The sequence below is a fragment of the Lepidochelys kempii genome, chromosome 18 (genome assembly GCF_965140265.1).
Source record: "Lepidochelys kempii isolate rLepKem1 chromosome 18, rLepKem1.hap2, whole genome shotgun sequence".
Lineage (NCBI taxonomy): Eukaryota > Metazoa > Chordata > Testudines > Cheloniidae > Lepidochelys > Lepidochelys kempii.
The window spans coordinates 5,643,792-5,786,532 of NC_133273.1; the positions used below are offsets into that span (position 1 = coordinate 5,643,792).

General features: G+C 52.0%; 1 protein-coding gene across 2 annotated transcripts; it reads left to right on the top strand.

Annotated features, from left to right (window-relative positions):
- The first annotated feature begins 14,126 nt into the window (after positions 1 to 14,126).
- On the top strand, positions 14,127 to 115,129 carry EPHA8 (EPH receptor A8). 2 transcript variants are annotated; one of them, XM_073316605.1, is made up of 16 exons: positions 14,127 to 14,183; positions 34,342 to 35,005; positions 68,073 to 68,228; positions 73,120 to 73,455; positions 77,662 to 77,786; positions 77,973 to 78,135; positions 79,592 to 79,688; positions 88,114 to 88,181; positions 88,492 to 88,617; positions 89,651 to 89,836; positions 91,537 to 91,598; positions 92,295 to 92,504; positions 103,257 to 103,406; positions 104,496 to 104,686; positions 105,828 to 105,983; positions 112,546 to 115,129. In XM_073316605.1, the coding sequence occupies exons 1-16, from the start codon at positions 14,139 to 14,141 to the stop codon at positions 112,658 to 112,660; spliced, it is 2,850 nt and encodes a 949-aa protein (XP_073172706.1). In that variant the 5' UTR covers positions 14,127 to 14,138; the 3' UTR covers positions 112,661 to 115,129. The 2 variants fall into 2 exon arrangements, with proteins under 2 accessions (XP_073172706.1, XP_073172707.1); XM_073316606.1 differs by having other exon boundaries at positions 79,595 to 79,688.
- The last annotated feature ends 27,612 nt before the right edge of the window (positions 115,130 to 142,741 follow it).

Here is a 142,741-nt window from a genome sequence, read left to right on the forward strand (position 1 = left end):
CTTTCAACTACCTGAGAGGTGGTTCCAGAGAGGATGGTTCTAGACTATTCTCAGTGGTGGAAGAGGACAGGACAAGGAGTAATGTCTCAAGTTGCAGTGGGGGAGGTTTAGGTTGGATATTAGGAAAAACTTTTTCACTCGGAGGGTGGTGAAACACTGGAATGCGTTACCTAGGGAGGTGGTAGAATCTCCTTCCTTAGAAGTTTTTAAGATCAGGCTTGACAAAGCCCTGGCTGGGATGATTTAATTGGGGATTGGTCCTGCTTTGAGCAGGGGGTTGGACTGGATGACTTCCTGAGGTCCCTTCCAACCCTGATATTCTATGATTCTATGAGGCCGTGACTCTGATGCTTGCTTTCTGCTTTGGTTTATTCATGGTGCTGTGCTGGATCCAGTAGTGGGGAGAACCCAGAGTGTGGGGGAGTTGAGAGCCCTGCTTGGCGAGGGTGCCCGGAGAGGGGAGCTCAGTTTCACCACTCTGCTGTTTGAGTGGGTTAGTAACTGAGAGGCAGAGAACAGACATGTCGGGAAAACACAGCAAAGAGTTTAATTATCAATGCAAAAGGTATTCCAGGGACAGAGCCTGGCTGGGAATCTTGGGAGGCCTTTGAAGTTCTAATGGCGAAGAACTGAAGCCCAAGGGGACAGGGCTGCTCCCACTGACCCTTCCTCTCCATGTGTGTGCTACTGAGATGACTGCCTGGGAGGGAGAGGATCTAATCAGTGGGCCGAGGACTGCAGCAGGTTAACAGTTAGTGAGGGATCTTGGAGCTCCTCTTGCTCCCCTGCTGCTTTCGGATATGCCTAGAAACATTCTGGATGAAAGGGACCCCTTATGAAGCATCTGGCACGGCCATCTGCACTGGGGCAGGGCTGATTGCTCTGTCTCTGTACCGTCGCTGCTAGCTGTGGGTCTAGTCCAGCTCACCTGCAGTGGGGCAGGCCTTGTCCTATGTTCTTTTCCCCACTGCGAACCCAGGAGCAAGGCTTGGTGGGAGGTATTTTCTGCGCTTCTTGTGATCTTTAATTCTTGCCTTTCATTAACATCAGTTGCTGTTGTGTGGCTAAGTCACCCCTCGCCACGGTGAGAAACTTCCCTTAACTGGACTGTTCAGTCTTCTGTGTTTCAATTAATCCTGACACGTTACCCATAGGCAGCATGTCTAGTGGTTAAAGCAAAGAAATCCAAGTCAAGAGAGCTGGCCTCTGTCCCTATCGAAGCCAATGTCTCACTGTGTCACTTTGGGTAAGACTTGCAGCACCTTCTGCCTCAGTTTCCCATCTGTAAAGTAGGGAGAAGGCTGTTTACTCACTCTTACGAGCCACAGATTAAGTGCAAAATCTAATCACTATTATAATGACAAGTAAAACCAGTCAGATTTCTGCTGACTGGGCCAATAGCATCATATCCTGTCGCATGTCTAAGGGATTGTGAGCCTCGTTCTTATGCCATAAAACAGGATATCTGCTTTCATACATGAGCACATAGTCTGGAGACTGCATCCTTAGGGCTAGATGGGAACTACACATGTGTCCAATAGCTGTTTATTTTACAATAATGGAAATGCTCATTACCTCTCCCCCTGCACACGGGGACCTGGGTAAGCAGCTCCGGGTGGGACCGAGATTGGACAGAATGTAGCTGATTCGTTTCCTGCCACTCACCAAGGCACAGTGCCGCGGGAGGACTGCGCTGCAGGAGCCATGCAGCACAAGCAGCGGCTGCCAGGCATACACGGTGTCCCGGCGTCCCTGGGCGATGCTCTGGAACTGCTCCCTACGAAGCCTGGCAGGACTCTGGGGAAGTCTCCTCTCTGGGAGCCTGTCTGCAGGGCAAGAAACTCACACAGCTCCCACTTTCCTGGGTCTGACCTCGGAGCATTCAGCATCCTCTGCCCCTCCGTGCGCTTCCCCCAGCAAGTCCGCCCAGGCAGGGTCCTGGGGAAGCCAGAGGATCCTGCCCCCCAACTCCACAGTCAGACGTGACTCTCAGCCAGCCAGTAAAACAGAGGTTTATTAGACGACAGGAACACGGTCTAACACAGAGCTTGTCGGTGCAGAGAACTGGACTCCTCAGCCGGCTCCATTTTGGGGGGAAGTGAGCCAGACAACCACCTCTGCACTTCACTCCATGTCCCCAGTCAGCCCCAACTGACTCACTCTCCCCGTCCTCCTCCTCTGGACTTTGTCCCTTTCCCAGGCCAGGAGGTCACCTGATTCCTTTGTTCTCCAACCCTTTAGTTTTCACCTTGCAGATGGGAAGGACCCAGGCCATCAGTTGCCAGGAGACAGAGTGTCAGCCATTTATGTACACTGGCCCTTTGCTCTGCAACAATTACACCTCCTTATCCCACCACCTAGAGACTGAAGAAATGCATAGGGGAAACTGAGGCACCCCTACAGTATTCAGAGGAAACATTAAGAACAGTCCCACTTCGTCACATCTCTCCCCCTTCCAGACCGAACTGAGCAAGGTCACTTTAGCTGGCGACCTGGGGAAGTTCGAACCCACCAATGGGTTCCCATGGATGCCCCATCATCTCTCCCATTCCTTGGTGGGAGTTACACCAGGCCCTTCCTATTTTACGCCCTCCCTTAGGTCGGGTGTGCTCGATGGCACTCGCAGGCCGCATTTGGGAAAGTTTATGCAGCCCGTGCCCTTTTTCCACCCCAAAATCCCTGGGGTTCAAACTGAGATCAGGTCTTCTCCCAGCGCTCCAGTCTGGAGGACTGTGATTCGGGCTCTCTTGGTTAAGAGCCCCCGTCTTGACTTTGGCCACCCTCTGGCCATGTGTCTCTGTCACCCGCCGCTCGGCATCAGCCCCTTTCATTGGATGCAGCCATATCCAGGCAGAGGGGTCAGTATACGCTGCAAAGCACCGCCCCAATAGATACGGCTGCAGCTCTTTAAGGGCCTGCCCCATGGCCAGACGTTTCTTCTTTATGGCCACGTAATTCTTTTCCTGGGGCAGCAGCTTTTTGCTTGGGCACCCAATGGGGTGTCTCCCCCACTTCGCATCGACCTGCATTAGCACCGTGCCCAGCCCTGTGTCTGTGGCATCGGTGAACACTGTAAAGGGCTTGGCACTGTTCGGGTTTACCAGATTTACCAGGCCCTGGGTTAGAGCCTCCTTCAGTGCACAGAGAGCCCTCTGGCGCTGCTCGGTCCAGACCACCTTGTCTGACTTCTCCTTTGTACATAGCTCAGTGATGGGAGTAGCTAGGGAGCTAAAGTGGGATACAAACCCCCAGTAGTACCCCGCCATCCTGATAAAGGCCTGGACCTTTTCTCGGTCTGGAGAATGGGCCAATCTCTGATCCTCTCCACCAGCCCCTTGGACTGAGAGTGATATGCAGATGTCCAAGGCCAGACCACACAATTCTCCCACAAGCCCTGGAGCAGGGCTGACATGACATTGGACCCCTGTTCTGTAAGGATCTCGCTGGGAACCCCCTCTCTGCTGAAGATGGTCAGCAGCATGTCTGCCTCAGCAGAGGGCAGATGCCCCACCCCTGGGTAGCGGTTGGCAAAATCCAACACCACCAGGATGCATTTCTTCCCCAACCAGATCGCTTTGCTGAGGTGCCCCACTATGTCCAGAGCCCCTTCCCTGCCATAGGATCACTTCCCAGCAGCGCCTCTGGACCAGGCAAACCTGGTTAGCAGCCATCCTGCCCTGCCTGTGGGCCCCACCCCCTCAGCTGGGGTCTTATCTGCCCCCTTGCTCAGCGCTGTCCTGGCTGTCCCAGTGGGGGCAGGTAGCGAGCTCTCTGCTCTCTTTACCGCATCAGAGCCAGTGTGAGCCCCCTCTCCAGTGTGCAGGGGGGCAGGGAAAATCTCTTTGTCCCACCCAGCCCCAGGGGTCTGGTTACAGGTTGGCAGGTATCCTAAGCCTAGCAGCTCCTCCCTCCTGCCAGCCAGGTCATCTGCATTTTCACTGACCATTTCCCTCTCCGCCAATTGGTTCCCTGGATTCAAATTCAAACCCTTGGCCATTACAGGAGCAGGGCCTGGATCCGGTCCCAAAGAGACACAGTCACCCCCCAACAGGGTCTCACAGCTGATATCCTGGAGAACCTCAACAACTAGCCAGCCCGACCCCTCCTGGTTCTGCACAGGGATCTGGGCCATCGGCAGGGTGAGGGGCTTCATCCCTAGGACCCTCACCCAGGGCTCACAGCCCCTCAGCATCTGAGGCTGCACCACCCAGGGCCTGACAACAGTTCTCTCTGTTCCAGGGTCTTGCCACCCCAGGAATGTTTCCCCATTGACCGCCACCTTCCGCTCCCACTGAGGGTCCGATGGGCCTGAATCCAGGAGACTCCACACAGACATATAGGTTGGGGTCAGGAGTGGGAGCCTGTCTACCACACCGCCCATCTGGCTGATGGTGTCCATGGTCTTGGGACCCAACAAGGGAGCTAGACACCAGAGCTTTTCTGCAGAGTCCCCCTGGTTCAAATCACCAGCCTGCTCAAAGGCAGTGTGGTGGGCATCCACATCCCCCCCCCCTTAACCAGGGGCAGCAATTTAGTGTCAAGGTTCCCTGCGGAACTGACATCCCGGGGTTGATCCCCACTCACCCCTGGGAGGTCCCCTATGCCTTTCCGCTCCACCATAGAATCATAGAATATCAGGGTTGGAAGGGACCTCAGAAGGTCATCTAGTCCAACCCCCTGCTCAAAGCAGGACCAATCCCCAAATAATCATCCCAGCCAGGGCTTTGTCAAGCCTGATCTTAAAAACTTCTAAGGAAGGAGATTCCACCACCTCCCTGGGTAACACATTCCAGTGTTTCACCACCCTCCTAGTGAAAAAGTTTTTCCTAATATCCAACCTAAACCTCCCCCACTGCAACTTATGACCATTACTCCTTGTTCTGTCATCTGCTATCACTGAGAACAATCTATATCCATCCTCTTGGGAAGGATAGCTCAGTGGTTTGAGCATTGGCCTGCTAAACCCAGGGTTGTGAGTTCAATCCTTGAGGGGGCCATTTAGGGATCTGGGGCAAAAATTGGGGATTGGTCCCGCTTTGAGCAGGGACTTGGACTAGATGACTTCCTGAGGTCCCTTCCAATCCTGATATTCTATTCTATGATTCTTTGGAACTCCCTTTCAGATAGTTGAAAGCAGCTATCAAATCCCCCCTCATTCTTCTGTTCCGCAGACTAAACAATCCCAGTTCCTTCAGCGTCTCCTCATAAGTCATGTGTTCCAGTCCCCTAATAATTTTTGTTGCCCTCCGCTGGACTTTCTCCAATTTATCCACATCCTTCTTGTAGTGTGGGGCCCAAAACTGGACACAGTTTTGTGTCCAGTGTCATCTGCAAACTTGCTGAGGGTGCAATCCACACCATCCTCCAGATCATTTATGAAGATATTGAACAAAACCGGCGCGAGGACCGACCCTTGGGGCACTCCACTTGATACCGGCTGCCAACTAGACATGGAGCCATTGATCACAACCCGTTGAACCCGACAATCTAGCCAACTTTCTATCCACCATATAGTCCATTCATCCAGCCCATACTTCTTTAACTTGCTGGCAAGAATACTGTGGGAGACCGTGTCAAAAGCTTTGCTAAAGTCAAGGAACAACACGTCCACCGCTTTCCCCTCATCCACAGAGCCAGTTATCTCATCATAGAAGGCGATTAGATTAGTCAGGCATGACTTGCCCTTGTTCAGTCCATGCTGACTGTTCCTGATCACTTTCCTCTCCTCTAAGTGCTTCAGAATTGATTTCTTGAGGACCTGCTCCATGATTTTCACCAGGTCATGCTGCTGCTGCTTTTCCTGCAGCTCTTTCTCAGGCTCTCGCTGGCTCTCTCAGTCCTCTTGCTCTCTTGGACTCAGCTCCAATCCCATCCGTCTCTGATCCCCCGATGGGGAACCCGATCATGAAGACCCCCATCTGGTCAGGGACAGGAGTGTTGGGGATGCCTGGCTACTGCTCCAGCTGCTCCCAGATCCTCCCCGATCTGGGTCAGGAATCTGCTCCTTAGAGCGGTCATCATCCTCCAGCTGCACGATTAACTGTGCTTTGGAGAACTTTCCAATGCGCAACGCTCTCTTTTTGTACAGGGTTACAATGACCTTCTTAAGGAGATGGTGAGAGGCCATCACTCCACTGTTCCCAAGTTGTTGTGGACTCACAGGCCTGTGTGCTCTCAGCTCCCCACGGTTTCCAGGGAGAACCCTAGTATACCAGCCCCTCTTGAGGTCACCACCTCTTTGCCAGGGTCAAGCTGCAGACTCCTCCACCCCGGGACCGCTCGCTGCAATCCCCAGGGGGACGCTGTTACTGCAAAAGTCCTTCTCGCTGTTCACACACTCCCAGGGTTTAACCGGCCCCTGAGATCGTCCCTCTCTGAGCCTTCATCATGCCTGGTCCTCGTTATCCCCCCTTCGTTTTACTGCTCCCCAGTCACTTACTGCAGGAAACGCCATCCACGAGGTGCAGTACATCCCACCTCTGCCACCAGTTGTCACGGAGACTGTGGGCGATGCTCTGGAACTGCTCCCTACGAAGCCAGGCAGGACTCTGGTGAAGTCTCCTCTCTGGGAGCAGACTGTCGGCAGGGCAAGAAGCTCACACGGCTTCCACCTTCCTGGGTCTGACCTCGGAGCATTCAGCATCCTCTGCCCCTCTGTGTGCTTCCCAACCAGAGGGTCCTGCCCCCCAACTTCGCAGTCAGATGTGACTCTCAGCCAGGTTTATTAGATGACAGGAACATGGTCTAAAACAGAGCTTGTAGGTACAGAAAACAGGACCCGTCAGCCGGGTCCATTTTGAGGGGCAGTGAGCTAGACAACCACGTCTGCACTTCACTCCATGTCCCCAGTCAGCCCCAACTGACTCACTCTCCCCGTCCTCCTCCTCTGGACTTTGTCCCTTTCCCAGGCCAGGAGGTCACCTGATTCCTTTGTTCTCCAACATCTTTAGCTCTCACCTTGCAGGGGGGAAGGACCCAGGCCATCAGTTGCCAGGAGACAGAGTGTCGGCCATTTATGTACACTGGCCCTTTGCTCTGCAACAATTACACCTCCTTATCCCACCACCTAGAGACTTAATAAATGCCTAGGGGAAACTGAGGCACCCCCACAGTATTCAGAGGAAACCTTAAGAACAATCCCACTTCGTCACACATGGAACCTTAATCCTGGATCATAGCAGGCTTCCAAAGCCTTCCCGGTCGCTCACAGTGAGATCGGAGGCCGTGTCTTTGCTTGCCTAGGGCACTGTTTTCCCGTGGAGGGTCCCAGCAGGGCCTATGCTAGCAGCGACCTCCCTGCTGCCTGGCTGGCGAGTAAGGCGTCCTGTGTGTCGCCAAGGGCGCAGGTCGCCTGCTGCAGCATTCCGAGCAGGAAATCTTCCAGATCCAGCCCCTTGCTGGGTGAATTACCCAGGGCAAATAGGCAGAAAATCTTCCAATTAACAATAACAAATAACAATGGACGTGAGATCTCGGAGGTAATTACTGTGTGCCGAGGGCAAGGCAGCTCTTTGGCAGTCTGTGCAGCGCCTGCCAGGCGCACAGGGCCTCGTCCTGCTGCTGAGCCAATGAAACCCTGAAAATTCTTTCCAATTGTTCTGCTAACATTAATAAATGGCTCCAGAGCCCCTAATCTGCTCTGTCAGGAGCGTGATGCCTGGGCCCTTCGCAGTCAGCTTGCTTCCCCGCTACCTGCCTCCGCCACCCGTTCCCTGAGTTGTAATAGTAAGTGAAAGTGGCACTGTTCCTCTGGCTGCATGGAGCCCGCCCTTGCTAGAGGAGAATGCCCTGCCTGCTGGAGTCTCCTTCCTGGCCTTGAGGGAGCCCAGCGGAGGCGGGTTCAGCAGTGGTGTTTATTGTTTGTATTCCGGTTCCTAGAGTCCCCTGCCAGGTCTGGTCTCCACACCACTTTTGTACCAATGGAATTATTTCACTTAGGGCTGTGATTTTTCTACTGACATAGTGAAATGGGTGCAACCCCCAGTGCGGACATAGTTATATCAGTGCAAAAGAGCCTGATCCTGGGATTGCCTCAGAGGAGGTGGGAGCCAATAGCCAATCAGCAGAGAGGAGAGAAGGATCAGGGTGCACGCTTGGCAGCTGTCTGATGACATCGTCAGTGGCCAAAGGTCCCTGTTTCTGTGCCTGCAGGTGCTGGCTGATATTTTGAGCTGCCTCTGCTAAGCCATGCAGTTGGGGTGGCCACACTGGAGCACACACTCTCTGGCCAGTGTGCCTTGGGGCCGTGCCGACTGGGTTGCCACCTTTCTAATCACTGGCAGCCTGACCCCTGAGGTCCTGCCCCACCTCTTCCCTGAGGCCCGGCCCCTGCCTCACCTATTCCCTTCAGGCCATGCCCCCTTCTCCGCCTCTTCCCCCAAGGCCCTGCCCCTGTCGCTTGTGCCTCTCTCCCCTCCCCCTCTCCTTGGCTTGCTGGATTGTCTCCACCTCCCTCCCCTGACAGCTGGGCTCCCTCTGCTCTGGGAACCACTGCAGCCTGACAAGGAGCCAGCCTGCAGGTCGAAGGTGGCCCTGGCTGAGCAGGGGCTGGCGTGGGTTAATGACCTGGAGCCTCCCCCTGCCCCATGGTGACCAGACTGTTAGTGTCCAGTCAGTGCATCTGACTGGACACTGCCAGGTCCCCTTTTCAACTGGACTTTCCAATAAAAACCCAGGCACCTGGCATCCCTAACTGGCACCCAGACATAGAAGCCAAAAACCAGACTGTCCGGGTAAAACCTGAATGCGTGGCAGCCCTGCCCAGAGTCCGGGTACCATCTCGCTGAGCAGGGCTGTAGACACCCCATCCGAGAGGGAGTCAGTGTCTGGCCTTTCTGAGCACCTTTCGCCTGCCTGCCACATCGCCAGAGCAAGCTCGAGCCAGCAGCGTTTCACCCACATGCTCACGGCATGTGAGCAGGGCGTGTGGGTGCCATGCCAGCTGTGTCTGCTACCAAAGGGCTGTCAAGCTGGTGGTGGGTGGTGCTTTGCGGGGGTCTGAGGCCCGGTGCTGGCAAAGTGCAGGGAGTGTTACAGGCCATGGCAGGGGTGGTTCCATGCCAGAGGGTTAAGAGATTGTGAAAGCCAAAGATCAAGCAGTAGCGAAGCAGGGAAAGGCTGGAGAGAGCGGGTGGGAGGATCGATTGCTGGTCGATAGAAGCAATGGAAGGTCAGTTTGTCCTGCTCCTGATACAAGGCTGAGCCTGCCGAGAGACTCCGGAAATCCGCAATCTCCTGTTTGCCTTACAAGCTTTATTGATTGAAGCGTCCAGGGAAACATACCAGGTGCAGAGCGTTTCTGGGGCAGGCGTGCACTTCCCGTAGGCTAATTCCAAGCAGTAGCTGAGCTGCTGGGCACATCTGTATGGGGCTAATGGGAGCCAGGTGTATCAGATTGCAGCCCGTAGGCAATCTCCCCCCTCTCTGCTTTTATTCCATGCTGGCTTCCTCTCCTTCTCCCAGAAGACATTGAACTGGCTTAAATAGAAAACTCTTGAGAGTGTGTAAAGACATCCTCGTCCCTCCCCTGGCCTAAGCAGCTTTCCTCTCCCTGGATTGATTTGTCTGGGCCTCCTCCTTAAGCTGGGCTCCCAGTGGTAGGAGGGCATTAGAAGGGGTGACTTTGATGGCACCCCTCTTGCAGCCTCTCCCCTGCAGTCTGTTCTTGAGAACTCCAGTCTCTCGTGTGGTGTTAGCAGAGTTGTGAAGGGGGGTAGCTGCTTCTGGCTGGGAAGTGGGGCAGCGTTTGGTCTGCAGACTTCAAAGCCAGATCACACCATGCATGAAGTGAGTTGAAAGGGCTCAGCTGAGCCTCCAGAAGACAATGAGAAACTGCCAGCCCAGCGAGGTGAGTGCTGCACTGGGCTGGGGAAGACTCAGGAGAATGTCTCAAGTCCTTCCCGTCTTCTCCTTGCCCCTCCTGCTCTCTGTCCTCTCCCATCTCCCATTTCCTCAGGAGGGGCTGATACATGGGAGTGCCCCCTGTGCTGGACGGTGCATGGATCCTTGTTGCAGAGGACCCTGATCTGCAGCAGTTTGTAGAGCCTGGCTGAGCACACAGCCCCCTGTTAGCAGAACATCACCAGAGCTAGAGCTGTGTCCCTTCCCAGCCCAGCAAGGGACCTGCACTAGGAACTCTCAGTGACCCCAGGTGAGAAGGGCCCCTGCAAATCGGCCTGTTACCCTTAGTCAGCTCCTCACTGTCGGTGAGCTGAGTAACAGCCATGGACATCAGTGCCCCAAAGGGTGAGACCCTCTGCAGGGTTTAATCGGGTGCAAGGTGCTGCCCTGTGCGGGGATGGGTGAGGGTCAGGGCAGAGCAAACAGGAATCAGACCCATGCACCCACTCTCCCCCACACTCACAGCTCCCCTAAAGATCTGTCATGCTGGCTTCACCTCTGGTTTGCTCTGCAGTCACCGTTCACCTCTCCCAGCTCTGCACTGTCCCTTCCCGCAGGAGGTAAGTGGGAAGAGACGCTGGGAGAAGGGTCGGGGGTAGCTCAGTGGTTTGAGCATTGGCCTGCTAAACCTAGGATTGTGAGTTCAATCCTTGAGGGGGCCATTTAGGGATTGGGGGCAAAAATTGAGGATTGGTCCTGCTTTGAGCAGGGGGTTGGACAAGATGATCTCCTGAGGTCCCTTCCAACCCTGATATTCTATGATGGCATTTGTCCCCTCTGCCTACATCTCACCGCTTGATACCTGCTTGCTTTGCCCTGATGATGATGCAGGCCCCAGCCCACTCAGCCACAGACTCTGAGAGCAGAACGAGCACCCTGCTAATTGTCCAGCTCTTGTCACCCTTGCGGCCACAGTAGCTGAGGGCTCCTGCCTGTCAGGTCTGGACAGGGGCTTGCGGCATCTGTCATTAGTATCGGAGGAGCTAGTCAAGACATCTACAGTTGTAATCCAGCTAGCTGTAAATGTTCACCTCTAGAACAAAGACTGCAGGATGGGAGGCTGTCTCCTGGGAAGCAGGGACTCTGAAAAAGATTTGTGGGAGGGGGTGCATACTGAGCTGAACACACTCTCCCAGTGCGACCCTGTGACCAAAAGGGCTAATGTGATTATGGGATGCAAGAACAGGGGACTCTCGAGTAGGAGCACAGAGGTCATTTTATATCTGTGTTTGGCATTGGTGTGACTGCTGCTGGAATCCTGTGTCCAGTTCTGGTGCTCATAATTCAAGGAGGATGTTGCTATATTAGAGATGGTTCAGCCAAGAGCCACAAGAATGATTAAAGGATTAGAAAACCTGCCTTAGAGTGATAGACTCAAGGAGCTCCATCTATGTAGCTTAACCAAGAGAAGGTTAAGGGGTGACTTGATCACAGAGTGTAAGTGCCCACATGGGGAATAAATGTTTAATAATGGGCTCTTCGATCTAGCAGAGGAAGGTCTAACACGATCCAATGGCTGGAAGTTGGAGCTGGAAAATTGAGGTTGGAAACGAGACATACATTTTTGACAGTGAGGGTAAATAACCATTGGAACAATTTACCAAGGGCTGTGGAGGATTCTCCATCATTGACTGTTTTTAAATGAAGATTGGATATTGTTCTAAAAGATCTGCTCTAGGAATTATTCTGGGGAAGTTTTCTGGTCTGGGGGATATGGGAGGTCAGACTAGGTGATCACAGTGGTCTCTTCTGGCCTTGGAATCCATGGAGCTCTGAGCGTAGGTGGATATGGGAGCACACAGTACTCCTGAGGGCATTCTGTGCCAAAAAATAAAAGTTCTGTGCACAATATTTTAAAATTCTGCAAATTGTATTTGTCAAATAAATGTGGAGGCTCCAGCGTAGCACTGAGGAACACAGGCCACTGGTTGCACAGAGGTGGAAGATCACTATGCAGCCCACCCCGGGACACAGACTCAGCAGTGAGGCTGCACCCAACCCTGACACAGCACAAGGACCGGGCCTGTCCCAGAAAAACATGAGGGCCCTTCCCTTCTGTGCCAGGTGCACCAGGCGTGGGCAGGCAGGCTCAGCCCAGCAGGATGCAAGTGTGGAGAGGCTTAGTGTGGGGGGATCCAGGTGTGGGTTGAGAGGGTTCTGTGTGGGGCAATCTGGTTGCGGGTGGCTCAGTGGGGGATCTGTGTGTGTGGGGGGGTGGATCTGGATGCACAGGGGCTTGTTGGGGAGTTCTGGGTGCAACGGTAAAGGGACTCTGCAGGGGGGTCCGGGTGAAGGTGGTTGGGGCTCAGCATGGGGGAGTCTGGGTGTGGAGGGGATAGAGTTTGGCGTGGGCTCTGGGTGTGGGGGACTCAGTGGGGTGGGGAATCAGGTGCAACTGGTTGGGGCTCGGTGGGGTGCAGGGGCAGTGGGGCTCATCGGGGGAGTTCCGAGTGTGGGGGTGAGGCTTGACAGGAGGGTCTGGGTATGAGGGGGTCTGGAAGCGTGGGGGTTGGGTGGATGGGGGAACAGCTCCCTGTAGAGGGATCCCTCCTCCTGCAGCTGAGGAGTGTTGGGCGCAGGAAGCGGCGGGAGGGGGTTTGAAGAGCTTCCTGCAGCTGCGGGAGAAATCTGGGGGTAAGTCTGACCCAGCCCCAGATGCTGTGTAGGGGAAGAGGACGTCCTGTCCTCCCCAGCCCAGCTGAGCTAGTAGCTGAGCCTGGTGCAGGGTAGGAGCCACCAGCCAGGCTTTCCTCAGTTCCACCCCCTGCCTCACAGTGATTTACCTCTCTGCCGGCTGCCCTGGGTACCTGAAACCTACTGCTGGGGAGGGCCGCATGACTGCTCTTGTGGCTTCCCTTTGCTTCCCTGTCAGAAGGTCAGTTTTCTGCAGGGAAACAAAGACATCTGTGGGGGACATAAATTCTGCACATGCACAGTGGTGCAGAATTCCCGAGGAGTAACACAGCCTCATGGTCCTGCACTTAGGACGGAAGAATCCCATGCACAGCTACAGACTAGGGACCGAATAGCTAGGCAGCAGTTCTGCGGAAAAGGACCTAGGGGTGACAGTGGACGAGAAGCTGGATATGAGTCAGCAGTGTGCCCTTGTTGCCAAGAAGGCCAATGGCATTTTGGGCTGTATAAGTAGGGGCATTGCCAGCAGATCGAGGGACGTGATCGTTCCCCTTTATTCGACATTGGTGAGGCCTCATCTGGAGTACTGTGTCTAGTTTTGGGCCCCACACTACAAGAAGGATGTGGAAAAATTGGAAAGCATCCAGCGGAGGGCAACAAAAATGATTAGGGGTCTGGAACACATGACTTCTGAGGAGAGGCTGAGGGAACTGGGATTGTTTAGTCTGCGGAAGAGAAGAATGAGGGGGGATTTGATAGCTGCTTTCAACTACCTGAAAGGGGGTTCCAAAGAGGATGGATCTAGACTATTCTCAGTGGTAGAAGAGGACAGAACAAGAAGCAATGGTCTCAAGTTGCAGTGGGGCAGGTCTAGGTTGGATATTAGGAAAAACTATTTCACTAGGAGAGTGGTGAAGCACTGGAATGCGTTACCTAGGGAGATGGTGGAATCTCCTTCCTTTGAGATTTTTAAGGTCAGGCTTGACAAAGCCCTGGCTGGGATGATTTAGTCGGGGATCGGTCCTGCTTTGAGCAGGGGGTTGGACTAGATGACCTCCTGAGGTCCCTTTCAACCCTGATATTCTATGATTCTATGGCCTCATGGTGTAGGTGGGTGTGCTGTGGGGTGGGAGCACAGAGCATCACGGTGTAGGTGGGTGTGCTGCGGGGTGGGAGCACAGAGCCTCACGGTGTAGCTTGGGTTGTGCTGTGGGGTGGGAGCACAGAGCCTCACGGTGTAGGTGGGTGTGCTGCAGGGTGGGAGCACAGAGCCTCACGGTGTAGCTTGGGTTGTGCTGTGGGGTGGGAGCACAGAGCCTCACGGTGTAGGTGGGTGTGCTGCAGGGTGGGAGCACAGAGCCTCACGGTGTAGCTTGGGTTGTGCTGTGGGGTGGGAGCACAGAGCCTCACGGTGTAGGTGGGTGTGCTGCAGGGTGGGAGCACAGAGCCTCACGGTGTAGCTTGGGTTGTGCTGTGGGGTGGGAGCACAGAGCCTCACGGTGTAGGTTGGGCTGTGCTGCTTTTCAGGGTGTTTGTGAAAGGTGAGCAGTTTTCTAATGCATTTTTTCCTCCCGTGTTTTCCAGTGAACTTGTTGGACACAGCAATGATCCCCGGAGACTGGGGCTGGCTGACCTACCCATCGCACGGGGTGAGTATGAGGCTATGAGCACACTGACGAAATGGGGTCTTTGGGAGCCGGTAGGGCATGTTGCCTGTGGCCCTTCTGGGCAGCTTTGGTGTAAATGGAAATGAGACAGCAATGCCTTCTCCCTGTTGAACATACAAGCCTCTTCAGCCTGCAGCTGAGCCTAGCAGAGTTTGCCAGAAGGGTCTGTAGCGCAGTCCTGTTGCCCTCGGACGTCTCCTCGGCACGGGTGGGTGTTCCGTGGTGAGGTGTTCTCAGGCCCCACGCGGCTGTACTGGGGTGAGCATGCTCAGGAGCTGGCGTCTCCTTTGGTTGTTGTCTAGCACAACCCAGGAGGTTGGAGCTACACGGCAGTTTCTTATCAGCCTCAAGATTACAATTTGCACTAATAGAGCAACAGGGATATTTGTGTGGCAGGAAACTGGTATTGCTAAAAGACAACTCTGTAAGACCGCACTGCTGGTGACACACCTTGACGGGCCATGAAAGGGCTGTAACCACGATCCCCCGATTTCTACCCCCAGCTGGGAACAGCACAAGCTGTCGCCATCACGCGTACCCACAAGCAAGCCATGCAGACACACCTACATTCAAACACAGCAACTGTGCTCCAAACATGTGCATACCTCCCCTCCCCCCTCATGTGGGGGGACACACACACACACACACAGGTCCCCATGTTCGACTTCCCCCACCCAAGGACAGCACCCCTGACAACACACGTTTATAGTGGACCCAACCTGGGAGCGAAATACCAACCAACACCAATTTGTTTGCCCAGTTACCGTTTGCAGCCTTCTCAGCTGTGATTTGCAGCCCATCTGCTCCTCTCCCGGATGCCTGTGTCACCGAGTGCCCCACTGCCTGTTGGCATTATGTTGGGCACTGCAAGAGGCCAGTGTCAAAGCCAGAGTCACAAGCTGGAAATGGGACTTGGAGAGGGCCAGGTTCTCATGAGGGTTTAGCCGTAGCCCTGTGGTTTCATTGTCTCCATTGGGCACATTGAGCCTCCCTCACACTGAATAGCACCTTCCTGGGCCAGACACGGACTCAGGTGCACTTCAGGATGAGACGGGATCAGCATCTGGCTACACATGTGCACATCTGTGAGTCAGGGAGGGGCAGTTATGTAATGCCGCCAGCCGTTTCCCACTAATCAGCGGCTGTTGGCTGTGGTGGTGTTGGTGCTTGCTCTGAGACTTGTGCTCATCCAATCAGGGAACAAAAACAGTCCCACTCGTTACGTGACCAATCAGAACGAAGCAACACAGCTTCTAGCAGAACTGAAATGTGCCGGAGTGGCCTTCTCAGAAGTGTTGCGTTTTTATGGTCCCCTCTTTTTCCTCTCTTCTCTAAACTACGTGGCCCTAATCTCTTCAATTCCTTCTCATAGAGGAATCATTCCAAGGCTCCAATCATTTTCTCTGATCTGTTGCTGGAGTCTTTCTCTCTCTGCTCTATCTGTTTGAGAAGGAGTGATCCGAACTGTGAATTCTTAATAATAACGATGAGGAGATTTTATGTAGAATATTATCAAATATGTAATTACATCAAATCCTTGGCTCAGCTCTGACTTTAATTTTAGAAACTGCAATGATGAGTACCCTGCAAACAGAATATATTGTAGATGGTTAGACCTTTTCCAGCCACGCTGCCTTACTGCACACAAGCGTCAGACCTCACAATATGGTCTCCAATGCTTTGTCCAACCTAGGTTTAAATACTCAGGCAACGAGGCTTTTGCCACATCCTTCAGGAAACAATTCCACATGTTCATACAGGACAACCCTGCTTCAGTGCTGCTTCTGACATTCAGAGTCAATTTTCCTTTGTTCACTTTCATTCCGTTCCCCTTTGTAACATCCTTTGTAACACAATTCCTTCCCCTCCTAGGTAGTCACACCCTTCAAACACTCAAGGACTGTTGTCACATCTCGCCCTGTGGCTGTTCCTTTGCCAAGCTCTACCTGTCACATTCAACTCTTTCAATCCCTCCCACCAGCTCTCTAGTGAATCCTTTTGGTTAATCTTCCGGGGCTAGACCCCAGCAGGTGTAAATCAGCGTATCTGCATTGACTGCAGTGGATCGTTGCCCATTTACTCTAGCTTAGGATCTGCCCTGATGTGTAGTTTTGCATCCTAAGTTAATTTTCTTATTCTCCTGGGTCCCTCTGTTGCCTGAGACACAGCTGAGCACATCCTCTGCCTTTGCGTTCACTCGTCTCTTGGCTCCTGCTTCCTCTCCCACTGTGCTGACTGCTCATTCAGCATCTCCGCATTCTTCTTTCTGCTCCTGTGCCATTTGTCTTTAGTTCCCTCCTCTTCTTGCCTCTTTGGGTGACCTCTGCCACTTCCATAGCTAGAGCCACCACCTCCATGCTGATAACATCCAAACCTCTCTGTCCAGCCTCCACCCTCTCTTGCAGCCGGTGGTGGCTTCTCTCAGGTGTCCTGCCACCAACTCACACTCACTCTCTCCAGGATGAACTTCTTTAACTGACAACTCCGCTAGCCTTCCTGTCTCCCAGGCCTGTGACTGTGGTGTCCTTGACTCAGCTTTCTCCTCTTTCCCATGTGGTCACCACCAGGCTAGAGTCAGTCTATCAAAACTGTTTCACTTTGTATAAATAATTAAATATTGAGCAGGACAGAGGCAGCCCAGTGGGCAGAGCATTGACCTGCAATGTGGGAGATTCCAGGTCAAGTCTCTATGTCAAATGAGGCAGAGCTGGGCCTGAAGGTGAGTCTCTTAACACCCTGGTGAGTGCCAGGCTAGGCTTTTCAAAACCAGGAGGTTTCTGCGAAACATTTTGGTTTAGACAGAACGGCGTTATTCAATAGAAAAAAGGTTAGTTGAAAAACTTTCGATCAGCTCCACCTTTACGCTGTCTGGGTTTCAGCGATGGTGGCTTCCTAGCATGCCAGCTCCCCAGCTCCTGGCCTCCTAAACTAGGATAGGCAGAAGGTCCCTAAAAGTGTGTGTGTGGAGGAGGGCAATGGCACCCCAACTGTGCCCTGGTCCCTGCACCACCTGTTCTCCCTGAACCCCCACCCTTGTACCTCCCATTCCCCCGAGGCCCCGCCCCCATGCTGCCCATTCCCCCAAGATCCCGCCCTCACTCGGCCCCTTCTCCCCAAGTCCCCTGCTTCCTTCACAAGTGGGAGGGCCCTGGCCCCCTAGCTCCCTCTGTTCCTGCGCCCCGTCCTAAACCCATTTGTTGCTTTGGATAAACAGTTTCATTTCCTGTGTTTCCTGGAAAAAGGCTAATGTAGTGCCAATCTTTAAAAAAGGGAAGAAGGAGGATCCTGGGAACTACAGGCCAGTCAGCCTCACCTCAGTCCCTGGAAAAATCATGGAGCAGGTCCTCAAAGAATCAATCCTGAAGCACTTGCATGAGAGGAAAGTGATCAGGAACAGCCAGCATGGATTCACCAAGGGAAGGTCATGCCTGACTAATCTAATTGCCTTTTATGATGAGATTACTGGTTCTGTGGATGAAGGGAAAGCAGTGGATGTATTGTTTCTTGACTTTAGCAAAGCTTTTGACACAGTCTCCCACAGTATTCTTGTCAGCAAGTTAAGGAAGTATGGGCTGGATGAATGCACTACAAGGTGGGTAGAAAGCTGGCTAGATTGTCGGGCTCAACGGGTAGTGATCAATGGCTCCATATCTAGTTGGCAGCCGGTATCAAGTGGAGTACCCCAAGGGTCGGTGCTGGGGCCGGTTTTGTTCAATATCTTCCTAAATGATCTGGAGGATGGTGTGGATTGCACTCTCAGCAAATTTGCGGATGATACTAAACTGGGAGGAGTGGTAGATACGCTGGAGGGGAGGGATAGGATACAGAAAGACCTAGACAAATTGGAGGATTGGGCCAAAAGAAATCTGATGAGGTTCAATAAGGATAAGTGCAGGGTCCTGCACTTCGGACGGAAGAACCCAATGCACAGCTACAGACTAGGGAACGAATGGCTAGGCAGCAGTTCTGCGGAAAAGGACCTAGGGGTGACAATGGACGAGAAGCTGGATATGAGTCAGCAGTGTGCCCTTGTTGCCAAGACGGCCAATGGCATTTTGGGATGTATAAGTAGGGGCATAGCGAGCAGATCAAGGGACGTGATCGTTCCCCTCTATTCGACATTGGGGAGGCCTCATCTGGAGTACTGTGTCCAGTTTTGGGCCCCACACTTCAAGAAGGATGTGGATAAATTGGAGAGAGTCCAGCGAAGGGCAACAAAAATGATTAGGGGACTGGAACACATGAGTTATGAGGAGAGGCTGAGGGAGCTGGGATTGTTTAGCCTGCAGAAGAGAAGAATGAGGGGGGATTTGATAGCTGCTTTCAACTACCTGAAAGGGGTTCCAAAGAGGATGGCTCTAGACTGTTCTCAATGGTAGCAGATGACAGAACGAGGAGTAATGGTCTCAAGTTGCAGTGGGGAAGGTTTAGATTGGATATTAGGAAAAACTTTTTCACTAAGAGGGTGGTGAAACACTGGAATGCGTTACCTAGGGAGGTGGTAGAATCTCCTTCCTTAGAGGTTTTTAAGGTCAGGCTTGACAAAGCCCTGGCTGGGATGATTTAACTGGGAATTGGTCCTGCTTTGAGCAGGGGTTTGGACTAGATGACCTTCTGGGGTCCCTTCCAACTCTGATATTCTATGATTCTATCATTCTGTGTTCCATATTTGCCACTTAAAATAGCCTTTGAAGATGTGCCCTCGTGACGATTTCTCCATTGACTGGAGAGCATCTCATTACCCTCTGTCCAACAGCCTGTGCTTTGAATCCAGGTCTGTCCTGGCTGGCGAGGGCCAGCAGGGGGTGCTGTGTCTGATGCTGATGGGAATTGTCAACACCTGTCCATTGGGAGGGCAGCTGCTGTGTCCAGAGAATGTCACTCGCTGCACTGATGATCTGGCTAGCTACTTCCCTGTCTGCCGTCTCGCATTGTTGGTTCGGAGTCTACGAAGGTTGTGGCTCCAACAATTTTCAGACCAACTTGATGCCTCTGGCAGCCTTGAGTCCTGGCGGTGTGGTTTCAGGACTGGGTCCCGCACTGCTGGCCTTGGCAGACCTCCTGGCGATGAGTTAAGATTGTGTGCCCATGCCGGTATTGCTACCCTGGGAGTGGCCAAAGCAGCACAATATCACCGGGCGGCACGGGGCAGGGCTCCTGCTCCCTGAGGGTGTTCTCATGTGGAGCTCCACGGCATGCCCCCTCCCCTTCCTTCTCAGTGTATAGGGGGCCGCTGGAAGGGCTTGCAATGCGATATGCCTGCAGGCTGCTGGTGGCACCCAGCTCTCCATTACTGCCTCCCCAAGCCCAGCTAGGACTCCTAAGACCTGGCCCAGGGGCGGATGAGACTGGCACACGGGTGAGAGCTGGTTGGCTGAGCTCAGTCTAGGTAAGATAGCGGCTCGTGGTTGGGGAGCAAGCAGAAGATAGCTGAGGGTTATGCTGTCCCACGTGCTGAGGATGCATCTGCCATGAGTTCCCAGGCTGGGGGGCAGTTGGGGCGCTAGCTGCTGTGAAGCACTACCATGCAGAAGCGCTATCTGGGTGGCTTTCTACCATTCATTCGGGGCTCAGCAGTTGTGACCATTTCTTTCAGATACAGCCCTTACTGCATCGTCCACGCTTTTGCCACCACTCGCTTAGACGCTACACGGGACTCTGCAGGGGGCTGCACTCCAAGGGTCTGTCTCCACAGCCGCTGGGAGGGTGACATGCATCCTCTAGCTGTGCTCTGGCTGCACCTGAAAATAGCAGTGGGACTGCAAGGGCACGGGCAGCTCAGGCTAGCCACCTAAGAAACATACCCAGGAGTCAGGTGGGATTGTACTAAGGCGGCTAGCCTGAGCCACCCATGTCACCATGGCCCCACTGCTATCTTTAGGGGCTAGCTCCAGCAGAGCTAGCAGATATTCAACTCCCTGCGCTGGGAATTACACCTCCCAGCAGCTGTGTAGACGGACCCCGTGACACCTGGAGACAGGAGCTGGTGCGGAATGCTGCAGCTTCTCCCTGGAGCAGTGTGTCTCAGAGGGAGCCCGTGCCACGGTCCCAGCTCCAACATCCACGTGGTGCCAGGGTCGTGGGGTAGAATTTAAGGCATTGTTTTTTCCCTGTGGAGCCCCCAGTGGTTTGGGACCTGCCTGCCTGAGAGATGCTTGTCTCCTTGTGCCATCCTGCCCCCACTGAAATTAGTGTGGATGTCTGAGTCACCCCCTCCCCCTGCTGCATAACAGAGAGGCAGGACAGTCTCTGTCAAGGCCCCAGACCTTAGAATGTAACCCGCTCTTCCCCCCGCTGGCATCTGCTGCCCATCAGGGCCTGTTCTCAGACCCGCTACTGACCCAAGCTGTGGGAGGGAGGGGCTGCGGGGGTAGCTGTTGGCCTGGGGAAGGGGCATATTGTCACACTGGGATTTTACTGAGCCTGGTTGTTTTTGGCAAAGGCATCTTGAGCTCAGGCTCCTCTCTGAAAAGCTACCTAACTAAATAAAGCTCTTGCTCTCCCCCCTAGGGCTGGCTGTCCGTGGTCCTGGCCTGAATGACCAGGCTTCAGGGTGTTAATTGCCTTGGCTGGAGGGTCACCCTGAAGGCATCTCAGCCTGCGTGGAAGATGCAGGGCTCCTCTAATGCTGAGCCTTCATTCCCAGCGTTAATTCTGTCCCATGTGAAATATGGCTCACGGCCAGATTAATCTGTCACAGACGCCTCCTGTCGAGGGATGGAATTTCTCACTCTAGCTTCCTCCATCAAGAGACAGGCCATCTCATCCTTCACCCCCCGAGCCATGCCCCCCAGCACGCTCATTGCCTCCCTTTCCTCCCAGCAGGGCCGTGCTCTAAGCCCGCTGCCAGGTTCAGACCCCAGGCGCACACCAAGCACTGGTGGGTTTCCCTCGGCACGGGCACACGGTGGGCTGCCAATGTGCTCTGTGTGCACTACAAGAGCACAGAGCACCAGCCCCTAAAGGGGCGCCATCTGCCGGGGGCTCAGGGGAAGGATAACACCAAATTAGCGTCATCTATCAGGTTCTGCCTAATTACAAGGCGGGAGCTGCATGGAATGCCCCAGGGGACCTTTGCAGCCTGGTACCAATGGTATTCGCTTGGTGGAGAACATGGCAATCCTGTTCAACTGCTAATGTTAGCAGAGTTGGCATGAGGGCCCCACAGAGCGGGCTGCTGGAGCCCCTGCTCCTCCACTCGGAGGCCTCTAGGAATGTCACAGCAAAGCTCCGCTTTCGCTTAAGAGCAACAGGAGCCTTCGAGGCTTCTAGCCCCGCTGTTCGTCCATGCAGTCCGCTTCCTGCCTCCCCAGATTCCCCCAGCTGAGACCCCTACTTCCCTGGGCCCCTCTTCACACCCCTCCAGGATGCCTGCCCTGCTGCATCTCTCACGGTTCTCCTGTCCTCCACGTCCTGGCTTAGCCCAGCAGACTGGCTCGGAAAGGCAGCTTAGACTGGTCCGTGTTTATATGCATTGCGCTTTACCCAGTTTGAAACAGCTTGTTACTTTTGATGCTCACCCTGACTCTCCCCAAAACACTGGCTGGTTTCTCAGCAAGAGGAAACAAAACACACCTAGACCTTCTGGGCCCAGCCAGGTTGAAACTCTGATGGCTCTGGAAAGGCAATTTTTAAAACACCATCGCTTCAAAGCACTGCCCAGGGATGAGCTGCAGCATGCCGAATTTCAGGAGGATCATTGCCTTCTGAGGGAGTCAGGGGGCTGTGAAAACTGGGCTTTGTTTTTCTTTACTGTTCAATGTGGTCTTGGTGTCATGGCAGCCTTGGCTTCCTCCATCATGTCTCTCTGCAAACAGTGCCTGCCCCTAGGCTGGGATGGGCCGGCAAGCGCCGGTGGGGATGGTATGTGTTCTCATGTGGACTGTTGTCTGTTAGGAGCGGGACCAAGAGGCTAACAACCATATTTCCAAGAGGCCCCTAGCAGGCTGTAGCTGCAGATGGTGATAACTTTCAGTCATCATTGCCCTAGATTGGATTTGGACTGGCAGCCTCAAAAGGGACCTCCTCCCTCACTTTCAGCTGCAGCTGGTGGGAGGCGCTGGTGAGTTGCTCTGTCTGAGCCTCACAGACAGAGGAGCCAGGGCCGGAAGCACAAACGCAGCCGCCTGAGTGCGCTCGGGCTGGGCGCCCTTTGACCCCAGGGAAGGGCAGGCAGCGGGAGGTGTTGGGGTCTGGTTTGACATTTCCTCTCTCTGGGTGATTAACGGGTGCGTAATTGGCTGTAATAGCCACACTGACTGTCACCCTCCATCTCGGTGACACATGCAGGGGGAGGAAGGGTTAGTGGGGGCCGCCCTGTTCCTGCAGGCTTCCACTCCTCTCAATTAAAACTTCAAAGCGCTCCCAAGAGGTTCACGGCCAACTCCCTCCCTGGAACCGTTCCCTTCACACTGACAATTAAACTCTTCTCAGTGCCGTCAAACAACCTCACTTCCTGCTTCTCGCCCTGCCCTTTGCCAGTCCCTGCCACAAAGTGCCCCAGTACCCCCCTCCCCTGTGCCCGCATAGCACATGACCCATCAGCCCCTCTGCAAATTGCATTTCTACTGACTAATTAAAATGCTGATGAGATGAGTCAACATATTATTAATTATTGTATCATCTCCTTTGATTTACAAAGTCAAACAGGAAATGATTTTGTTCAGATACCGAGTATCTAAAGAGGCTGAATGATTCTTGCAATGCTAATTACGAAGGGAACGCCTGGATGGCACAACCCCCCCTCCCCTCTCCTCGCCCCCACTCCCCATGATATCCCCTGCACCTCCACCAGGACCTCTGGCAGCTGGCGCTGCAGCCTCCTCCCTCCTGCTCTGCTCAATCCCAGAGGACAGAAAGGACCAGGCTACTTGTATGGATGGGACAATGCAAAGAAGAAGATGTCATGCCAGAGGGGTGTGACTATGCTAATAGCTGTGTTAAATCCCTAAACATGCCCAGTGGGATCTAGATACTTCCAGAAGCCTTAGCCAGGCCTCCAGCCAGACTGAAAAACTGCCCTTTCACTAGTGAACAAAGGGCCACCCTCTCTCTCACGGCCTGTGTGGCCAGTGCTGGTTCTCATGTAACTCACAGTCTGTGGTCGATGTGGGACTCTTTTTGCCAAGGCAGTCAAATCACTTACCCTGCCTGACCCCACCCCCTCTCACCTGGATGCACACACACGTGGACACACGGCGGGACAGTCTCACCACACACAAACACGGACACATTTGCCTTTGTCAAGGCTCATGGCTCTGAGAGGAGCTGGCCGCCTGCCTCCTGTCAGTCCGGGGAGGAGAACTGAGGGGCAGCTTTCTCTAGTGGTGAGAGCAGGGAAGCGGGATAGACCCCCAGCTTTACCATTCACCTTACCAGGTGGCCTTGGGCAAGATGCTTAACTTCCTCATGCCTCATTTCTCCCTCTGCACAATGGGGCTAATAATACAGACCTCCCCCACAGGGGGCAGTTTGTGAGGGTTAGTCACTCAGTGATTGACAAGTGATTTTATAAGTGTTGTGAGATCCTGGATATAAGTATCCTGGTTATTGTCATCTGCTTGTTAACGAGGATCCTGGCAACTGCTCTGTGAACACGGACTCCATTGGAGATCTGGCAGTAGAGCCTGGTTTGTAATCTCTCCGTCTGTCTGTCTGGGTAACGGTCAGTTGCCTGCAGTGTGTTGCTCAGAAGAAATTGCTGCTTGTTTTCCAGACTGATTTCCTGCTATGTGGCAGGTGCCTCTCTCTCTGTCACTCTCGGTTTAACTGTGCAGCTGCTTTTGGGTGCCCTGAACGCAGGCCAGGAACAAAAACCCCCCAAACCAGCTTGTTATCGCTCTGGAATAATCCAAAAAGTATCAGTGGAATTGCACCAAATTTGCTTAAACAACCAGCTGAGATGCACGCCACAGGAGAAGCTGCCTGTCGTGCTTGTGTGTTACCGATGAAAGTTTCCTGCTGGTGAAGCACCAGCGGGGTGGCCAGGGGCTGATCTCCTGCATCAACGGAGCAGTCACAGCACAGACAGGAGGAGCGTCTGGCTCATTGCCCCACTTAAGGTCTCTCCCACTTCTGGCAGGGAAGGTCTTGGCCTCTCTCCCGAGCCTGCTGCCAGGAAAGCCATTGGGACCTGAACCCTCCCACCGGACAGCCAGTCAATGATAACAGCTCTTGGGTCGGAGTGAGTCAGGCCGGCTCTTTTTCTACAAGGCATTTGTACCATCACACTAGAGGCGAGGGGCTTCCTACCCCATGGCCAACCCCTCAGCCATCCTGGGTGCTATCAGCTGGGAGAGTTCACTGCTCTGGAAGGCCTGGGCTAAGAACGGAGATGCTTTGCTGCTTACAACAGCCTTTGAATGCAGGCACTCCCATCTGCATTGTTTGTAACTGCCTAGCACAGAACGTGGGGGTGGAGCCCTCACCTCCAGAGAGGACCCCTGAGCCATGGGTCTGCAGGTGCAGCAGAGTATCAGGCAACAGTGGTCAGGAATATGCTGCAGGAATATCTAGGCTTTTACAGCTGCCCGGGACCCCCTTGGCCTGCCATGAGATTTCCGGGGGTTTCTCTGGAAGGTCTGGGCTCTGCCTGCATGAATATTGGCACTGAAAGCAGAGTACAGAACATGCCACAGTGCAGCTAATATTCATTTAAAAATGGGTATGTCAGGAGGAGCGGAGCCTTTGAAAATAAAGATTTTAAACAAGATAAAAGCACTTACAGCTAATTCCCTGGATGCTGGTAACTACCAGCAGTTAACGGCCTGAGGTAAAGCTCAGGGTAGTTAACTGCCTAACAAATCCCTTGTTAGCCATCAGAGTGACTGATTTTATGGGGATTGTCACTATTAAAAACCACATTTAATGCTTTATTGCTACAATAATGTGGGTTATTTTCCCTCTTCCACTTGACTGTGCTGCTGGCTCCTGGGAAGGACTCGCAGCTCAGTGCCCATCAGGGAAGAGCTCAGGACATTTCTGGGGGCAGTGGCAGCTCTACCATGCTGGCAGGACCAGCAGTGAGGGCTCCGTGGCTGTCCCCCGTAGGCATGATCTCAGGACTGGGTAGGCTGAGGCTCTTTCATGGAGCCCTCTGGCTTGGCACAGCCAGAGGGTGGGAGCCATTTGGGGGATTGTCATGGAAAACAGCAAGGCTGAGGCTCTTTCATGGAGCCAGGCTTTTCTCCTTATGTGTTCGTTCCCTTCAACTTCCCCTTTTCCTCCTCGTCCCCCTCCGTTGCACCATGCAGGCCCTGGGGAGATTTTGGAGACCTTGCTCAGCCGCAGAGCTATCTGCTGTTTGCATCTTTTCCCTTTTATAATCTGGTATTTCTTTTTTTATAACTTATGTTGACTTTAATTTAAACTATTAAACGAGCCCCTGAATGCTGATGGAATTGCACTCCCTCCCCCCGCCGCGCACTCACCGCGCTAATTATGATGTCCTCATTTTCGTCTCTCTGGGGGATCTTATCACAGTGACGGGGGACGAGCTGAGCTTCGTTTAATAAAAGCCACTTCAAACCAGCAGCCAGGAGCAGGCCGAAGTGAGCGCGGCTGGAGAGGCCAGGTGCACGCACAGCGCCCTCGTTATTGAACTGATCCTTATCCCCTCCTCCTCAGCCCCTCACTCAAAGTCAGCTCTGCCAGGCAGAGACGCCTCTCCCGGGAAGGGCAACTAGCCTTGGGGTCCTGTAATTACTGTAAAAGAGAGAAACCCTTAAAGTCACAGAGTTGCCTAATGCCTGTCCCTGGGTGCTGAATCTCTCCACGCACACACAGGATGGGATCTTGACCCACGCTGGTGGCCCAGGAGCACAGGGACCTAGTGACACTCCCGAGTTGATGCGGGATCACTCTAGGCCCTCTTCAGGCAGGACACACTCTGGGTTAATAAAAAGACCTAGCTTTGATATAGTTCTTTTAATCAGTGGCACCAGCTTCCCATCAGTAGAAGTTACCAGGCGATCAGACACTCTTGGTAGCCTTTGCTAGAGCGAGCTATCAGGGATGGGAAAGACCTCTCCAGATCATTCCTTCCAACCAGAGGGAATATTCCCAAGGAATCCCAAGTGATGGGACATCCACCACTCCCCACGGGGGTCTGGTCTGCGGCCCAACAGACCCTCTGGCAGAGAGACAGTACCTCCCCTGTTGTTACTGTGAATTATTTGTGTTACTGTAGCACCCAGGAGCCCTAGTCATGGCCCAGCCATCATAGTATATGAAAACAGGAGACAAAGACGGCCCCTGCCCCGAGGAATGAGCCCCTTGGGGTTTCCTGAGTTGGTGTTTCCAGATGCTGAGCCTTCGCCCTTCGCTGTGCCGATCGTGCCCAGCACCTGCAGAGGTGCTGCAGAAAGCTGTTCCCTCCCGCTGCGTCACTCGTAGTTCAGGCTCTGGCTGTCTTGCCCATCAGAAGTAGAGGGAGCAACTGACCCGCCCAGCGTCATACTTGCCCGCAGCAAGGTAAAAGAAAGTGTTCAGTGGTGCCCATTGGGCCTGCTTATGTCTGCCCCCATCCCTAACAGCTTGGCATGATGGAGGATGGGACCTGGGAGCCACACCCTGGGCCCGGCATGTTTATACGGCGCAGCGGATAATGGTGACGACTGGCTGATCTCTAGCAGCTTGCATCAGAGGAGCTCAGAGTGCTTGGGAAACCCTGAAGGAGCTACACCGCCGCCCTCTCCGCGAGGCTGGGAGGGGTTCTATAGAGGGGAAAACCAAGGCATAGGCACCGACTCTGTGGGTACTCCGGGGGAAAAAGTGGTGGGTGCTCAGCACCCACTGGCAGCTCCCCAATCAGCCCCATTCCTTTCCCAGAGCCTCCCACCCACTGATGGGTCCCACCGATCAGTGCCTCCTCCTCCCTCCCCATGTTCCGCGGCGTGCAGGAGGCTCTGGGCGGGAGGGGGGAAGAGTGAGGAGGAGGCATGCTCGAGGGAAGGGGTAGAACAGAGCGGAAAGAGACGGGGTGGGGTGAGGGTGAGAAGAGGCAGGGTGCGGACTTCGGGGAAGGGGGTGGGAGGGCGGGGCCTGGAGCAGAGCCAGCAGCTGAGCACGCCCCGGCACATTGGGAAGTCAGCACCTGTGCACCAAGAGCACCCAGGGAGGCTGTGGCAGCCTTGCCAGGCCAGGGGAGGAGAACAGGATGGCAGCTGGTCGCAGGGAGCAGGGCTGAGCACGGCACGCTCTGCGCTAGAATGGCAGCAGGGGAGTAGTCGCTCAGTCTTCTGCCCAGGAGCTGGGATCGGGGCAGGAGGAAGCCTTAGCCCACGAGCTGGAATCTTCCTACACTAAGAGATGCTGAAGCAGAGGGTGGCCATCCTGACTTGCTTTCCGTTGAAGTTTTCCTTGCTCCGTGTCTCTCCCTGCGTCCCTGGTTTCAGACCCTGGAGTGGAGGCCAGGATGACTGGACCCCTGCCCACCACCCCTCCTGGCGAATCCCCCCAGGGGCTCAGGGCCTTGCTAGAGCTGCAGTGTGATCCCAGTGACCCTGGCCCTGAAGGGCTAGTCCAGAGAGGATGGGTCTGCGCTGCCTGTGGCAGGCAGGACTCGACTCCCTCATTCTGTTATTTCCCAGACCCAGTGTAAGTCAGTGTCAGTGTCTCAGCGCTGTTATCGGGTGCTGGTTCCCCGTGTGTGCCGCCTGCAACCAGGCCTGTGGTCGTTCCATGGCTCCACCATTAGGCTGGAGAAGTCTTTGCTAGAGAAGCCCCGTGCAGTCTGTGCTCGGAGGCGGAGCAGTGAGTGGCACGCTGAGTCAGGCATGTTGGTTGCCGCCCCAGAGGCAAGCGATGCACATTAGCGGAGCCCTGAGAAAGGAAACCTGTTTACATCACAGAGAGGAGGCTGGGGCAGCCCAGAGTCGCTGCTTTCACTTCAGTTCTAAGGTAGGTCAGACTCAAAGACCTGCCCAGCCTCCCTGCCTGCTGCTCCCCGCAAACGTCCCAGGCCCCGACCCACCTCCGCTTTCCAATAGCAGCCTGAGTGTCAAGGGTGAGAGCTCTTCTCAGGAGCCGTCAGATGCCTGCAAAGGGAGGAGAGAGCGAGGCGTGGGGAAGGCCAGACTGGGAAGGTCATGGGCCTGCTGGCTGGCAAGCACCACACCATGCTGAGTGCCAGCCTGCAGTGCAGAGAATGAGCCACGTAGCTCTGAAAGCCAAGCCATGGTGCCAAGGGCAGAGGCCGCACAGGAGAGGCCCTGTGGAGGTGGAGTAAGGTCTGACCCCACTGACATGGTCTTATTAGGGGGCCAGGGGCAAAGAGCAAGCAAAGAACACCTGAAAAGTAGGAAGGTCCCCTGCAGGTTTGACCTTGGGTTGAGGCCAGCCAGGGAACAGGCTGGGCTAACAGTATCACCCCCAGCCACCTGCGTAGTGACCACCCACCTGAGCATGCCCGAGAGGTGCTCAGGAGTAATGTAGAGAGGCCTTGCCATCAGGCATGGGCAGGTGTGGCTTGGGTGTGGCACAAGCAGGATGAATGTGTGTGACCCAGGAACCTCTTAGTGCCAACCAACAAGGGGCATGGAGGGGGTGCAGGGGGGTAACAGGGATCTTCTGGGCCTGGTATATGCAATCCAAGAAGTGTCATGGGAGGTGTCAACTGAAAGCCAGTGTCATACTGGTCATCAAAATCATGGTGAGACGCATGTATGGATGTTATAAGTAGGGATGTACATAGGTTGTATGTTATGTTCTTATGGTCTGTGCGTAGGGACAGGTCACCAGGTTTGTTATCAGACAAGAAGTGTTTCCCTAGCTGGCTGTTTACATGTTAATTAAGTATTGCACAGGTCACAGTCGGCTCCACTCACCAGTCTGAATGAAATGCTAACAAAGGGTTGTGAAAACTTCAAAGAGAAAAGTACCAGGGAAGCAAGCAGTGGTGGGGGGACACTACCCTATCTGGAGGGGCACAGCAAAGGTTTTGTCAAGTATATTTAGGGAACAAAGAAGACACCCCAGCATCCTTCACTGGGTAAGTAAATGGACAGTGAGTTTGCTTCATGAAAAAAGGATCTCAGCCAGGCTTGGGTGAAAACACTGGGGAGAACTTTGGATGAGATAAGTGTCTGAGACGTTAGCCTGTGAGTTAAGTGTAGTTTCTAGGAAGCGTGTTGTGATTTTGTTTTATGTGTAGCCATTTGTTCCTAATATTTTTACTCACTATCACGTCACTCTCTGTTCTTTGATAATACCCGGATCCATGTTTTCACTATAAATATATCTCAGTGCTGTGTGCTCCGCAGAAGCTGTGTTCTAGGGTAGGACTCGTTAGGGGCAGTGTATTGCTCCTTTGGGAACCGCGGGACTGGTGATTCTGTGAGGGTTCAGTGGATAAGTGGCTGGACTCTGGCTTGTCACATTCCCCAGAGAGCCCTGTTCTTTGCTTGCCCTGAGCCCCAGCTCCCAGTGACACCTCGCAGCGGAGAGCTCACGCGGTGTCTGGTGAGCACTGGGGGCAGGGAGCGATCCTGGGGCTGCACCTCATGGCACTGACAGTGGGGTGGGCAGGCGCCTTTTCCAGCTCACAGTTGCAATTAATGTCTCAATGGGCTCAGCAGGGAAAAGACAGAAAACAGACATTGGTGTCGTTTGTGCCCAATGAATTGTGACAATGGCTTTAGCGTCCTCCCCCGCACATTTCCCTGCGTGCTGGAGAACGGCTTTCCACTCACTCCAGAGAGGGGAGTGCCCTGTTGTGCTGTAGTGGGATGTGCCACTCCCTCCAGCGCTGTGTTGTGTTGTGTTGTGCTATAGCGTGGTACATGTCCTGGCTCCTGTCCCCTCAGCTCCCCCCGGGCCCACTGGGTTTGCTGACTCTTTTTATTGCTTTGGTAGGACAGGGCCCTGGACAGGGCCGGCAGATTTGGGGCGAACAGAGGCTGGAAACGTTCACTTACCAACCTGAGCTCAGCCCTTTCTCACCCCAGAGAGAGAACCCCGTGTTGTTACTTCACAAATGCGTTTCTGTTTGTGTGAATACTAACAGTCTGGTCTGATGCAGTGACATGACCCCTCACTCTTCCCCAGTGTATCGGGAAGGGGCCTGCCTAGGTGGGGGTTGGTGGGGTGTTTTCCACGTGATCATGATGGATGTGGAGAAGTTCAACTGGCCAATCTGGAGCATTGGCTTGGGAGCTATTGCATCAGTGAATGAGGCCATCAAAGTCCTGGACCAGGATGATGGCAGAGGGGCTGTAATCATGGGCTGGGTTTGCCGCTTTGTCTTTGTGAGCCATTGGTCAATGGGAAGTGGATGTGGTGCCTGGGGCAAAAGGCCAGAGAGAAGGTTGGGTTCCGTTTTTCTTTGAGGAGTTCTAGACTCCTGCTAGTTCTAGTTATAACCTGCTGAGGCCTTGTCTTCACTGCAGAGTTAACTTAAGTGTCGGCCCTGTCTTGTCTCCCATCCACACACAAACCTTTTCCTTGAGTGTGTTGCACTTTTGAGGCTATGTCTACAGTGTGCTGCAGTGTGGCCCACGGGGGGGGGGTGAACTGCTGCGTGCACCAGAGTGTTGCACTTGAACTGTCCTGTGTGGATGCTGCTGGCACAACCTAACAGGTACCTAGTTCACCTTCGCGAACAGGACTGTGTTAACGTGAGCTAGGTGCCTTTTAGTTCGTGTGGCAGTGTCCACATGGGGCAGCTAGATTGCAACACTTTGGTGCGCTCTGCAATTCCCGTGGCCTGCACTGTGGTGCAGGGTAGACAAGCCTGACCTCGAGTTGGCTGCCCTGGCTGGGGGCGCAGGCTAATGCTCATCGGCTGCTGACCCAATCGCTCTGTGCAGTTCCAGTGTTACTTCGCAGTGTGTCCACTCTCACTGGAGCTGGACGAACTCGAGGGGGGGTTAACCTGAACGCAGATAACTCAAGTAAACCCTGCAGTGAAGACAAAGCAGGAATGCTCAGCTGCCAGAGGCTTGTTTGTTAAGTTTCACTCCACGTCCCCAAATGTGCTGAAGATGGAATCCCTACAATTCAGGGTAGCCAGAGGCAGGGGCTATGAACTCTGCAGGAGTCCTGCGCCCACTGGGTACGTCAACTGCACTTTAGGCTGATTGTAGCACAGGTAGGCATACCAAAGCTCGCTTTAATCTAGCCTGGGTAACAATAGCAGTGAAGGTGCACTGGCCTGGACTCTGCGCAGGCTAGCAAGCTGATGAGCTTGTACGGGGGCAGCTAGCCTGCACCTCTTCACTGCTACTGTTATCTGGGCTAGATAGATGAAAGCTAGCAGGATATGGTTCCCTGTTTTACAATCACCCCATAAACTTCTGGGTAGACTTACCCATTCTCTCTGGTGCTGCACAGTTGCTGGGGTCGGAAAGCGGTCCTACCGAGCTGACACATGGCCTTTCTGAATGCCATCCTGGGCATATTTCTAACATGCGCATCACGTTGTGTCTGTGGGGTGGATGCACGAGACGCCTCAATGCAGCTGTATGATTTTGGAGGTGATTTTTGTAGTAAGCAGAAGTTCATTTTTCCAGAGCGAGTGACTAACTTTTCAATTATGCATCAGCATATTTCAATATCCCCTTTGAACTCATTTTCCTTGAGGCCTAATGACTGCAACACACGGGAAGTTCCTCTCTTTTCCAGGCAAATCTGAGCTCTAGGACAGCAATAGAAAGTTAGGAGACTTTTCCAGAAGTGAGTGCATTTTGGAAGTTGCAGGTGCATTTTGGAAGTTGGAGGTTCAACCCTCCTTAAACCTTGTGAGATGCAAAGAAGTTCTCCTCTTGCAGGAGACTAGAGATGCAAAATTTCTGCCAGAAAGGAGGTTTGTTTTTGCTGGAGGTAGAGGCAGTAGGAAGCGTGAACTGTCCCAATGTCATTCCATCCCTACTAACCATGTGCTCACATGATGTGGTGCAGAAGGAGCCAACAGGCCTGAGGTCAGCAGGGCTAGACAGGATAATATGGGGTTTGGCAAAGCAGAGTTGAGAGTTCTCAGCTCTAAATGGCTTCGCACTTCCAGGGACCAGCATGTCCTGCACCTTAGAAAAGCAGGGCCCATGCGGCTGCTTACAGCATCTGGGGGTGACAGGGACAGGGCCATTTTGATGGGCTTGGTGTCTGGGTTAAAGAGCTTGAGCTGAAGTGGGTTTGTGGCAGAGGCCTTGGGGGCAGGGGGCGGCACACATGGATTCAGGGGTCAGATTCTGAAACACAAGTGACATTTCTAAGGGCTTGGTTCAGATCTGAAAGATCTTTGCTAGTGAAACGTGCTTGCACCCTGTGTCATATTGCCCTCTAGCGGCTCCTCCACATACAGGGTAACAGCCTACTGCTACTTCTACTCTAGTACTCCTTTGACTTTAGTGGTCGAGGTCTCTGCTATGGATCTGAAGGTCCTGAGTTCAAACACCACTGCTGAAACACGGGGCAGGGGAGTGTTGTCCTGGCAATAAGTATTATAGTGTCCGTGGCGCTCGGGCAGATCTGCCAGGAGCCCCAGTGTCCTGACAGAGTCCGGGCCTTCCGTAGCAGGCAAGGCATCAGCAAGGGCCATGGCTGAGCCAGGGGCCTGCCCCCAGTGTCACTCTGCATGTCACTCTCTGGCGGTTCATGCGAAGGGCAAGTACAGCGTCCGGGGGCGGGGGCAGTATCATTCCAAAGCTCCAGCCCACTCCCAGCAGGGTCTGAGCCCTTACCACATTCAAACGAGTCTCTGCTCCAGAGGTCCTGGCTCCCTCCTGCCCTCCCTCCCTTCCCCACTCAGACACACAGGATCCCTGCCTTTGGGAGATTGGGCCCTTCAGCCCATTGGCTGGGCCCCACTGCTGCATCCTGTGGGGCTTCCACTTGGGTGGCACCGTGGCGTGCGCTGGGATGTCCCTGGGCTGGGGAGAGGGACTAGGGCTCAGGACCAGAGAAAGTAGAAGAATGGGGCTAGTCTTGGTGGAAGGAGAGAGAGGGAGGAGGACAAGAGTGGGAGGTGGCAAGGCAGGAGACCAGGTAAGTTTGGAGGAGCCCCAGACCAGAGCCCCATTTTCAGCATGACAGTCACTCACCGGGCTGTGTTCAGAGCAGTGCTGATGGCTGAGTCTGGGGGGATCACTGGTCAGGGCAGCCACCCAAGGAGCAGTGTGCAAGGAAGATACGGGAGAGCCCCAAGGCACCTCTCCGGTCAGCCTCTCTCATTGCAGTCGCAGTGTTTGCGAGTTAGATGCCAGCAGGACATCTTGTGCTGCCCCTCAGTCTAGGGCCTCTACTAGGCACAGCAAACAAGTCGCAGAGAGGGAGGCTTGAGCAGGAATTATTACTACAGATTTTCTGGAGCCCAAACCTTTGTTTTATGCCAGGACCTGGCCCCTTCTGGTTGCTCTGGCTGATTTCTGGAACCCCCTCCAAAAAAAAAGCAACCTGCAATGTGCTCCTTTAGTTAAGGAGGAGAAAAAGCAAGGTAGGAGATTGGTCAGAGGCCCCATGTGCCAGCTCTCGGTGCCAGGGGCAGGAAGGAAGCTGGAACGGGTCTGTTGGCAGGGGGAGGAGCTTGGCTAATTGATGCAAGAGTGCATTTTCCAGTCCCGACATCACAGAACTCTGCAGGAAAGGTAGCTTGTGTGCTTTTCATTTTTTGCTCTTTGTTGTTTGTCATTCAACAGTCACCTCTTTAAAATGTTTGTCATCCAGTCAGGGAGCAGAAGCTGGGACCCAAGGGACCAATCACACACCATTAATAACCGTGTCCAGCTGCAGTGGACAGTTTGTGAGCTTCCCAGAACCTGAGATCTGCTCCCAGGAACTCTGGTGAATCCTCACGAACAGGGAACACACCCATGGAAATCAGGGTGGGTTTGCCAACAATTTGAAAACAGCAAAAGGGCTCAAGGAAAGGGGGATTTGTCAGAAGCACCCAAGGGATTTAGGAGCACAAATACCAGCGGCTTTAAATAGGGCTTGTGCACCTAAATCCCATAGACCCGCAAAGTGTTCCCCTAAATTCATAATCAGCTTTATTCATAAAAGATCATTCATTCAGCTGCAGTTACAACCGTTCTGTTGTGGGGAGATGAAGGGCATGTTCACACTCACCCTTCTCCCCCCGTCCGAGGGCTTGTATCAGTGAATGGCTGATGTGCGTGTTCATACTAACCTCTCCCCCTCTGTCCCACAGTGGGATTCTATCAATGAAATGGATGAATTTTTCACCCCTATCCACACCTACCAAGTCTGTAATGTCATGACCCCAAACCAGAACAACTGGCTGCGCAGCAATTGGGTCCAACGGGACGGTGCCCGTCGGGTTTATGCTGAGATCAAGTTCACTCTGCGGGACTGTAACAGTATGCCTGGGGTGCTGGGCACCTGCAAGGAGACATTCAATCTCTACTACCTGGAGTCGGACCGGGACCTGGGCACCAGCACCCGGGAGAGCCAGTTTGTGAAGATTGATACCATAGCAGCCGACGAGAGCTTCACCAGCGTAGACCTGGGGGTCAGGCGGCTCAAGCTCAACACCGAGGTGAGGGGCGTGGGACCCCTGAGCAAGCGGGGCTTTTACCTGGCTTTCCAGGACATAGGGGCCTGCATTGCCATCGTCTCTGTCCGGGTATACTACAAGAAGTGCCCCGCGATGGTCAGGAACCTGGCGTCCTTCTCCGAGGTGGTTACCGGGGCGGACTCCTCCTCCTTGGTGGAGGTGCGGGGCGAATGTGTGAGGCACTCTGAGGAGAGAGACACCCCCAAAATGTACTGCAGTGCTGAGGGGGAATGGCTGGTGCCCATTGGGAAATGTGTGTGCAGCGCTGGCTACCAAGAGCAGAGAGATTTCTGTGTGGGTAAGTCTCTCTTTACCTCTTAAAGGGGAGGGCTGGGGGCAAAGATACCAACATGTCAAAATGAGCCGTAGAATATAGGGTTTGCACAATGAACTCTCACAGCAGAAATGGTCCCGTGAACATTCTTATAAATTCCAGTGGGTAAGGGGGGGGATTTTATTTATTTTATTTGATCTTTTATTCACAAGTAGACATTCCCCTGCATCAGGGTGACCAGATAGCAAATGTGAAAAATCGGGACAGGGGTGGGGGGTAATAGGTGCCTATAAAACTGGGACATCTGGTCACCCTACCTTGCTGCATTTGCAATCCAGACATTGCAGCACTGTGCTAGGGCACAGGAACCTGACAGTGACATTGGCTGGAAACTGACAAAACAGACGTGAAACGTCCTGGTCTGTTTTCCTTTCCGAGCTGAGGGAAACACTGAAAGCGAATCGGCCGTGTGAACGGCTGAGCGTGTGAGCGGGTCAGGAAGCCAGGTGGGTTATCCCCATCAGTGTTATTGGTGACACAGGCAAGGAAACCTGCTTTGTAGAAAGCTACAACTTTACGCTGGGAATGTCCCTCCAGCAGCTGAGAGCTGCTCCGTGCACTGGCTGTTAGCAGCTCATGGCCAGAGAGAAGAGCCCTCCCTCCTGCATACCTAAGCGCTGCCTCTCTCACTTCTCTTTGGCAGGGAGTTGACAGCAAAGCGAACAAAAGAGAGACACTAAGATGTATAAAACAAGGTTATCGCCTTAATCCCATCATCAACCAGAGCTACCCCTGCAGCCTCCAGGGGTGTAGAGGAGACTTCCCCAAGAGCCCCCCCGCCCCAGGAAGGGGTTCATGCTGCCAACTGTATAAACTGTGATAAGGAGTCTGGTGAGCAGGCAATAGCCCTGTAGCAGGCTGCGCAACTGGCAAGGGGCTGCGTGTGTACAGAATTCCATGCACTGGGCTCCCTGGGAGACCCCTCTGTGCAGGTTTGTTTGCTTTTGGTTTTTCATGCGAGGTTTTTAGAGGAGCAGAGCTTCGACTCTGCAAACAGGGTGTAACCCTTCTGCCCGTCAGAGTTGGCAGCTACAAGGGCCGGGTTCAATATCTAGGGGATCCACTCCAATAACACAATGCAAACCGGCTTGAGCCCCCACCCAGTGACCTGGGACAAATACATACCACCCTTGCTGGGCGCCTCCAAGAGGCAATACTTCCCCTCTTGCAAGCACATAGTCTGAGTGTAGCAAAAAGCCTTTTAATAACAGAGAGAAACAATGTGGCATTATGTTGGGGAAACACCACCAACAGGATTCATAACACAACCCATGAGCAAAAAAAACCCACCCCAAGCAAATTGGGGCATGCCCTTTCCCTTTGGTTCTTGAGTCCAGCAACCCCAAATCACCCAAAGTCCCAAAAGTCCAATGACCCAAAAGTCTCTGTCCCTGGTCAGGGCAGCCCCAGAGTCCGAAAGTTTATCTGCAGAGCTTTACCTCCCAACCTGGGTGGAGATGGGGGCGGAGGTAAGGGGCACTTTACATGATCTGAAGCTGACCGCCCCACAGCTCCATAGGGCTCCGCTCCGCTCTGCCAGCTGCCCCACGAACTGCTTCACTCAGCTCCGCGGCCCACAAGCAGCTCCCGCCATCCTATGAACTGCTCCACCAGCCTGTCCACAAGGCACTCCAGCCATCCCGCAAACTGCTCCACAATATATCTTCAGGCTCCCCCACTACTTAACACAACGCTCAGTGATTTCAGCTCTTAGCCCTGGTCTACACTAGGACTTTAGGTCGAATTTAGCAGCGTTAAATCGATGTAAACCTGCACCCGTCCACACGATGAAGCCCTTTATTTCGACTTAAAGGGCTCTTAAAATCGATTTCCTTACTCCACCCCTGACAAGTGGATTAGCGCTTAAATTGGCCCTGCCGGGTCGAATTTGGGGTACTGTGGACACAATTTGACGGTATTGGCCTCCGGGAGCTATCCCGGAGTGCTCCATTGTGACCGCTCTGGACAGCACTCTCAACTCAGATGCACTGGCCAGGTAGACAGGAAAAGAACCGCAAACTTTTGAATCTCATTTCCTGTTTGGCCAGCGTGGCAAGCTGCAGGTGACCAAGCAGAGCTCATCAGCAGAGGTGACCATGATGGAGTCCCAGAATCGCAAAAGAGCTCCAGCATGGACCGAACGGGAGGTACGGGATCTTATCGCTGTATGGGGAGAGGAATCCGTGCTATCAGAACTCCGTTCCAGTTTTCGAAATGCCAAAACCTTTGTCAAAATCTCCCAGGGCATGAAGGACAGAGGCCATAACAGGGACCCGAAGCAGTGCTGCATGAAACTTAAGGAGCTGAGGCAAGCCTACCAGAAAACCAGAGAGGCGAACGGCCGCTCCAGGTCAGAGGCCCAAACATGCCGCTTCTATGATGAGCTGCATGCCATTTTAGGGGGTTCAGCCACCACTACGCCAGCCGTGTTCTTCGACTCCTTCAATGGAGATGGAGGCAACACGGAAGCAGGTTTTGGGGACGAAGAAGATGATGAGGAGGTTGTAGATAGCTCACAGCAAGCAAGCGGAGAAACCGGTTTTCCCGACAGCCAGGAACTGTTTCTCGCCCTGGACCTGGAGCCAGTACGCCCTGAACCCACCCAAGGCTGCTTCCTGGACCCGGCAGGCAGAGAAGGGACCTCCGGTGAGTGTACCTTTTAAAATACTATACATGGTTTAAAAGCAAGCATGTGAAAGGATTACTTTGCCCTGGCATTCGCGGCTCTCCTGGATGTACTCCCAAGCCTTTGCAAAAGGTTTCTGGGGAGGGCAGCCTTATTGCGTCCTTCATGGTAGGACACTTTACCACTCCAGGCCAGTAACACGTACTCGGGAATCATTGTACAACAAAGCATTGCAGTGTAAGTTTGCTGGCGTTCAAACAACATCCATTCTTTATCTCTCTGTGTTATCCTCAGGAGAGTGAGATATAATTCATGGTCACCTGGTTGAAATAGAGTGCTTTTCTTCAGGGGACACTCAGAGGAGCCCGTTCCTGCTGGGCTGTTTGCCTGTAGCTAAACAGAAATGTTCCCTGCTGTTAGCCACAGGGAGGGGGGAAGGTTGAGGGGGTAGCCACACGGTGGGGGGAGGCAAAATGCGACCTTGTAACGAAAGCACATGTGCTATGTATGTAATGTTAGCAGCAAGGTTTACCCTGAAAGAGTGTAGCCACTGTTTTATAAAATGTGTCTTTTTAAATACCGCTGTCCCTTTTCTTTTCTCCACCAGCTGCATGTGTTTCAATGATCACAGGATCTTCTCCTTCCCAGAGGCTAGTGAAGATTAGAAAGAAAAAAAAAACGCACTCGAGATGAAATGTTCTCCGAGCTCATGCTGTCCTCCCAAACGGACAGAGCACAGACGAATGCGTGGAGGCAAATAATGTCAGACTGCAGGAAAGCACAAAATGACCGGGAGGAGAGGTGGCGGGCTGAAGAGAGTAAGTGGTGGGCTGAAGACAGGGCTGAAGCTGAAATGTGGCGGCAACGTGATGAGAGGAGGCAGAATTCAATGCTGAGGCTGCTGGAGGACCAAACCAGTATGCTCCAGTGTATGGTTGAGCTGCAGCAAAGGCAACTGGAGCACAGACTGCCACTACAGCCCCTGTGTAACCAACCGCCCTCCTCCCCAAGTTCCATAGCCTCCACACCCAGACGCCCAAGAACGCGGTGGGGGGCCACCGGCCAACCAGCCACTCCACCACAGAGGATTGCCCAAAAAAAGAAGGCTGGCATTCAATAAATTTTAAAGTTGTAAACTTTTAAAGTGCTGTGTGGCATTTTCCTTCCCTCCTCCACCACCCCTCCTGGGCTACCTTGGTAGTCATCCCCCTATTTGTGTGATGAATGAATAAAGAATGCATGAATGTGAAGCAACAATGACTTTATTGCCTCTGCAAGCGGTGATCGAAGGGAGGAGGGGAGGGTGGTTAGCTTACAGGGAAGTCGAGTGAACCAAGGGGCGGGGGGTTTCATCAAGGAGAAACAAACAGAACTTTCACACCGTAGCCTGGCCAGTCATGAAACTGGTTTTCAAAGCTTCTCTGATGCGTACCGCGCCCTCCTGTGCTCTTCTAACCGCCCTGGTGTCTGGCTGCGTGTAACCAGCAGCCAGGCGATTTGCCTCAACCTCCCACCCCGCCATAAACGTCTCCCTCTTACTCTCACAGATATTGTGGAGCACACAGCAAGCAGTAATAACAGTGGGAATATTGGTTTCGCTGAGGTCTAAGCGAGTCAGTAAACTGCGCCAGCGCACCTTTAAACGTCCAAATGCACATTCTACCACCATTCTGCACTTGCTCAGCCTGTAGTTGAACAGCTCCTGACTACTGTCCAGGCTGCCTGTGTACGGCTTCATGAGCCACGGGATTAAGGGGTAGGCTGGGTCCCCAAGGATACATATAGGCATTTCAACATCCCCAACAGTTATTTTCTGGTCTGGGAATAAAGTCCCTTCCTGCAGCTTTTGAAACAGACCAGAGTTCCTGAAGATGCGAGCGTCATGTACCTTTCCCGGCCATCCCACGTTGATGTTCGTGAAACGTCCCTTGTGATCCACCAGAGCTTGCAGCACTATCGAAAAGTACCCCTTGCGGTTTATTTACTCGGCGGCTTGGTGCTCCGGTGCCAAGATAGGGATATGGGTTCCGTCTATGGCCCCACCACAGTTAGGGAATCCCATTGCAGCAAAACCATCCACTATGACCTGCACATTTTCCAGGGTTACTACCCTTGATATTAGCAGATCTTTGATTGCGTGGGCTACTTGCATCACAGCAGCCCCCACAGTAGATTTGCCCACTCCAAATTGATTCCCAACTGACCAGTAGCTGTCTGGTGTTGCAAGCTTCCACAGGGCTATCGCCACTCGCTTCTCAACTGTGAGGGCTGCTCTCATCTTGGTATTCATGCGCTTCAGGGCAGGGGAAAGCAAGTCACAAAGTTCCATGAAAGTGCCCTTACACATGCGAAAGTTTCGCAGCCACTGGGAATCGTCCCAGACCTGCAACACTATGCGGTCCCACCAGTCTGTGCTTGTTTCCCGAGCCCAGAATCGGCGTTCCACAGCATGAACCTGCCCCGTTAGCACCATGATGCATGCATTGGCAGGGCCCATGCTTTCAGAGAAATCTGTGTCCATGTCCTGATCACTCACGTGACCGCGCTGACGTTGCCTCCTCGCCCGGTATTGCTTTGCCCGGTTCTTGTGCTGCATATACTGCTGGATAATGCGTGTGGTGTTTAATGTGCTCCTAATTGCCAAAGTGAGCTGAGCGGCCTCCATGCTTGCCTTGGTATGGCGTCTGCACAGAAAAAAGGCATGGAACGATTGTCTGCCGTTGCTCTGACAGAAGGAGGGGCGACTGACAACATGGCTTACAGGGTTGGCTTCAGGGAATTAATATCAACAAACGGGGTGGCTTTACATCAAGGAGTATTTCAGGCAGAACTTCACAGAGGGTTCTAATAAGAAATGGTGCACCTAAGTTATTGTTCTTATTGGAACAAGGAGGTTAGTCTGGCCTCTGATTGATACATGGCTAGATTTACCTTGCTGCACCTTCTCTGTGAGTGACTGCAGTGTGACCTAGAGGAATGAGTCCCCTAGATGGGGGAGGAGGCAAATGAGTACAAAACAAATCTGGTCTATTTCTTATTTTGATCCACTCCATCTATCTTTTACATCTTTGGCTAGCAGCAGACGGTGCAGAAGGACTGCATGCCATCCACATCTCATGGCTGCTCAGCAGAAGATGATGCAGTAGGACTGCTAGCAATCCATATCATCTGCCTGCTCACCACAAGACGGTTCAATAGGACTGACTGCAGGACTAAAGAGAATGACCTGGTCAAGTCACTCCAAATTTAGTCCCTGCACCCATGTCTGCCCAGGTGCTCGTGGCCAGGAGCACCTCAGACATGATGATGATGATGATGATGGCTACTAGTCATACTGTACCATCTGCTGCCACAAGGCAATGGGTTGCTGCTACTGTGTAGCAATGCCGTACCACGTCTGCCAGCACCCAGGAGACATACAGTGACGGTTACCTGAGCAGGCTCCATGCTTGCCATAGTATGGCGTCTGCACAGGTAACTCAGGAAAAAAGGTGCGAAACGATTGTCTGCCCTTGCTTTCACGGAGGGAGGGAGGGAACGGGGGCCTGACGATATGTACCCAGAACCACCCGCGACAATGTTTTAGCCCCATCAGGCATTGGGATCTCAACCCAGAATTCCAATGGGCAGCGGAGACTGCAGGAACTGTGGGATAGCTACCCACAGTGCAATGCTCCAGAAGTCAGCTCTAGCCTCAGTACTGTGGAAGCACTCTGCCGAGTTAATGCACTTAGAGCGTTTTCTGTGGGGGGACACACACTCAAATATATAAAACCAATTTCTATAAATTCAACCTTATTCTGTAGTGTAGACATATCCTTAGTCAGTTCAGCTCTTTGATGAATTCAGCTTGTAGTAGCAGGGGAGCCTCAGTGCTGGTGCACCATTAGCCCAAAGTGAGCTCAGCAGCCTGTAACTAGACTCCTAATGAAATCAAAATTAGCTCTGATAGTCCACAGTGCATAGAGGAGTAAATACAATTAGCATGTAAGACCCTCACCAAGGGGCCCATACCACCAAGTGTTAATACTTGCCCCTAGCCTCTCTCCCTTCACAGAGTTTTAAAACCCATGACCCTTGCCTAGCGAGTGCTACTTAGTTGATGGTGAGTCCCTCCAGCATAACAAAAGGCCAAGTACAGTTCCAAGCACCGTTCCCATAATCAGCGTAATAACAATTTATTCTTCCTGCCCCAATAACAGAGACACTGGGGATCCCACAGCAGCCAAAGTGACCATTTGGGCAGCTATGGCCTCATTCTAGACGGGGTGGGTGTGCCTAAGCAAATGAGATCGGCCCCTGAAGTTCTTTTCCACAACTTGCCACACCTCACCACCAGATGTCAGGGCGGAGCTCATCCTGACACTGCTTATAAGGGACACTGGGCTTTGTTTGAATTTAGGGGCCAGGCAAGCGTTGTTGTTCATCTTACAAGACTTGACGCAGGGTTAGAACCTTCAAAGTCACATTGGAAAAGACCCAGGCTCTGTTGAGACCGTTTTCTGCCCTGGGGAGTCTAGAGTTCTGTGGAGTTGGGAGAATAGCCAGAATAAGAGCTCATTTCTTAAATTCCACCTCTCCTGGTGTCTTTGATTTTAGTGTTATCCTGGGATACCTAGGATCGTTGGCTTAACTCTTCCTCGGGTGTCTTGGGGGAGTTATTGCTGCTAGCAAAGGGTTTCTGGTGCCATGGTGTGTGTAAAGGGGGGGGGGGGTAGGGCAGGTTAGGCAGAAAGTCACTTTTGTATCTAACCCTGCTGTTCTTATCGGAAGTCCATTGTGCAGATCCAGTGTCAGATCCTCCACCCCAGGTGCCCGGGCCCTGAGACAGACCTCTGCCAGGCAATAGCAGTAACAAATCTTTATCTTGGCAGAGCAAAGAGATTAGAGTCATTAGAGTCTCCCCCTCCCCCTAAATCTGTGGTGCTGTGGGCCGCTCTTCTACTGCAGCTGCCTTGTGGCTCTCCATGACTAGACACATGGCGTGACGGGGTAGCCCCGGGGTTCCACAGCTGCACCCACGTAGTGGCTGGCCCATGCTTCCTGTAGCAAGTCTAGAGGAAGGCTGTGATTGTGTCTGCAAAGTTCCTTGCCTCCTCTGCCCCTCTGGCCCCTTGTCTGCCTTGTACCCTGCAGTGCTGTGTGGTACACTGCCACACGTGTGTGATGTGTGTGAGTAGATACAGCTGTGATGGGATCCCCAGAGTACAGCCTGGAACTGGGGTACAGCTGTGCCCCCTTAACTCTCCAGCCTGGGCTGTCTCTCCCAGTGCTTTGCTAGTGACAAGCAACAAACCCCTCCAGGCGCTGTGATCACTCAGCACAACAGCACGTGGAGCCCCACACCCAGCTACCCTGAGCCACACACAAATCACACAGGGAAACGCACCAGCCAGTTTCCCCCAGCTCCCCAGACTTACACCCCAGAGCTGTACCGTCTTGCCCTGGTCAGAAGCCTGACCAGTGTACGTTTATTACCCAGTCCGCCCCTCCCTCAATGTGGAGAGGACCTGCACCAGCCTTTGTAAACCGAGCTGAGATTTCCCAGGCACTTCAACCAAAACACACTGTGTTAGGCCAAATATAAAACAGATTTATTAACTACAGACAGATCGATTTGAGTGATTATAAGTGGGAGGCATAAAAGGTCAGAGCTAGTTACCAAAGAAAATGAAAGGTAAGTGCACGGTCTAAATCTTAAACCTTATTAGAGTAGGCAGTATTTGGACCAGGCAGTTTGCTCACCCCACTGGATGTTACAGATCTTAATACACAGGCTTGTCCCTTAAGCCTGGACCAGTCTCCTCAGTTAAAGTCTTTATCTTTCCAGTGTTCTTGTTGCTTCCAGCATAGATGGGGGAGAAGATAGGCAAAGGAATGATGCCACTGTCCTTTATTTTATACCCTCAGACCATGTGCCTGGAAAATACGAGCACAGACATGTCCTGGTGGGCTCTGCTGAGTCACAGCGTTGAGCAATCCCCCCGGTAGTCTTGTGCAGCTGAGTCATTGAGCTGAGCAGTCACCACTGTGGGGTGCTTGCACCACTGTCATTGAATTGTAAACCCCTTGATTCCACCTCCCCTGCTGATTAATGGTCGGTTGACACCCTCCTGGGAGTGGTTCACCGAGCAGTAGAGACTCTCAAATTTACAGCATATTTCAGTAATAACCGTACAGAAAAATCTCATAACGGCATACACACCGATGCTATACATAATTGGACAGAACAGTGGGTTTCAGCAGATCATGACCTTTCATATGATATCTTACCTGGCCTGTTCTGTATGAAATATGTCATAATTATATGACGGGGGTTAATATGGCAGCTCCGGGATGCTGCTTGGTGGTACAGAATGCGACAACACCGTATACAGGGGTCAGCATTGGTGTCTGCACTAGCTAACAGCAATTCACTCTGCAGCTGGATGTAACTCTTGGTGCCAGCCTCAGCAAGACTCACTCTCCTTTGGCTGATTCCTGGGAATAAGTCCCTTAGAAGAACAGATGGCCGCCTGGACACTCCGTCCCCCCCCAACTCTGCCCCCCCCAACTCTGTCAAAGTAGTGGCAGTGTACACTTGCTGCGGGCTTTCTGGGGTGGTGGGAATCCATCCCCACAAGAGGCAGTAGTTGGGCTGATGGCAGAATTCTTCCATTGACCGAGGAGCGTCCACATTAGGGCTTAGGTCTGCTGTACTACATCTCTAAGGGGTGTGAATGCTTCACACCCTCTCGGTTGACCTACGTGTTAGCTGTAGACCAGGCCTCTGAATGCTGTTAATTAGAGCTGACGTGGTTTCTAGCTTCATGTGCCAAGGTTATAAGCATGTCACATCTATAGATGTCAGAGCCTGGTATTAGTTCTTCACTGCCTTTATGACTCCCTTTGTACCCCCTGGAGAGCTCAAAGGGAAAGGGAATCTTTCTTGCAAGCCGCTCTCATGACTAGGAATTGACAGCACTCTCCACTTCTCCTACCCCGGGCTGTCTCTGCCTCTCTACAGGTGCATAGCTAGATGAGCTGCTCTGTAGGAAAAGCATCCCCCTTTTTCAGTTAGCAAATCGGTCAAGAGCCCATTAAGTTCTTCCAAGCAGGGAGTGTGTCTGTGTTTGGTCTGTGCAGCAGAGTTATATACAAAACAAGAATGACCCCGATGTCGTTTTATTTCACTAAACATTGCAGATGGATTCTGTGCAGCCTGTGGGCTGTTTGCTCTGATAAGTCGCTCTTGGCTGCGTGGAGCAGGTATTGGTCCTCACCCGGGCTGACACGCTTTAACCAGGGCAATACTGAATCATGAATAATATGTTGCAGAATGAATCATTTTTTGCTGAAATGCATTACACGTTGAGGATTCAAAAAACCCTGGGCCAGGCTCTCTGCTGGGCCAACTCTGTTGAAGCCCACAGAGCCTGAACTCAGTGGCTCGACACCAGGGGAGAACCTGGCCCATTTCCACAGCTTGCTGGCAGCTCTGTTCACACATATCAAAGGAACAGAATTCAGTGCTTCTGTGCACAGCTCAGTTGTGCTCTTCTACTACCACCGTCCAGGGCCCAAATTCCATCCCGACCCTGCTAGCCAGGGAGGAAGTTCTGCTGTTGGATGTTTATCCCTTAGGCGCTGACCCATCATCGTCATGAATGTTAATTAGCATTAGCAGCAGCGCCCATTGCATGCTGGGCACTTTCCAAACACCAACGTCCGATGCTCAGAGAAACCCAGGATCTAACGACAGACATTTGAAGAAAGGGAATGGGAGTAAGAATAGGCCAATTGGATGCACAGCTGTATTCACAGCTGTCTGGATTCTCTGGCAGCAGCACACAGCAGAGCTGTGGGGCTGGAACTGGGGCAAAAGGGGTCCTGCTGCACACCCTGGTTTAAAGTGGTTTCCATCATATGCAGGGTTTACAGTTTCATTCAATGACTCTCAGCCCCACACTGTACAAATGCCCCTGCTGCAGAGGGATCACGAGGAAGGGCTGGCGGACCACCCAGAGTGGGGCCAGAGAGGGAGCCAGGCTGGAGCACTGGCAGAGTGGAAGGGACAGGGCGCGAACAAAGACAAGGGAGGATTGGGGCGAGGGGCAGAGCGGTGCTCAGCCTCCAAGTGGCAGGTGGGGAGCCATGGAGGGTAGTGATCAGGTCACATCACCCTGCTCGAGGAACCCACTCCGCAAGACACTGGCAGGGTTGGTGCCCCTCTGCCGCAGGAACTGGGGCTGGAGGCTGCAGGCCTCACCTCAGGCTCTTGCAGAATGCCCTGCTGGTGTCAGACAAGGCTCTGACTCTGAATTACTTTCAACTCAAAGGAGAAGTGGGGTGGGAGAGTTGCTCTAAAAACTGGCTCCCTCCCCAGGGACAAAAGCAGAGAGAGTGGGAGCTGCAGCCTCCAGGCCTGCCGGAGGGAAGAACATAGCACCCTGCTGGCGTGGGAAACGGCACCAGACCGTGGCAGGGGTGCGCACCTGAGGCTGGATCAGGCCCCCGCTGCCGGCCGTGATAAAGCTCCCACTGACCTCAGTGGGGCAGGGCAGGAATGCAGCAGCAAGAGGCATTTGGTGATTCCCTCCAATGAGAGGGCAGATGTGGATCTTGGCGGCTGGCAGCTGTGGTATGGAGGTGCCCGCAGCAAACAGGCCAGATTAACGTTAATGACTTGAGTGACAGGAGGCTAAATCTGGGCTGAGGCCCAGGCTAAAGGGACCCCAAAAGGTGACTACAGAAGGTAGGAGGGATGGTGCGTAGGAAGTAGCAAGCTGGGTGCCCATCTGCCTCATCCCACACCTGGGCTTGAGGTTCATCGGCCCCCAGCTCTGCTGATCTAGCCTCCCATCCCCGAGTACTGACCGGCTCCGTTTTCCTGACCTGTCTTCCATCACTCTGGTAGGTACTTAGAAAAATGGGTTGAGTGGAAAGCCCTCCACTCTTCAAACATCTTTAGCTTTGACAGATAAGGCATCCGCCTGTGAAAGGCAAAAGGAAATTAATTCAGAATCACATTTTAAACACTGCTGTAAAGGCAAAGGATCTCGTCTTTCATTTCTTCTCCAAGCCAAAACGGAATTTCCCTGATATTTATAGAAAGATGATTAGGCCTCCACAGAGTGATTTATATCCTCTCGGCCCAATAGCAGAAAATGAAAAATCGCTGGGGCGCCAGGCGCTGGAATCTTGCTCTTGTCTGCTTGACAATTAAAATGGCTAATTTCCAATTTTGACAGATCCACTCAGGTTATAAATCTTTCCGGAAAGGCCCTTTTCACTATGAAAAATGAACTCTGCACCTATCCAGCACGCGAACCTTAGATCCAAAGATCTGTATCCGTTTGCTTGAGTGTGTAAATATATTCCCTGAATACACCCTTCCCCAGGCTGACACTGGTAATGGGGTGATTGACGGGTTGAGTCACTTATTGCCCGTGTTCTTGTTGCAAAATAATATTGGGATTTGCTACAGGTTCGTTACAGTGCTTCCTTATCAGAGTGGCCCCTTGTGGCACCGTGTGGTGCAGCAGCCCCTCAATCCTGGTTTCCCAGCTGATCTTCCACTGTTCTGCCCACCCACCCTCACCTGCTAGGTTGCAGAGACTCAGCCCTCAGGTGAGGTCACTGACAGGTCTGCCCTCCCGGTGCATTCAAAGTGCACAAGTCTGAAGCATCATAAACAAATTCTTCCCTTACCCACAGGGAATCTACTAGGCTCCTACTTTCCTTGCCCCCAGCCTTCTCTCCCACAGTCAGAGCCCCACAGTTGCTCTGTGCCTGCTCTCCTCCAGCTGAGCAGGGATCTTCTTTTTAAGCCCCTCCCTGGAAGACTTTTCCTATTCCAGGTATCTTAATTTGGGCTAATTGGGCCTTCAGTAGTCCATTAACCTCTTCCTGGCTTGCACAGCGGCTTGTGGGCCCCATGATGCGTTCCTCCACTGTGAGCTGCTGAAGAGTGGTAGGAAGTAACATTGAACTTGGACCTTTCGATCAGATGTCACCCAAAGGTCATTAGTGTGTCTTGCAGATTTCAGCTAGCCAAGTAGCCTTGACAGCTGCACTCCTGAAGTCTGGTTCTCACGCTCATTGTAAGCTGCCAGCATCTCCCTGGTTAGAACCGTGCCAGTGCTAAACCAGATGGGGAGAGGGAACAAGACAGTTTCTACTTGTAGTGTAGACACAGCTGTGATGGGTTCCTCCCGGGGTGCCAACTGGAACTGGGGTACCACTGAGCCCCCCTGACCCACCAGCCTCCCTATTACACTGTACTGCTGTGATAAGCTGCAAAGCCCTCTCCAACCTGCAGTTTCACCAGCATACAGGTAGGGACACACCCAGCTGCAGTTACATGCAGGCTCTCTGACCAGCCCCTGCATGGGAAAGCTACAGCTAGGGCAATTACCTGCTGCTCAGGCACAGACCCTCTCTGGAGTATAAACCCAAAATTATACCGTTTTGCGCTGCACAGGGAACAGTACAGCGTAAGCTCATAAAATTTGCCCCCTTCCTCAATGTGGAGAGGAATATATAGTGTCTTTTTGCCCCTGCTTTATGATTCCCACACACTGGTTTAGATAAAGAAAAAATAAGTTTATTAACTATAAAAGATAGAGTTTAAGTGTTTATAAGTGATAGCAAACAGATCCAAGCAGATTATCTAGCAAATACAAAACAAACTAAACTTAATATACTACATAGATCAGGTATGAATAGCAGATTCTCACCCTAAGAGATGATACAAGCATACTGCAGATTCTTAAGGGGCAAGCTGCACTTGCTTATAGCTTGGAATCCCCAGGTGTTCCATTCACAGGCTAAAAATCCCTTTAGCTTGGGACCAGCACTTCCCCCAGTTTAGTCTTTGTTCCTCAGCTGTTTCCAGGTGTGTTGTTGTAGGGAGAGTGAGGTACCATCATGATGTCATTTCTCCCTTTTATATCTTCTTCCCATTTGTTGGAAAGCTCCTTTGCCATGACCTGGGTCAAACAGTCCCCATTGTGCAGTGCTGTCTCTGAGAGGTTTCTGTTGTCCACAGTTCCTGGAGTAGTCCTGGTGCTTGTGTGCATTTTCTGAATAAGCCATTCACACTGTTTGGCCTTTTTACTGTTGTACCCGAAAGGCAGCTTGTGGGTGTATTCAACTTCACCACGTGTTTCAGTAACACACACAGAGCCAAACTTCATAACTTCACACACGACGATGATAGCGCATACAATCCAATGGGATATTAATGTCTAGCAGATCAAGACTTTTAGAATGATACCTCACAAGACATATTTTGTACAAAACATATCCTAATTATATGACAGTGGTGAATAGGGGGGTACCAGGGTGTCACAATAGCCTTAAAAATATGACATAGTTTACAAAATATAATGATCCAAAGCGAACCCGAACTCTGGGGTAATTGCTTTATACTAGAAAGCAATTTCCTAGCACTTGCTGATTTCTACTTCTATGTCGGTGCCTGGGAAGGCATGGGGGGCAGTGTGGGATTGTGGGAGAAGCATGTTAACTGGATCTTTCTACTCTAATAAGAACATAAGAACATACTAGTTCTTGAGAAGGACACAGAGTGGCAGGGGGAACAGGGAGTCCTCTCTAGATTGGGGGCATCCTCACACAGAGAGGTGCTACTTTGTATCTCTGCCAGAATCTGGCCGGAAGTTACTGGCTTCAATATCGTATTGCTGGAACTGATTTTGCTTTCATACATTCTCATTGTGCTGCTTTTTAGTGTCACTGATTCCCCATGTCATCTGTCTAAGGGATGGGGCAGACAGGAGACCATTTATCATTGCATGTACCTCGCCGCTATTGCCTTTTACTATTGCCTTTTCCTGTTCCCAAACTCACTGGTTATGTTCTGTTTCATTTACCTTGTATTTAAGTCCACCTCCACTGTGTGCCAATCATTTCTGTTGCCTTTCTCTTGACCGCTCCATTTTCTGGTCTGATGTTTCTCAAGATGAGGAATCCGAAGCTGATCACGATGTTCAAGGTAACATCGAACCATCCATGTCTAAAATTACCATTACAATGTACCCTCCACTATTCTCTACCTCCTTCCCAATGCTCACATTTGATGGTCAATTTTTAGCAGCCATTGTGCATGGAAGAGTCCTCCACTGAACTGGCCATGTTGACATTTGCACCAGAACTGTTTCAGGAGGGGTTACAATTAATTCATGCCATGTTACTATGACCTTGTGGTTTGAAAAGCATTCACTGCACTTCTCTGCATTGCAACCCACCTGCTGACATGTTGCTGAGGTTTCTGGTTTCATTCAGTCTCTCCGCTCTTGCTCCCTTTTGACAAACGTACATATTTTATAGCAACCTATATAAAACCCTCCTGATTTTCACGAATCAAACATGAGCAAAGGATGGAAGCTGGAGGCATGAAGGTAGGACCTCCCGTATAGTGGACCTCCCGTGTAGATTGGTCCAGGCTGAGGTTGATGGTGGGGAGGAAGCTGTTGAAATCATGGTGGAATTCTTCCAGGGTTTCCTTCCCATGGAAAGGGAAGGAAAAAATCAACATACCCTTAGAGCCCCAACTGGGCTATTCTATCTACTACCCCACTATCAACCTCAGCCTGGACCAATCTACATGGAAGCTCCACTTCCTAGACACTACAGTGCAAATAAGTAATGGTCACGTTAACACCACCCTATACCGAAAACCCACCAACCGCTATGCCTACCTTCATGCCTCCAGCTTCCACCCTGGACACACCACACAATCCATTGTCTACAGCCAAGCGCTGAGGTACAACTGCATTTGCTCCAACCCCTCAGACAGAGACCAACACCTACAGGATCTTCACCAAGCATTCTCAAAACTATGATACCCACACAAGGAAATAAGGAAACAGATCAACAGAGCCAGAAGCCTCCTGCTGTGAGACAAGCCCAAGAAAGAAACCAACAGAACTCCACTGGCCATCACATACAGTCCTCAGCTAAAACCTCTCCGACGCATCATCAGTGATCTACAACCCATCCTGGACAACGATCCCTCAGGTTTCAGAGTAACAGCCGTGTTAATCTGTATTTGCAAAAAGAAAAGGAGTACTTGTGGCATCTTAGAGACTAACCAATTTATTTGAGCATGAGCTTTCATGAGCTACAGCTCACTTCATCGGATGCATACTGTGGAAACTGCAGAAGACATCACGATCCCTCACTTTCACATGCCTTGGGAGGCAGGCCAGTCCTCGGCCATAGACAACCTGCCAACCTGAAGCATATTCTCACCAGCAACAACACACCGCACCATAGTAACTCATAGTAACTCAGGAACCAATCCATGCAACAAACCTCGATGCCAACTCTGCCCACATATCTACACCAGCGACACCATCACAGGACCTAACCAGATCAGCCACACCATCACCAGTTCATTCACCTGCACGTCCACCAATGTAATATACACCATCATGTGCCAGCAATGCCCCTCTGCCATGCACATCAGCCAAACTGGACAGTCCCTATGTAAACTGCATTGTGCCTCTGTTCCAGCCATTGTGTGGGACCTGGACCAACGGATGCAGCCGCCAGGTGGGAGTAGGAGACACGTCATTCTCCGGAGAAATAAAATGGAGACTCCAGCCATTTGCAGTCATCAAAGGGCCTCCGGCACACTGTGTCAGAGCTGGGCTGCTCTATTGGGAACACCAGCCAGTCGTGCCGGAGCCATTACGTCCTGCTGCCTGCACTTGCACTTTCCGCTGGAGTCAGGGTGCGTTTTTACTCACCCACCGCTCCCAGGTCCCACCGTGCTGGTGCCTGGGAACATTCGTTCCAGTTTGTGGTGTGGAGGGGTCCTTTGGGGGCGAGGACTGTGCACATCCAGGTCATGGTCACTCACTCCCTTGGAGACACGCCGAGTTGCTGGGAATTTGGGGTGAAATGGCCAGTCCTTTCAAATTCCTCTTCCCCGTGGCTTGTACCGCTCTCAAAAATTGACTCCAGGGCCTGTTTTTTCCTGGTCACAAGGTATAAATGAGCTATTCCGGAAAGTTGGGTTAAAGTCTGTTTAGCAGATGGTGAGTTATGTGTATGTAGCTAATCTGTTATGCCTATTAGGAATATAGTCATGTGACTACAAATCTCTGCTCTCTGGAAACTGACCTACATCCATTCACTCAGGCAGCGTGGTGATATCTGGCTCTGCAGTGTCTTCGGGGAAGTGTTGATGCAAACAAACAAATAGAAATGTGTAAAACACGAGCAAGAGGCATATGGAACTTGCTGACTTTAGGACCAGAGCTGGTCACTGTTCAATAGGAATAATGCTCATGGAGAAATTAGGGCCTTGTTTTTGGCCTGGCCCCAATTTCTCTGGTTAGTTTTGGTCTTCGTGCCTGTTTGCTGGAGAGTTTGGATGTATCATTCTAGCCCACAGAGTATCCGTGAGCTGGGCAGTCTGACTGCGGGACGGGTCACCTAAGAGATGCGGGATTGCCTTTGCTTCAGACTGCAGAACAGTAAGCCAAGGATAGCAAGAGCGAATACTCCTGCTACAGGATTACCTGCAGCCCAGGTGCAAGGCAGTGTAAACCTAACCCTCACTGAGCTCACGTTGGGCATGGGCACAGTCCCAGCACACAAGGAAGATTACCCGTCTGGCTCCAGAGTGGAGAACGCTCACCTCGAGGATCCGTCTTCTAACCAGCTCGTTTGAGGAGGGCGCTCTCACAGCTCTCTTGCCGGACTGAGACCCGGAGTCTACCCAGGCCTCTGCCATGGACTTGTGTGATCTTGGGCAAGTCCCATGGTGCCGTGTTTGCCCCTGTGTCAATGGGGATGATGAGAACACTGCCCTAGGCACCTTCCTGGGGGCATGACGAGGCGAGTCTCATGGATATTTGTAATGCCCTGGGAGGTGGAAGGAGCTAGAGCAGGGGTGGTGTGTGTGTGTGTAACCCCTTTTCCCTCACACCCACATAGCCACAACCTGGTACAAGTCACACCATCCTACGTTTGCACACAGCAGATTGCAGCCTGATGAGGATCTGGTGCAGCACTGTGCATTTGGCCATGCCCCCCTCCTGTCCCCAGCCTCACACCACCCAAGGAGTACCATGGCTGGGCAGATCCTGGGCTGCCCCTTCAGGACAGCATGCCAGCTGCAGGAGGGCCCGGGGTGGGCTGGGGGTAACCCCTGCTGTTTGTGCCTCTCTTCTTCACTCATTTGCATTATTCACAAGCCAGGATCTTTGTCTCCTGAGGCCCTTGGCTGCCCTTACTCTGAGGCCAAACTCCCAGTGCTGCCCAGAGGGGAGCTGTGTGCCAAGCTCCAAGGCACCAGTGCTGGGAGAAGTCAGCAGCTGTCACAGCTTGGTGGCCTTGCTCAGTCACAGCTATGTATTCATGCCTTTCCTTCTATGCCAGTGGTTCTCAAATGTTTGTACTGGTGACCCCTTTCACATAGCAAGCCTGAGTGCGACCCCCCCTATAAAATAAAAACACTTTATATATTTAAAACCATTATAAATGCTGGAAGCAAAGCGTGATTTGGATTGGAGGCTGACAGCTCATGACCTCCCATGTAAGAACCTCATGACCCCCTGAGGAGTCCCGACCCCCAATTTGAGAACCCCTGTTCTACGCTGACCTTTCTGGTAATGGTCAAGTGGCAAATGCCACAATATTGCTCTGGGAACAGGAGTCAGCCATGTCCGAGCACTCCAGTCATGGGAACCAGCCCCGTCCAAGCACCCCGGGCGTGGGGACCAGCAATGTCCGAGCACCCCGGGGCATGGGGATTGGCCACATCCAAGCGCCCCGGGCACAGAGATTACTGAGGCACTTTTAGTTCAAAATGCCTTTTACTCTAGACAGAGGAAAGCAAGGAGAAAGATCCAGGTCTCCAGAAGAGAGCACAGTGTGTGCCTTCTCTGGAACAGGCTGCACCACTGCTGAGAGGGGGCATAGGGAAGTCCCAGCTCACTGGAAACTCGACATTTCTCAGTTTGATTGTGCCCTTCTCGTCCAAATGCTGGGGAATGTGATCGGCCCCCAATGAATGTTGACGCATTGGTGTTTTCACCAGCCTTAGCTGAAAGCGAGGCTTGTGGTTTGCAACACTGAGGAAAGGGCCTTGGAAGAGGCACTACACCCTGGGCTTGCCGGGACAGGCACAGGGCGTTTGTTGCTCAGTACAGATGGGTGGCTGCAGATTCCTGGGCTCATGGGCGGTGGGTAGAAGAGGTTGTGCCTCCCCAAACAGCCAGGCATGGCCCCGCCCACACTCTGCCCCCAGGCCCCCACTTTGGCTGTGCCACTGGGCTCCAGGGGCTGGGACCACACCGCTTGCCTTCCTGGGGCTAGAGGGCTGCAGCGGCGCCCCACAATCTCCCTCTCAGCATTCCGGGGCTGGGGTCCCCTCTCCTGCCCCCCCATCCAGTAACCCTGGGAATGAACAGCTGGGCTCAGGCCCCAGGGATCTGCTCAGAAACGGAGCTGTGGCTTCCCCAGTAATGTGGATCAGAGGCAGAGCGAGAATTGGCCATCTCAGCAGATGGGCTTGGCACGGAAGCTTCTTGCACTTGTTGGCGAAGTGGCACTGGCTCTTGCTAGGCCGGCTGCTGCTTGCCGTCTCTCCAGAGAGTTTCCTGTTTCACAGACAATAAGCTGGTTATTGTTCCCTTAACTGCATGGGAAATGCAGCTCACTCCTCGCTCTCCTCTGGCTGGGAGCCCTTCAAAGGCTGTCTGATCCCTCTGCAACCGTGCCTCTGCCCAGCACCGTAACCGGGCCGTGACCCCGCTCCTGGTCTGAAGTGGCTGGCAGGCGAGGCTGGTGAGCCTACCCTCTCGCTCCCCCCTGCAAAACCCTCTGAGCCTGGAATCCGTCAGACAGACAGCCTTATGCACAGCAGCCCCTGCCTGAGCAGCTTCGCCACTGGCCTTCCTCGGGTCCCCTGAGACAGGGCCTGTCACGCAGACACAGCACAGGCTTTATGTCTGGGCTGTCGCCCGCTCTGAAGGATCCCAGTCCTCTGTCGATTTGCTGTCCCTGCACTGAATGGCAAGTGCACAGGGCAGCAGTCATAAGAATGAACCAGAGGCCACTGTGGCGTTCTGGCCACCTACGCTCTTCCCCGTAGGTGTGGGGCATCCTGGAGCAGCAAAAAGGCTGAGGCCGGCCCAGCATGGGCTCCACCACCCCGAGGGGGCTCAGCCTTCTCCGTGGTCGGGGCTGGGGCATGCTGAGACGACTGTGGTGCAGCCGGCCCTTGAATGAGAGGGAAGAATTGGCACAGGCAGCCCCTGAGTTAGAAGAGGGGTCATGGGTGCCGCCAGCCCCTGAGTAAGGGAGAGGGTACAAATGTTCCCTGGAGAGGGGGCAGGCACCCAGCAGCCATGGGGAAGGGGAGAGAATGCTGGACGATGCTAAAGGCCTTTACTGATACGGTTTAAAGGGAGGTTCCCGTTGGTCACCAGGGAACATCACCCTGTGGTAGCAGGGCTTCCTTCAAGACAGCAGAGCCCAGCCCCTGTTCCCTGTCGCCAAGCCAGGGGTGGGTTGGAGAGGCAGCTGGACAGCTGGCCTGGGAATACTTGGGGCGCACAATGCCCTGTCCTGGTACTTCCCAAGGTAGCTTAGCTCTGGAACTTTGGCCAAGAGTCTTCCAACTTGGGCCAGGGTTGGAAGATCCTGCCAGGATGCGCCTGGTAATTCATTTCACATGCAGGAAGATATTTTTATTTTTCAGAGGGAAGAAAAGCGCCCCCGCCCCATGTGGCTTCATGGTAAGAACCCCGCTAGGCCAGGGCCGAGATAGCCAGCTTTCCCCTGCCCTACCCAGGCCAGAGCACTGCTGACCTTTCTCTTCAATTCTTACCAATATTTATTTGCATTGCCTTGGAGCCCCGTGGTGCCAGGCCCTGTACCAACATGTAGGAACAAACAAGTAGGCTTTGCCCCAGAGAGCGGAGAATCAGAGTCTAACACAAGAGAGAAAGCAGTAGTGGGCTCAGGTAGACGTGGGGGAACACAGTGAGGTGTTTGGGCCATTGTAGGGAGCTGTGGTCACGGCTCACTGGTTGCCCAGCTTTGTTGAGTTTTTCGTAGGCTGGGCGGCAAAAGGGGTTTGAAGGTGGCAGTTGCTGGCTTTGTGGATGTTAACCGAACTCTTCCCACAGGAGAGGGGAAGTGCGATGAAGCTGGGTGGAAAATGTTTAACAAATGATCGCTGAAAGCTGGCAATGGGGCCGATAGCATCTGAGAGACGACAGGGAGAGGCCCAGACTGGCCTGGAGAGTGAAGAAAAGTCATTCGGGGTTTCTGGTTTCAAATCTTTGGGGGCCTCTTTGACCATTGGACTAAATAGCCTGGCCATGTGGCTCCTGGGAAAGGGCCTTCTCCTAGAAGAAGTCCCTTCACCTAGACTCCTACCAGGTAATTCACGGGTCCCGCTCATCTCCTGCACACTGTGTCATGTGCAGTTAGCACATGGGATTCTGTTCTGAGCCCACCAAGTCTTTGCACTTGCCTCAGGTTTCCAGTAAATTAGGGGACTTCAGCACTCTAGAAATTCCCTTCTGCAGTCGCAGAGCGCAGTATTACTCAGCTGGGAAATCCTTCACACACAAAAAGTCATTGTGAGGAATAATTATTTCCCACCATAATTACATTTTGACTACAAAATTCCACCTGCTCTGCTATGTGCTGTGATCCCTCTTGCACTGATGGGCCACTGTCCTGCCTCTCATGTTGTCAGTTGCAGCCAGGCAAAGTGAGTACGCCATCAGTGCAGACTGGGAGCAGCAGTGCGAGGGCCCAGAGGGTTGTGGTTTGGGAGTGTTATACCCCACTTTGTAGCAGAGGTAGAACTAACAACACGAGGGAAAAGCAGAGGAGAATCAGGCCAATGGAATCTTTCCTGTCTCTGGGAAGCCGCCCATTCAGATCAGCCCTTAGTACTGACTGACAGGCGTTATTTGATGAACACTCAGGGACTCACATAGGAAATGCTTTTAGTTCCCACTGGGCAGGGAAGTGACACTGTGGGAAGCTGCATGAATGCTGTTTGTGCTGCCCCCTTGTGTGGCTGACCAGAGGCCTCTCAATCCTGCCACTTCAATTCACAACAGAAACACAAAAACACGCACACTTTGCATCTCCCCCTTTCCTGTTGGAACACTGCCCGCAACTACAGTTCAGTCTGGGACACTGCCAGCCTGGACTGCCGTGGCCCCAATTTGCACAACAAAGAACTTCTCCGTTCTTGGCTGCTAGCACATGGCCCTGTGGGACTCAACCTTTTCCATTGGTTGGCCGCAAAATCTGTAAACTTGCCATGCAGCTGAATTTGATGCCCTTTGCTTGCACATATGCCACTGGCTGGTAATCCCACACTCAGGGTTTCTTTAGCCTGGCCAAGCTCATATTGGAAAGACTTCTCCATTGTCTTTCTTACTGACACCAACTCCTCTCCTATTGGGTTGAATTCTGCTCCGCTGTAAATAATGTATGTGAGACAGGGTGGGGGAGGTGTTATATTTTATTGGACTAACTTCTGTTGGTGAGAGAGACAAGCTTGCGAGCTACACAGAGCTCTTCTTCAGGCCTGGAAAGGTACTCCCAGTGTCACAGCTAAATACAAGAGCAAACAGATAGTTTAGCATAAATAGTAAACTGGTATTCTAAGGGACTATTCAAGGTGAAGTGGCTCATACTTATGCTGAACTATCTGTATTTGCTCAGTACCTTTCCCAGACCTGAAGAAGAGCTCTGTGTAGTGTCGTCATATGTTAGCTGTGGGCATGTGTTCTCTCTGCGTGCTGCACTGGCTCTGGCCAGATAGCCCATTCAGCAGGCTCCGATCAAACTGCCCAGAGAGACCACGACACTTGGTTTAGTAGCGAAGGCACTTGGTCAGGTTTACTGTGGACGAAGCATGGCCCTAGCTCCCCGGATCAATGTCTACAGTTACATGTATGCCAGTGACAATGGACCTGCTCAGTCAGTGGTGGGACTTTCCACTGCCGCCTACGCCGGACACTGACACCCCCTCCCCGCCCCCCGAGAGACCTCTTTATACACCAATACAAACAAGTTACGTATTGTCCCTCTGCAGGGCCAGCCCTAGCAATTCTGGGGCCCTACGCAGCCCCCCCTGCCCCCATGGGCGGGGGCAGGCCTCTGCTGCAGGGTAGCGGGTGGGCCGGCCGCAGGCCTCCATGGGGGAAAAGCAGGGGGGCTGGCCCCAGGCCTCTGTGGGGGAGGGGGCGGGCCCCAGGCCTCCAAGGGGCGGGGAGCAGGGGGGGCTGGCCCCAGGCCTCCGTGCGGGGAAAGCGGGATGGCTGGCCCCAGGCCTCCATGGGGGGTTAGCGGGGAGACTGGCCCCAGGCCTCTGTGGGGGAGGGGGCGGGCCCCAGGCCTCCAAGGGGGGGAGCAGGGGGGCTGGCCCCAGGCCTCTGTGGGGGGGGTGGGGCTGCCTTGGGGGGCAGGGGGGAACCCCCCCCAGCACTCAGCTGTCGCAGAGTGCAGGCCCGGCCCTGCTGCAGAGCTCAGGGGGGTGCGGGCGGGGCTGGGGCTGCACTCGCCGGCAGCAGGAGTGCTGCAACCCAGCCTCAGCCGCACCGCCGATGAGTGCTGGGGGGACGGGGGGCTGGGGCGGAGCAGGGGCGGGGGCCTGGGGAAGAGCCAGATCAGGGGCTGGAGCAGCACGCAGCTGTGCAGGGCACCAGGAAATGCAGTGTCCCAAATTTCCTGGTGCCCTGCACAGCTGCATGCTTTGCATATGGGTAAGGACGGCCCTACCCCTCTGATGCGGTTAGTTACCACCCATTACTATGTACACGTTGGTTCGATCAAAACATTTCTATCAGTCACACTCTCATCCTGACCTTATGTTTAGGAGGGGTCAGTTGTGTTCTCATTATCTTTGGAGGGGGGCTTGTACCATACTTGATATCGGGGTGTTCTGGTACTGCCCTTCTGGAATGTGCTTGTGTGAGTGTCCTGTACCTAGCACTTCTCAGGAACGTGTGTGTTTTTGCAATACCAGCCCTGTTCTTGCCAGGTTCTGTGAGCCTGCTCACAGCTTATCTCTTGCTAACTTTGCTTTATATTAGCAAGGCTTTACCACTACTTTAGTTCAGGCCTCAGGCCTCACACCGGGCCTCTGATACAAGGCCTTGTCTCAGGCTCCCTTTCTACTACATGTGACTCGAAAGCTTGTCTCTTTCACCAACAGAAGCGATCACCTCACCCACCTTGTCTCACTAATATCCTGGGACTGACATGGCTACAACACCGCATACACTAATGTATGTGAGCATATGCAATGTTCTCTCCAGTTTGTCAAAGGCCTGCGGCATATCCAGCTCAGTCCATCCCACCTCAGTCTATGACAAGTTGCCCCCTTTATGGTGCCACCGGATGTACTGGGATACCACTGAGCCCGCCTGTTCTGCCAGCCTCGGTCCCCTTTTACCCTATCTTGCTGAGCTAGGCTCTTAAGCCTCCTCTAGGACACACACAGAGAGGGCCACACCCAGGTGCAGAAAGACAGACACAGACACTGAGATCAGCTCTGGGAAGACTCAGCTTAAGGGACTTGCCTCAGCACTCAGGTGTCCACCTCCCTTGAAGTGCAGACCCAAAGGTATGTTATGAAATCTGCCTCCTCCCTCAATGTGGAGGAGTGTATGCACAGCCTCTTACACCCCCACCCCCCCCGTCCCATTATGAATTGGACAAACTGGGTTTCAGAATAAACAAAAACAAGTTTATTAACTAGAAAGAATAGATTTTAAGTGATTATAAGATAGCAAACAGAACAAAGCAGATTACTGAGCAAATAAAACAAAACATGCAAACTAAGTTTGATTCACTAAAGAAACAGGTGACAAATGCATCTGATGAAGTGAGCTGTAGCTCACGAAAGCTTATGCTCAAATAAATTTGTTAGTCTCTAAGGTGCCACAAGTCCTCCTTTTCTTTTTTTAGGTGACAAAATGTAATTTCTCACTCCAAAAGTTGAATTAAGCAGGGTGCAGATTTTCTGTAGCTCAGAGTTCCAGTTATTTCTTCTTACAGACTGGACCTTCTGGCCTTTCCCTTCAGGTTAGTTCCTTTGTCCCTTCAGGTTCTTTCAGCAGTCCTTCTTCTTGGGTAGGCAATTGAGGAGAGTCATATTTGCCTTCCTCCCCACCCCTAAATAAGATTTACATAAGATCGGAAACTTTTGTTTCCCAAACTTGACACACACACCCTCTCCTTTTAGTGGAAAGTTACAAGAAGTCCAAGATAATGGTGACAAGACCACCTGACCTAGTACTGTCACAGTTATGGCCCAGGATGCTTCCCAGGAAGGAGAGAGATTAGTATCTCCACAGTCTTGTTTTTTTTTTCTAATGGCCCATCAAATCTGATGGCCTGTTGTCTGGTGGGTGTTTTTCAAATACACACCCAGTTGTAATTGTTACATAGTCCATATTCCTATCTTTAGACACAGAAATGATACATGCATACAAACTGGATAATCACATTCAGTAAATCATAACCTTTTCAATGACATGACCCATCTTGCATAAAACGTATCTTAGTTATGTCATATCCATATCATAAGCATATTTCCATAAAGAATATGGAATGTAACATCACACAATCCACTTCTCGCAGCAAGATAATTATCATAGCCTCTCAGCCCAGGCTGCATTGGTTTCTATTACAGCAGGCCTGATCCCAATCCAAGCTTTTCATTGGCTTATGTTGTCTCTTGCTCGTATGGGTGCTGGTGCCTAGCAAAATGCTTCTTCCATTCAGTCCCAACCTCCACTGTGCATGAGGTCCCACTGCCACACAAGGGGTCAGACCCAAAGGTGAGCTGATCAGTATGCATGGACGTGGGCTCACTCCACCATTCATGTGATTCCTTCTGTGTGGCTACACCATGGTGAATTTGGCCCAGAGAGTGGGTGGAAGGAGATGGGGCCAGTGACGGGGCCCATGGGGAGTATGGGGATGGAAGGTTATTCAAGTTGTTGGATAGACTGAAGCTTGGAAAGGGGGGTGTGAGGGACAGTGGAAAGGTTGAAGCTACAAGAGGCAGCCGTGGCATGACCCCGGGAGTTGGCAGGAGGGCTGGAGAGAGGATAGGTGGGATTTAAGAGTAACAAGAAGGGGTTCTTCAGGTATGTTGGCAACAAGAAGAAAGCCAAGGAAAGTATGGGCCCCTTACTGAATGAGGGAGGCAACCTAGTGACAGAGGATGTGGAAAAAGCTAATGTACTCAATGCTTTTTTTGCCTCTGTCTTCACTAACAAGGTCAGCTCCCAGACTGCTGCGTTGGGCCTCACAACATGGGGAGTAGATGGCCAGCCCTCTATGGAGAAAGAGGTGGTTCGGGACTATTTAGAAAAGCTGGACATGCACAAGTCCATGGGGCCGGACGAGTTGCATCCGAGAGTGCTAAAGGAATTGGCGGCTGTGATTGCAGAGCCATTGGCCATTATCTTTGAAAACTCGTGGCAAACGGGGGAAGTCCCAGATGACTGGGAAAAGGCTAACGTAGTGCCAATCTTTAAAAAAGGGAAGAAGGAGGATCCTGGGAACTACAGACCAGTCAGCCTCACCTCAGTCCCCGGAAAAATCATGGAGCAGGTCCTCAAAGAATCAATCCTGAAGCACTTACATGAGAGGAAAGTGATCAGGAACAGTCAGCATGGATTCACCAAGGGAAGGTCATGCCTGACTAAACTAATCGCCTTGTATGATGAGATTACTGGTTCTGTGGATGAAGGGAAAGCAGTGGATGTATTGTTTCTTGACTTTAGCAAAGCTTTTGACACGGTCTCCCACAGTATTCTTGTCAGCAAGTTAAAGAAGTATGGGCTGGATGAATGCACTATAAGGTGGGTAGAAAGTTGGCTAGATTGTCGGGCTCAACGGGTAGTGATCAACGGCTCCATGTCTAGTTGGCAGCCGGCGTCAAGTGGAGAGCCCCAGGGGTCGGTCCTGGGGCCGGTTTTGTTCAATATCTTCCTAAATGATCTGGAGGATGGTGTGGATTGCACTCTCAGCAAATTTGCGGATGACACTAAGCTAGGAGGAGTGGTAGATATGCTGGACGGCAGGGATAGGATACAGAGGGACCTAGACAAATTGGAGGATTGGGCCAAAAGAAATCTGATGAGGTTCAATAAGGATAAGTGCAGGGTCCTGCACTTAGGACGGAAGAACCCAATTCACCGCTACAGACTAGGGACCGAATGGCTAGGCAGCAGTTCTGCGGAAAAGGACCTAGGGGTGACAGTGGACGAGAAGCTGGATATGAGTCAGCAGTGTGCCCTAGTTGCCAAGAAGGCCAATGGCATTTTGGGATGTATAAGTAGGGGCATAGCGAGCAGATCGAGGGACGTGATCGTTCCCCTCTATTCGACATTGGTAAGGCCTCATCTGGAGTACTGTGTCCAGTTTTGGGCCCCACACTACAAGAAGGATGTGGATAAATTGGAGAGAGTCCAGCGAAGGGCAACAAAAATGATTAGGGGTCTGGAACACATGACTTCTGAGGAGACGCTGAGGGAACTGGGATTGTTTAGTCTGCAGAAGAGAAGAATGAGGGGGGATTTGACAGCTGCTTTCAACTACCTGAGAGGTGGTTCCAGAGAGGATGGGTCTAAACTATTCTCAGTGGTAGAAGATGACAGGACAAGGAGTAATGGTCTCAAGTTGCAGTGGGGGAGGTTTAGGTTGGATATTAGGAAAAACTTTTTCACTAGGAGGGTGGTGAAACACTGGAATGCGTTACCTAGGGAGGCGGTAGAATCTCCTTCCCTAGAAGTTTTTAAGGTCAGGCTTGACAAAGCCCTGGCTGGGATGATTTAATTGGGGATTGGTCCTGCTTTGAGCAGGGGGTTGGACTAGATGACCTCCTGAGGTCCCTTCCAACCCTGATATTATATGATTCTATGATTCTATGATTTAGGAATGTTACAGAGGGGGAAGCAACAGGATTTGCTGCAAGGCTGGATGGGGAGAGAGAAGAAACGGGAAGGGTCCCAGACATTTTAATTAATGCCTTGGATAACAGAGAGGACAATATGTTTATAAAACTTGGAGATGACACCAAGCTTGGCATGGTTACAGAAACTCTGGAGGACAGGATTAGAATTCAAAACAGCCTTGATAAATTGGAGAATTGGTCTGAATTCAACAAGATGAAATTCAGTAAAGACAAGTGCACTGTACTTCACCTGGGAAGGAAAAATCAAATGCACAGCTACAAAAATGGGGAATAACTGGCAAGGCAGACTGCTGCAGAAAAGGATAGAGGGGTTATAGTGGATCATAAATGGAATGTGAATGAACAAGGTGATGCAGGTGTGAAAAAGGTGAAGCTCATGTTGGGGGTGTATTAACAAGAGTGTCCTACATAAGACCTACAGGAGGTCACTGTCCTGCTCTACTCGACTCTTCTATGTGTCTGACAATGGAGGATAGGCTCCCTCCATTGACATGGCCTTCCAGCCACTGGCTGGGCATGCTGAAAACTTCCTACAAGCGGACACAGCCAGTGTGTCCAGGACAGGGCCCATCTGGGACACCTAGTGAGCCTCTTCCTTTCCAGGGGTGTTTGTCTCTGTACAGGGAGCGCTAAGGTGTGGAGTTTTGAGGCTGTTTAGAAGAGAACTTGGAGGGAGTGATTGATGATAATGAATTCATTTCCATGTCAGCCTGTCACGTACACACATACCAAGGGGCATTTCTCATGACTATTGGGTTTCTGCATGACCAACGAATGGAACAATCCTGAGTCCCAGCTCCCGGTGCTGAGCGCAAGAGGGCTACCCAGCATCACTGCTACTCCTGGATGTACCCCCCACTCCTGCCTTCCTGCTCCTGAGGAGAACAGACAAGAGAAGGACCCCAGCCAGGAACTCCAAGCAGGCTGCACTTCCATCTCCCGCCACTCCCAAAGCTGCCTTTCCTTCTCCAAATCGCTTCCCTAGGCAGAGTACTAGGCCCCGTCAACACCAACTTGGACATACAGGGTGGCTGATCCTTGGCTATCATTTCCTTGACAGGTTCATCTATCATTTCTGCTACCCTGCCAACTTATTAGCAGATGTTATTCTGTTCCCAGAGGATAAGTGGGAGGTAAACAAATGGCCCAAGCTACAGATGGCTTGGCAGAGCCTGCCCCACACTCTCTCTTATTGATACAAGACTGCCAGCTCCCGAGACCTCCCAGTACAGGCAGCAGCTGCCAGGAGGCGTCAGGAGCTGGGATGTGGAGAGGGGGAGCTGCAGCACCAGGCTGAGATGTGTGGATGGTCTGTGCCGGAAGCAGAGCCACTGATTCCAATCACTGTGGTGGGAGGCACGGAGCAGAAATCATGTGATGTTGGCATCATTATGCCCAAGTGGCATTAAAATGGCAGGTTATGGGTTTAGAAGCAAGTGTATATTTCATGCAAGTGTATGTGCTTTGAGAGCCTGAGGCAGAAGTGCTTTGGGTTAGAGATTTCCTACTCACACCCTGATGGTTGTCATGCATATGTGCTCCATGCGTGTGTATGCGTGTGTGTAGAGGAGGAAGTGGACCCACATAACCATTCCTTACTATAGTCCCCAGTGCTCTAATTAACCCTGATCCCCGTGATCCTCCCAGGTCCTGCACTGACTTTGTGGCACTGCCTCTTAGCTAGAGCTGGGCTTGTAATTCACAACGCCTTTTTGGATGAATATTTCTGCTTTAGGAGCGGACTGTGATTTTCCCAGAGTTGGGCTACACAATCATCTCACTGGAGGTCCATCTGTGGGGAGGGATGGGTACATTGGGATGGAACAGCATCTCCTTTGCAATCCCGTTCTGTGAGTGGCAGAAAGCTAGAATTCAAGCTCTTTTGACCAGATTGGACGGATAGGTCACATGATGTCCCCACTCCCCATTCGGATGAACAAACGTCTCAGCATGAGGGTGCCCAACAGAACTTGACATTGGCTTGCCATGAATATTCAGTAAGTTACTGGAGACCTGCCATTTCTCACCCTAGGAAGGGAGCAGAATGTGATCGTTTAAGGATTCTAATGACTATCCACTGAAAATATTTGGCAGTGTACCCCGAGCTCTGCTCATGGTAGCCCCAGGTCATCGGACTCCATGGATATATGGAAACTCAGGGAATTCAACCCAAGTCCCCATACCAAGGACCTAAGGAACTCACTTTCTCCTCCTGTGGCAGTTCAGATCAGTGGAACCAGCTAGGCTGCCAAGCCCCAGTTTAGACCCAAGCTTGCTGGTCTCCAGACTAGGATACACTGCCAGGCCTGCCTGTGAGCCCAGGAAGGGGTGAGCTGACATGGTTTATGTGGGAGGAGATATTCTGGGAGGGGTGACGGAGCAGACAGGAGTGTTTTGTGACTGCTGATCCATGCTGCCATGTGCATGTTCTTTGCGTACAGCTATCTGTCAGCACACCTTGTGCAGCATTGTTGTACATCAAAATAAATCCCCATGGCATCCTGGATACTCCCCAGACGGCTCTCCCGAGATGGAAATGTCCAGGAGCACTGTATAGAGCTGGATAATTTTGCTATAGGTTGTTCTGGACCATTCTATGGAATTCTACTCCTGCTACAGGGTGGGTTAAATAACCTAGAGACCATCTCATTCTTTATTTCATTCTGTAGGTGTTAGAGTAATGTCTGTGGGGCTTGTTAAATTATTTTACCCAATGGCAGTTCCCTGCTGGTTTGTTCTTCTCACCACTAATCATTGAGTGTCTGTTCTCCCACACGCTATTGGCCTGCGTTTCCTAGCAGGACCAGAGCTGTGGGAGTGGGACATCCCAATAGGTATGGTAACATGCTTTTGATCGAATAGGTGCCAACTCCAGGACACAGTCATTATCTACCCGGTCTCCCAAAATGCAGATATGGGAGGACTATGTAGCCCACAGAACAATCCATATGTTCTAGTACATGGACTCCTGCTCTAGCATAGCCTGTTTCAGACACTGTCTCACATGCCTGCCACAGAAGCCATCTTGCATGTGGACACACACACACACACACACACACACACACACACACACACCCCATGGCCCTGGAACAGGAACTGTCCAGTACACATGTCCTGTCTCCATCAGAGACTTGACCAAGATCCCCTGGTCTGCTCCGCGGACTTTATGCATCCTAGTGATGACAAATCCGCATGGATCTGGCTGAATGTCTGACCTGTGTCATAGCCAAGACACCATTGCACATTCACACCAGCTCTGGCCCATTGCTGTGTTTCATGTGGAGCATGTATAAACAGTGGTAATTTAGCATAATTTTCTCCTTGACTACATCTAAAATAAATGTGAATCATTGCCACAGGTAATTAACATTTCTTTACAACATTAAATTCTAAACGATTACAACTCCTGCTCAATGAAAATTTGTCATGCTTTGTGTTCCCATTTTTCCTGGCCAACTGTCTCTCCAGAGCTGATAAATGGGAGCAGCATGCAGTGACAAATTGGCTCTGACTTCACCACCCCTAATTTGGGGGATCAGCTCCAGCTCCTTGGTCAGAAAGCACAAATCCAGAGGACGAGCAACCTCACAAACACTGCATACACGAGCCCTGCCAGCTCGGGGCATAAGTGAGTGCATCTCCCACAGCTGGGGAGTGGAGCTGGAAGGAAGGTGCATACTGGCCTCTGCATTGTGCAAACAGGCACAGAGAGGTGATGGCCAAAGGCCAGACATAGGTGCCTGGAGCAACATGGCCAGGCTCTGATGTTAAGAAATCATGAGTCAAAATCCACAGGACTGGCTCAAGAATCACTAGATTTATGAAGAGAAGAAGTGTTAGTTCTTTGCCTTCTGGGGAGTGTGCGCAGGTCACGCTTTCCATCTTCTCCCTACCACCAGGAGGGCTGGAAACGTTCTTTTGTGAAATAAAAACTCAGATTCTCATGCACCGCCATGTTTCAAGGAAAACGACAGATGTCACCAGACTCACAATGAGATTGCCAGAGTTGGCAATGTTGCCCAAGCCAAGCCCTATGGGCACGTAACTGATGTACCTCAAGCTGGGCACCCAAAAATGAAGGCATCCAAATTAGGGTCTGAGTAACTTGCTTCGGGTCACACAGGGTATCTGGCGGAGCTGGGATAAGACCCTAATTCTCCTGGCCAGAGCTCTCATTGTGCTACCTGGCAGGCTTCCTAGCACACTGAAGCCCAGTCAGGCTTGCTGTCCCATACTCGTCAGGGCAGGAAGCAGCAGCTGAGGCAGGGCGGGGAGTGGTGGAGGAGGAGGGAGAAGACCCTTCTCTGGCAGATTCGGGCCCTTGCTGCCCTCTCCATGTCTCTGAGGAGTTGCTCAGGAGAAGCTGACTGTAGCTTTGCGAAGAGGGAGAGCTGCTGGGAGGACACGCATCACAGCAGGAGAGAAGGGACTAGAAGTGGCCCTGAGCTACTGTGCTCTTCCGCTCCCTCCTTCCCTCTCCCTGCCTCACCTGTTACTCCAAAACTACTGTCAGCTTCTCCTGGGCAATTCTGCTCCTTCCCACACAGGCCTATCTGCCCTTGGTGAGAAGGAGAAGGGAATTAGGCATCAGGAGCCAAAGCTCTCAGCTATCCCTCCACCTTGCCTTGCAGGGCTGACACAGCCCGGGGTATACAACTCAGCTGCACCCCACTGAAAACACTGTCCTGCAATTAATCGACAAGGAAAATCTCCATGTGCCAGGTGTAGCAGCCTGCCTGGAACTTGGAGGGAGGAGCCCAGCTTGCAGAAGGGCAGAGTTTGGAGGAGGCCCCAGGAAGTCACTCTGTGTGCACATGGCTGGAATGTCAGCTGCACTGGTTGCACTTCTGGAAATGGTTCTCTTAATAGTTTAATTTTGTTTTACAAGCATGGAGGCCTCTCATATTATTACCCAGCACTGGTACATGAACCATATGGGGAGGCCTGAAGGGGATGCTATGGCAGGGAATAGCAGAGTCCTGGACAGGCCATGCCTCCTCCTCTAGCAGGGAATTAATTATCCCCCCTCACCTTGCCTGGGTGTCTCGCCTACTTTGTGCTGCTGCTCGGCCCACTCCCCTGCCTTGTGCTGGGAAGCACCAACTGGTGGGTGGTGCTAGGAGGCCACTGTAGGCAGCAGCAGGGCAGAACCAGTCTGGAGCCTGGGTCAGTTTCATGCAGAGGTATATGGGGACCCTAAAGCCCCCTGCCACTGGTCTCTCCGGGGCTTCTAGAAAGGACAGGGAAGAGCTAGCGAGCTGGGAGGTCCCTTTGGAGGGGCAGGAGCGAAGCTCTCTCACGGAGCAAGTATCTCCTTTAGGGACATTGAGCTCAGTGTGTAGATATGGGATTTACCAAGCCAGTGGATGAGTCTGTGCTGGGTGCTGCCTTCTGACTGCATCCTTCCCCCTCTCCTCTAGCCTGCGAGCTGGGATTTTACAAGTCAGCCCCTGGTGACCAACTGTGTGCAAAGTGCCCCCTGCACAGCTACTCAGAGAGCCGGGCTGCACAGGTGTGCCGCTGTGACAGCAGCTACTACCGGGCAGCACAAGATCCCCCATCTGCAGCCTGCACGCGTAAGTACCTGCCCATCTGCCTAAGACTGCCCACCCCAGCCTGCCCACCCACTTTCCACAGCACACAGGGAACAGAACCCGAATCAGCCTGACTACAGCAGCAGAGGGAGATTCCCATGCAAGTGGGAAGGGCCAGAAGGTCGGTGAGGGAGTATCTGTCTGTGGGACGAGAGGGAACCCTGACACTACACGGGTGAATGTGTTAGAAACATCAGGCTGGAGACCTGGCCCCAATGGAGTCAATGGGAGATTTGCCATGCTCTGTGTGTGTTTGTATGCGTGTCTGGGGCGCTCGCTGTGAGTGTACCTCGGGGTGTTTGTGTTGTCCTGGAGGCATGACTGCATTAGGATAAAGGTGTGTGTTTCAATCAGGATAGCTCACATGCCAAAGCTACAATGTGCCTTAACTCCACAAAGATTTTAAAGCATGTAACTGTCGTGTTTTAAACCCGTCTTTTTCTTAGTGTAGATGGGACCTGTCTCTCTGCATGTGAATGCCATGGATTCATAGCTACATAGATTCCCAGGCCAGAAAGGACTATTGTGATCATCTAGTCTGATCTCTTGTATAACACAAACCAGAGAATTTCCCCAAGGTAATTCCTAGAGCAGATCTTTTTAAAAAACAAAACCCAATCTTGGTTTAAAAGTTATCAGGAATGGAGAATACACTGAGACTTTTGGTAAGCTGTTCCAATGCTTAATTACTCTCACCTTTTTTCCATTCTGATTTTGCCTAGAGTTAACTTCCAGCCATTGGATCATGTTAGAACTTTCTCTGCTAGACTGAAGAGCCTGTTATTAAATATTTATTCCCAGTGTAATTACTTGTAGACCGTTATCAAGTCACCCCTTAATGTTCTCTTTGTTAAGCTAAATAGACGGAGCTCTTTGAGTCTATCACTATAAGACAGGTTTTCTAATCCTCCAATCATTCTCATGGCTCTTGGAATCTTCTCCAATTTATCAACATCCTCCGTGAATTGTGGGCATCAGAACTGGACACAGGATTCCTGCAGCGGTCATGCCAATGCCAAACCAAGGGTAAAATCACCTCTCTGCTCCTACTCGAGATTCCCCCGTTTATGCATCCCAGGATAGCATGAGCCTTTTTGGCCACAGAGTCACACTGGGAGCTTGTGTTCAGCTGATTATCCATGCTGACCCTCAAATATTTTTCAGAGTCCCCCATTCTGCCAGTATGGCCTGCATTCTTTGTTCATAGATCTCTACGTTCACATTTCGTCATGTTAAAATGCATGTTGTTTGCTTGCATCCAGCTTACCAAGGGTTCTAGATTGCTCGATATTGGTGACCTGTCTTCATAATTATTTACCACTCTCTGGTTTTTTGTGTCATCTGCAAACTTTATCAGTGATGATTCTGTTTTGTTCCAGGTCACTGATAAAAATGTTTAAATAGCATAGAACCAAAAACAGATCATTGAGGGATTCCACTAGAAAAACTCCCACTCAGGGCTTGTCTACATTACCCGCTGGGTCAACGGGGTTGATTTATCGCGTCTAGTCTAGATGCGATAAATCGACCGCCGAGCAGTCTCCTGTAGACTCCGATACTCCACCAGGGCGAGAGGTGCAGGCAGAGTTGACGGGAAAGCGTCAGCTGTCGACCTACCGCAGTGAAGACACCACGGTAAGTAGATCTAAGTACGTCGACTTCAGCTACGTTATTCACGTAGCTGAATTTACGTAACTTAGATCGATCCCCCCAGTGTAGACCAGGCCTTAGTGATGAGTCCCCATTTACAATTACATTTTGAGAACTATCAGTTAGCCAGCTTTTAATCCATTTAATGTGTGCCATGTTAGTTTTTTAATCGAAGTATTAGCCAGGATGGGTAAGGAATGGTGTCGCTAGCCTCTGTTTGTCAGAGAGTGGAGATGGATGGCAGGGGAGAGATCACTAGATCATTACCTGTTAGGTTCACTCCCTCTGGGGCACCTGGCATTGGCCACTGTCAGTAGACAGGATACTGGGCTGGATGGACCTTTGGTCTGACCCAGTATGACCATTCTTATGTTCTTATACTTGTGCTAAAGCACTGAGAAAATTAGAACAAAAGCAGAGCTTGTGTTATAAATGATTTGGCCCTAGTACACTGTAAATAAGATAAGTTCACCTGTATATAAATTAGGGTTTCTAAAAACAAGAGAAATATAACTACAAACAAAAAATTAATCATATTAACCAAATTAAGTGATTTAAGGGTGAATCCCATAGATCGGAGACACCAGGAAATATCAGTGCACAGTGAAGAAACCCCCGCGCATCAGAAGAAGAAGGTAAAGTGCAGTATAAATAATAGACTGGTCAACTACACCTCAACCTACTGTATATGAACAATGAGTATGCAATCGACTAGAGAGACAATATAAAGATGGATCACTAGTCAGGCCAGGTCTAACTGTTATTTAAATTGTGTATTATTAAGCAAAGTGAGTTCATGCATGTACCTATAGTTTTAATCCTTTCTCAGTGAAATATGGTTAAATTTGGTTATTGTGTAAAAGCAAATATATCACTTTTGTATACTACTTTGTTAATTAATATAATAGTACCTTATCAGGAATGCACAAAACTCGAGGCCTGGGCAAAAGACTATTCCATAGTCCGGTAACTTTCAAAACAGTAGACTCCAAAATCTAGATGGAATTATTGGTTACATTTCAAGATTATCTGAATCTGGATATCTATTTGATTTGCAATGTGCATACATTGCTAAACTGTTTAATCAGACACAAAGAAAGTTAACAAACTAATTGCAGCAAGTGATATAAAGGCAAGGAAAAACCAGACTGGTAAAGAAACCATAACCGACTCATTAGGAAACGTTGAGGAAGGAAAATTGCCTGACCTCATCAGTGATGAACACCTACCTAGTATTGCCCTCAGTGTTTAACAAAAACTATGGCTAACCGGCAGCGTCATGTAGACAAATTCCCTTTAAGTACCAGTCGTAATTCAGGTTGAGTGACACAGTATCTTAATGGAGATATGTGTTGTTAAAACAACCTTGCTCAGTGCCTGGTTCCAGGTACATTTCTTTTTAGCTTCACTAACAATATTGGAGCCTGACACAGCAATATTTAATAAATTGGTTACTGGTCATTCAGTCGGTTATCTGGAAGACAGCATCTTCAAGAAACAATTGGCTCTCCGTCAACTAGCAGCGTATCATGCAGCCATGCAAACCTGAAAAGCACCTCACACAGCTTATTATGCCAGGGATGCTTTTGACATTTCAGCTCATGTGTGTGGTCACAATGGTTCAGCCTAGTATGAGACAGAGAAGCTAGCTGTGCCTGTCTCCGGCCCAGTAAAGCTTTCCAGCAGGTGCTAACCAGCAGGAAGGGTAACCTATAACATGGATGGACAGTACTGTGTAGTAACTAATTACAAGAAGTTTATACATGGAGGCCTCACTTATAAAGTCACTACTCCACATTTCTGTTTTACCCCTCATGTACATAGCGCTGTGGAACACACTATAATAATTCCTATCCCAGTTTTCAAAATGAATCCGAAGTGAGCCCAAATACTGGAATGAAGTTAAAATTTACCTACCAGTTTTAATGTGCTTATTAATCACTTTAAATTTAAAAACATTACTAGACGAAACCACACACATTCAGATTAACAGTGACATGCACAAGGCAGAACAAGCCTTGAATAACTTTTTATTCATGATGGGGATCTTAAAATACTGTTTTCCCACAGCTGGATAGAGGTTGCATTTAAGACTTTGCTTGTGTTACAAGGTGTATTAGTTTTAGCTGTGATAATTATCTATTGCCACTTATGGAGTTTGTTAAAACACTTTAAATCACATATAAAGGCCCTCACCACTAATTCATACATCCATTTGGCAAAGATGTGGCCTTGACTATAACAATTATCAAGGCAATAAGTGGGGGGCCTGTTAAGTAATATATGCTGGCTAGCGTATAAATATATATCATAGTAATAAAATGTATTATCTGCACCATACATATATGTATATTAGTGTGCACAGAGCAATAACATAAAGCACAAATATTGTAACAGTGATAAAGCCCAAACCAGCCTATACAGTAATCCTGTTCACTTATGCTAAGTATCCCATAACTCCTTGCATTTGCTGAAGTAAGCATTTGGCAAAAGCAGACAGGAAACTTGTCAAAATCCAGAAACGTCAATTCGTTCTATGTCTTAGTCCCAGCTAGGGAAGTACCTTCACGGACCAGTACCTGGAAAGCTAGTATACAAAACAAAGCTAAGGAAGGAACAGAACAGCAAGTTAGGGAAGTGGGACAAACTGCTGGCTTAGGCTGTAGTGGCATGTAACTTGTAACATCATCATATAAATAATACCAGCTAGGATGTGTGACTTGGGGAGTGCACCTTCTGCGTGAGGTGAATGTAACATCGCTGCATAGGGCTGCTCTTTGGAGACAGGTATTTTATAGAGCCCTTTCCTGTACCAGATTAATAAACCTGACACACTGGTCATTTAGTCTCTTGAGTATGTTTCGTAATAAACCAACGTATTGTCAAGCAATTGACTGTGCAATTTATCAACAATCCTATTCTCGTCAGGTTCTCACACTGCATGTCACCTTCAGATCAGCCTGTACCTAGGATCTGTTATTTCCTTCACCCCACACACACACCCAGGGCATGGCACCCTCAGGTCAGCCTGTATCTAAGCTGTGTTATTTCCTCCCCCCCAAACATACACCCAGAGCATGTCAGTCATCCTCTAGTCAGCCAGTATCACTCTGTTCTCTCCCATGGATCACATCACCTTCCATGAGCTTTTCTCTCGGCCTGCCCCCCCCAACTCCGAGCACAACACCCCACCAATCTTGATGAATCTCTGCTTCCTTTCCAGGGCCCCCCTCTGCTCCTGTGAACCTGGTCTCCAGTGTGAATGGCACCTTGGTGACACTGGAGTGGGCTCCGCCCCTGGACAAGGGGGGGCGCACTGATATCACCTATAACGTGGTCTGCAGACGCTGCACATGGGACCTGGGCCAGTGCGAGGCGTGCGGCAGCGGGATCCGCTTTGTTCCCCAGCAGATGAGCCTGGCACAGGCTGCCCTCACCGTGGCCAACCTTATGGCCCACATGAACTACTCCTTCTCGGTGGAGGCTGTCAATGGCGTGTCCAACCTCAGCCTGGAGCCCAAGAGATTTGCCGTTGTCAACATCACCACGAACCAGGCAGGTAGGAGGAGCAGATACCCCCAGGAGGCTTGGCCCATGGCAACTGATGTGAACAGCTCCCCACTGGGTCCAGCTGGACCTTCTTCCAAGGGGGGTCAGCGTTTACCTAAAGGCCCCCCGAGGGATCTGAGTCAGCCCTGCTTTTCCTGCGCTCAGAAGGGGAATAAGCCACAGTCACTGTGTGTGGGGCCTGTGACAAATGCTGGCTTGTCATGGTAGCTCCTACTCAGGCATCTGTGAGAAATGGCCCTTGTGGCCTCAGCCGGTGTGGTACCGGCACTGGGGAGACGGAGCTGTCTGGGGCTCACCGCTGAACCACCATCCGCAGACACATGCTTTGAGCGAGCGGGGAATTAATCTTCTTCAGTTCGCTTTCAGCCCCTCACATTCTGCTTCATTGCCACGGCCTCAACACCCTGGCCGTTCAGCTGTGGCCTCACGCTGGGCTGCGCCGTTTCCACAGGAGGCCGGGGGCACACCGGACATTTGTTTATTGACAAGGAACACTAAGTGGAGCATGAACCCCCCGGCCTGCTCCTCACCTCCCTTCCCAAAGGACCATGAAAAAGTTCATGCTCCATCTAGTGCTCCTTTCCCATCTCACACAAGGGCCAGCAGCTAGCAGGTGCCTGTGTTGTTTGCTGGGGAAAGTCTCTCTCATGCATATCTTGTCTTTTCCAATCTCTTGCTGAGAAACAGCCTCTTTCCGCAGGAAGCCGTTCCCCACTTTGGCTCAGAGCAGGACCTTGGGGCCCATCTCCAGTGCAGGGACTGGCTCTTCCAGCTGTGCTCCCCAGTTGGAAACAAGCACAGGGAGCATTACATGATGAGGAGCCTCAGGGCTTGCCTACACTGACAGCACTGCTGTAGTGCTTGGTGGAGATGCTACCTACGCCGACAGAGAGTTCCCATCGGCACAAGTACAGCACCTCCCTGAGGGAAGCCCTCCCATCTACATAGCCCCAGGGTTAGATCGGTACAACTACCTCGTTCAGAGATCCACACCTCCGAACGACATTGTTATACTGATGTACATGGGTAGTGTAAACCAGGGCTCATTCTGCTCTCCTGTACAAGTGTCAATTGGGAATAACTCCAGAGAAGTCAAAGGAGTTGCCTGGGTCAGCTCACAATAAGTGAGGGGAACAAGGCCTTTTATTGCAAACTGTCTCCTGCAGCTGCCCAGGCTCCCAACTGACCCCACCCCCGCCCCCCGGAGGACATCCGCCCTTCCCCTGCCCCTCCTGCCGGCCCTGCCCCAGTGGTATCACACCCATGCTAAGGGGACAGGCACTAAATGCCTGCAATGGCTGGCTGCATAGACAGATATTGAATGCTCCCTAGTTAGCTTGTCTCGTAGAATGTGACATGCTGAACAGGTGCAGCTGGGAGCAGCAGAAACAGGCAGGCTGGAAAGAACAGAAGTTTAGCCGTGTGGCTGGAGGTGTTTAAAGGGACACTCAATGTAAAAGAGGCACCAACCTGCAAAGCGGAGAGCCGTGCTCAGTGCGATAGTCAATAGTCGTTCTCAGTCATCCCGACAGCTCCACCACTCAGAGCAGGAGGGCGGAGTCGGCTCCCATTTGAATGTGCAGAAATCAGAATCTCAGTGCTGTTTTTTAGGTCAGTTCATGTGAGCTGGGAGTGGATTCTCTCTCCTGCTCTGCACCCTGCGCTTTGACCTGCTGTTGGGAAGTGCAGTGTGTGTTGTTGCAGAGATTTCTCCTCCGGAGAGGGGCCAGCTGGGGACTGTGTCGGATAGACCATACTCCCTGGACTGGCTAGGCCCATTCAATCAATCTTTACTGAGCTCTTCGGGGAATCTCACCAATCCCTGGAGTTCAGGAGTGCCAGGGATTGCTGTGGAGTGCGGAGCCTCAGTGCTCTCTCTGCCCATAGGGATTGCTTTAACTTGTATTCCCTTCTGTTGCGCCCAGCAGGGCTTTCTGGGCCTGGGTCACCTTCCCACTGGCCTCTGTCTTTGCTAGGGATTCTGACCTTGCATCGCTTCCAGTTAGTTCATATGGTCACATGGGCCAGTCTGGATGCTCCCTGAATGTTTGTTCCGGGTCAGTGTTCCCCGAGGCCTGTCTACACATAGTTTCTGTGCTGTTTTAACTATACTTTGTTCTAACCCAATCCAGTGGTGGCGGCACAAAAGCTGGGAGTTGGGCAGCTCATAGGCTGATCCCTAGCGTCACCCTTGTGGCCAGGAAGAAACATGTGGGGAGTGTCCCCAGGAGCTTTGACAAAGGCATTATCTGCACAGATGCGATCTTTGTGTGTGCATTAGAGCAAGAGGCACCAAGCAGCCCTGTCGAAACATGCGAAATGTACTGCAGCCCAGCAGACTGTGGCTAGTTGAGGCCCTGTACACACCACCTGGGCTTGACCTCCCTTAGCTGCAGTGCGGTAAAAACAACAGCACCTTGTCTGCACAGGAACGGGGCAGCCAGTGCTACCTGGAGTTACCATTTCCATGCCCAAACCCCACAGGCCCCATCTTCTCCTGTATTCTGCCTCCAGCAGGGGCTGCAAGTTGAGGCTTTAGAAAATAGCAAGACCCTTTCCTTGTAATAAACCAGCCAGTCGTGCAATGCTATAGGTGGGTGAACTATCCCTTCCTGGCCCCCACTCGGAGCCTGCACAGTTACAGTGTTAATGCTGATCATCATGCAGTTCTCTGGCCCTTTTATCTGTCTGCTGAAAGCCTGAGGCAGGGAATCCCACAGGCAGGTCCAGGGAGACAAGAAAGTTTCCCTTTGTTTGATCTCAGTCCGCCAGCCTTTGTAGTGATGCCATGGGACAGTGCTTGCTGGGGGCACAGGCCATAAGGCGGCCAGACCTCTTGGGTAGCCAGTGTTATGATGCATCCTGGTCCATAGCTAAAACACGAATGCAGCTCCCCTGCAGCTGCACACCACAGCACTGAGGGGGTGTATGTGTAATGTTACTGCTCACCCCCCCCCACCAGAAAACTGGAATATTCCATTATGATTACCGATCCTCCCACCTGGCACACCAATAGGGCATTCCATTATTGCTGCCCCCAAAAATGGCATATTCTATTGCTACCCACCCATCCACCCAACAAAACAATGGGGTATTCCATTATTGTTGCCCCCCACCAACTGAAAAAATGGAATATTCCATTATCGCTCTTCTAATAACCCAGCATAACCAGGGGTAGTGCGTTATCATTGTTCCCAGGCACCCACTGTAACACATTGTCTCTTGATCCTTGTGCAAGCCTCTCCTCCGGGAGAAGATTCCTGTGAGGGGGGGGCCCCGTAATCTAGCCGGCCAAGGCACAGCAAGGTCCGGCATCTGGAAGGTGAAGCGAGATACATTAAAGTGGAAATGGGTTAATTAACCACAGGAACAGCTTGCCTAGGGATGTGGTGGATTCTCTGTCATTTGGGGTCTTTAGATCGAGAGTGGGCATCTCTTATCTCAGTGCTCTGGGCTGGATGGGGTCTCTGGCCTGGGCTATCGAGGTCAGACAGGATGATCAGAACGGTCCATCCACCCACAATGACACTGGAGTCTTTCATTGGTACCCTCTCTCCTTGTGACAGTGGCATGTTCCATTGTGCCTCCCTACATCCATCCACAATGATGGAGTGAAAAGATAGGCAGCAGCAAGGAGTGTGCCTGGGGCCCGAGGATGCCAGCTGTGCAGGTGGGGGGCTCTTCCTGCCCCTGGCACATAGCCTGGCCTGGCTGATGATTAGCTAGACAGACTCTTCTGCACTCTGGTGCCGTGGGCTGGCAAGGGTGTAACTGAGGCCCCATTGACAAGAAAGGTTTGTGAATCTGCTCTACCTTTGTGAACCCAAAACAGAGAGAGCAGCACCCATGGCCTGGGACAGCAGGAGGTTGCTGCCCCTCCTTGCTAGGAAACAGAATGAAGTTCTGGGACAGATTGTGCTTTAGTGTGGGGCAGTCAGACGGGTCAGTGCTGTGCCGGGGCCCTGGGCAACTGGACAGCGAGGTCCTGCTCTCGGGGAAGGTGCTAGACAGCTGGGCTGCCCTCTGAGCGTGTGCCTAGAGACCCCAAGATTGGGGCAATGGCTGGACTCCGAACAGGCTCTGGAAGTTCCAGAGATCCAGGGATCCAGATCCTTGGATTCCCAGGCTGCAGCATGGCTCGATCTGTCACTGGAGACAAGTCCACTTTCTGATGTTCTGTCGTCTTCATTCTCAGCCCCGTCCCAGGTGGTGGTGCTTCGCCAGGAGAGCACGGGTCAGAACAGCGTTACGCTGCTGTGGCATGAGCCAGACCAACCCAACGGCATCATCCTGGAGTACGAGGTCAAGTACTACGAGAAGGTAACAGCAATTTGCTGGCCCAGCCCCGCAGCCTGGCCATGGTGCATTAAGCCAGGGTTATAGTTTAGGCTACTGTTTGCATGGTGTAATTACTGTTAACAGCCAGACACATAGAGAGAGTGACTTCCAGGCTCCTCCCCAGGCCCTGCACTCTCTCAGTGAGATCTTTGCCTTGCTCTCCAACAGGACAAGGAAATGCAGAGTTACTCCACTCTAAAATCCAAAGGCACAAGTGCGACTGTCTCTGGGCTCAAGCCTGCAACGCGCTACATCTTCCAGGTTCGGGCGCGGACCTCTGCCGGCTGTGGGAGGTTCAGCCAGATGGTGGAGGTGGAGACCGGGAAAGCAAGTGAGTGCACGAGAGGATGAGGTCGGGGAGAGAGCGGAAGTGCGTGCCTGGGCACGAGGGTTAAAGTGCACACCCAGACGCACAGCACTTGGTCAGGGGGCTGTTTGCTTTTGACTTCGGCCGGAGTGGGATCCGCTGCACAGTCAGTCGGTGGCTGAAGGGAGAGGAGTAAGGGAACGGGGAGGTGAGGGCTGAGTCAGAAGGGAGTGGTGGTTCTGCTGACCTGGAAGCCAGGCTGGGAGTGCCAGGCACTGATGTTGGTGCAGCAGCTGGCATCTGGGTGGAGGGGTTTGCTTGGGGGATTATGAGCAGCTGGAAATGGATAGTGGCACATGATAGTGTAAGCAGGTGTGAGATGGGGAGGGAAAGCTCGGGGGGCAAGGGCCTGGGACACTACACTGTAGACTAGGAGAAAGGCAGAAGAGACCTCATTGGGTCTGCCTTCCCTGCAGAGCTAGCCCAGCTCTTAGCTGGGCGTTGCTTCGAACCCTGCCCACCATCCGCACACAAACCCCTCTGACCTTCGGGTGGCCACTGACACATCCCAAGAATACAGGACTTCCCCCCTCCCCTGCCTGCATCCACCTGCCCATCTGTGTGGGCCCTGGCTGAGTCACTCTGCACGGAGATGCTGCCCCCACCCCTGTTCCCACCAGTGTCCTCCTGTATCCACAGTTTCTTCCTCTCTCCTCTCATTTTCCCTGGACAAAGTCATGTGTGGTGCTGCGTCTCTCCCGGACAGGGCCAGTGCTCCACAAAACCAGGACTATCTGGCTTCAAATCGGACGAGTGGCCTCCCGAAGTGTGATTGCTCTTTGCAGTGAGGATGCAGGTGAAATCACTGCGGTGTGACATCCTCCAGGGCTTTCCCACAATCCTGCCGTGTGCCCAGAAGGATAGACAAGTACTCCCACAATGCACTGGGAAAGACTCACAGAGCGTCCCAATTTACTGCAGCACAAAGAACCACGGGACGTGCCCCCAGAAATCCTAGCGACCTGGTGAGAGCATGGGAACCCGGGCAGGGCTTTGCAATGCTTGCTGCTCCCTGCAGGAATTGCCGAGTCGCTCTGTGGGGAGGAGCGACACTGCAACTGTCAGACAGAGGGAACAATTCTCCCAGGGCTCCTCACGCCCTGAGAAATGCCATTGCAATGATTAGCGCAAGGAAGTGGCAGCCAGCACTGCCGGGTTCTGCACTCACCTTTGCCACACGTTTGCTGTGCCACACTGCCCAGTCTAGGTCCATGCCTCAGTTTCCCCATCTGCAAAGAGGTCCCTACATAGGGGGTCAGGAAGATTAATTCCTTTCCCATCAAGATCCTCAGTGGAAGGTCTGGCAATGGGGCAGAGTGTTATATATTATGGAATGTAGGTTTACAGAGGCTGGGTTAGTGGGTGCCTCACACCAAGCACATGCCCCTTGAGTTCCCCTTCTGTGATGTTTCTCTTCCAGTAGCTCTCAGATATGACACCATGACAATCATCTGGATCTGCCTGACCCTGATAACTGGCCTTGTAATCCTGCTGGTGGTTCTGATCTGCAAGAAGAGGTAGGAGACCCGCAGAGGTTACTGCATGCTGAACTCAAAGACACTTCATGTTGGCTCCCCCTAGAGCTAGGGCAAGAGGCTGCCTTAGCGCCACACCTGGGGATTCTGTTCGGTCTGCCTGACAGGGAGTGGAGCATCGTTGAGAGCAGCGGTGGTGGAGACAGAATGGCAGGGAGCAGGAAGCAAACCAAGGAAATGATCTAAGAGACCAGAGTGGTCCTGGGGAGAGTTAGATCAGATAGACAAGAACAGGGCTCCTGGTCACCTCAGGAGTGTGACACAGGAGAAGGGGGACCTGGAGCTGATCTGAAATAGGCCTGTTGGGAAAGCAATAGTCTGGTAGCACCTTGCTAGGACCGGGTTTTAGTGTCAGTATAAAGCAGGGATAGTCAGTCAACAGGCAGACCACGGGCCAAATCCGGACCACTAAGCCAAATCTGGACCGCCAGGCACTTTTGAACATCCCCTGAAATCTTTTCATTTATTTATTATCATTATTGGCTTGTTTATTACTTTCTCTAGAATCTGGACTGTGACTATACCTTGGCCAAGACATTTGGACCTTGACAAAAAATAATTGACTACGCCTGGTGTAAGGTTTTTTTTGTGGATTCTGAATCTCAAGACCCTAAGTTCAAAGAAACTGCCTGATGATACCTTGTCACTATTGAGCATTTTGAAATATGAGCCAGGTGGCAGTGAAAGCATTTTCATTGAAGTTCAAATATTTTTAATGAAAACTGCACACTAATGTTTGGTGATGGAGCTAGGAGGTACATATGTGATGTCTGTATTAGAGTTTGTACTAGCTGTGTACCTTTCTAGCAAACGCCCTCCTCCCCCAAACTGAGACTCAAGGTATTTTCTTCCTGTACTCTCTGAGCATGCTCACAACAAATTCTTACATCTTCACTCATGCGAATTAATTTTCAAATACTGGACAATTATAGACATTAATCAATTATAAACCAAACACTCACCACACACCAAACACAATACAGGAGATCCACACAGGCAAAATGAAGTCGAGGATTGCTGCAGATGTAATATACAGAGAAGCCATAAGTAAGAAGCTAGACCTGTGCATTGATCCCTTAAACGCCACTAGGCTCTCAGAGGCATTAGTAAATATTGACAGTGGTAGAGTAGCACAACCATCAATGTAGACAACTCACTTACAGCTGGAATTTTCCAAATGCGTGAATTTGAACATTGCTGGCCCTCCCTCAGGTTCTGTGACACAATACCAAGGAGAGCAGAGACACTGGCAGTGCGAAAAGCATGCACAGGTTGGGCCAACAAAGATATTTGACACTGAGCTTATCTATGGAAGAGTGATAGGCCTACAAGCAAGTTCATGAGAGGTTGACATCAAGAATATTTTGACAGGTGATTGGTTCCTGTACCGACATCAGCGTTCGCTGCCTCTGGTGACAGGATTGCCGAGGCTAAATCTAAGCTAAAGAAGCAGCTGCAGACAGAGGTGTCAGCTAGACATCCTTCCTAAGAAGTCCTCTGCACAGTCACTGACAGTTCTGCCATACACTTGCCAGCACGTGGTATCATCAAGGGCTTTGTGACAAATTTCAGAATCTATACTGAACACGAGCTAGCAGCAGGTGATGTATACTTTGTCTCGGACACGTGCAAATCCTTCAGCACAGTGAGAGTCACAAAATCGAGCACAGCTACAGAAGCATCATTTAAGGACAAATGCATAGGTACCTCCGCAGAAAGTTGTCTTGACAGTTAATGAAAATAAAGAGTTTGTTTGACATCATTTGAGCAGAATTATTAAAGGCAGAGAAAACACCTGAGCTGAAATAAACCAGGGGGGTGCGGAGGTCAACAGAGGAGATATGGTCACCTCGCATGAGGAAGCAAAGAACATCCTCAGACATCAAACAGTGATGGTTGCAAAAGAGAAAGTGGTGGAAAAGTCGGTATTATCAGATGACATTGATGTATTTCTCTTACTCTTGCATCATTACCTTGAACAGAGCCTAACATATTTAGTGATTATGGAACCCAGAGTCCAAGAGAGAGTTGTAATAGACATCCATGCTACAGCAGAGCAGCACCGGAACATTGCACCAGGCCTGTGCGCTGTCCGTGTGCTCAGGCTGTGATACAGTAGCTTCCTATTTTGGCCTCATCAGAATGACTCTGTTGAAAATTCTGCAAGCTGGGTCCTCCCTCTCTCTGCTGGGTGACACCAGTGCCTGCTGACGCTGGATAGGCACCCAATTCCTGGCTGGATGCTACAGACAATCAAACTGGGCCCCATGTTAGAAGCATGGCAGAAATCATGGGCAGCGAAAATTGGCAAAGGTACCATATCAAAACCAAAGCTCGGCTCCTTACCACCACCAAGCGAAGCACTTATAGGAAATGTCAAATGAGGACATATTCAGGTGCTTTGGATCTAGCTGCCCCACCGCTGGATCCACTGCAGTATGGATGGATGGATACGCGATGATAGTTCCAAGTCTCCATTTTCAAAAACTGTACCAGACAATGGCGCACAGATATTTTGAAGTTAATCGAGGGTAATGGACCTTGTAATCTATGAGCCAGATTGCCAGGAACCATATTCTGAACATGCTCTGGAGGTGTGGAGTGAGTAGTGACCTGACAAAATCAGCATTTGCAGATGAAAACAGGGATGACAAGTAGTGACCTGTATTACTCATGTTGGGACACTCCGCTGTTGTTGGAATGAGACAGAACACCAGTAATCATTTATAATGTCTCCATAATGAAGTATTTGGTTACAATTATTATTATATTTACCATTTTGCTGAATAGACACGTTTATGGTGTCTATAGTCCAGCCCTCTGTGGAGAAAGAAGTGGTTCGGGACTATTTAGAAAAGCTGGACGAGCACAAGTCCATGGGGCCGGATGCGCTGCATCCAAGAGTGCTAAAGGAGTTGGCGGATGTGATTGCAGAGCCATTGGCCATTATCTTTGAAAACTCATGGCGATCGGGGAAAGTCCCGGACGACTGGAAAAAGGCTAATGTAGTGCCCATTTTTTAAAAAAGGGAAGGAGGAGGATCCTGGGAACTACAGGCTAGTCAGCCTCACCTCAGTCCCTGGAAAAATCATGGAGCAGGTCCTCAAGGAATCAATTTTGAAGCACTTAGAGGAGAGGAAAGTGATCAGGAACAGTCAGCATAGATTCACCAAGGGCAAGTCATGTTTCACTAATCTAATTGCTGTCTATGACGAGATAACTGGCTCTGTGGATGAAGGGAAAGCAGTGGACGTGTTGTTCCTTGACTTTAGCAAAGTTTTTACACGGTCTCGCACAGTATTCTTGCCAGCAAGTTAAAGAAGTATGGGCTGGATGAATGGACTATAAGGTGGATAGAAAGCTGGCTAGATTGTCAGGCTCAACGGGTAGTAATCAATGGCTCCACGTCTAGTTGGCAGCTGGTATCAAGTGGAGTGCCCCAAGGGTCGGTCCTCAGGCGGGTTCTGCTCAGTATCTTCATAAATGATCTGGAGGATGGTGTGGATTACACCCTCAGCAAGTTTGCAGATGACACTAAACTGGGAGGAGAGGTAGATACGCTGGAGGGTAGGGATAGGATACAGAGGGACCTAGACAAATTCGATGACAGAACAAGGAGTAATGGTTTCAAGTTGCAGTGGGGGAGGTTTAGGTTGGATATTAGGAAAAACTTTTTCACTAGGAGGGTGGTGAAACACTGGAATGCATTACCTAGGGAGGTGGTGGAATCTCCTTCCTTAGATATTTTTAAGGTCAGGCTTGGCAAAGCCCTGGCTGGGATGATTTAGTTGGGGATTGAGCAGGTTGCACAGCAGAGCCAAGAGGCCAGTGAAGAAGCTTGGCAACATGTGACCTCCAGAAGAAGAAGGGGGAATGTCCGGGTTCCAGCAACGTGGACACAGGTAACTAACCGCTTTCATGTTCTCTCCACAGGTACCATTGCGGAGAGTGGACCAGATGATACGTCTGGGGGGAGAAAGCAGAAGGAGACTCCGCTGGTTGGAAGGCATGAGATGCACTGTCCTGAGATGGGGGGTTCCACGACCACCACTCCCAAGAGAAGGAGGCGGGTGGTGGTGGTCGGGGACTCTCTCCTCCGGGGGACTGAGTCATCTATCTGCCTCCCTGACCGGGAAAACCTAGAAGTCTGCTGCTTGCTGGGGGCTAAGATTCGCGATGTGACGGAGAGACTGCCGAGACTCATCAAGCCCTCGGATCGCTACCCCTTCCTGCTTCTCCACATGGGCACCAATGATAGTGCCAAGAATGACCTTGAGCGGATCACTGCGGACTACATGGCTCTGGGAAGAACGATAAAGGAGTTTCAGGCGCAAGTGGTGTTCTTGTCCATTCTCCCCGTGGAAGGAAAAAGCCTGGGTAGGGACCGTCGAATCGTGGAAGTCAACAAATGGCTACGCAGGTGGTGTCGGAGAGAAGGCTTTGGATTCTTTGACCATGGGATGGTCTTCCATGAAGAAGGAGTGCTGGGCAGAGACGGGCTCCACCTTACGAAGAGAGGGAAGAGCATCTTTGCGAGCAGGCTGGCTAACCTAGTGAGGAGGGCTTTAAACTAGGTTCACCGGGGGAAGGAGACCAAAGCCCTGAGGTAAGTGGGAAAGCGGGATACCAGGAGGAAGCACAGGCAGGAATGTCTGTGAGGGGAGGGCTCCTGCCTCATACTGAGAATGAGGGGCGATCAGCAGGTTATCTCAAGTGCTTATATACGAATGCACAAAGCCTTGGAAACAAGCAGGGAGAACTAGAGGTCCTGGTGATGTCAAGGAATTATGACATGACTGGAATAACAGACTTGGTGGGATAACTCACATGACTGGAGTACTGTCATGGATGGTTATAAACTGTTCAGGAAGGACAGGAAGGGCAGAAAAGGTGGGGGAGTAGCACTGTATGTAAGGGAGCAGTATGACTGCTCAGAGTTCTGGTATGAAACTGCAGAAAAACCTGAATGTCTCTGGATTAAGTTTAGAAGTGTGAGCAACAAGAGTGATGTAGTGGTGGGAGTCTGCTATAGACCACCGGACCAGGGGGATGAGGTGGATGAGGCTTTCTTCCGGCTGCTCGCAGAAGCTACTAGATCGCACGCCCTGGTTCTCATGGGGGACTTTAATTTTCCTGACGTCTGCTGGGAGAGCACTACAGCGGTGCATAGACAATCCAGGAAGTTTTTGGAAAGCATAGGGGACAATTTCCTGGTGCAAGTGCTAGAGGAGCCAACTAGGGGGGGAGCTTTTCTTGACCTGCTGCTCACAAACCGGGAAGAATTAGTAGGGGAAGCAAAAGTGGATGGGAATCTGGGAGGTAGTGACCATGAGTTGGTTGAGTTCAGGATCCTGACACAGGGAAGAAAGGTAAGCAGCAGGATACGGACCCTGGACTTCAGGAAAGTAGACTTTGACTCCCTCAGGGAACGGATGGGTAGGATCCCCTGGGGGACTAACATGAAGGGGAAAGGAGTCCAGGAGAGCTGGCTGTATTTCAAGGAATCCCTGTTGAGGTTACAGGGACAAACCATCCCAATGTGTCGAAAGAATAGTAAATATGGCAGGCGACCAGCTTGGCTCAATGGTGAAATCCTAGCGGATCTTAAACATAAAAAAGAAGCTTACAAGAAGTGGAAGATTGGACATATGACCAGGGAAGAGTATAAAAATATTGCTCGGGCATGTAGGAATGAAATCAGGAGGGCCAAATCGCACCTGGAGCAGCAGCTAGTGAGAGATGTCAGGAGTAACAAGAAGGGTTTCTTCAGGTATGTTGGCAACAAGAAGAAAGCCAAGGAAAGTGTGGGCCCCTTAATGAATGAGGGAGGCAACCTAGTGACAGAGGATGTGGAAAAAGCTAATGTACTCAATGCTTTTTTTGCCTCTGTCTTCACTAACAAGGTCAGCTCCCAGACTGCTGCGCTGGGCATCACAGCATGGGGAGTAGGTGGCCAGCCCTCTGTGGAGAAAGAAGTGGTTAGGGAATATTTAGAAAAGCTGGACATGCACAAGTCCATGGGGCCGGACGCGTTGCATCCAAGAGTGCTAAAGGAATTGGCGGCTGTGATTGCAGAGCCATTGGCCATTATCTTTGAAAACTCATGGCGAACGGGGGAAGTCCCGGATGACTGGAAAAAGACTAATGTAGTGCCAATCTTTAAAAAAGGGAAGAAGGAGGATCCTGGGAACTACAGGCCAGTCAGCCTCACCTCAGTCCCCGGAAAAATCATGGAGCAGGTCCTCAAAGAATCAATCCTGAAGCACTTAGAGGAGAGGAAAGTGATCAGGAACAGTCAGCATGAATTCACCAAGGGAAGGTCATGCCTGACTAATCTAATCGCCTTCTATGATGAGATTACTGGTTCTGTGGATGAAGGGAAAGCAGTGGATGTATTGTTTCTTGACTTTAGCAAAGCTTTTGACATGGTCTCCAACAGTATTCTTGTCAGCAAGTTAAAGAAGTATGGGCTGGATGAATGCACTATAAGGTGGGTAGAAAGTCGGCTAGATTGTCAGGCTCAACGGGTAATGATCAATGGCTCCATGTCTAGTTGGCAGCCGGCGTCAAGCGGAGTGCCCCAGGGGTCGGTCCTGGGGCCGGTTTTGTTCAATATCTTCATAAATGATCTGGAGGATGGTGTGGATTGCACCCTCAGCAAATTTGTGGATGATACTAAACTGGGAGGAGTGGTAGATACGCTAGAGGGCAGGGATAGGATACAGAGGACCCTAGACAAATTGGAGGATTGGGCCAAAAGAAATCTGATGAGGTTCAATAAGGATAAGTGCAGGTTCCTGCACTTAGGACGGAAGAACCCAATGCACAGCTACAGACTAGGGACCGAATGGCTAGGCAGCAGTTCTGCGGAAAAGGACCTAGGGGTGACAGTGGACGAGAAGCTGGATATGAGTCAGCAGTGTGCCCTTGTTGCCAAGAAGGCCAATGGCATTTTGGGATGTATAAGTAGGGGCATAGCGAGCAGATCGAGGGACGTGATCGTCCCCCTCTATTCGACATTGGTGAGGCCTCATCTGGAGTACTGTGTCCAGTTTTGGGCCCCACACTACAAGAAGGATGTGGATAAATTGGAGAGAGTCCAGCGAAGGGCAACAAAAATGATTAGGGGTCTGGAACACATGACTTATGAGGAGAGGCTGAGGGAACTGGGATTGTTTAGTCTATGGAAGAGAAGAATGAGGGGGGATTTGATAGCTGCTTTCAACTATCTGAGAGGTGGTTCCAGAGAGGATGGTTCTAGACTATTCTCAGTGGTAGAAGAGGACAGGACAAGGAGTAATGGTCTCAAGTTGCAGTGGGGGAGGTTTAGGTTGGATATTAGGAAAAACTTTTTCACTCGGAGGGTGGTGAAACACTGGAATGCGTTACCTAGGGAGGTGGTAGAATCTCCTTCCTTAGAAGTTTTTAAGGTCAGGCTTGACAAAGCCCTGGCTGGGATGATTTAATTGGGGATTGATCCTGCTTTGAGCAGGGGGTTGGACTAGATGACCTCCTGAGGTCCCTTCCAAACCTGATTTTCTATGATTCTATGATTGGTCCTGCTTTGAGCAGGGGATTGGACTAGATGACCTCCTGAGGTCCCTTCCAACCCTGATATTCTATGATTCTATGATTTGTTGAATATTTTTCACATAATAAAAAGTGGTCACTGTCTCAAATGACAATTAAGATCCATGCTATACCCTCAGCCCTCCACCTCATGTGCCCTATTATTCAAATATGTGTTGTTATTGACTGATATTGCAAATGTTAAATACATGGATTTCATATATTAGGACTCTGCTGCTTTGATTTTGTCTGCTCCAATTCATGTGAAATACTGCTGATTATGGGAGGGCTGGCAAGGGTGGGATGAAATGCTGATGTTTCAAAATGCTCAACAGTGACAGTGCCATTAGGCAGTTTTGTGTAACTTGTGGTCTAGAGATACAGAAGCCACAAAAACACCTTTTCTGGACCCTAAATCGAGGTTGACCAGAGGGGCTGCCAGACTGCGATGGGGCTACAGGTCACGTGCAGCGGACAAACTCAGAGCAGGGAAGAGCAGATTATCATTGTGAGATGGGGGGATGGATGGACTGGTGTTCTCTGAGCTGGTTGCTGTTGAACTGTGGACGTGGTACACAGGATATCCTGGTCTGGGCAAACTGAAAGCTGGAGGCGGGGGGTGAACATCAGCAGTGCAGCTGTTGTGTGCCCTGCTGTCAGTGGGGGACGGGGTGCAGCAGTCGCAGTCAGCTCCAGCTCAGCTTCTGGGTGAATCTCTGGTACTGCGCCTTGCTCACTTGCAGCCCTTCCCAGGAACCCGCGCCTGAGTGTATGTGAGATGGGAGGCAAAACTGATGGATCAGGAGTCTTCCCTCTGCCTCTTCTGTCTCCATGGCAGGCACTGTGGTTACAGCAAGGCTTTCCAGGATTCAGATGAGGAGAAGATGCACTATCAGAATGGCCAGGGTAGGTAGATGGAGATGTGTCTGGGGTCAGCTGTTCTCTGCCTCTCAGCAGGGGCTGAGTTTTGGGCCAGCTACTTTCTTTGTCCCTCTGGGTATCTGCACCCTTGGGCAGGTCTCGAGAGGTCTGTGTTCTGAAGGGGGAATTTGGCTTTCCCTGGAGTTGGGTGCCAGAGAGCAGGTCCTCACTGACTGGGGCATCTCTCCTCTGTATGTGGCCCTAAGGATTCCTGCCGCCTCTCTGGCTCCCAGGCGGCATTGCTGTTTGCTGTTGGAATGACCTCGCTTTTTATTTCCCCACTGAACTCTAACAGTGAAGTTCCCTGAGTCAAAGTTCTACGTGGACCCACACACGTACGAGGACCCCTGCCAAGCTGTGCACGAGTTCACACGAGAGATCGAGGCCTCAAGGATTAAAATTGAGAAAGTCATTGGGTCCGGTGAGTACCCTGGCTCTGTGCGTTTCACACCCTTAGAACTTCCTTCAGAAACCCATTTCTTCCCGTGGGCTATGGTGCTAATGTTTGTGCAGTACTCTGGAGACTCAAGGGACTAAATAAATACAGCTCGTGCTGAGTGTTATGATGATCCTCAGTGAGGGTTTAAGCCATTCCATAGCTTTCTGAGCACAAAAAGCATGTGCAGAATTTTTTAATGTATGAAATGAACCATCCCGAGCCAGATGCTCAGCTGGTGTTAATCGGTGTAGCTCAGCTGCAGCCAATGGAAGGACACCGACTTGCGCCAGCTGAAGTTCTGGCTGTCCATGCACGGGTGTCTCCTATGCTGCTACCTTGAATTCCACCCCCAAAGTACATGTCCGGGCTGAGAAGATGCTGGAGCCATTTCAGCAAAAATGTTGATTTTTTTCTGAAAAGTGATATCTGCTGAGAATAGGGGGTTGGAAGGCAAGCGCACAAGAGAGAGGGTGAGCGAGCCAGCTGTCAGCTGCTGGTGACACCCATGGTATCCAATGGCTGCACAGAGTCTGAGTACCTTGGCAATTGCACAGAACCAGCCAGGATACGAGAGCTCAGAGCTTCCAGGGACCCCAGGCTGGGAGGTGTCAGGAATTCTCACTAAACCAGCCCTCCTCTTGCTTTTCACCTGGCTTTGTACCCACATTGTTTTGAGGGAAGTTGGAAATCCCATAATAGGACGTGCTTAGCACACCTCATCATTGCTATGCAAGCACAAAGGTGGGTAAGAGTCTTTATGCCTCTGAGGCACAGAGCCAGGCAATAATTCCTTATGGTGAGTGTGTGGTAGGAAGTAGAACCCAGGAGTCCTGACTCCCTAAGCACTGGACCATGCTGCATCTTTTTATCAGCTCTAGAAAACAGGCCCCTATCTGTTGGCTCTGGACATCCATTTAGCCTTAGTGGCTGAAGGAGTGCTGATTTGGTGAGCTGCCCGGGAGCTGCAGTGAATTGAAAAGCTGAGCCCTTTCCCTTGTCTTTTCTTGCTTTGCAGGAGAATCTGGGGAAGTGTGTTATGGCCACCTGAATGTGCCAGGGAAGAGGGAGCTTCCCGTGGCCATCAAGGCTTTGAAAGCAGGTTACACGGAGAAGCAGAGACGAGACTTCCTGAGCGAGGCCAGCATCATGGCGCAGTTCGACCACCCCAATGTTATCCACCTGGAGGGTGTGGTCACCAGGAGTACGTGGCTGGGTGCAACAGATTAGAGAGGGCAGTCACATAGTCAGTGCAGGACCACGGGGACAAAGGGGAATCTGATCTCACAGCCAGAGCCCTCAGGAAGTGCTTTCCTCTCCCAAGCCTGGCAGAGACCCCCGTACAATCAGGTCCCCAGGGGCTGGCCAGCTGTTGCACAATGTATATCTCACTAATGGGGCCTTGCACTTTGCTAGCCCCTTTCATCCCCAGGGATCCCCAATAAAACAAACCAAAATGCAAACTCTTCTGTGCCGAGATCCCTCTGTTCACCATCGAAATGCAGCCACCCGTGGGGTGAAATGCGGCAGCTGCGTGACTGACTATTGCAATGCTACCGGAGAGTGTTGGACAGGAATGGAGGCTCCAGTATCCAGTGGGAACTACAGAGGGAATTAGGAAGGTGGGGCACAGAGGGCCAATATGAAATGTGTCCCGAACATGGGGGTAAACATGTCATGGGTGGGAGCTCCCACCAGTTCCCAACAGGCAGGTGCTACATTAGAGACAACTGGTAGGCTTGGCACCCGTTGGCAGGCCTACCAAAGAGACATGTTCCTAGAGGGCCCCTGCTGAAGGGCTGGGTGGGCACTGGCAGGTGGCAATGTGAGGGCGAAGCTTGTCCTGACACTGCCCTCACTATACCTGCTCTGAGGGCTTCATTGTCTGGGGCTGCACATACAGCACCGAATTCTTGGGAGCTGATAATAAAGTGCCTTTGGATTGCCACTCGCCAGGAGGCTCAGAATGAAGTCCTACCATGAGCCGGGGTCTCTGCTGCTAGATTCAGGCTCTGGAGTCTAGGAGCCGGCTCCTCAGCCCAGCAGCGTTCTCTCCTTTTGACATTCCCGATTAGCATCTTGAGAGGGAGACAGCTTGTCACTCGCAGGACTGGTGCTCTTCCCCTTTCCCTTCTAATGTCATTAGCGAAATGAAGTGTTTATTCCTGGCTGCAGCTCAAACCACTGGTGGGAGAATGCTGTTAGTTGGGGCTTTTCCAACCATTCATTTGAGGGAGGTGAAATGGGATGCCTGACAGGGTCCTTTGTAACATCACATGTGGTGGCTCCCCTCACTCCACTCCGCTCTGCACCCCAATGCCAGAGATCGGGGTTATTGGATTAGGAGAAGCACTACCCATTAGCCTTCATTTTAAAGGCCGTATCTTATTGAATTGTAATGTAATGTGAAGTCTTAGTTTTAAAAGGCACATTGAAATGCAAAGCATTATGGTAATGGGATGCAAATTTCATTTAGACAATGAAACTGACTTAACAACAACAATGGCACCTGTAGAGAGACTGCGAGGTGGATGCGTGAATGCGAGTAGGATGCGTTCGTGCGAGTAGGATGCATAAGTGTGAGTAGGATGTGTGTGTGCGAGTAGGATGTGTGAGTGTGAGTTGGATGCATTCATGCGAGTAGGATGCTTTCGTGCGAGTAGGATGTGTGAGTGCGAGTTGGATGTGTGAATCCGAGTAGGATGTGTTAGTGCTATATTCACACACTGGTGTGGTTCACATGCGTCATCAGAATGGGACCTCACCACCTCTTTGCAGGGCTGTGGGAACAGCTTGGTTGTCCCTGTGACCCTGGATTTGCTTCCCTCCCTGCACTGGGCAGGCACCAGGGCTCCCAGAGGAAGGTGACTTTTCTATTAACTTGACCTCTCTTGTCTCCTGCAGGCAAATTAGTAATGATTGTAACCGAATACATGGAGAATGGCTCACTAGATTCCTTTCTCCAGGTAATCAGCTCCTCTGTATTTTTATTCATTGCACATTCCTCAGGGCTGAGTGGCTGATGAGGGAGAAGAACAGGCTGATCCACACACTGCAGTCTCATGACCACGGTGACCGCTGAGTAAAAGCTGCAGGCACTGAGGGAACACTAGCTCCAAGGCATCTGCACTGGCTCTCACAAGGAGCATCCGAGTGCAAGAGGCAGGACATCCTAGTGCACAGGATCATCTGCCAGAGCTGTGTAGTGGGAAGAGTGGAGGGTTGAAGGTTGGAGGTGACTGGAGTAAAACCTGTCCTTCATTTCCGCTGACCTGGCTAGGTTTGCACTGGGAGGTGTCTGGGTTTGGAGCCCAAGTGTGGGGGCATTACAGATTGCAACAGATGAGCTGAATGAGTGTAGCTTAACGAGGACAGGGTTCTGGTTCTACAATCATAGAATCTCAGGGTTGGAAGGGACCTCAGGAGGTCATCTAGTCCAACCCTCTGCTCAAAGCAGGACCAATCCCCAATTTTTGCCCCAGATCCCTAAATGGCCCCCTCAAGGATTGAACTCACAACCCTGGGTTTAGCAGGCCAATGCTCAAACCACTGAGCTATCCCTCCCTTCAAGGTCAGCGAGGTCCAAGTCACCATGCAGAATCAGTGTTTGTCAGGTGCCCGGCGAGAGGTCAGGAATAATATCAGGGATGTTTTCTCTCCAGAAACATGACGGGCAGTTCACCCTCATCCAGCTGGTGGGCATGCTGAGGGGCATTGGCGCCGGCATGAGATACCTCTCCGATTTGGGCTACGTGCACCGGGACCTGGCCGCCCGTAACGTTCTTGTTAACAGCAACTTGGTCTGCAAGGTGTCCGACTTCGGCCTGTCGAGAATCCTCGAGGATGACCCGGACGCTGCGTACACCACCACGGTACATTCTGCGCTTTCCTTGCCTTTTTCTCTGGGCTGATTCATAAAGAGCAGCAGGCATTCCATGCACTCTTCAGGGAGAGAAATCAGACAGTCTGAAGCAAGGAATGAAGGCTGGGAAGCTCAGCCTGATCTCCACCCTCTTGTGCTGGTGCCATGAAATATGGACCCCTTTAGACCATTATAAATTATCTGACAATTCATCACATAATACAAACTCGTTTCTTATGCAGCCGTTCATGGAGGGAGTTGCAGCACAGTGGGAGCTGGCACCTTCCCCAGCCTCCTCTCAAAGACAGTCCACACACTGTGCAGAGTCCCAAATCACCCTCTTCTGGGGCGTGGGAGGGGCCAGATTAATCCTCCTCCCACCTGGTCCCACCCTCAGTTCAGACCCTAGCTCCTCTCTCCTTCCATCTCCCATGTAACTGGGTGAGGTAACAACTCCTCTGTCTCGGAGTTTCACACAAATGCCACCACACTATTCCATGCATACAGTCTCAGGCTTGGCCTCATGTTTTAATCTCAGTGAGATCAACAGAACAAGCTGAGTTTGAAGTAGATTGGTTCAGTAGTTTAAAAATGGTTTAAAGTTATTGAGTCCCACTGCTGGCTGGAGCAAAGGATTTCTTATTTTAGGAAGAGCTAACCCCTAGATTTAGGTAAACTAATGTTTTGGTTATAGAAGATTCTTGTGACCTTTTTTTGAGGTGCTCTCACCCCTCCATTATATGCTGCAGGCCTTTGACATTCCGCCGGGGCAAAGCACCGGGGCTAGAGACGTGCCTTTTGCTTGTCCCATAAAATTCTGTTGCGGTTTGGCTGAGACAGAAACATAAAAATCATCATTTCCGTTCTCTGGCCTGCATGGCTTCGTGAAATGTTGGCAGCTTGCCAGAATAAACAGTCTAAGGACAAGCCCCAGCCTGAGGAGCTGCCAGAGCAGCAGGAGTGCTGGGAATGAGGCCGAGAGCTGGACAAGGCTCCCACCCAGACCACATTCCTTCCCAGACCTGGCACATAGGGTAGGAGCCCATCCCCCACTCTAGGGGCACCACATGGGGCAGGAGCCTATTGCTTCTTGGCATGGGAGGGGGGAGAGAGCCCACCCCATTCCCCTCTGAGCTAGCACCCTTCTCCTCATATAGCAGGTACAGCAGGTAATGTGGTCTAAGTATGTGTTACAATCATGGAAGTTCAGGGTTCAAATCCTCCTGGTGATGCCTGATGGGATGGCTGGGTGACACAATTATACATCACAGAATTTGGTTTTTCTTTTAAAGAAAATCTTGAAATTACAAACAAAAACTGTGTTAAACAAACATACATTAGACTAGAGAGACAAGGTGGATGAGGTAACATCTTGTATTGGACCAGCACAAGTCAGTCACTTTGTGTCTCTAATATCCTGGGGCCAACACAGCTACAACAACACTGCACACATAATTTAGATCAGGGGTGCTCAACCAGGAGCACATCTACCCTTGGGGGTTTGCAGAGATCTTCCAGGGGGTACATTGGGGGGAGGGATAGCTCAGTGATTTGAGCTTTGGCCTGCTAAACCCAGGGTTGTGAGTTCAGCCCTTGAAGGGGCCATTTAGGGATCTGGGGCAAAAATTGGGGATTGGTCCTGCTTTGAGCAGGGAGTGGGACTAGATGACCTCCTGAGGTCCCTTCCAATCCTGATATTCTATGATCAGCTCATCTAGATATTTGCCTAGTTTTACAACAGGCTTCATAAAAAGCACTAGCAAAGTCAGTACAAACTAAACGTTCATACGGCTCTGTATGCTATACCCTGACGTGTACGTACAATATTTATACTCCAATTGATTTATTTTATAATTATATGGTAAAAATGAGAAAGTAGCAATTTATCAGTACTAGCGTGGCTGTGCTACCTTGGTATTTTTATGTCTGATTTTGTAAGCAAGTTGTTTTTAAACGAGGCGAAACTTGGGGGTAGGCAAGACAAATCAGACTCCTGAAAGGGGTAAAGTAGTCTGGAAAGGTTAAGAGCCACTGATTTAGATTACAAAGTCAAGCACGCAAGAATTAGGAAATGTCAAATTTACAGTTGTCTACACAACATCAATTTGACCCCCATTTCCATACGTAATCCACTGGTCAGTGCCAGTCTGTGTCATGTGTCCCCTCTGAGCCCACTCCCCATGGGGCATAGGTCTGGTACAGCTCTCCATTACAAACCCTAGCTATTTAGCTCATGTTTTCAGCTCTGGAGGGTTTCCTGCTCCAGTCCCTGAAGTGTTGGCCAAAGCGATGATTTGTATTCTGATACAGTCTGTAGGAACATGGTCACATACTATATTTTCCATGGGACCCTGCCTCATTCAGTGCACAGAAGGGACACACAAAGATGTAGAATTAAGGCCACATGTGTAACTGTAATGCTGACATTTCTCAACCTTTGAGTGCTCAACTTTGCAATCTAAACAGCGTTCTATTAACATAGATTGCATGTGTGTGTGTCTGGTCTTTCACGTCTTACCTAAATCCACCCAACGGGGAAGTAAGAGGGAGAGTGAGAAGCCATGGATCTCTGTGGTTGGCTGCTCATTCCCCTGGGGTAAACATGCTGTTAAGAAAGTTAAACAGTCCTATAACCAAGTGGCAGTGTTTGGCCAGCTTGTTGGGGAGAAGACCCAATCCCAGTTTGACCCCCTGGAGTTTTGGGGTGGCCAAAGGGCACGGACCGCATAAACCTTCCCACATGTGGCCTGCGAGTGCTATCGATCACCCCCGACCTAAGGGAGGGTGTGAAACTGGAAGGGCCTGGTGTAACTCCAACCAAGGAATGGGAGAGATGCAGTGGCATCCATGGGAATGTTGGTGGCTTTGAACTTCCCCAGGTCACCGGCTAAAGTGACCCCGCTCAGTTCGATCTCGAAGTGGGGAGAGATGTGACGAAGTGGGACTGTTCTTAATGTTTCCTCTGAATGGTGTGGGGGTGCCTCAGTTTCCCCTAGGCAGTTTTTAAGTACCTAGGTGGTGGGGTAAGGGTGTATGATCATTGCAGAGCCCTAGAGGGCAGGTGTGTGCAGGAGTCTGGACACAGAGAATGGCCAACACCCTGTTTCCTGGCAACTGATGGTCTGGGCCCTTCCTCCCTGCGAGGTGAGAGCTAAAGGGTTGGAGAACAAAGGAATCCGGTGACCTCCTGGCCCAGGACAGGGACAAAGCCCAGGGGAGGAGGGGCTGGAGGGAGTTTCAGTTTGGGGCTGGCTGGAGACATGGAGTGAAGGGCAGACCTGGTTGTCTGGCTCACTGCCCCCCAAAATGGACCCAGTTGAGGGGTCCAGTTCTCTGTACCTACAAGCTCTGTTTTAGACCATGTTCCTGTTGTCTAATAAACCTCTGTTTTACTGGCTGGCTAAGAGTCATGTCTGACTGCGAAGTTGGGGGGCAGGACCCCCTGGCTTCCCCAGAAGCCCCGCCTGAGCGGACGCACTGTGGGAAGCACACGGAGGGGCAGAGAATACTGAATGCTCCGAGGTCAGACCCAGGAAGATGGAAGCTGTGTGAGCTTTTTGCCTTGAAGACAGTCTGCTCACAAAGAGGAGACTTCCCCAGAGTCCTGACTGGCTTCATGGGGAGCAGTTCCAGAGCATCACCCAGGGACTCCGTGACAACTGGTGGCAGAGGTGGGATGTACTGCACCCCACGGATGGCGCTTCCTGCAGTAAGTGACTGGGGAGCAGTAAAACGAAGGGGGATTGACGAGGACCAGGTGTGCTGAAGGCTCAGAGAGGAGCGGTTTCGGGGGGCGGTTAACCCCTGGGAGTGTGTGACCAGCGAGAAGGACTGTGCAGTAATGGGGTCCCCCTGGGGACTGCAATGAGCAGTCTCAGGGGCGGAGGAGCCTGCGGCTTGGCCCTGGGAGAGAGAAGGACTTTTGCAGTAACAGGGTTCCCCTGGGGATTGCAGCGAGCAGTCCAAGGGTCGGAGGAGTCTGCCGCTCAACCCTGGCAAAGAGGTGGTGACCTCGAGAAGGGCTGGCACACTAGGTGTTCACCCTGGAAACCATGGGAAGCTGAGAGCACGCAGGCCTGTGAGTTCACAACAACTCGGGAAGAGCAGAGTGATGGCCTGTCACCATCTCCTTAAGAAGGACATTGTAACCCTGTGCAGAAAGGAAGCGTTGAGCATTGGAAAGTTCACCAAAGCCCAGTTAATCGTGCAGCTGGAGGAGGATGACGGCTCTAAGGAACAGATTCCTCACCCCAAATGGGGCTATAGCAGGATCTGTGAGCAGCTGGAGTGGGAGCCAGGCATCTCCAAGACTCCTGTCCCCGACCAGACGGGGGTCTTCACGATCGGGTTCCCCATCCGGGGATCGGAGACAGACGGGATTGGAGCTGAGTCTGAGAGAGCAAGAGGACGGTGAGAGACAGCAAGAGTCCAAGAAAGAGCTGCAGAAGCAGCAGCAGCATGAACTGGCGGTGGGGGAGTGGAGAGGCCTAGGGGACCTCCCCGGGGTGAGTGGGGATAGACCCCAGGGGGCCAGTTCCACAGGGAACCTCGAGACTAAATTGCTGCCCCTGGTTAAGGAGCAGGGGGATGTGGATGCCCACCACACTGCCTTTGAGCAGGCTGGAGATTTGAACCAGGGGGACCCTGTGGAAAAGCCACGGTGTCTAGCTCCCTTGCTGGGTCCCAAGGCCATAGACTCCGTCAGCCAGATGGGTGGGGAGGTGGACAGGCTCCCACTCCTGACCCCAACCTATATGTCTGTGTGGAGTCTCCTGGGGTTGGGCCCCTCGGACCTCCAGTGGAAGCGGAAGGTGATGGTCAATGGGGAGACATTCCTGGGGTGGCGAGACCCTGGGACAGAGAAAACTGTTGTCAGCCCCTGGGTGGTGCAGCCTCAGATGCTGAGGGGCTGTGTGAGCTGGGTGAGGGTCCCAGGGATGAAGCCCCTCGCCCTGCCTATGGCCCAGATCCCTGTGCAGACCCAGGAGGAGTGGGGCTGGCTGGCCGTTGGGGTTCTCCAGGATATCAGCTGTGAGACCCTGTTGTGGGGTGACTGTGTCTCTTTGGGACAGGATCCAGGCCCTGCTCCTGTAACGGTCAAGGGTTTGAATTTGAATCCAGGGAACAAATTGGTGGAGAGGGAAATGGCCAGTGAAAATGCAGATGACCTGGCTGGCAGCAGGGAGGAGCTGCTAGACTCAGGCTACCTGCCTGCCTGTAACCAGACCCCTGGGGCTCTCCGCCCCCCTTGCACACCGAAGAGGGGGCTCACGCTGGCTCTGATGCCGTGAGGAAAGCAGCGAGCTCGCTGCCTACCCCTACTGGGACAGCAACGGCAGCGCTGAGCACAGTGGGAGCTGAGACCACAGCTGAGTGGGGGGAGACACAGGCAGGGCAGGGGATCTGTTGGGAGTGGCAAGGTGCTTGGTAAGGAAAGTTTGGATGAGCCTAGGCAGCCTTGTGAGCTGATGGCTGTGTCTAGTCAGCAGGGTGGGAAGGCGAGGAGAGTGGAAGATGAGTGTCCCTGGACCTTACCTATTACCTGGGTGGAGAATTGTGACAGTGAAGGAAATGTGCCTGTGTCTGTCAGGGGTACTGACTTGCCTATGGAGGGAGCTACCCTAATCTCCAAGCAGTTGTCTGTGACCAAGGGGAATGAGATCCCAAGCTGTGTGTCTGGTAAAGGAGAAAGTGTGTCCAGCTCTTCTTTGTCTGTGGAGTAGACAGAAGGGGCCTTTCAGCCTGTGACGGCTGAGGGTAGTGCAGTTGTCTCAGAGCTGGTTCTGGATTCAGCTAAAGCCCAGGAAGGGAAGGGTCCTAAGTTTGTATCTGCTTGGGAGAATGGCCCTGTAACTAGGTCGCATCCAATTAGTGTCTATGTAAAATCCCAGAGACCAGACAATTCTGGTGCTTGTATTTTGCCTGTTGCTAGTGTGTTGTTGGGAAAGGGTGTAGCAACTCTGTCTAAATCAGGGTGAGATCATAGCCGGGGCACAAGGAGAGCATGAAGGTGATTTGATTGTGTTACCTGCTGAGGGTGTTGAAACCTGTAGCAAGAAGGAAAAGATTCCTGAACTTGTGTGTGGCAAAGGGAAGGAGAAGGCTTCTGACCTTTTATCTAGGAAGTCTGCAAGTTTGCCTGAAAGGGGATTGTGTAGGAATCCGCCGGATGGGCCAGAGGTAATTTTGGATGTAAGGGAGACCCAGAAAGAGTCTGTTGTTGCTCAGCAAAGTGTTCCTCTAGAGCAAGCCCTAGGTAAAGAGGGTAAGAGCAGAATTTCTGTGAGGGGTGAATTGTTGCATAGGAAAGCCCAAAGGAAAGGAAACCTCATGGAGTCTTTGCAAGCAGCTTACTGCAACTGAAGGGTGTGAAAGTGATTTAATCAAGTTTCAGAGTAACAGCCGTGTTAGTCTGTATTCGCAAAAAGAAAAGGAGTACTTGTGGCACCTTACAGACTAACCAATTTATTTGAGCATGAGCTTTTGTGAGCTGAGCTGTAGCTCACGAAAGCTCATGCTCAAATAAATTGGTTAGTCTCTAAGGTGCCACAAGTACTCCTTTTCTTTTTGATTTAATCAAGAAAGTTTCAGTTTCTAACAGCCAGAAATTTTCTGTTGTGAATGAAGCCACTGACTTTCCTGTTGAAAGATCCAGTGTGGATAGCTTTGAGAAGGTCTCAGATGGAGTGAAAGCTGTTAAGAAAGTTAAACAGTCCTATAACCAAGTGGCAGTGTTTGGCCAGCTTGTTGTTCAATCCCAGTTTGACCCCCTGGGGTTTTGGGGTGGCCAAAGGGCAGGCCGCATAAACCTTCCCACATGTGGCCTGCGAGTGCTATCGATCACCCCCTGAAACTGGAAGGGCCTGGTGTAACTCCAACCAAGGAATGGGAGAGATGCTGGGGCATCCATGGGAACTTTGGTGGCTTTGAACTTCCCCAGGTCACCGGCTAAAGTGACCCCGCTCAGTTCGATCTCGAAGGGGGGAGAGATGTGACGAAGTGGGACTGTTCTTAATGTTTCCTCTGAATAGTGTGGGGGTGCCTCAGTTTCCCCTAGGCAGTTCTTAAGTATCTAGGTGGTGGGATAAGGGTGTATGATCATTGCAGAGTCCTAGAGGGCAGGTGTGTGCAGGAGTCTGGACACAGAGAATGGCCAACACCCTGTTTCCTGGCAACTGATGGCCTGGGCCCTTCCCCCTTGCGAGGTGAGAGCTAAAGGGTTGGAGAACAAAGGAATCCGGTGACCTCCTGGCGCAGGACAGGGACAAAGCCCAGGGGAGGAGGGGATGGAAGGAGTTTCAGTTTGGGGCTGGCTGGAGTCATGGAGTGAAGGGCAGACCTGGTTGTCTGGCTCACTGCCCCCCAAAATGGACCCAGTTGAGGGGTCCGGTTCTCTGTACCTACAAGCTCTGTTTTAGACCATGTTCCTGTCGTCTAATAAACCGCTGTTTTACTGGCTTGCTGAGAGTCACGTCTGACTGCGAAGTTGGGGTGCAGGACCCTCTGCCTTCCCCAGGAGCCCCGCCTGAGTGGACTCGCTGTGGGAAGCGCATAGAGGGGCAGAGGATGCTGAATGCTCCGAGGTCAGACCCAGGAAGGTGGAAGCTGTGAGAGCTTTGTGTCCTGAAGACAGGCTGCTCACAGAAAGGAGACTGCCCCAGAGTCCTGACTGGCTTCATGGGGAGCAGTTCCAGAGCATCGCACAGGGACTCCGTGACACATGCATCTTCCAATGACTAATAATTTCTGGGCTTGTTCTCCCTGCCGGGCTTGCATGCGGGACACCCTGCAGCACCGCACCAGACACCTTCAGGGCAGAGGCTGCGTTCCTCAGTGAGGTGTAGGGAGAAGGGGCCCAGATTCTAGGCTTTGGGGAGTCTAAACATTAGACTGCTCTCTGCCTGATTGTCTTCCTTATATCCAGCTCTGTGGGACACCTGCTGGTGGAAGCCTTCCAGCAGCCAGGCTAAATTCTTGGTGCTTTCAGGTTCAGTCCTGCGTGCAAGCAAAACTCTCGGTACTCGGCCTTGGTGACACCATGAGATTATCCTGGTAGGGCTGGGATGTGTCACATGACACAAGCCCTGAGCTGGTCATTGGCCCTTGTCAATCCTGCTCCAGTTTCCAGATCTACCACCTGTCCCATGCCCTTGCTTTGAATATATTTGGGGCACTCTAGGGTAGACTAGGGCAAGCTTTACCCAACGTGGGCATTTGCCACTGAGAGAGTCACTAGATGAGGGTTTCCAGATGTTCTGGGCAGACAACTTCATTCAGCTTTGCTTCAGTGGGTGCTAGCGATGGGTGTACATCCGGTCTCGAGCCTGATGCAGGGGCAAGAAATGGTATTTAAAATTCAGCCTCTTTACCAAGGTTTGGGTCAGGTCATATTTGAAATGAACGCATTTGCTCAGCATCAGCGCCTGCCCAGAGTCTGGCGTTAGAAGCCAATCCTGTGTTCTCATGCTGCCATTACTAACTGTTCCAGAGTTACCCCTGTGACAGGATGGCAGGGCTGCATCTGCACTGGCAAAGCCAGGACTCCTCACTCACCCTGGGAATGCGCCCACGTAGCCAGGCTAGGGCTCAGCGTGTCTTCTGGCTAACCCTGTTCTGAGCTGGGGTAGCTGACACAGTGATGGAAGTGCCTGACCCCTGCCTACACTATTGCTACCAGTAGTGAATTACGGGTCCCACTTTGCCAGTGTAGACAAGGCCCAGGAGAGAACGGAGCTGCTAACAATTCATGGGAGGGAGGAGGAACCGTATGACCTTCCCAGTTAGATGAGCTCTCTGACCCAGTGAAAGGAAGGGAGATTTACATTCAGGCCCTGCAGTGTTGCTGATGCTGGTCACCGAACCAGAAAGCCATGTCATGTTCTGAGGGGGTGAGTGGGGAGCTGCCTGTTCTAAGCTCAGTCTCTATAGCCCCACCAGCAACGTTACACTGGGAAAGGCCCTGCCCGGGGTCCACTGGTTCTTAGGGCTGCTATAAGTCTAGCTAATTGTAAGCGGGGGAACTGTCCCGCTATTGTGGGGAACTTTCCTGGCTTCTGCACGACCCCGGTGAAGTGGGCTAGCAAAAGGATCTGACTCCTCGCTCCCACTTCCTTTGCCCAGAGGCCTCCCTGCCCTTGAGGACTACCCTTCCCCTCTCCTGTCTGGCAGAGTCCTCGTAACCCCAACAAGGCTGGGCCCAGGATTCCTGGGGGCCTTGATCCCCAACCCTGCTGTGGTCACCTAGGACAGGGGCTAGGGTGTCCCCACTCCGGGGTACTCTCTCTGCACTGGGCACTTCTCTGACCCACTGACCATTGCATACAAGTTAAAGCAAATGCAAGTTATTTAATCAACAATTAATTTTTAAAAGAATAAGGAAAAATGGGAAAGGTTAAAGGAAACACATCACTCCGCTCTGTGACAGGGAACATCACAAACAGTGTCCCTGGAACGTCAGGGCAGTTCACAGTCTGTTCCTTGTAAGTCCCAGGCCTCCTTCTCCGGCCCTGGCTGTGCTGTAGGGATGCTGTGGGTTGGACACTTGCTCTGGTGGTGGCTACACGCTCTCAGGCTCTAGGTGGTAGGACCCTTCTTCCCAGTGTCACCTCCGCCCTGTCGGGGTTACGATCCAAGCCTGGCCTGCAGAGCCTCTTGGCTGAGGTGTCTCCCTGTGCTGGGCCCGCTCCCCAGGGTCCCCCTCACTCTCCCCAGCTGCTCACCGCACCCGGCTCCGGACTGCTCCAGCCCCAGCTCCACCACTTTGTCTCAGCACTGCTGCCGCTCTGCCTCCAGCTCCCTGGGCTGCTTCTTTGGCCCCTCTGGCTCTGGTTGCTGCAGCTCTGCTCCCAGGACAGGTCTGCTCTGCAGGCTGCTTCTGTGACTCTGCTCCCAGCCCTGACTTGCTTTGTGGGCTGCTTTTCTGGCCCCTCTGGCTCTGGTTGCTGCAGCTGTGCTCCCAGGGCAAGTCTGCTCTCCCTGGGCTGTGCCTCTGGCTTTGGGACTGCAGCTCTGCTCCCAGGACAGGGTCTGCTCTCTCTGGATCTGGCACAACTCTGCTCCCCAGTTTAGCTTGGGCCCTGCTTTCTCCTTAGCTCGGCCCCCCTCTGTCTGACCCAGGCAATTCTAGCTCACACGGAGGAGGGGACCTCCCTGGCCTCCTGACTCCCTGATTAGCCTGCCCGCCCTGTCATTCAGGCTGACCTGGAGCATTGGCCTCTCCCCATTGTTCCTGGGGACTGTCAGTCTCAGGGTTCTGATTCCCCATCGACCCTTCCCCTTTGAGTACTGGGAGCTAGCAACTAAAACACCCCCACTGAATGTTAGTAAGGGGGCAACAGTCCCCTTACATAATGCTGTGTGTACCTAGTGGCTGCGGGTTGGACCCTCAGCACTGACAGGGCTTGGGGCCTGTTTGTTTGGTCTCAAAGAATGGAGGGAACTAGGCTAAGCAAGACCAGGCCTGGGAGCTTTTTGCTGGGAGACCCGGGAGACTCCATGGTGTTTGAAAGCACAAAAGGTTCAGAGTCGGTGGGTCTCTGTAACCGACTGGGCGTGCTGGCGGTCCCGGAGATGCCAATGGCAGGTTCCAGGCTGATGCAAGTGGACACTCCCAATGCATGCCTGACCCCAGCTCCTGCTCGGGGCAGTGAGGCCCAGCTCCAGCTCTCCGCAATAACTGCGGAATGGCCTTGCTGCCCAGGTGCCAGCTCTTTGCCCTGGGTGGAGCCTGTCATGGACGGTTACCCTGTGTTCTGTGTTTCAGGGGGGGAAGATCCCCATCCGCTGGACGGCCCCCGAGGCCATCGCGTACCGCACGTTCTCCTCAGCCAGCGACGTGTGGAGCTACGGCGTCGTCATGTGGGAGGTGTTGGCCTATGGGGAGCGGCCCTACTGGAACATGACCAACCGTGATGTAAGGGAGCGTCATCCTGCCTCCGGCTGGGCTGGTATCAGGCCGGTTCCCTCCCTCCCTCTGCTAGGGGCGGCACCTCATGTTAATGGAGAGGTCATGAGGGCTCACGGCGGCAAGTTACTGGGTGTCCCCGCCCCGCCGCGTGTGACTCGGTGTCCCTGCCCCGCCGTGTGTGACTGGGTGTCCCCGCCCCGCCGCATGTGACTAGGTGTCTCTGCCCTGCTGCTTGTGACTGGGTGTCCCTTCCCCGCCGCGTGTGACTGGGTGTCCCCGCCGCGTGTGACTGGGGGTCCCCACCGCGTGTGACTGGGGGTCCCCGCCCCGCCGCATGTGACTAGGTGTCTCTGCCCTGCTGCTTGTGACTGGGTGTCCCCTCCCCGCTGCGTGTGACTGGGTGTCCCCTCCCCGCTGCGTGTGACTGGGTGCCCCCGCTGCGTGTGACTGGGGGTTCCCACCCCGCTGCGTCTGACTGGGTGTCCCCTCCCCGCTGCGTGTGACTGGGTGTCCCTGCCCCGCCGCGTGTGACTGGGTGCCCCCGCCCCGCCGCATGTGACTGGGTGTCCCCGCCCCGCCGTGTGTGACAGGGTGTCCCCGCCCCGCTGCATGTGACTGGGTGTCTCTGCCCTGCTGTGTGTGACTGGGTGTCCCTGCCCCGCTGTGTGTGACTGGGTGTCCCCGCCCCGCTGTGTGTGACTGGGTGTCCCTGCCCCGCTGCGTGTGACAGGGTGTCCCCGCCCCACTGCTTGTTACGGGGTGTCACCACTGCATGTTATATATGTGCTTTAGGTGAGGTTGTGTTAGGGGGTTGCCGAGATGGAAAAGACAAAGGAAGGGAGGGGTTGGAGAGTGGGAGGGGGTTGGCGCAAAAAGCCAGTCAGCCCAAGGGATGGTGTGTTCAGCGTGAGACCTCCAGAGAACAGGGGCCTGCTACCACCGGTAGCCATTGGTTGCTGCTTGAGCTGCTGCTGCAGCTGCTCTGCGAGTTCAGTCTGTGGCTGGCTACGCAGAGCTTTGGAGCAAAGAGCCAGGCCCTCACAGAGTGCGCTCTGGGAGGGCTTTGTGCTCACCCCGAGCAAACCTATCTTTCAGGTCATTAATTCAGTGGAGGAGGGCTACCGCCTGCCTGCTCCCATGGGCTGCCCTACAGCCCTGCACCAGCTCATGCTGGACTGCTGGCAGAAGGATCGCAGTGAGCGGCCACGCTTCTCCCAGATCGTCAGCATCCTGGACAAGCTCATCCGCAACCCTGAGCATCTCAAGTGCACAGCCACAGTGAACCGGTAAGGCCTGCCACAGCCATGGTGAACCGGCAGGGCCTGCCACAGCCATGGTGAACCGGCAGGGCCAGCCACAGCCCGGCTAACTGATAAGACCGGCCAAAGCCATGGTGAACCGGTAAGGCCACCCACAGCCATGGTGAACCAGTAGGGCCAGCAACGGCCACGGCAAACTGGTGGTGAACCATTAAGGACAGCCACAGCCATGGTGAACCAGTAGGGCCAGCCAAGGCAAACTGGTAAGACCAGCCAGAGCCATGGTGAACCAGTGGGGCCAGACACAGCCACAGTAACCTGGTAGGGCCAGCCACAGCACCAGCCAGTGCATCATAGCCACAGTGAATTGGAGAGAGACTCTTGCCCGATATGGCAACAATGGCTTCTCATTGACTAACATTGGCCACTTTATGCCTGTTTGCTGGCTACAGCCTCACACCAAGCCAGAGCGGACAGTGAGCTAGTTCACTGCCACAGTGAGACAGTCAGAGACCGAGCCAAGCCCAGGCTCTGAGCTGGCACCGGCCACATCAGGCACTCACATACCACAGTGATGGGCAACACAATGGATGGATCAGAGCCACAGAGACCTACTTAAAGCCTCCATCCAAGCTAAAGCTTATGGCTAACACAGTCCAGGCCATAACTATAATGAGCCACACTAGCCTCCTAGCCTGGTGCTTATGGCTTCAGCACGGTCCTGGCCGCAGGCCTGGCTAACACCAGCCTGGAAAAGATGTCTCTTGAAAATAGGCTCAGCCGTGAGTGGAGCAGCTGCATTTCACACACTTGGATTCACATGCCCAGCCCATCTCCACACAAAGCTCAGTTGTACACACAAAATACACACGGGCACCGAAGTGCATACACAATACTAGGCCCTGGCAATGTGGATAACCCTCCAGTAACCCTCTCTTTGGCTCTGCCTGACCAGAGAGGGCCCCAGCCCTCTTACCCCTGACCTTCACTTCTTGTGGAAACACAAGCCGTGGGGAGCGGTAATTGTGCAATGATAGAATAATGGTGGGGTGTCAGACTGCCATCCCCAGCTGCACAGCCTGGGCTATGGCTGCTTTCTTGGTACCTTGACTCCACTCGCTGATCCGCCCCTTAGCGCTAAGTTTATGCCTTTTCTCTTGTCTTCTAGGTTCACCCAAACTCCCTTTGACAGAGGTTTCTTTGATTTCACGAGCCGTTTCACCGTGGAGGACTGGCTGGATTCCATCAAACTGGGGCGCTATCGGGAGAACTTCGCGGTGGCGGGGTATTCCTCGTTGGGGATGGTGATGCGGATGAACATCGAGTGAGTATGAAGGGGGAGAAGTGACTGATGTAGGGGATGGCACCACTGGTCACCCCATCACCTTCTGCTGCCCTCCTACCTTGGGCTCTGTAGATCTTACAAGCTAAGCAGTGTTAGGCCTACTTAGCACCTGGAGGGGAGAAAATCCAGATACTGAAGGAAGTGGAGTTGGTGCGTCTCTCCTTGGTGCTCTTCTTTATGAGTCAGTCCTGAGCCAATGCCCCCAGGTGATGCTGAGCTCTGTGTGTGTGTGTGTGTGTGCACATGCATAGGGCTGTGTGTGTTTGTGCATGCGTGTGCATACGGCTCTGTGTGGTGTGACGCAGCAGGGAGGGGGGAGTTTTGACCTGGGAATGTGGCAGGGGAGTCTCCCTGGGGATGGGACACCTGAGGGCCTGTAACCTGAGCCAGGAGGGGGAGTTAACACCTCTGCCTGGGAATGTAGACAGAGGCTGCAAGAGAGAGCCTGCTAGGGGGGTTTAGTTTTCAGTTTGGGGCTGGGTGGTGGAACGCAGGGAACCCCAGGGCTGGGGTCTAAGGTCCCTGCTCCCCCAGAAGGACTTGACTGAGGGGTCCTGGTGGTACCCACAAGCTCTGTTTTAGACTGTGTTCCTATTGTCCAATAAACCTTCCGTTTTACTGGCTGGCTGAGAGTCACAGTGAATCCCAGGAACAGGGGTGCAGGCCTCGGACTCCCCCACACTCTGTGACAACTTCTCTCCCCCTTTTGAGACTGATCTGAGCGGGGTCACTCTGACCAGTGACCTGGGAAAGTTCAGGGCCCCCTCTCCGGGACAGCGCATCCGCTATCATGTTGGCACTTCCCTTCACATGGACCACGTCCATGTCATAATCCTGCAGGAGCAGGCTCCACCTCAGGAGTTTGGCATTGGCTCCTTTCATCTGGTGCAGCCAGGTCAGGGGAGAGTGGTTGGTGTACACGGTGAAGTGTCGCCTGAAGAGATATGGCTCTAGTTTCTTGAGGGCCCACACCATGGCCATGCACTCCTTCTCGATGGCCGCGTAGTGTTGCTCCCGGGATAGCAACTTCTTGCTCAGGTACATGATGGGGTGTCTCTCCCCCTTTTCATCCTCCTGCATTAACACCGCCCCCAGTCCCATGTCTGAGGTGTCGGTGAACGCCATAAAGGGCTTGTCAAAGTCTGGGTTTGCCAGAACTGGGCCACTGACCAGAGCCTCCTGCAGTGCCCGGAAAGCCTCTTGGCACTGCTTGGTCCAGACCACCTTGTCTGGCTTCCCCTTCTTGCATAGCTCGGTGATGGGGGTGGCTATGGCGATAAAACGGGGCACAAACCTTAGATAGTATCCTGCCAACCCAATAAAGGCTTGGACCTGTTTTTTGGTGTAGGGAGCGGGCCACTCTGATCACCTCCACCTTGGCTGGTTGGGGCTTTAGGCGGCTGCTCCCCACCCAATGGCCCAGGTAAGATACTTCAGCCATCTCCACCTTGCACTTCTCTGCTTTTACAGTCAGCCCAGCCTCCTGGAGTCGGTCCAGCACTTGTCTAACCTGGGACACATGGTCCTCCATCCCCCTCAGTAGCTGATCCACCAGGTGTTGGAAGGTGGCCGGAGCTCCCTTGAGGCCGAAAGGCAGGGTCAGGAACTCATAGAGCCCCACGTGATAAAGGCCAATTTCAGCCGGGCATCTGCATCCAGCGGCACTTGCCAGTAGCCCTTTGTAAGGTCCATGGTAGTAAGGTATCGAGCTCCTCCCAATTTGTCTAGGAGCTCATCAGGCCTGGGCATAGGGTAGTCATCCGATACAGTGATGGCATTGAGCTTCCGATAGTCCACACAGAACCGGATCGACCCGTCCTTTTTGGGGACCAGCACCACGGGTGAGGCCCAAGGGCTGGCTGATGGCTGGATCACCCCCAAAGCCAACATGTCCCTGACCTCTCTTTCCAGGTCCTGAGCAGTTTTCCCTGTGACTAGGAAGGGGAAGCATTTTATCGGCGGGTGCGATCCTGTCTGCACCCAGTGGACAGTCAGATTAGTGCATCCAGGCTGGTTGGAAAACAGCTGTCGGTGCGGATGTGGCACCCCCCTGACCTCAGCTTGCTGGGCAGGGGTTAGCTGATCATAGAGGGGAATTGTTTCCAAGGGTGAACCCGCTCTGGTCCCAGGGAATAGATCTACTAAAGGGTCACCTCCCTGCTCCTCCCAATGTCCACACACGGCCAACACCACATTCCCCCTGGCATAATATGGCTTCATCATATTCACATGGTACACCCGGCGGTGGTCCACCCGGTTCAACAGCTCCACCACATAGTTTACCTCATTTAGCTGCTTGACAACCTTGAAAGGGCCTTCCCAGGTGGCCTGTAGTTTGTTCTTTCTCACGGGGATGAGAACCATCACCTGATCCCCGGTGACGTAGGCACGGGCCCACGCTGTGCAGTCATACCAGACCTTCTGCTTCTTCTGGGCTCTGGCCAGATTCTCCCTGGCCAGGCCCATGAGTTCAGCAAGTCTCTCTCAGAAGATCAGGACATATTCCACCACTGACTCTCCATTGGGAGTGGCCTTCCCCTCCCATTCATCTCTCATCAGGTCCAGGGGGCCCCTTACCCTCCTTCCATATAACAGTTCGAAAGGCGAAAATCCGGTAGACTCCTGGGGTACCTCCCTTACACGAACAGCAGGTGAGGTAAGTATTTGTCCCAATCCTGCGGGTGCTGGTTCATAAAGGTTTTCAGCATCATCTTTAGCGTCCCATTGAACATCTCCACCAGCCCATTGGACTGGGGGTGATAAGCTGAGGCCCAGTTGTGCCGGACCCCACATTTCTCCCACAAGCACCGGAGCAGGGCCGACATGAAGTTGGATCCTTGATCTGTCAAGACTTCCTTGGGGAACCCCACTCGGCTGAAAATGGTCAGGAGCGCATCCGCCACGGTGTCGGCTTCAATGGAAGCTAAGGGCACTGCCTCGGGGTAGTGGGTGGCGAAATCTACCACCACCAGAATGTATTTCTTCCCCGAGCGGGTCGTCTTGCTGAGAGGTCCCACTATGTCCATGGCCACCTTCTGGAAAGGTTCCTCTATGGTGGGCAAAGGTCTCAAAGCTGCTTTCCCCTTGTCCCGGGCCTTCCCCACCCTCTGACAGGGTCGCAGGATTGGCAATACTGCCGGACCGTGGTAAAGACCCCAGGCCAGTAAAAGTTCTGTAGCAACCTCTGCCGGGTGCGCCGGATTCCCTGGTGCCCTAAGAGGGGGATGTCACGGGCCAGGTACAGGAGCTTGCGGCGATACTTCTGGGGGACCCCCAGCTGCCTCCTGATCCCACAGGACTCCACTTCCCTTGTGGGAGCCCATTCTCGGTACAGGAACCCCTTCTCCCACAGGAACCTCTCCTGGCAGCCTCTCCTCATGGTCCGTACCACCCCGAGGTCGGCCAGGTCCCTGAGCTTCCGCAAGGAGGGATCTTTCCTCAACTCGGCCTGGAACTCAGCGGCTGGGGAAGGGATGGGGACCGGTTCCCTCTCACTGGCCGGGTCTGAGGTCACAGGCTCTCTGAGCCATGCCCCTCGACGCTCCCTCCCCACCAAGGTAGGGTCCTGCGCCTCCGATGTGGCACCCTCCCCAAGGTCAGGGCGCAGTGCCCCTCGCCGGCTCTGGCTACGGGTCACAACCAGGGCGGTCTGGGGGTTGCTTGGCCAGTCCTCTAGGCCCCCCACATCAAAACCTCAGTGGGCAAATGGTGGTGCACCCCCTCGTCCTTGGGGCCCTCCTTGGCGCCCCATTTCAGGTGTACCCTTGCCACGGGCACCTTGAATGGGGTCCCACCCATCCCCGTCAGGGTCAGGTAGGTGTTGGGCACCACCCGATCTGGGGCCACCACCTCGGGCCGGGCCAGCGTCACTTCCGCGCTCATATCCCAGTATCCATTGACCTTCCTCCCATCCACCTCCAGGGGAACAAGGCACTCTCTCCGGAGGGACAGCCCTGCACCCACCCTGTAAACCGACAATCCTGAGTCCAGAGCCTCCAGCCCTCTGGCGGAGCTGGCCGGGGGTATTCTTCCCTCCTGAGCATGTGGTAAGCTGGCAGCCCCCCTTGCCTGGGCCGTCTGCCCCTCGTCCAGCTGGGTCCCTACCCAGTTAACCCTGGGTAGGTTGGGTCTGCTCAGTCTGTCCCTGAGCCTGGGGCACTGGGTCCGTACGTGGCCTCTCTGGCCAGTGATAGCAGCTCAGGTCACGTTGGTCCCCTCGAGCAGGTTGGAGGGTGCTGACGCCAGGCGTTCCCCTTGAGAGGGGGTTCTCCACATTTCCCCGCTGGGAGGTCCCATGGTGACTCTCTCTCTGCATCGTGGGGGGCCTGTTCTTTTGGGACTCCTCCCTACTACCCAGCTGTCAACTTGTGGGTATATCCCTGCATTCGGTTGACCAGTTGTAGGTATGTGACCTCAAGCGTTTTACGCTGACTCCGGAACCTTTTCCAGTACATCTCGGGGGTCAGCCCAAACTCACGGAGCAGGGCCTGTTTGAACAGTTCGTAGTCCCCTGCCTCCGCCCCTTTCATTCGGCTGTACACCTCCACGGCTTTGGGGTCCAGTAAGGGGGTGAGGAACTGGAGCCTGTCTGCAGGGTCAACCCTGTGCATCTCACAGGCATTCTCAAAGGCTGTCAGGAAGCTATCTATGTCCTCCCCCTCCTTACGCTGGGCCAGGAGGCACTTATCAAAGCTCCTTGCAGTCTTGGGTCCCCCCTCACTCACCGCAGCCAGTGCCCCACTGCTCCTCAGCCTGGCCAGCTCCAGTTCATGATGACGTTGCCTCTCCTTCTCTTCCCGCTCATGCTGATGCTGCTTTTCATGATCCTCCAGCTCCCTCATTTTCATCTCCCTCTCCCATTTCAGCCGCCTCCGCTCCAGGGATGGGGAGCTCTGCCAGGAGGATCCCCTGCTGGCTGCCGGGGTCAGGGTGCCCTCGGTATTCGCTGGGCTTCCCCTAGCCCCTCCCCTAGGCATAGGTAGGAAGGGTCTTGGGATGTCCTCGGAGGCAGTCTGAACCCTCCCAGCCCGGTCAGGCCACAGGGCCCACGCTGCATCCACTGGGCGGCTTACCTCAGGGACAGGGATCGGGTCATCCAAGCGATCCCTCTCCTCCAACTGGACAATCAGCTGTTCCTTGGTGGACCTCACAATGTGCAGCCCCCTCTGCCTGCACAACTCCACCAGGTCGCTCTTTAGGCGTTTAGCATACATCTCCCTACTGACCACTTGCAGGCCGAGACAGCTTTCCATGGTTTCCAGGAAGAACCCCTAGGGTTCCAGTCCTTCTTGAGGTCACCACCTCTTTGCCAGGGTCGAGCTGCAGACTCCTCCACCCCTGGGACCGCTCGCTGCAATCCCCCGGGGGACCCTGTTACTGCAAAAATCCTTCTCTCTGGTCACACACTCCCAGGGGTTAACCGCCCCCGGAAACCGTCTCTCTCTCTGAATCTTCAGCACACCTGGTCCCCGTCAATCCCCCTTCATTTTACTGTTCCCCAGTCACTTACTGCAGGAAGCGCTGTTCACAGGGTGCAGTAGATCCCACTTCTGCCACCAGTTGTCACGGAGTCTGGGAGAGTCCGGGGCCTGCACCCCTCTTCCTGGGATTCACTGTGACTCTCAGCCAGCCAGTAAAACGGAAGGTTTATTGGATAATAGGAACACAGTCTAAAACAGAGCTTGTGGGTACCACCAGGACCCCTCAGTCAAGTCCTTCTGTGGGAGCAGGGACCTTAGACCCCAGCCCTGGGGTTCCCTGCGTTCCACCACCCAGCACCAAACTGAAAACTAAACTCCCCTAGCAGGCTCTCTCCTGCAGCCTCTGTCCACATTCCCGGGCAGAGGTGTTACCTTCCCCTTCCCCTCCCACTCCTGGCTCAGGTTACAGGCCCTCAGGTACCCCATCCCCAGTGAGACTCCCCTGCCACATTCCCAGGTCAACACTCCACCCCCGCTGCGTCACATACATAAGGCTGTGTGTGATGCGTAGGGCTCCATGTGTGTGTGTGCGTGCGTGCATAGGGCTCTGTGCACTTGTGTGTGTGTGACAAGATGGTGTGTCCAGCAGGGTTGGATGGGAGGCTACACAGTGGAAGCTCAGTGACAGTCAGGCCATTGCACAGCGTGATTGCAGAATGAGGGGATGCTAATCAGAGTTTCCTGGACACATCAGAGAAGCTTCTGAGTGGAGAGGGCTGTCTGTCCATCGGTCTGTGTGTCTGACTGGGTTATCTGTGAGCAACTCATTAAACAGAATCCAATTTCAGAGCATCGCTCTTACTTGCTCTTAGCCTGTCAGGAGCTGTTTCCCCTCTGCCTCCCTCTCCCCCTGGGGATAGCACAGGGGCAGGGGCCCTGGTGTGGGCCATGGAGAAAGACAGCCAGTCACTCCTGAGAACAGCACGTCAGCCCTCAGGACCAGACAATGGCTGCTCCGCCACTGGCAGGTGAGTGCAGCTGAGTCAGTGGAGGGGAAGCCCCGTGGCCTGGCCTGCAGCACAGGGGGAGCCGGGGTTCTGACGTTCCCTTTGTTTTCACAGTGACGTTCGGAGCCTGGGGATCACCCTCATGGGGCACCAGAAGAAGATTCTGAGCAGCATCCAGATCATGAGGTCTCAGCTGCTGAACACCAGTGGCCCCAGGCGGCATCTCTAATCGCCAGCTCCCCAGACCCAGCAGCTGGCAGTCCAAAAGCACTGATCCTGGCAGAGTGGCGAGCAAAGCCAGCGGGAGAAGCGCCGAGCCAGAACCTTGAGCCACTGTGGCTTTCTGTTGCCTTGCTGTGAGTCGCGCTCCCAAGGGAAAGTGGAAGAGCTTTCCAGGTACATTGCTGAATCTGCTGGCTCCTTCCTCTGGCTGAAGGTAGGAGCAGCCTCCAGAGCAGGGCAGGCCACTTCATTTTCCATCCTGTGTCCCTGCGGGGCCGGGGCTCCTAGCATGGCCTAGCTAGGGGCTGTGCAATAGAAGGGAGCAGCACTACCAAGCTGCTCCAGCAAGCTAACCACACGGGGTGTGCTGACCAGGCTGGGCCTTGCAAAGGGAGTAGCACTGACTGACAGCGATGGCGGGAGCAGCCGGGCAAGTCTCTTCCATGCGCTGCTGCCGACTGTGTCTGAGCTGCTATTGTACTACCTGGAGGCTTAGCTGGATCTCTGAGCCTAGCCGGGCCTCCCACACCATTGCATGGCAGAGACAGCAAAGCGCCCACTCCCACCACCCTGTGATGGTTCCTGCTCTACCCAAGACCTCCAGACCATGAGGCTCCCAGGGTCATTGCCACTGCTCTCAGGAGAGTCACTGGGAAACTGGACCATCTTGAGCCTCCTGCGGCAGTTTCACGGGTGCTGTGAGCGGAGGGGACTTCCTTGGAGCTGGGGAGAGGGGCCCAGGAGCACTGGCGCCTGCTCGGGGAGACGTGAGACGTGCTGTCAAAGGAGAACCCAGAACCCGCTAGGAAGTCACCACTTCCTGAATGCACCAGCACTGAACCCAGCACAGGCAGGCCAGGGCGAGGGGAGAGCATGTGTCTTAGGGCTACACGCTCAGGTTTTCCTCCGGAGCAGAGGTCAGTCTTGTGCCGCATGAGGGGCCGTGTCCCCTCTCACGGTCCTGTCACATCTTCTTCCGTGTCTGAGGGGGCTGTATTGAACTCTGTTCCTACATTGCCTAAAAACAGCCAGGGGCTGCCCGAGCCAGTCTGCCTCATTGTGTTCACAGAGCCTGGCCAAGCCTCCCCTGGAGACAGTCACCAGCGGCACTGCTCCCAGCAGCACGCCGAGCTGCGAACACACCATGCCCCTGCCCAAGGCTGTGCCCAGCTGTCAGATCCAGGCTGCCCAGCAGGTGAGGGCTTCTCCACGCCACCCTGACAGGAGCTGCGCCAGCTCCCTGCTTGCGCCCCCTGCTGGTGAGCGCGCCCTGGCACGATGCGGGGCTTTGGAAGGCAGCAGGCCAGTGCACTGAGGTTGTTGGACGCACTGAGCTGTCCCCAGAGGCAGAGACTTGCTCGAAGCAGAGGGACTGGCACAGGCTGGAGAGGAAAGCGGGCCTCTTGCTCCCCTTTGTAAATACAATTTTCTACCATGTTCAAAGCTGGTTTACTATGTCTGACTTTAGACACGCAAAAATGATCTCAAAGCACAGAAAGCCCAGCCCAGAGGTGGCCACGCTGCCAAGACTCTTCAAGGGGGCATGTAGCCGGAGCTCACTGAGGGGCCCCACTCCGTGGGGCAGGGGCAAAGAGCTCCACCCAATGCTGCTGTTACTTGTGTGTCTGAGACCCATGCCGGTTCGCAGGCGAGGCCAGAGTCCGCTCTCAGTTATGGCAGAGGAAATCCAGAGGCACTCCGTTGGTCCCAGTAGGGATAGTCTGGATTTACACCAGCACATGTGACAGCAGGATTTGGCCCGAGGTCGCCTTCCAGCAGCGCCAGATGAACTGGAGGATGGTGGGATGTGGGGGGAGGGGTTAAAGCCATTTTCCAGTCTGCAATAATCCTGGCTAAGCTAAACCCTCCCTGGGCTTGGTTTAGTTTTCTATCCAGGGCGTCTACATCTCAATTCTACTCTAGGACTATATCGTGGGCACTCTACTGCTTCCTATGGAAGCTCTTCCGAACGAGGGCTAGATGCAGTATGTGGTTCTAGGTACATTGCACCCTCTGTGCACTCAGACCCCTCACGCGCCAATCCTGGGGTCTGTGTACTCGGAGCTTTACGCAGCACATGGAATGCGTGGGGGAGGGTGCTGGCTGGGCCTTACCCGACCTGCGGCACATGGGAGGTATAAGGGCAGGAGGGTTCTGGATAGATCCTGGTTCCCGGGGGGCAGAGGGTTGCTGGATGGTCCCTAGGGACGGGGAGGGTTGCTGGATGTGTCCTGGTACCCAGGGATGGGGGGTGGGGTTGCTGGACAGCCCCAACCCCTGGGGATGGGAGTTGCTGGATGGGCCCTGGTACCCAGAGGATGGGGGGTTGCTGGCCAGGTGCTGGTCCCTGGCAGAGGAGTGTTGCTGGATGGGCCCAGGTCCCCAGGGACAGGGAGTTGCTAGATGGCCCTTGCCTCTCTCTTCCTTGCCCTTCTTTTATGGTCTGAGTCTGCACCTCTTCCCGGACAATAAAACTCTTCCCATTGCCCATTTCTCTGTCTCTTATTGACAAATGTGTCATGTGGGGCTGCTCGCACGGGGCACAAGGGCTGGTGAAGCTGCTAAGGAATCCACAGGCGGCTGCTGCCATCCCTTCCGGGAGGCATGGGGCCGCCCAAGGGGCCCTGCCCAGAGGAGTCAGCACCCCTTCCCTTCTCTCGCCCCACACAGCACTGCACACACAGGGCAGGCCTTTCGGTTATTTTACGTGTGAGATTCTGTGGGCAGGCTCCCAGCTCGAGGAGCATGTTGAGCTGAGAAATGGGGCGTGGCAAAGCCAATATGAGTTATATAGTGTGAGTGCATGAGTGTGTGAGTGCATGCACATGGGTGTGTTTGTGTGTGCATAGCATGTGTATGGATGTGTGTGCATGTATGTGCAAAGCATATGTGTGCATGGATGCACTTGTATGTGAATGCAAGCACATGTGCATTTTGTGCATAGTGTGAGTGTGCATGGATGTGCATGTGTGTATAAGTGCAGGCATGTGTGTAGCATGAGTGTGTGTGCATAGGGTGTCTGTGTGCGCATAGCATGAATGTGTCTGTATGGGTGGGTGGGAAGAGAAGAGTTAGTGTCATTGCTGTTGTTGTTACAGTCCAATCCCATTTCATCCTGGGTGCTCGTTGGATGGAGGAGTCACCTGGGTCCCTCTCTCTGGCCAGGTGTGGTCAGGACTTCTCTCAGGACCAGGAGGACAAAGGCCCTGGGTCCCAGGAGATGGTGGACGAGGCAGCCGTGATGGTGAAGCTTGGCCCAGTAGCCAATTTTTCTCCTCTACATCTCTTTCTTTAAGGCCTCACAAAGGGAGTTGTTAGGGGGCTTATTCCTTCACCCACTTACTTCCCTGGTCCTTCTCGCATGAACAGAGAGCAACAACACCCGAAGTCCAAAGGTGCAAACAATTTGACGTTTATTGGGGTGAACTTCCAGCAAGCATGATTCCAGTTTCCTTCTGTCCCCTTCCCAGTTCTGACACCACAGAGCCTTACACCTGTGTCCCTGATCTCATTTCCTGCCTTTAGCTCAACATGATTCTAATTTCCCCACCCCCATTCCCTGTTCCCATTTTCCCCCTTAGCAAAACATGATTCCAATTTCCCCACCCACCCACTTACTGACGCACACACACACTTCCTGATTGACTGCAGACTATATAGTAAAACTTGAGTTCGTCTTAGCTATACCTTAACCAATCATTTTCCTGAAATTTAACTAACCAATCCTAACACATTGTAACATGATTATTTAACCAATTATATCTCACCACCTTAATTAGTTTACACCCAGGAAAATTAATTATACAGCAGACAGAAACAATCACAGAACCAGACAGAGATTATGCAGACAAACAGTGGGGAAATGGGGACTACAGTGATAGAACAACAAAGAAATGAGGATTTCACATCTCAGCTATGGATAAGCGAGTTCTTACCAAACAGAAAACTATCAACCTAAATTTCCTTTTACATCTTCTAGGCACTTCCCTTTCTCTGGAGGCGATAGGCATCATCAGGACAGGATTGTATCCTAACAGCCCAATAGCACCTTCTTTCAGTGTGACTAGTTTGGAATGGGAGGAGGTGACCGGTCGCTTCCCAGCTTATGGCTGCCTCTGCTGCTTAGCCAAAGGCCTTAGCCTAAGCACAGGGCCTCAGACTGTCACAGTAAGAGAAGGCTCTTACATCGGCAGACAGTGATTTTGATTCTTTCTTTTATACCTCTAGAACTAGCTAATTGATAAGAATACACCTAAATTCTTAGAGTCTAGGCCTTTACAGACAGGCCTGAATATCTATATCCTAACAGGAGTGATGGGCACAATAGCCCAACGGCACCTAGTTTCTGACGTGGCAATTTTGGTTCACTGATTTCCAGTTCCGCACTTTCCAGTTTACCAGGCATGATCTGACCGCAGTGCTTGGCTTTGGACTCATTCAGGCTGTCTGTCTGTCTCCCTTTCATACCTTTTCCCATCACCACCTGCTGTTATCAGTTACTGCACCATCTTCTGAACTTCCCCTCACTTCTTCCAGCGGAACCCACAATGAGGGTGTGCTTGTAGGTCCAGTTACTACGACAGGCCCCACAGGAATAGAGCAGCAATTCCTTTCTGGGCCTGACAGAGAAACGAGCTGTGACAAAAAGACCAACGCAAAATGGAAAAGTAAAACACTCCAAGGATGCACATTTCCTGCTAGGGCTCCAACAGGCCTAGCCTAGAATAACCTCAGCAACAGGCTTATGTCAAGCACTAACGCTGAGCCAGGGTCCCAAGGAGTCGCTACAGCAAGTCTGTTCAATTTCATCTGCAGGCCTGGCTGAATCCTAGCCTTTGTCAGTTTTCGGTAGGTTCTGGGTACTGCAGATTTACCCAGATACAATACTTGGCTCCACCCGCAAATTCAAAAATCATTATAAATATCCAAACTAAAGGCAGGCGAACTGCTTTTGAGCAATGAACCTGTGACCCTAGCTATGCTATAACGGAGAAGAAAGCCACCAGGATCTGCTACGGAGGAATCTGCAGATCTGGAGGGGCAAAAAGGGATGAGTGTATGTTTAAAGCATGAGAAGCATGTGTTTCCTTGCACCATTATTGTGAACAGATGCTGCTCACCACCCTTACTAAGGTGAAAATGTCAAAGGCAGATATTTCATATGCCCATCAAAAGCATCACTCACCCCAGGAAGTGGGGAGCAGAAATTTGCCGGGTGTTTTAAGCTTCCACATTGCATTGATTCATAAAGCTGACATTCACATTCTGCCAGATTTAGGGGGTTTCACCTTAGGCATTCAATCCAAAAGCAAGCACCTGCCCCCAGGGAGCTTATGTGTGTTAGAGACTGGCCTAGGCGTACCTGGCTGACAGCTAAGCATGCAACATGCAGAGTGACATATCCATGGGGTTATAGGGGACTACTATTCAGAGTCCTCTGCACAGCTACAATATTATTAACCTCTGCAAATTAAACAAACATGTCCATGCTAATAGCCGCTCACTAGATAGCCTCCCCCAAGCCCCCACTTGTGACAAGGGACCTGAGTTTCCAGTTTTGTAACATTACGATTCTCCCTTCCCCCTCTTTAAGAGGTACCTGCAACTCCTGAGAAAAACAGTCCCGGCCAGGGCTAGCCAACCAGGGGCCAAGAGGCTGGCTCCTGATGTGTTTTATCTCCCGATGTGTTTTAGCATGGCCCCACTGGATGCTGAAGCCAGAAGACACAGTTTAGTTTTCAGATTATCCAAGTCCTTATGTTCTTGCAGTGAAGGGGCCAGCCAGGCAGCAGGGCAAAGGGGCAGGTGACTGTACATTCAGGTGGGCCTGGCAGGTTCAGGCCACCTGTGCTCCCATTTACCTACGTTGTCAGGGTATCTCTGAGCTTCCTGGGAAGCAGCAGGGGGAAGGGCAGGGCAATTAATCAGACAGGAACAGATGTTTTGCTGCGTGGGCTCAGGGTTGGGGGCGTCCAAGGAGTGACACACAGGCCAGGCATGTTGTCTATCTGTTTAGAAAGAAACCAGGGGTTGTAGATGGGAATCCTAAAATCAGTCCTGCTGTGGGGGACCAGCTGGCCAAGCAGACAAACCCTCCCAACCCAGGAGCCCCTACAGAGCCCTCAGCATATTTACAATGCCAAACGGAGATGCTTGTGCAGCCAAGTAACCATTTGACATGTTTCCCAAAGATTTATCGCAGAGATAAACCCCAGCAATCAGCATCCCGTCCCCCTTTTCCCCCCCATGAGCATCCCCAGCAGAGAGCCAGGGACACCAACCTGCAAACACTCAGTCTCTAGAATTACTATATTGAAACCGCCATGGAACCAGGGCTGGCCTTACCATGAGGGGAACTGAGGCGGCTGCCTCAGGTGCCAGACTGTTGTGGGGGGGTGGGGAGAATGCCACTAGGACCCAGAGTGTAGACAATTGTGTCTGCTGCTGGTGCATCTGGATTCTCTCTGCTCGAGATGCACAGAGATGGGGGAGTGCTGTGCTGGAGGAAGGAGGGCACAAGAGACAGAACAGGCAGGCAGGAGAAAAAGTGAGGGGGCATAACAGAAAGCAGCAGGAGCTGCAGGGAGAGAGAGGAGGAGGAGCCTCTTATGTACCTCACTAGCACCCCAGGAGCCTGGACTGATTAACCCCAACTTCTCAGGGAGCTTCCTGTTTCCTGCTGCTTCCCTGAACCCACTTAAGGAGACCAGGCAATCAAATGAAGTAGTAGGAGCCAGTTAGGCCCTTAAGACACTGATATCTTCCCTCACTCAGGACCTGCTACTAGCCTGCTTATTTGTCCCCTTCAATTGAGTGTTGAGCAGAGGTGAAAGTAAGCCCGTATGCTCTGGTACAGCAAACCGGTAAGAGCTGGTGCGCTGTACCAGGACCGGCTTTCCGAGAGGGCAATTTAAAGCCCTGTGGTAGCGGCAGCAGGGCTGCGGCGGGGATTTAAAGCTCCAGCCACTGCTACTGCCCCGGGGCCCTTTAAATCCCGGTCTTAGCCGTGCTGCCTGAGCCCCGGGGTAGCGGTGGCGGGGCTCTGGTGGGGATTTAAAAGGCCCCGGAGCTCCAGCTGCCGCTACCCACCCAGGACCTTTTAAATCTCCGCCTGAGCCCTGCTGCCCGAGCCCTGGGGTAGTGATGGCGGGGCTCTGGCGGGGATTTAAAGGGCCCCGGAGCACCAGACCCCGCTACCTCCCGGGGCCCTTTAAATCCCCGCCTGAGCCCTGCTGCCAAAGCCCTGGGGTAGCGGCGGCGGGGCTCCGGAGAGGATTTAAAGGGCTGGGGAGGTAGTGGCTGCTGGAGCCCCAAGCCCTTTAAATCCCCGCCTGAGCCCTGCTGCCCAAGCCCTGGGGTAGGGGTGGGGGGGCTCTGGTGGGGATTTAAAGAGCCCCAGAGCTCCAGCCACAGCTACTGCCCAGGCCCTTTAAATCCCCGCTGGAGCCCTGCTGCCGAAGGCCTGGGGTAGTGGCGGTGGGGCTCCGGCAGACATTTAAGACATTTAGGGCTCAGGCGGGGATTTAAAGGTCTCGGGGCTCCAGCAGCTGCTACCACAGCAGAGCCCCAGGCCCTTTAAAGCTCTGCCAGAGCCCAGAGCCCTGGGATAGCGGTGGCAGCTGGGAGCCCCCAGGGCTCCTCAGTGATTTAAAGGGCCCGGGGCTCCACTGCGGTAGTGGCAGGTATGTTAGTAGTGGCAGGTAGTGGCAGTAGCCTATCAGGTATGTTGGCAACAAGAAGAAAGCCAAGGAATGTGTGGGCCCCTTACTGAATGAGGGAGGCAACCTAGTGACAGAGGATGTGGAAAAAGCTAATGTACTCAATGCTTTTTTTGCCTCTGTTTTCACTAACAAGGTCAGCTCCCAGACTGCTGCGCTGGGCATCACAAAATGCAGAAGAGATGGCCAGCCCTCTGTGGAGATAGAGGTGGTTAGGGACTATTTAGAAAAGCTGGACGTGCACAAGTCCATGGGGCCGGACGAGTTGCATCCGAGAGTGCTGAAGGAATTGGCGGCTGTGATTGCAGAGCCACTGGCCATTATCTTTGAAAACTCGTGGCGAACCGGGGAAGTCCCGGATGACTGGAAAAAGGCTAATGTAGTGCCAATCTTTAAAAAAGGGAAGAAGGAAGATCCTGGGAACTACAGGCCAGTCAGCCTCACCTCAGTCCCTGGAAAAATCATGGAGCAGGTCCTGAAAGAATCAATCCTGAAGCACTTGCATGACAGGAAAGTGATCAGGAACAGCCAGCATGGATTCACCAAGGGAAGGTCATGCCTGACTAATCTAATCGCCTTTTATGATGAGATTACTGGTTCTGTGGATGAAGGGAAAGCAGTGGATGTATTGTTTCTTGACTTTAGGAAAGCTTTTGACACGGTCTCCCATAGTATTCTTGTCACCAAGTTAAGGAAGTATGGGCTGGATGAATGCACTATAAGGTGGGTAGAAAGCTGGCTAGATTGTCGGGCTCAACGGGTAGTGATCAATGGCTCCATGTCTAGTTGGCAGCCGGTATCAAGTGGAGTGCCCCAAGGGTCGGTCCTGGGGCCGGTTTTATTCAATATCTTCATAAATGATCTGGAGGATGGTGTGGATTGCACTCTCAGCAAATTTGCGGATGATACTAAACTGGGAGGAGTGGTAGATACGCTGGAGGGGAGGGATAGGATACAGAAGGACCTAGACCAATTGGAAGATTGGGACAAAAGGAATCTGATGAGGTTCAATAAGGATAAGTGCAGGGTCCTGCACTTAGGACGGAAGAACCCAATGCCCAGCTACAGACTAGGGACCGAATGGCTAGGCAGCAGTTCTGCGGAAAAGGACCTAGGGGTGACAGTGGACGAGAAGCTGGATATGAGTCAGCAGTGTGCCCTTGTTGCCAAGAAGGCCAATGGCATTTTGGGATGTATAAGTAGGGGCATAGCGAGCAGATCGAGGGACGTGATCGTTCCCCTCTATTCGACATTGGTGAGGCCTCATCTGGAGTACTGTGTCCAGTTTTGGGCCCCACACTTCAAGAAGGATGTGGATAAATTGGAGAGAGTCCAGCGAAGGGCAACGAAAATGATTAGGGGACTGGAACACATGAGTTATGAGGAGAGGCTAAGGGAGCTGGGATTGTTTAGCCTGCAGAAGAGAAGAATGAGGGGGGATTTGATAGCTGCTTTCAACTACCTGAAAGGGGGTTCCAAAGAGGATGGCTCTAGACTGTTCTCAATGGTAGCAGATGACAGAACGAGGAGTAATGGTCTCAAGTTGCAGTGGGGGAGGTTTAGATTGGATATTAGGAAAAACTTTTTCACTAAGAGGGTGGTGAAACACTGGAATGAGTTACCTAGGGAGGTGGTAGAATCTCCTTCCTTAGAGGTTTTTAAGGTCAGGCTTGACAAAGCCCTGGCTGGGATGATTTAACTGGGAATTGGTCCTGCTTTGAGCAGGGGGTTGGACTAGATGACCTTCTGGGGTCCCTTCCAACCCTGATATTCTATGATTCTATGATTCTATGAAACACCAAATTGGGAAGATAGATGATGCCATAGTTGCCATTATGGAGGATAAGGCTATGACAGGAACTGTTCGTGGGAGAACAGTGGCAGAGGGAAATGGAATCACCAGAAACATACATAACTTCAAATTTCTGTGTGGCTTAGTGTTATGGCATGACATACTGTTTGAAATAAATGTTGTAAGCAAGAGACTCCAAGGTGTTGACCTTGATATATCTGGAGCAATGGAACAACTGGACAAAGCAAAGTCATACCTACAGTCTTACCGGTCAGATGGGGGATGTCAAAACGTTCTGAAAAGCACAGAAGTTGGCAGAAGAACTTCACACTGAAACTATTTTCCCAGCCATTCAAGAATACAAGAGTCACCGAAGAAGAAGATATTTTGATGACGAGGCCCAGGATAATCCCATAAGAGACCCCAAACAACAATTCAAAGTTGAACTCTTTAACCAGCTGCTAGATTGTGCAATACAGTCAGTTAAAGAATGTTTCATGCAGCTCAGGGAAGACAGCAGTATATTTGGGATGTTGTACGATATTCCAAAACACCTCACTATACCCAAAGAAGACCTACACCAGCAGTGCAGGGCACTAGAGACAGTGTTGACACATGATGACATGCGCGATATTGATGCGAGTGATTTAGGTGATGAACTGAAAGCCCTTTCAAGATACATTTCAGCAGGATCAACTCCAAAGGCTGTTCTGGAATATATGTGCACAAATAAGATGATCACCCTCTTTACAAATGCTTTTGTTGCTCTGCGCATACTTCTAACACTTCCTGTAACAGTTGCCAGTGGAGAACGCAGCTTCTCCAAGCTGAAGTTAATAAAAACACATCTACGCTCCACAAAGACACAGGAGAGGGTGGTCAATAGAGCATGAGCTAGCGCAGACTGTGGACCTTCAGCAGGAAGCAGTTCAAATCTTTGCAACCAAGACAGCACGGAAAGCACCACTTTGATTATTCAAACAGATAACAATGCCAGTGTTTACTATGCAGACAGGAAAAGTTACATTTGCTGTTCAGGCATTTGAAAGTGAAGTGTTATTTAAGATTTTTGAACAAGGCATTTTAAGTTGTTAGTTCTCCTTTATTGGGGTTGGTAGCAGAGGAGTAGAACAGGAAGAAGGCAGAATTGAGAACTTTCAAAGTTTTGGCCCAAGCAAGGGGGCATGGGGGCATCATTTGAGCTCCCCACCTCAGGTGCCAAAGTGTTGTGGGCCAGCCCTGCATGGAACAGAAGCAAAGGTAGAAAGGATCATGACAGTGTCACGCCCAGTCTCGCAGCCCAAATCAATTCCTTTCATAGAGTGGAAGCCAGTGCCCACCAGCACCTCACAGGGTTCGGCCCCAGGGCAGTTTGTGTCCCAAGCAGAGACATCCTGTTCCAGTGATAGCCAGGCATCAAGGCAAGTAATCCATTCTTTCATTGGTGGACTAGATTTCCTTCTCTAGTAATGGATAGTGCCATTTTTAGGTACTGACCAGGCAATCCCACTATATTTGCTTTGCTATCTGTCCAAGCTGAACTGGGATACATCATTAATAATACAAACCCCTGCATGCTGTCAGCATTATTAAGGTGCTTGGTCACTGTGGTACAGGACTTTAAAAGAGCCAGCAGTTCTACGTGACATTGCCCACGTTGACTTTACACATGCACAATCCCTCTTCTTTGTGTCAGTTTTATGAAATCTTTCTGAGGTCAAACACGCTCTGTGGCTAAAGTGAACAAAGGGCAATTTCTGCTTGATCGTTATTGATATTCCTATCTGCTCACATATCAGCCCAACTGCTGAGGACACTGGATTCCTGGCCCCCGTCCCTCTTCACTTTACACTTAGCTGTGTGTTCAAGAAGATTACTCCGCATAAACGGATAGGAGATTGAAACATCACTATCGATGTTCTAACAGTTAAACTGGTTAAAAGCTGGCTCCACAGATACAGTTGCCTTAGAAATTTCCCTTAAACAATATCTATGTTGTAAATCACAATAGACATGTCTCTTAGCCTGAGAACTCCTCAGAGGATATCAATATACGCATTCTGAAAGCTCATAATCCCATTTCATCCCAGTCTGGAAACAGACTTGGCTCTGGAGAGCCTCAAGTAATCGCAGGAGCGGGAGCAGAGGCCAGAGCCACACCCTGGAGTTATTTCCCAGTTGCTGAGAAAGTTGTGCCCAATTGTCAAAGCAAGGCATGTGCAACAAGCTGAGGTTCAGCTTTAGTCAAACGGGAGGAAGTGCTTCGGGATCACAGGGATTAAGGCTTGCCTCGGAAAAGTAGCGAAAGATTTCCAACCCCCTCAGGTTAAGGCTGTGTCTACACTTGTCATTTTTGGATTCAGTTCCCAGAGGGTGCAGCTTCCCGAGTGGCAGCACTAGAGCAGGCTGTATGTAGAGCCAGGAGCTGGGGCATTCACCATGAGGCCGTCTAACCCAGAGAACATGATGAGAAAAAGTCTTGAGCATGCTGGAGCCTTGTCTACGCTGCAGTTTTGCTTGGGGCCACCCCCACTTGAGTGACACCCTGGGAGTTACTGGGTTGAAAACTCCTTGCACTTGATTCACTGAGAAGCGTAGGTGTGATGACACCCAGCAGCGCCACGCCTTGAAAATCACTGGGATTCACAACGCTGGAGGTAGTGACCCAGGTACAAGTATGGGGCAATGGCCCAGGATATTGGCACGATGGTCCACAGGCAGTGGGGGTTTTAGCTGATATCTCCTGAGGGTCACACAGGCACAGAGAACACAGCTGCTACTGGCAACCCAAAACTGCCCAGGCCTGTATGCTGCTAGCCTGTTTACTGCAATGGTGCCAGCCGAACTTGTCACACAGTGGTGTTGGAAAGCGTCCCACAGTGCAGGAAGAAATAAGGCTGCTGTCCCTAGAAACTTTCAGGAGAGTTACAGAGTATGGCTGAGTTCCTCCATGAATGTTTCCTTGAGTTCTCTCAGGAAGATAAAGGGTCACCCCGATGTGTACATAAACTACTCTGCCCCCTGCCCGCCCAACAAGGGAATGAAAACCAGATCCCAGCGCTACCTCTGTTTGTTACAGCGCTACCTCTTTTCGTATCAGTAAAGCAATAAAACCCCCGACACCTGTGTCTTGTTAACTTGGGGATGGGCCGGGCGCCATCTTTAAACGTAAACAGCGTAAGGAAAAATGCACTCACGTTTACCGAAGGTCTCTGCCTCTTCATCAGGTTCATCCCTGAACAACTGGTGGGGCTAGCTAGACTGTGGTGGGCTCTTGAAGAGGTCCTGGCTCACGGGATGGCTGGAGTCCCCTTCCTCCTCCTCTTCTCTGTTCACAGCAGGAGTCTCTGCCTCTGGCTCCTTCAATGTGTCCATGGTGGTCTGCATGGCGCTGGTGGGGTCTCCGCCGAGCATAGCCTACAGCTCATAGTAAAAACAGCAGGTCTGGGGGGCAGCACCAGCTCTACTGCCGTGCTTCCTGGCCTTGTGGTATGCCTAGCAGAGTTCCTTTGCTTTCATGCGGCACTGCTGCTGGTCCCTGACATACCCCTTTGCCTGCATCCCCCATGCAATCTGCTTGTAGCTGTCCTTGTTTCTGCAGTTGCTCCCAGGCAGGCAGGCTCTTCCCAGTTAACAGCCCAGTCACTGGTCTCTGAAGGACCATGAAGGTTTTACCCCAGAGGCATCTTATCTCTAGGCATTGACTCGCTTCCTATTTCTTTCTCCTAACAATCCCTTTTGACTTAAAGCCCTAGAGACAGCCAAAGTGGTGGAGGGAAAATCTTTTAGTGGCCCAACTTCTGCTGGTGAGAGATTAACTCCAGATAGTCAGCCAGAAACTATCCTTTACAGCAATGGGCCAATCATATTGCACATACAGTATTCATCACTTAATACAGAGGAGCCCGCCAGCCTTCACAACTACACACAAGGGTTCAGCATAAAAGATCACATGTGGAGGGAGAGCAAGTCAGGCTGAGCATGTGAGTGTGCAAGAGACTGCGGACAAGTTAGTGCAAATGGTGAATGTGTATAGATGGCTGTGGAGCTGGGCATACAGCAGGGTGAGTGTGTAATCCAACATGCATACAAGTGAATGGGCATGTTCAAGGGAGCATGTGTGAGTGAAGGAGTGTGCCTGCAAGTTTGGATGCATTTGGGAGGGTTAGCCGGTGTGCATTTGTGGGTGCAAACAGTAAGCAGGGGTGAGTGTGCTGGAGAACAGGCATGTGTGCATGTGTCGGTGACTAAGTGCACACGCTCATAGCTGGATGTGAGCATGATTATATGTGTGAGCAGGTGAGGGTGCAAGCAGGGGAGTGTGCATGTGAGGGAGCATGTATTCAGAGTGTGCAGTCCCCAGGCCTGGAGGGATGGTCTGGCTCCAGCCCTCCTGGCTGTGCTCTCCCTGCATGTGTGGACCAGTGAGGACAGCAGCACCCGGCAGTGCTGGGCCCCTCTCACTCAGTTAGCCAAAGGAAAAGTGTCTCATTAGCATTCCTTTATACCTCTCACATCCTGTGCTGCCAGGGAAGGGTCAGCAGCACTTATGAAATTTTCAATTCCCAGAGGTTTTGAATGTACATGTTTTTTCTGTGTCTGAGCTGCAAGAAGATTATGAATAAAAGATTAAAATTGGAAGTCTCCAGTCAGTTAAGAGCAATGCGATAAGCATCCATTCTGGGAGAGGAGAGCCGAACGCCACTGCATGCATACTGAAAATTAGCAGCACTTCAAACGGGTAATAAACAAAAAGCTCCGTTCTTTGATGTGACACTTTGCCTGGTTGCTGGGAAGAGGGAGACATGATGCTGGGAGGAGTAAAGGTGCGGGGCTGGCAGCTGGGCTGTGAGAGCTGCTAGAGGCTTGTCCACCAGCAGAGCGAGTGCCGGGGTCTCAGCGAGCAGCTGCTTTGCCCTTACAGAGGAATCAGTGCAGCAGCAGGGTGGAACCTTGCACTGGACTCCGTCAGCTCTCTAGCACAAAGCTCTAGCAGATGCTGCCAGCCTCCCATGGCCACATGTCCCTCTGCCCGGGCCACTGCTGGGGAGCTCAGCCTCAGGGCCGTTATCATTCTGCCGGGATCCTCACTACACACCTGGCATTTCCCACACACACACACACACACACACACACACACCCCTCTGTAAGTTTAGCTCTTTAAGAGCTGCCTTCCTGGCTCCTTATGGTGGAGGCCTGGCAGCCCAAGGAGGGTGTGTGCAGCTCAAAACACTGAGCAAGGAAACAGCAGAAAATTAACACACAGCTGCTGTGAAGGCCGTGACAGGCCAAGGGCCCTGCCCCAGCGGGCACGACTGGCCGAGGGCCCTGCCCCAGAGAGCCAGGCAAGCTGTGCCTGCTGCACCCACTGGAAAGGTGAATTTCATAACTCCTAAGAAATAGATGTTTAAAGTTTGCCAATTTCTCCCCTTGCTCCCTGCCAGCCAGGAGATACCGCAGTGAAACAGGCCACTTCAGCGCATGAGGCAGCAGGAGTGAGCAGCCAGGTGAGGGCTCATGTTGGCCTAGTTTAATACCAACTTATGGACCTTTATTTTGGAGGAAGCTGTGGGACTTCCCTTCCCAAAGCTCCCCTGTGCTGGGGTCCAAGCTGGGAAATGCAGAAAGGGCAGGAAATCCAGCATTAGGGTCTTGCTGCAACTGAAACCACCCCTTTCATGTGTTAATAAATACTACAGGCCAAGAACAACATCCATGCTATGATGTGTGCCCTGCATCCCGGCCACGGTGCCCTGTGTCCCAGCCATGGTGCCCTGCCTAGGTGCCCTGCGTCCTGGCCATGGTGCCCTGTGGCATTACCACAATTAATGGAGCGTAGACTGGAAATACTAAAGACATTAAAAATGCCCAGTGTCCTCTAAACTAAAACCAGGCAAACCAATATTCCCTGCCCCCATTAACCTTACACAAGTGAATAATCCTTGCTCTGGGGATTAGGTCTCTAGGTTTCCTGGCGCTGCTGTGGGGGAGGGTAGAGGGGGTTAGATCTTAGAATCACATACTATCAGGGTTGGAAGAGATCTCAGGAGGTCATCTAGTCCAACCCCCTGCTCAAAGCAGGACCAACACCCACAAAATCATCCCAGCCAGGACTTTCTCAAGCCAGGTCTTAAAAACCTCTAAGGAAGGAGATTCCACCACCTCCCTAGGTAACGCATTCCAGTGCTTCACCACCCTTCTTGTGAAATAATGTTTCCTAATATCCAACCTAAACCTCCCCCATGGCAACTTGAGACCATTACTCCTTGTTCTGTCATCTGCCACCACTGAGAACAGTCTAGATCCATCTTTGGAACCCCCTTTCAGGTAGCTGAAAGCAGCTATCAAATCCCCCCTCATTCTTTTCTTCTGCAGACTAAATAATCCCAGTTCCCTCCACCTCTCCTCATAAATCATGTGTTCATAGAATCATAGAATCATAGAATATCAGGGTTGGAAGGGACCTCAGGAGGTCATCTAGTCCAACCCCCTGCTCAAAGCAGGACCAATCCCCAATTAAATCATCCCAGCCAGGGCTTTGTCAAGCCTGACCTTAAAAACTTCTAAGGAAGGAGATTCTACCACCTCCCTAGGCAACGCATTCCAGTGTTTCACCACCCTCCTAGTGAAAAAGTTTTTCCTAATATCCAATCTAAACCTCTCCCACTGCAACTTGAGACCATTACTCCTTGTCCTGTCATCTTCTACCACTGAGAATAGTCTAGAACCATCCTCTTTGGAACCACCTCTCAGGTAGTTGAAAGCAGCTATCAAATCCCCCCTCATTCTTCTCTTCTGCAGACTAAACAATCCCAGTTCCCTCAGCCTCTCCTCATAACTCATGTGTTCCAGACCCCTAATCATTTTTGTTGCCCTTCGCTGGACTCTCTCCAATTTATCCACATCCTTCTTGTAGTGTGGGGCCCAAAACTGGACATAGTACTCCAGATGAGGCCTCACCAATGTTGAATAGAGGGGAACGATCACGTCCCTCGATCTGCTGGCTATGCCCCTACTTATACAGCCCAAAATGCTGTTAGCCTTCTTGGCAACAAGGGCACACTGTTGACTCACATCCAGATTCTTATCCACTGTAACCCCTAGGTCCTTTTCTGCAGAACTGCTGCCTAGCCATTCGGTCCCTAGTCTGTAGCAGTGCATGGGATTTTTCTGTCCTAAGTGCAGGACTCAGCACTTGTCCTTGTTGAACCTCATCAGATTTCTTTTGGCCCAATCCTCTAATTTGTCTAGGTCCTGCTGTATCCTATCCCCACCCTCCAGCATATCTACCACTCCTCCCAGTTTAGTGTCATCTGCAAACTTGCTAAGGGTGCAATCCACACCATCCTCCAGATCATTAATGAAGATATTGAACAAAACTGGCCCCAGGACCGACCCTTGGGGCACTCCACTTGATACCGGCTGCCAACTAGACATGGAGCCATTGATCACTACTCGTTGAGCCCGATGATCTAGCCAGCTTTCTATCCACTGAATACATCCGTTGAAGTGAGCTGTAGCTCACGAATGCTTATGCTCAAATAAATTTGTTAGTCTCTAAGGTGCCACAAGTACTCCTTTTCTTTATCCACCTTATAGTTCATTCATCCAGCCCACACTTCTTTAACTTGCTGGCAAGAATACTGTGGGAGACCATATCAAAAGCTTTGCTAAAGTCCAGGAATAACATGTCCACTGCTTTCCCCTCATCCACAGAGCCAATTATCTCATCATAGAAGGCAATTAGGTTAGTCAGGCATGACTTGCCCTTGGTGAATCCATGCTGACTGTTCCTGATCACTTTCCTCTTCTCTAAGTGCTTCAGAATTGATTCCTTGAGGACCTGCTCCATGATTTTTCCAGGGACTGAGGTGAGGCTGACTGGCCTGTAGTTCCCAGGATCCTCCTTCTTCCCTTTTTTAAAGATGAGCACTACATTAGCCTTTTTCCAGTCATCTGGCACCTCCCCCGATCGCCATGAGTTTTCAAAGATAATGGCCAATGGCTCTGCAATCACATCCGCCAACTCCTTTAGCACCCTCGGATGCAGCGTATCCAGCCCCATGGACTTGTGCTCATCCAGCTTTTCTAAATAGTCCCGAACCACTTCTTTCTCCACATGGTTACCTCCTCCCCATGCTGTGCTGCACAGTGCAGCAGTCTGGGAGCTGACCTTGTTCATGAAGACAGAGGCAAAAAAAAACATTAGCTTTTTCCACATCCTCTGTCACTAGGTTGCCTCCCTCATTCAGTAAGGGGCCCACACTTTCCCTGACCTTCTTCTTGTTGTTAACATACCTGTAGAAACCCTTCTTGTTACTCTCAACATCCCTATCTAGCTGCAATTCTAATTGTGATTTGGCCTTCCTGATTTCACTCCTGCATGCCTGAGCAATATTTTTATGTTCTTCCGTGGTCATTTATCCAATCTTCCACTTCTTGTAAGCTTCTTTTTTGTGTTTAAGATCAACAAGGATTTCACTGTGAAGCCAGGCTGGTTGCCTGCCATATTTACAATTCTTTCGACACATCGGGATGGTTTGTTCCTGCAACCTCAATCAGGATTCCTTAAAATACAGCCAGCTCTCCTGGACTCCTTTCCCCCTCATGTTATTCTCCCAGGAGAGCCTGCCTATCAGTTCCCTGAGGGAGTCAAAGTCGGCTTTTCTGAAGTCCAGGGTCCATATTCTGCTGCTCTCCTGTCTTCCTTTTGTCAGGATTCTGAACTCAACCATCTCGTGGTCACTGCCTCCCAGGTTCCCATCCACTTTAGCTTCCCCTACTAATTCTCCCTGGTTTGTGAGCAGCAGTTCAAGAAGACCTGATGCTGGGACAGCAAAAGTGAAGCTGAATTAATGTAGGCCTGATCCAACCTCCTGACATCAATGGGAGCCTTGCCATTGACTTCAGTGGGCTTTGGATCAAGCCTTATGGTTCTTTGCCAAAAAATATAACATGCATTACAAATTCAATGAGGTTCTTATGAGAAAGAAAAATAAAATAATGAATTATATTCCATCCCAGAACTATTTCTAAATGATGCATTGGTTCTGGAGTGGCATTGACTAGAAAATGCATTATTGTTACTGTTATTTATTATTATTATCAAATTGCAATCACGTATACAAATCATTTACCAGTTTCTTAATAGCAACATAGAAATTGTGTTCAAAGAGGATAAATATCTTACATTTAAACATCTTTTTGCCGTAGCTGTTGAAGTTGCTTTAGGTAGAATAAAAGTGTGGTAGATATTCGAAAATGATGGGAAATAGAAACAAAATATTTCTGAATATCTGATATTACTCTGTGCTGCACAAAGCTGTGAATTTCTGTGATTGAAACTCCTCAAGGATTTCCATCCCTTTCACCTGTACTGCACACTCAGTTTGTCACAATGCTCTGTCTTGTTATTTTCATAAATATTTGGCGAACAGTAACTGTTTGAAATGAAACAGTAGCTAAGCTTTCCCCCAGTAGCTCAAATGTCTCAAACTTGACACTGGATCTAGTGATTCACACTGGTTGCTCCTTAGCCTGTTATCCTGCCCCAATATGGTTATTTGTATGGAGAAAATTCTTTTTTCAGCTTTATATCCTTTTGATAATTTGTGAACAAAATTAAAACTGCTTTCATGGTTTCCAACTACTTTCCATAGGCTCCCCAGAGCGAGGGAGCGCTCCTTGGTCAGTCTGTAATCTGAGAGCTCGCTGCCTGGAGTGTTCCTCCCCTTTCTGGATAAATGCTAACATAGAGACCTATTAAATGGAACAGCAGCAGAAGCAGGAGTCATTTAAAACTAGATGAACCAGGACACTGGAGCATATACTGCAGGGAGCAGCCCTACCCTGGCCCCAGGGCACAGGCTGGATGGACTCAGGTAGGCCTTTTCCTTCTCTAAAGTCCATGCTCCTGCGTTGCCTATTTGCTGAGCCTGAAGTCTCCTCTTGCAGGACTTTGAGATCTTGTAATAAAAGAATCTGACACTGTCACAGAGCATACGTGCAAGGGATGGAGTGTTGGTGGGAATTTACTGCTGCTCCTGAGATCAAGTCACTTGAGGGGGGTCTTATCTGGGGAGCACCTAGGCCACTGGGGGGCATCTGGCTCAAGGAGAGCAAGTAGGTCACAATGGTTAGGACTGGATAGCTGGAGGTTTGTGGGTCATTGAAAGGAAATGAGCTATTGGGGGGGAGGGCATTAAGTGGGACCCGGAGAAGAACTTCCAGCGGCAGGCAGAGCAGGCCAGAAGGGAAGGAAGGATGGAGCCATGGGTTGAGAGCAGCCTTGGACTTGGGTGACCTGGGCTCAGATCCTTGCTCCCTGTGTGACCTTGGGCACGTCACTTGGTTCCTCTGGAACCCATCTGTCCAGTGGAGACATCAGCCCAGCCCTGCTTCCCAGGGTATGTGAGAGAAACCCATTAAGGCTGTGAGGCACTCGCGCACTGCCGTGATGTGGCCAGGGAAGCACCTTAGACAGACAGAAACTTTTTGCCACAGGAAATGCCTGTTCAACAAAATGAAAATGTTTTTTTTTTATTTGTTCATATCCCTTGGTGAGCTCTGAGTCCCCCTGACTCCAACAACGCTCCCAGCCTTGGGCACCATTTGCCAGCTTCTCACACAATCCCCTTGGTGCCAGCATCTCTGCGGCCCCCTGTGCAGAGCCCCACCCACCTGAGCTCATCCTCAAGACCCCTGCTCCATCCCTCCTCGTTAAACCCTCTTCTGCTGTGCTGCTGAGAGCGACTCTAGATGGCTCTATCGCTGGTATCTGCGCTGCCGTTGTATTCCCCTCCCCCAGCCTCAGCCTTGTGAGCTCCTCCGAGCCGGGAGTATCAGGGAACTCTTGGAAACCTCCTGGCACATCGGGGGCACCGGCACCAATAAATACAGCTGCTGAGCGGCCTGGCTCACTGCCTGCGGGACTGGGGCTGGGGCTGGGGCTGGAGCTGGGTGGTGAGACTGGAGCCAGTGACTGTCTCCGGGTTCCGGTGGTGGAGTCCCCTCTACGACTGCCCCTGAGGCAGCTCTGCCCAAGGGCCAGAGGGATGTGCCCTGGCCACTACTGGAGCTCATCTTCTTTTCCAACACACGGCCCAGACACAGAGCTCACGGCCCCCCAGCGCGCTTAGTCTCTCCCTGAGGTGGAGCTGCTGCTGAGGCCAGGGACCCCCAGTTTCGCCATCCCTAACCCCTCCCTCCCAGCATGGTGGCAGACAGAGAGCCCTGACGAGCAGGCCCGTGGAGAGGAGGAGGACGCTGCGTTTGGAAGTAGTGTAGTTTCAGCAGGTAGCAGGGCCCTATGCCTAACACCCCAGGGACCAGGCCGCTGAGGCCTCTTTAAAATTCCCCTCACATACTGCACAGGAGGCCGGGAAGGAAATTGATTTTTGGAAGCTTGGGGTTTTTTATTTCCCCTCTGCAAAGTGCCTGTCAGAGACACCCGCCTCTCCGGGAGGAGAGGCTGGACAGATGGATGTGGCTGAGCTGAGAGATGTTTCACTCCAGGCTGCAGAAAGCGCCCTGGTAAGTCCCCTGGTGTCAGCACTGACAGCCGCGGCTGCTGAGTCCCTGCCCTCACAAAGCAGTTCCTTCACTTGGATCTTCTCCCGCTGCCCTTGCTGATTTTCCTCCTCAGGCTTTTCTTCTCTGTGTCCTCATTTTGGAATGAATTTCCTGGCAGCTGAGCTGCCCTGAACTCTCCCAGCCCACCTCTCCTGCCCCTGCCTTTGTCAAGCTGGGATCCCTTGTGAGCAGAGCCCTCCCTAAGCTCAGCAACAATACCGCTGCCTCTCCCCCAGCAACCCGGGGCAATGCGTGCCCTGACATTCTGTGCATGGGTAGCCTGGGGATGGCAGGAAGGGAGGGAGCCATTACCCAGCATTTCTCCAAGAGCAGTCTTTCCTTTGGCATACTGCTAACCTGCTAGCGGTACTAGGGTCCCAGTTTGCTGGTGTCAGTTTTTTGATATGAAGAAATAAGTTAGTTTCCAGGGGGGTAGATCCTATAGATAGCAGCACTGCAGCTAGGAAACTATTTTGAGTGACTTTGGCAATGAACAACCTTTCACTGGTGACATTCTCAGCTTGAAAAAAAAGAAAAAAAAAGACCGGCACCGCAATTAACACAGCATTTCTCCAAGATCTAACGGCCTATACATTCAGTTCCACGCCCCTTGTAAGACAATATTAACAGCACCGTCTTGTGTCTCCCAAGGATAGTACATCACCTTATACAAGAGAAGATACAATTTACCAAAAAGAAAAGGAGTACTTGTGGCACCTTAGAGACTAACCAATTTATTTGAGCATCAGCTTTCGTGAGCTACAGCTCACTTCATCAGATGCATTTAAGCTTATGCTCAAATAAATTGGTTAGTCTCTAAGGTGCCACAAGTCCTCCTTTTCTTTTTGCGAATACAGACTAACATGGCTGTTACTCTGAAACCTACAATTTACCAAGTTTGCTATTAAAAGAGCAACAGCACCTTCATAGTTAAGATGGCAGCAAGGTTTCTGTTTAAAGCTCAGCTTTCAAAACTCTCTGTAAAACAGGGGTGGCCACGCTGAGCCTGAGAAGGAGCCGGAATTTACCAATGTACATGGCCAAAGAGTCACAGTCACACGTCAGTAGCCCCTGATCAGCTCCCCCACCCCACTCCCAGCGCCTCCCCCTCCCTCCCTGCATCTCCCGATCAACTGTTTCATGGTGTGCAGGAGGCTCTGGGGGGAGGGGGGAACCTCAGGCTCAGGGGAGGGAGCGGGAAGGGGTGGAGTGGGGGCAGGGGCTGTGGCAGAGCCAGGTGTTGAGCAGCGAGCACCCCCGGCACATTGGAAAGTTGGCGTCTGTAGCTCCAGCCCTGGAGTTGGTGCCTAGACAAGGAGCCGCATATTAACTTCTGAAGAGCCGCATGGGGCTCCGGAGCCATGGGTTGGCCACTCCTTCTGTAAACCATATGCATAGTGTAGACTGGCTTGAAATGTGGCACACTAGTTCAGGGCCTGAGGCAGAGCTTCTGGTACAAAACTGGGGTCATTTGGTCAAGGAGTTCCAGAGACATAGCCCCTCTCCCTCCCCACCCCAATGATATTTTTAAATTTTCAACTTTCTTACGCCTTTTTCTTCAGTGAGAAAGCGGGGAGGAGGGTCCCCACAATACAGATAACCCTGGACTGCTCCTTCTGGCATCTAGGGCAAGACTTCCAAGTGCTCAGCGCCCACAACTAGAGTGGGGTTTAAAAGAACTCAGTTCCTATTCAGGCATCCAAGAAAGGGCCAGATTTTACAACATGCTCAGCAGCTGCTCTAGTGACACTAAAGGGCACCTTTTTGAAAGAGCTCAGCATTTGGGGCACATCTGTCCTGCTGGACACTCATCTAACTGATGTTTCAGAGTAGCAGCCGTGTCAGTCTGTATTCGCAAAAAGAAAAGGAGGACTTGTGGCACCTTAGAGACTAACCAATTTAAATTGGTTAGTCTCTAAGGTGCCACAAGTCCTCCTTTTCTTTCTAACTGATGTTGTCTGCATTTGCCGCAGGCTCCCCCTTTGTGTACAGGTTTGTAGCCTTCCTCCCACCTGTCTGCATCAGACATTGTTTGGTTTGGAGTTGCCTCAAAAGATAGGGACGCTGAGCCACTCTGGTCAGCACCTCTCTTTTGAGCTGTCTTTGGGCCATGTCCTGCAATCCAGAATTGTCCACGGGATTATTGAAATCAAGCTCTGCTCTCTGATGTCTCAGTTTTTCACAGATTTTGGGACATTTGCCCCAAATGCTCTCCTGCCCTGAATCATTGCAGGATTGCAGCCTTGAAGGGGAAAGTATATGATGGGGTGTTCACCCCACATCAGCTCTGAAGGGGTTAAGTTGTCTTAGAAGGGGCCAATTAATCTTGAAGGCTACACCTGGGTTTGGAGAAGTCAGGTGTGGTCGATAAATTACCGATTGCCAATGAAGCCCAGCTGGGGGAGACACTGGGTAAGATGCAAAGCCAGGAAGCTGCAGCAGAAAGGGGCTGCAGGGAGAGAGTCCGCAGTCACTCTCTGGGCACAGAGAGGTGGTAGGAGGAAGCCCACCTGGGATCCTGTCCCTGACAGAAGGGGTTTCCCAGAGGAGCTGCGGGGAAGAAAGCTTGTGGAAGGCAGAGCAGGAAAAAGCCAGGGAAAGAGCAGTGAGGGCTGAGACTGCGTAGACCTTAGCTGCTGCTTATAAGGCCACTGGACTGGAACCCGGAGCAGCAGGCAGGCCTGGGTTCCCCGATCAGCACTGGGAAGTGGCACAGGACTGGTGAAGGTGGCATCTGGACAGGTGGTCCAATGACCCAGCAATACCCTGGAAGGGTATATAGTGCCCTGGCCAGAGAGCTGAGTCACAGATAGAGAGCACCCTGAGTCCTGGAGAGCGAGAGGGGGCATGGGGCGAGCGACCAAGTAACTAAAGGGGGCGCTAGATTGGACAAGAGCTGATTCCCAGGCCCAATGGTGAGTGAAACCCGTCACCCACACAAAGCAGAGAGTCCTTGGAGGAGGATGGAGCAGGAGCATGTCCAGAGGAAGCACCATCCTGTAGGGAAACAAATGGCCTGAAGTTTAAAAACTGGCTATAGTGAAATATGGCAAGAGGGGGAGTAACGCTCAGAGCTTTGCTTCAGCTGGGGGCACGCAGGCCCCGTCCTAGTTCCCAGGAGGTGCTTTTGCTGCAAGGAGAAGAGGCTGGAATATCATTACAGGGACAAATGCCACCCACAAAGTTCTAGACCCTGAACACCACCAAGAGCTAGACTGTGTCTTACAGCCTCTCTCCTCTGTAATGTGGGGCAGCCCTTCAAGAACAACTGTCCCAAGATGCAGTGCTCTAGCTCGGAGAGTTTGATGCATGGCTGAGTGTGGGGACTACGTAAGGGTGTGTGGAGCATGGATGAGCCCACCTGCTCTCAGCACGTCCATCCACACCTGTACACACACCCATTCTGCCCTCCTCAGGTGTGCGGGGCGGGGGGCTCATTCCCTGAACAGGGAGTGGGGAAGGGTGAAGGAAGCATAGGTCTAGGGCCTGCTTCTTAGGAGTGGGCCCTGGGAAGCCCCCTCCCTAAGGAACAGGGTTTCCTTTGCTTAAGGGGAAGACCTGCCAGAAATGCAGCACAGATTTCTCTACCCTAAGGTGTTCAGCCCAGTGCCTATGGACAGCCCTACGACAACAAAGCGGTGTGTGCAGCCCTACAATAACAATCAGTGCGTATCCCTACGACAACATAAAAAAGAAGCTTACAAGAAGTGGAAGGTTGGACATATTACCAGGGAAGAGTAAAAAATATTGCTCGGGCATGTAGGAATGAAATTAGGAGGGCCAAATCGCACCTGGAGCTGCAGCTAGCGAGAGATGTTAAGAGTAACAAGAAGGGTTTCTTCAGGTATGTTGGCAACAAGAAGAAAGCCAAGGAAAGTGTGGGCCCCTTAATGAATGAGGGAGGCAACCTAGTGACAGAGGATGTGGAAAAAGCTAATGAACTCAATGCTTTTTTTGCCTCTGTCTTCATGAACAAGGTCAGCTCCCAGACTGCTGTGCTGGGCATCACAACATGGGGAATAGATGGCCAGCCCTCTCTGGAGAAAGAGGTGGTTAGGGACTATTTAGAAAAACTGGACGTGCACAAGTCCATGGGGCCGGATGAGTTGCATCCGAGAGTGCTAAAGGAACTGGCGGCTGTGATTGCAGAGCCATTGGCCATTATCTTTGAAAACTCGTGGCGAACGGGGGAAGTCCCGGATGACTGGAAAAAGACTAATGTAGTGCCAATCTTTAAAAAAGGGAAGAAGGAGGATCCTGGGAACTACAGGCCAGTAAGCCTCACTTCAGTCCCCGGAAAAATCATGGAGCAGGTCCTCAAAGAATCAATCCTGAAGCACTTGCATGAGAGGAAAGTGATCAGGAACAGTCAGCATGGATCCACCAAGGGAAGGTCATGCCTGACTAATCTAATCGCCTTCTGTGATGAGATTACTGGTTCTGTGGATGAAGGGAAAGCAGTGGATGTATTGTATCTTGACTTTAGCAAAGCTTTTGACACGGTCTCCCACAGTATTCTTGTCAGCAAGTTAAGGAAGTATGGGCTGGATGAATGCACTATAAGGTGGGTAGAAAGCTGGCTAGATTGTCGGGCTCAACGGGTAGTGATCAATGGCTCCATGTCTAGTTGGCAACCAGTGTCAAGGGGAGTGCCCCAGGGGTCGGTCCTGTGGCCGGTTTTGTTCAATATCTTCATAAATGATCTGGAGGATGGTGTGGATTGCACTCTCAGCAAATTTGCGGATGATACTAAACTGGGAGGAGTGGTAGATACGCTGGAGGGCAGGGATAGGATACAGAGGGCCCTAGATAAATTGGAGGATTGGGCCAAAAGAAATCTGATGAGGTTCAATAAGGATAAGTGCAGGGTCCTGCACTTAGGACGGAAGAACCCAATGCACAGCTACAGACTAGGGACCGAATGGCTAGGCAGCAGTTCTGCAGAAAAGGACCTAGGGGTGACAGTGGACGAGAAGCTGGATATGAGCCAGCAGTGTGCCCTTGTTGCCAAGAAGGCCAATGGCATTTTGGGATGTATAAGTAGGGGCATAGCGAGCAGATTGAGGGACGTGATCGTCCCCCCTCTATTCGACATTGGTAAGCCTCATCTGGAGTACTGTGTCCAGTTTTGGGCCCCACACTACAAGAAGGATGTGGATAAATTGGAGAGAGTCCAGCGAAGGGCAACAAAAATGATTAGGGGTCTGGAACACATGAGTTATGAGGAGAGGCTGAGGGAGCTGGGATTGTTTAGTCTGCAGAAGAGAAGAATGAGGGGGGATTTGATAGCTGCTTTCAACTACCTGAGAGGTAGTTCCAGGGAGGATGGTTCTAGACTATTCTCAGTGGTGGAAGAGGACAGGACAAGGAGTAATGGTCTCAAGTTGCAGTGGGGGAGGTTTAGGTTGGATATTAGGAAAATCTTTTTCACTAGGAGGGTGGTGAAACACTGGAATGCGTTGCCTAGGGAGGTGGTGGAATCTCCTTCCTTAGAAGTTTTTAAGGTCAGGCTTGACAAAGTCCTGGCTGGGATGATTTAATTAGGTATGGGTCCTGCTTTTGAGCAGGGGGTTGGACTAGATGACCTCCTGAGGTCCCTTCCAACCCTGATATTCTATGATTCTATGATTCAACAAAGCGGTGTGTGCAGCCCTACAATAACAATCAGTGCGTAACCCTACGACAACAAAACGATGTTTGCAGCCCTACAATAACAATCAGTGTGTAGCTCTACGACAACAAAGTGGTGTGTGCATCCCTACAATAACAATCAGTGCGTAGCTCTACGACAACAAAGTGGTGTGTGCAGCCCTACAATAACCATCAGTGCGTAGCCCTACAACAACAAAGCGGTGTGTGCAGCCCTACAATAACAATCAGTGCGTAACCCTACGACAACAAAACGATGTTTGCAGCCCTACAATAACAATCAGTGCGTAGCTCTACGACAACAAAATGGTGTGTGCAGCCCTACAATAACAATCAGTGTGTAGTCCTACGACAACAAAACGGTGTGTGCAGCCCTACAGTAACAATCAGTGTACATACAAAGGAGGGATACATTATTATAGTAAAAAGACAGGTTTCAGGCCTCAAGGGGATTGTTAAACAGAACGGTGAGGAAAATGACATCCAGGCTGAAGTGAGTGCTACCCCAATACTCCAGTGTGATGCTGTGTTGCTCCCCTGAAATCAGTGGGGCTGCATGGCGTAGAGCTGAGTAAGGGAGCAGCGAAAGAAGCCCAGCTTGTTTACTGAGCTGTACTAGACCCAAAGGGCTGCTGATGATGATCCACCTGCAGAGTGTGCAGCCTGCCGGGAGCTGCACCCGGAGTGTGCTGGGTGGGAGCTAGATGCTGGGGAGAGGGGGAGGAGCAGCTAGAGGGGATGGGAAGAAAGAAGGTGGGGGGAGGGGTTCTGTGTGTCTAGCTACCCTGCTTGTGCCAAGCGCAGCACTGGTGGTGGGGCTGATGTCAGATCAGGCTGCTGTCCAGATGCAGCATTAGTTGGGGCCAGGAGCAGGCCGGTCAGCCAGTACCTGAGGGCTGGGGACGGGGACGGAGGACAGGGGTGGGTGGCACATTCCAACACCCTGTGACTCCAGGGTGGCCAGCTCTCACTCATGTGATGTGACATTGACCCTGCTTCAGGGTGTCCCGCCATAGCATCGACGCTTCCCGTCGTCAGGCGATTTTGGGAAGCAAAACCAAAGAGACAGAGCCCCACACAGGGTGTCCGCTAGCCTAGAGACAGGTATACTGACCCGCAAGCCCAGGCTTTCTCCACTGACTACTGTCATAGAATCATCGAATCTCAGGGCTGGAAGGGACCTCAGGAGGTATCTAGTCCCACCCCCTGCTCAAAGCAGGACCAATCCCCAACTAAATCATCCCAGCCAGGGCTTTGTCAAGCCTGACCTGTCCGCTGTTCTGTGCCCTTGATGGGAGCCAAGGTTTCATATTCTGGGGGTCATAGAATCATAGAATATCAGGGTTGGAAGGGACCTCAGGAAGTCATCTAGTCCAACCCCCTGCTCAAAGCAGGACCAATCCCCAATTAAATCATCCCAGCCAGAGCTCTGTCAAGCCTGACCTTAAAAACCTCTAAGGAAGGAGATTCTACCACCTCCCTAGGTAACGCATTCCAGTGTTTCACCACCCTCTTAGTGAAAAAGTTTTTCCTAATATCCAACCTAAACCTCTCCCACTGCAACTTGAGACCATTACTCCTTCTCCTGTCCTCTTCTACCACTGAGAATAGTCTAGAACCATCCTCTTTGGAACCACCTCTCAGGTAGTTGAAAGCAGCTATCAAATCCCCCCTCATTCTTCTCTTCTGCAGACTAAACAATCCCAGTTCCCTCAGCCTCTCCTCATAACTCATGTGTTCCAGTCCCCTAATCATTTTTGTTGCCCTTCGCTGGACTCTCTCCAATTTATCCACATCCTTCTTGTAGTGTGGGGCCCAAAACTGGACACAGTACTCCAGATGAGGCCTCACCAATGTCGAATAGAGGGGGACGATCGCGTCCCTCGATCTGCTGGCTATGCCCCTACTTCCAGTCATCCGGGACTTCGCCACGAGTTTTCAAAGATAACTGGGAACTGACCCTGTTCGTGAAGACAGAGGCAAAAAAAGCATTGAGTACATTAGCTTTTTCCACATCCTCTGTCACTAGGTTGCCTCCCTCATTCATTAAGGGGCCCACACTTTCCTTGGCTTTCTTCTTGTTGCCAACATAGCTGAAGAAACCCTTTTTGTTATTCTTAACATCTCTTGCTAGCTGCAGCTCCAGGTGTGATTTGGCCCTCCTGATTTCATTCCTACATGCCCGAGCAATATTTTTATACTCTTCCCTGGTCATTTGTCCAATCTTCCACTTCTTGTAAGCTTCTTTTTTATGTTTAAGATCCGCTAGGATTTCACCGTTAAGCCAAGCTGGTTGCCTGCCATATTTACTATTCTTTCGACACATCGGGATGGTTTGTCTCTGTAATCTCAACAGGGATTCCTTGAAATACAGCCAGCTCTCCTGGACTCCTTTCCCCTTCATGTTAGTCCCCCAGGGGATCCTACCCATCAGTTCCCTGAGGGAGTCGAAGTCTGCTTTCCTGAAGTCCAGGGTCCGTATTCTGCTGCTTACCTTTCTTCCCTGTGTCAGGAACCTGAACTCAACCAACTCATGGTCACTGCCTCCCAGATTCCCATCCACTTTAGTTTCCTCCACTAATTCTTCCCGGTTTGTGAGCAGCAGGTCAAGAAAACCTCCCCCCCTAGTTGGCTCCTCTAGCACTTGCACCAGAAAATTGTCCCCTACATTTTCCAAAAACTTCCTGGATTGTCTATGCACCGCTGTATTGCTCTCGCAGCAGATATCAGGAAGATTAAAGTCCCCCATGAGAATCAGGGCGTGCGATCTAGTAGCTTCTGCGAGTTGCCGGAAGAAAGCCTCATCCACCTCATCCCCCTGGTCCGGTGGTCTATAGCAGACTCCCACCACTACATCACCCTTGTTGTTCACGCTTCTAAACTTAATCCAGAGACACTCAGGTTTTTCTGCAGTTTCATACCGTAGCTCTGAGCAGTCATACTGCTCCCTTACATACAGTGCTACTCCCCCACCTTTTCTGCCCTGCCTGTCCTTCCTGAACAATTTATAACCATCCATGACAATACTCCAGTCATGTGAATTATCCCACCAAGTCTCCGTTATTCCAATCACGTCATAATTCCTTAACATCACCAGGACCTCCAGTTCTCCCTGCTTGTTTCCAAGGCTTTGTGCATTTGTATATAGGCACTTGAGATAACCTGCTGATCACCCCTCATTCTCAGTATGAGGCAGGAGCCCTCCCCTCACAGACGTTCCTGCCTGTGCTTCCTCCCGGTATCCCGCTTTCCCACTTACCTCAGGGCTTTGGTCTCCTTCCCTCTCTGAACCTAATTTAAAGCCCTCCTCACTAGGTGAGCCAGCCTGCTCGCAAAGATGCTCTTCCCTCTCTTCGTT

What these genes read in the sequence shown, in the direction of transcription:
- EPHA8 (XM_073316605.1), top strand. Translation starts at nt 14,139, where the DNA reads ATGATCCCCGGAGACTGGGGCTGGCTGACCTACCCATCGCACGGG. An exon ending in CCCATCTGCAGCCTGCACGC is followed by an intron (nt 68,229 to 73,119) that starts GTAAGTACCTGC and finishes CTTCCTTTCCAG; the next exon opens with GGCCCCCCTCTGCTCCTGTG. An exon ending in GTTCTGATCTGCAAGAAGAG is followed by an intron (nt 79,689 to 88,113) that starts GTAGGAGACCCG and finishes TCTCCATGGCAG; the next exon opens with GCACTGTGGTTACAGCAAGG.